At 36.9% G+C, this 144,179-nt stretch overlaps 1 long non-coding RNA gene across 2 annotated transcripts; it reads left to right on the top strand.

The window, feature by feature from the left end:
• Nucleotides 1-42,676: 42,676 nt before the first annotated feature.
• On the top strand, nucleotides 42,677-112,945 carry LOC126955703 (uncharacterized). Of its 2 annotated transcripts, XR_007726048.1 has the most exons (4): nucleotides 42,677-44,144; nucleotides 65,473-65,632; nucleotides 110,329-110,432; nucleotides 111,378-112,945. It is a non-coding gene; the product is annotated as an uncharacterized LOC126955703 (long non-coding RNA). The 2 variants fall into 2 exon arrangements; XR_007726049.1 differs by lacking the exons at nucleotides 42,677-44,144; nucleotides 65,473-65,632 and adding an exon at nucleotides 70,180-70,393.
• The last annotated feature ends 31,234 nt before the right edge of the window (nucleotides 112,946-144,179 follow it).

Raw genomic sequence — 144,179 nt, 5'->3', positions numbered from 1 at the left:
GGGGGGGGGGGGGGGGGGGGGGGGGGGGGGGGGGGGGGGGGGGGGGGGGGGGGGGGGGGGGGGGGGGGGGGGGGGGGGGGGGGGGGGGGGGGGGGGGGGGGGGGGGGGGGGGGGGGGGGGGGGGGGGGGGGGGGGGGGGGGGGGGGGGGGGGGGGGGGGGGGGGGGGGGGGGGGGGGGGGGGGGGGGGGGGGGGGGGGGGGGGGGGGGGGGGGGGGGGGGGGGGGGGGGGGGGGGGGGGGGGGGGGGGGGGGCGGGGGGGGGGGGGGGGGGGGGGGGGGGGGGGGGGGGGGGGGGGGGGGGGGGGGGGGGGGGGGGGGGGGGGGGGGGGGGGGGGGGGGGGGGGGATGTGAGAAATACTATAATACTTCACCCATATGTCATATCGTCTCATAGAAAAAAAGTAGTATTTTATGAGTACGAAAGATATTTATTTGTTTTTTTCCGCCACCATCTACGCACAATAGATTCAAGATTATAGAGCGTTATTTTAAAAAATATTGAACAACTAAACTAAGTACAAAAATGCAAATAACTAATTCATAATCCTTGTTTTCTTAAACTTAAGAATAAGTTTTATACATCTCTGTCACGGGGTAATTAACAACTCCCACCACCAAATGGCAAATGTGAATTGCAGTGTGGGTGGGAGAGGAGTGAGGGAAGGAAGAAGCGTGAGAATCAGTTTAGTTTAAGAGGAAATTGGGAAATACTAATGGGAAAGCTCATGAAGGAAATAAGAGATACAGGAATAGAGGGCAAGGCAGAGATTAGGATTAGTGAATGATTTTTGCATTGTGGTTCAGAAATTATAATAATATTTGCCTCTTTGGTGATAATCAATACACTTCATAGGTGTTTCCTATGTGTTAATGATTCTATTGAATATTTTACACATACCAGTTCATTTAATCCTTAGAACCACATGAGGCTGATGTTACCACAGTCCTTCTCTTTGAGATCATGTAAATAAGGCTTTGAGATGCTTACTTGCTAACAGAGCCAGGAAGTGAACCCAGGTGTATCTGACTGCAAAGCTTCCTTTTAATCACAAGGACATTTGAAGTCATTGGATAGGATTCAGGCTCCTTGGAATAGGGCAAAGAAAAATAAAAGAAGAAAAGGACAGTTAGAGAATGGTAACATCTGGGAGAAGAAAAAGAAGCTTTATTAATTTGGCTAACTTATGAGTGAACAAAATCCCACTTGAATTGATTTAAGCAAAAGAGGGGATTTTAATGGAAGGCTAAGCTATGAAAGAATGGGACAACCGTGATTAGAGAAAGGTCAGTATCTTTTATAGTATCAGGAACCAAACCCCAGCATCAAGCTTCTTTCCCTGTCTCTTAGCCATGTTTCTTTTCTCCGTATGTCAAGCTCATTCTTATCTCTTTCTAAAGAGTTTTTTCCATGTGGCAAGAACTCAGGTAACCAAAATTTCCAAAATTTTATAGCTTATGATTTCAGTCAACAGAGGCACATTGGAATGACTCTTTGGCTCTTGAGTCCAAAAATCAGGACGAGGTACTAATTGTCCCTGCCTAGGTCAAGACATACCAATAGTATTAGGATGCTTTTTGCTGCATAACAGAAAACACGAATAACCTCTTATTGTATATTTTTCTTACATAACAAGAACTCTAGAGGGAGGAGCTCTAGAGTTGGTCAGGGATAAATGATGTCAAGGGGCAGATTATCTAGGATTCTTTTAGCATTCTGTGTGGGTAGAAGCATTAATGCTGTTGTTGTCATAGCCATATCCTTATGGTAGCATATGAAGCAGAAAAGAGGCAGGAAAAATAACTCTCCTTGTGTGACATTCTCTTTTTATTTGGAGAGAAATAACTGCATTTCAGAGTTAATGGGATCTGAACCTAATACAATTTTAGGATCTTTTTAAGAAAAGCAGAAAAATATTAAAATTAAAAACGGGGCACAGGGCTTTGACTGGAGTCATTGTGAGTGTTGGCCTCTAAACTTCCTGGTAAATCAAGTCTCTGTTGAATTTCTTTTGTTTCAGTGGTTGGACTGAGTCCCATGAAGCCAGATAACTTCTGACTGCAAGGAGCTTGGAAAAGCAAGTATCTGGATCTTTTACCAGCTAAATTTGGAGATAGGTATCTACCAGACTGGGGAAGAAGAGGAGAAGAATGGCTGTTGAGTGCAGATCAATTTGTTTCCACTGAAGTCTATGGATGAAATATTTACGCATAGCCGAGGTATAGAACTGTGTTGTAAAATGTGGTTGATTTGGTGGTAACTATGTGGATGGGTGTGATAGGCTGAAGTGTTCCCCCGCAAGTTTATGTCTACCTGGGATCTCAGAATGTGACTTTAATTGGAAATAGGGTCTTGCTGATGCAATTAGTTAACAACTTTGAGATGAGTCATAATGGGTTTTCGGTGGGTGCTAAATCCAATGGCTGGCATCCTTATAAGAAGAGAGGACACACAGACATGCAGAAGAGAAGGCGATGCAAAGATGGAGGCAGAGCCTGGGGTTATGCTGACAGGAGCCAAGGAATGCCGGGGGACATTAGAAGCTGAAAGAAGCAGGGAAGGAGTTTCCTCTATAGGCTCAGAGGATGCATGGCCCTGCTGACACCTTGATTTCTGGCTTCCAGGCTCTAGAACTGAGAGAGAATTAATTTCTGCTGTAATAAATCACCCAGTTTGTGGTCATTTACTGTGGCAACCTTAGGAAACTAAAACGATAGGGTAAAGGGCAGTTATCAGAAGGAGCGGATGTGGTGCTGGTAGACAATCCCAAAGGTGTCCATTGTAGAATTTATGAAAGGAGCTTAGTAGCAGGTGGAGTCATAGTAGTAGGATGAGGGCCAGGTTAGTATATTGCCTTGATGTTACGACAAGGCATGAGAATGTCAGTGCCAGGAAGAGTGTACACTGAGAAGTTGAGAAGAGGGAAGGCATGATGAGACAGGAGGACAAGCACCTGGCCTTTCATCTAGACAAACTAATTCCTAAGCATTTCTACCTCCTTCCTGAGTCTGCCTGTGAATGCCCTTCATGTGAAATGCTTGTCACCTCACTCTGCTTGACTAATTCATTGCCGTTCCCTTTGTGAAACTGACATTGAAGGCACACTCCTTCAGTGTTCATGTTGTTGGTGTGGTGGATGTGTGTGTGTGTGTATAGAGTGATACTTTCACAATTTTTTAGATTTCTTTTTGTGATAGGATATATATATATATTTTTTCTCACTCTGTCACCCAGGCTGGAGTGTAATGGGGTGATCTCAACTCACTGCAACCTCCACCTCCCAAGTTCAAACAATTCTTCTGCCTCAGCCTTCTGAGTAACTGGGATTACAGGTGCATGCCACAACACCCAGCTGATTTTTTGTATTTTTAGTACAGATGGGGTTTCGCCATATTGGCCAGGCTGGTCTCGAACTCCTGACCTCAAGTGATCTGTCCACCTCGGCCTCCCAAAGTGCTGGGATTACCGATGTGAGCCACCATGCCTGGCTGTGGTAAGATACTCGTGAAGTTATTTAGGAGGTGTTTAATTAAAGACAATGGCATGCAATGTGTATCTTGTGGAGTCCGAGCATAAGAAAAATAGGAGACACTGATATTAAATTTTATGTATAAGTCTTCTGTATTTAAATACAGTTATTTAACAAAATCTGTTATTTGGAGACAAAGAAGTATTTCATATATTTTCATTTTAGACATAAAGGAAATCAACTCCTTTGAAGTACCAAAATTTATAACTTTATATTATTTTGACATAAATATACCTAAAACATATTGTATAGTTCCCTGGATTCTTATACAGAATGCATCTTCTCCCTGCTGACCCAGGGTCAACATTAGACACATCCATAATTGTTCTGTGTAATATTATAATGTTCTTGGGCCTCTTTCCTAAACACCCTGACAATCGTGCTGCTCTTTTCTCTTGCTGTGAGCTGACCAGCTGTGCCCCTGCCTGTTGCCAGCACACTCCCCTCTCCTAGATCCCTGTTTTCCTCTGGTGCAGTTTTTAATTCATTGTGGCCTGGGAATCCAGATAACATAGCTAATTAGAAATGATCTAAATGTAAGAGTGAATGCCCCTGAGGGAGCATCTGTGGCCTTCTCTGTGAGTTTCTATGGGGATCTCTCCTTTGCATTAGATGCTGTGTTAGTGTATGGATGGCAGACCTATTTTTCCTTTGCTTCTCAACACTCAATTAGATCCAACAAGCTAATGAAATTCATGACAGCATGCAGCAAAATTCTGTATAGGAAGTTTTTTCCCCTTCTTTCCATAGTTTCCCATGTTCTAAATTAGTTGTTCTAATGTTATCTATGTGTTTTTGTTTCATCTTAGGATATCAGCGGGATAATATTAACTGCCAAAATAATTCATTAGTTGTAAAGCTCCATCCTGGGGAGTTATCTTGGCCAAACTGTGGATAATGTGCCTCTTGGTTTAGACCGCCTAAAAGTCATTATGGTCAATGATTGACCCACAGCCACCATGTGAAAAACCTGGGGTTAACTAGAAAGTAAAAACTGCTGGAACAACCTGATTGTGCCAAGAGGTAGTATGTTAAATCTACGTAGAAGTAGCAGAAGTTACAGGAAAAAAAGCCGGTGATTACCAGGATGTCACGTTGTTTATGAATCAGGTTGCTGAGTCTTTGAATCTTGAGATGATATTTAAGTCAAAATTTCAAGAGTAGGAATTCTGAGGTCAGGATCAATAGTGTAGTTGGGTATTAGTCATTTGAATAAAAAGCCGGCTTTTGAGCTGACCCCTTTTCTCTTAGTTCCTTTTCCTAATTATCCTACTTTTCTCAAAAATGTCACTCACAAACTCTTTTGCTGTGAGAGTTAATAGTGAGGTGCATAAAATACACATAAAAGTTTCAAAAGTGAAGTATAAATAGCCATAGCCTTTCAAAATATTATTCGGGTTTAGGAAAACAAGTGCCTTTCACGTCATTCGAGCACCGGAGGATGATTCTAACTGCAGATGGGCCTTTAAATAAGTGTGAGTTTGCTGCTGCTTCTCAACTCCCAGTTGGATACTGAAAAAAAAAAAAAAAAAAAAAGGATCTTTCTCAATTTCCTGTTCTGTGCCTTATTAAAATCCTTCTGTTGCCCCCACCGCCACCCCTGCCTCTTTCTTCTTTTCCCATCTTTTTGTGTGGAGGATGTTATCCACAGTTCCCAGCAGTGATGATGCATTTGAGTCAGGAGAATGAGATTGTGACCCAGATACAGTGCATGAGAAATGAGTGATGGGAAGAGAGAGAATGACGGGTGGGGGAGGGGCGGGGGGGCGGAGGGGGGGTCGGGAGAGAGAGTGCAGTGGTGAAGGGTTATGAGTTGTACAGTTATTTCTAGCTTTGAATGGTTTCCAAATCTCATACATTCACAGACAACCTTGCCAAAGCCCACAGCTGTCATGCATTTTCAACAGATTCCACAGGGCCTAGATGAGGTTTGAAGGCATTCCTTTGCTCTTACACATTAGCTAAAAGGAATTACCGTAACATCTGATATTGTGGAAGTGGGACATTTGCCATCCTGACCTTGCCCAAAGCAGTCCGGAAATAGGGGTCTAAGGATGTATTATCTCATATGGCCCCTAAAGGTCACCAGGGGCCTGTCGGTGGCGTTCTGAGAAAATCCAAGCACCCAATATGCTCTGTATTTGGAGAGACTGGGCTGCTTTGTATGGACGCAGTGGGCAGACACATGTTCCCATTGCTCGTTGGATGTTTGTCATAGGAAAGGCATGTTCCACTGGAGAAATTCCCAGCTGTCAGTAATGTGCTGATATACCACAGCCAATCATCAGAGGATGAGCCAAATAAACAGGATGTTCACAATGTGTGTGATTGCATGAGTGTGTAACAAAACTTCTGCCCATTTCACAGCCTCATAATGGGATTGACATGCATTGCTTAATGCATCTGTCTGTTTAGGATAGAAACGCATAAATACCATGGAAACCATGTGTAAGAAAGCCCTTTCTTTGGCTCTAGGGACTGTTGATATGACGGGATGAAATCTGGTATAAATTGGGAAAGAACATCGCTTTAATATTATGAGTTTGCTTGCTGGGAAGTGCCTTGAAGTCATCCAAACACAGATGAGAAGGAATAATCAGATAATCGGTAGCTATTGTGAGTTAACAAAAGGGGCTGAGTTGATATGAATATTTTTACATACCAGTGGCGTCATATTCATTCTTTCTTCTTGTAAGACACTCATTAGTTGAATTATTTATATAAATGTACAGAAATGAGTCAAAGTTATGTCATTGCCCTTTTTGTTTGGATATGCTGCTACTGTTAACAATTAGTTTCTAAATATATTCCTGAGGCAGCAGTTTGGGAAGGGGGAGTAGTGGTTCCTTCAGCACTCATGTGTAGATAGGTTCTTGGAAAAATAACATCAGGTATCCTGTTAAATGTCAGATCTTTTACTTCTCTGAGTATTCAAATCCCTTTTGCTCAAGGTAGCACATCCATTCATGATAATAACAGTAATAAATAACATTTATTGAACATTTCCTATTTGCTGGTACTGAGCCAAGCCTTTAACACGCATTAACTCTTTTAATTCTCACAAAAACATGTAAGATTGATACTATTATTATTACTATCATAATGATAAGAAAACCAGGGTTCAGGAAAGATAGTAGGCTTTTAAGAAGGTAGAGTTAGTAACAGAGCAAGCTGGAACATCTATTTATGTAGAGTACTGAATCCATGCATTTAACCATTTCACTACATTACCCTTGTGTGTCCCTGCTCTATGTGAAATTTGATTCTATTACAGTCTCTGGTGTTAATTACTTTATTGCATTGAAATGTGATTTGTATTTCCTTGAACAGGACTAATGCACAAAGATGATTTTGGTATCCTAGGGTCCATCTGTATTTCACCACCCTAGTACAGTTGAAGATTGAGGAACATGCCATGAAGTCTTTGTCATGATTTTTCTCTGTTGTTAAGTTTTGGTCTTTTAATTGTGGTTATTATGTGCTGCTTTTCAAACATTGCCCAAGATACACTGATTTAGGAAAAAAATCCTATGTGTCAGGATGTTGCCTCCTAGTAATGTTAACACTTTCAATAGGTTTTATGTGATAAACACTGCAGGAAAGAAAAGGAGTTCTGAGTGTACAGAATCTGTGTGTTTATATTGGTTTATGAGATCATTAGAGACATGTACTACATCATCTGGTGGAAGGCAGTACCGCATAATGGTTAGGTCTTGGGCTCTGGAGTTTCACTACTTATGATATGTGTGACCCTGGGCAGTTTTGTTGATATCTCTGAGCCCATTTCTTTCATCTGTACAGTAGGTATAAGATAATTTTTTTTATAAGATTATTGTTAGGATGAAATGAGAGAATTCCTGTAAAATGCATGGCCCCTAATAAGTATTTTAAAGAATGCTCTGAAATGCCTTTCAGCACTCTTCATTGCCAATCCTTGTACTGTTTCTCTTTGAGTCCTTATCACAATAAGACATACTGTATTATACTTGTTAAATGTCGTCTCCCTAAACTAGAATGTAAACTCCACAAACTCAGGTATGTGCCCTTCTCTCCTGTGCCCTCATGGCCTAGAACAGCACCTGACACAAGCTAGGCCCTTATGAATATTTGCAGATAAATAAATGACAGCTATTTTATTATCATCATCATTATCACTATTACTATGGCTCTTATTACCATGTGTTTCAGACTCAGATACCATGCTTAAGAAAATCCTAAAAATACTGTTTAGATTTGAATAGTTACCAAGAGGCTTAAGAAATGTTTGATTTCTGATCATAGAGGTTTATAGGAATATCAGAGAACATTGAGTTTAACGTCTTCAATTTATAAAATAAAAGACTTAGGATACTCCAAGGCCAAGTGATGTTAATTGGTCTTACCTTAGTCAAGAATTACCAAGTGGCAAATAAGAGCTAGGATCCAGGCTGCACCCCCAGTCCAGTAAGTTCTCTTTCTACTGTGCTCTACTGACATCTAACTTGGGTATCAATATGGCTCTCCACTCTTCCGCAGACCAGGCCTCAACAAAGGTGGGAACCATGGCCCTACTTTATCATTGCATTTTATTCCAAACTTCTTGTCACCTTTTGTTGACTGGTCATGGCTGTATCTTCCAGGTTTTTCACAGGAATGGAATTTCTTTTTGATGATAAAATATGCTCTAGTGACAAGTCATACATGGAGATGGCTGAGAACTGCAAGATACTGCTTGGGGCCAGGTAGAGATGCCCCTCTCCAGATAACTCAGTGAAAATTGGATACCTTTTATCAGCTCTATTTGGAGTCTTTTACTGGATTTGGGATCTCCAAAGCATTTCATTCTGAGAGAAAATCAAAACAAATAAAAGCTATAAAGTTTATTACTCCTCTGGCTTAGAGCAGTCTAGGAAGAAAAATGTATGAATTCATTCAAAAAACTTATTAAGAGATAGTGAGAAATGGAAGTGTGTGAATGGACCTCTTTTACAAATATTTTCAAGTTGCATCATTTTCCCTCAAGGAGTTTACAGTCTAGCAAAAAATAGATTTTTCCAAATTAATCTCAGTGATACATAACATGGTAGTGAGAACATGGAGAGAGGAAATGAAAATAAAATGTTGAGGGAGCTTGGAGGAGGAAGAGATTACTTCCAGATGGTGAATTGAGATGTTCATGGAAGAGGCAGCATTATAACTAGATTGATGGATCAGTAGTATTCTTCAAATTGCATGCATCTTAGATCAAATATATTTTAAAGTTGATTTCTTAGGAAGTTCATTTACTTCCTGACATTTTATATTCTTATGTATGCCATACAATAAACACAAATGTATATAATGTAATGTAACCGACATAGCTTATTTCTCAAAAGGAGACATTTATTAGACATTATTATGTATTTTTTTATAGCCACAATTATAAATATTTACATGAGTTTATAAATAATAGCATGCCAAAAGAAAAAAATTGTATCTTGTACTTACACACATACAACATTTGGAGGCTCTACACATAGCTAAGATTATTTTTGGATGTTTGTGATTTGACTTACATAACTGTTTACGCTTAAGCCACAGAAGGTTTTCAAACTAAAGTCCATTATGATAATAGTGTGATGTATCAAAGGCATAGATGAGCTGAACTCATGTTCTTATACTGAAAGTCTTGGAAAACATTTACAATGTTTACAATGCCTTCACAGACATTTTTTTTTTCTCCTTATGGATGTATCTTTCTACTTAAAATAGCTGCATTTATTTTAGTATCTGATCTCTTTCCTGGAAATTATTTTTGAAAGTAAATATAATGTTAGTTAAATAAATATTTTAAGTTTTACTTCACATTTTCAATGTATTAAGTACTACATGGTAAGTAGAAAATTGAAAGTTTTTATTAATTTGATTAATGAAAACCATATTTTACATTCAGCAATCCCAAATTAAATAAAAACAATCATAGAGGAATAATAAAGAATGTGATTTACATCGGTTTAGTGCTGGGATGGCTCTTCATTTTCTAATCTTCTCTTACCGTTTTGACTTTGCCCTGTTCCTGGTCAGCTGGGAAGTTATCTGCTGTGGAGTTTCCTTTTTGTCTATTGCTCTTCTACCTTGGGGTGCTCTAGCTACCCATTTGCTTTGCTCGCTCCTAAAGCTGTGACTGCAGCTATATAGTCTTTCGTGTTTCACTTGAAACATGCTGACAGACGTGCTGACTGAACATTTTAACCAGCACATTTATTCTGGCTTCTTCTGAAGCTGATGAAGCTACCAAAACAATTCTGTGTTCCTCTGAAAAACAAAGGGCAAAACCCAAAACATGAATCAAATAGAGCCAATGTGGAAAATGTACAGCTTTAATAGAACGTAAGAACTATGGTGTTCAGTGGCTTTTGGAGGCCACATTCTTTCATGTGGGGAGAACATGAGAACAGCTTACTGTCTTGCTATAGTTTGCTTTTACATTAGTACTAGCTCTTAGACTGGATTAGTCATTACTATTTGTAATGAGTCAATAAAACTTAAAAAATATATTGGGACAGTTTTCCTAAGCTCAGGAAACTATGAATATAGCTAGGAGAATGATTTATTTCCAAGTATTTATTGAGCTGCTATTATGTGAAGAAGACTTATTTAAAGAGTAAATATTTTTGCAAGACATAGTCCCTGTCCAGGGGAACTGGTACACCATTGCTGAAACTGGTGTGGGGTCTTCCATGGTTGAAGGAAGTCAAAGCTCTAAGCCAAATTAAGGATTTTCTGGTTGCTGATAGAATATTAGAACTGAAGGGTCTTTCAGATATCATCTACTCCTCTAATTTTATTTTATGAATATGGTAACTGTAATTACTTCTCGAAGATCACCCAGAAATTTAGCAAGAAAGTCATGTATGTACATATTTTTCTTTCCTCTAAATCTGATTTTTTTCGTGATATGACATATATATTTATACTAATTTAAATGGGTTAAATGTAATTTAATTTTACTTTTATTAGTTTAGTGTATGTATGTATATGTGTATATATATAAAATAGTAGTTCTCTCTGGGGATTGGCATTGTACATATACATGTATATATATACACACACACATATTCTTTGCAATAAAAATGAGATCACACTTAACCTACTGTTTTGTACCTCACTTTTTCATGTAACTATTGCATGAATATTTTTAATGTGAATGAATATGTTTAGAATATTACTTTTATTGGGACTGCAAATAGTCTATTCATCTTATATTTTAGAACATTTTACTTTAGTGTAACTTTTAAACACATTATTTAAGGTCAACATTTCCCTTTGTAAATCATTCCGCAATGAAGAGCCACATAATTATATATTTATTCTCACTTCTTTCCTTTATATTTCCAGACCTAGAGTTTCTGGGTCAAAGGCAATACATACATGCAAGACTTTTGATCCACAGTGAGCCCACCAACAACACTTTCCACTCCCAATTTCAAAATCCATAGTTTATATTCAGTGCTGCAGGACTGTAAAATCTGGCAAGGGTTAACAGGTCTATAAAAAAATCCAAACAAAACTTCTCCAGCCAGAAATATAAAGTCACAATGGCTTAGTATCCACCCAGCAGGGCTGTCATTTCCTGAAAGGTATTAGACGGACAGGTGGCATCGATTAAGCTCACAGAAGAAAAGTGTTTGTGATGGAGTCTCCCCATTTCCAACCTTCAAAGGCAAGAGGATGATGATCTTAGATTTAGCAGTGGCTTCAGGAGGTGGCTTTTGTCACATCCTCATACATTTCTGACTCACATTTGCTAAAGTTGGGATGTCAAAGGCATATATGAATTTATAACAACTTAGAAGTCTTCAGATATTAATTAGAGAGCAAATATATTTACTGCCTAGGGATCATTGTGAGTCTCCTACTTCTTGTTTGAGTTTGCTTGCTGTGTGGGATTGCTTATCAATATAAGAGTAAATAAGAGTTATAGTTTAGTGGTTTACTGAAAGCTGCTAGATGTTTGCAATGAAAATACTAAATTCAGTGAGGTTTGCATCTATCTTTTAAAAGTAAGAATAAACATTCTAATATTTAAAAAATGTCAAAGAGAAAAATGCACATGTACTCTTTTTTTCAATTTCAACCTCTGACATTTTGCTGCCTTATGTATACGTGCTCTTTGTTTTTCTCGGATAAGAAATAGCTGTAGATGGTTTTTCAAGCATATTGTTTTTAGGTAATGCTTTGAGATAATGGTGCTTCATGATAATAGTTGTAGACAGTTTCAAGCATGATGTTTGAGCACAGAAATTAATCTCTATTTGTGTTTCTGAAGCAGTCTGGAAATTCAAGGAAAATTGTTTTGTATTTGATTGTTTTATACCATCTGTGATTTGAATTTTTCATGTAGTAAATTATTATATGCTATCTCTAAAGGTAAGATTATTTTCCAGTTAAGTGTTTCATTATCTAAGTAAATGCTAATCGAATTTTAGATTAAATTAATATTTAAAATAAATATATATGCAATTATTTTACCATCTTTATTTTATCTCTCAAGTATAAGCTAGTTCATATTTATAAAGGAAAACTGTCAATTTTAAATTTTCATTTTTGTTTACAAATTGATTTTTTTCCGATTATTGGATTCTAGGATAGCTCCAGGAAAGCTGATTAAAATTTTTATTACAGCTTGTTTTTGGATAATACAGATCTGTACTTGGTAAAGACACTCATATTAGTAAATATTATCATTTTAGATGAGCCTAGTCTACTTCAAAAATGAAGAAGAGGATATTGCTGTACTCAAATACAGGAAAGGTACATTTTCATGGAATGGAGAGATGTGAGAAAAATAAAAAAGCCCACATAGCATAGATAACTTCTGGCTCAGAGGAGACTCAGGCAGTAACTGTGTGACTATTCTGGGTGATCACTAGGTAGTATGAGGGTCTTAGCCACCTGTCTGGGTGGGGTATGCCCAAGTTAAGAGTTGTATTCCACTTGCCCTTCACTCTCCCTGTCAACCCAAATGTTTGCTCTAGAGAACAGCTTCCCTCTGTTTCATCGGATCCCTTTTCTTCTCAAATGACAGTATAAGGCCCACTTCTTTCAGGACAGTTTCTCTAATTAACATCCGATGACCTCCAAACCATCGACATATTAATAATTCCGGATCATTTCATTTACTCATCACTTTTGTAATCATTATAGCTCTCATTTTTGTAAATGGGATGTGTGTCTGCGTTGCTTCCCTTATTAAACTACAATCATGAATCTGGGATCATGGCTAATCTTGACTGTGTTCCCTGGAACGATAAACAAAATAGTTATAAATCTGAGCATTTCTAAATAAATACAGTCTCTAAGGGGAATTTTATACCAAGTTCTTAAACATTATGTGGAAAATATATTTATTCATAGGATTAAAAGGAGAGGAAGAAAAAGAGATGGGTCTGAGCATTGCCGATGTGGAGATACTGTTATATCCACTTACAGATGAGGAAATGAGGAGGTTTTTTTCTGAGTTTCAGGACGTTCAGAGACTTGGTCTAGGAAACATCATTAATAAATGGAAGCATTGGGACAAGAACTCAAAAAAATATGACAGGAAAAACTCTTTCTCTTTGCCAATTCTAACATCTTCCTATTTATTTTCTACTGGGCTTATCTTAACGAAGTGAAGTAATGCTTTAAAACCCCTTTTTACATTTTATACTTGCAAAGCTTTGGTGCTTAAGATTTATAGTTCAGTAATTGATTTTACTTTATGGACTGAGAATTCTAGGGTGGATCATTCCACAGTAGATTCCTTACTCACCTTATCTATAAATATAGGGCCATTGAATATTTAATCTGGAAAGGATTCTAGGGATCACTTCATTCTGTACAACCATTATAGAGATTCTCTGGTTCTTAACAAAAATATCCAGTTAAAACCTGTTGTGAAAATAAGAAGACAGTGATTTTTCATTGCAGTGTAGGGCTGAAAATATCATTTTATTAGTAGTGGTAGTATAGTATTATATTGGCTTTGTAGGCATGCCAGCTCACATAGTTATTTACTTGCTCATCATATCTTACTTGAGGGAATAGTGACTATTCTAGGTTATATTCTTTTTTGGTTACTATGTCATATTTGTTTTCAAATGAAATCTAATTCAGACTGCCAATTCTTGTCAAGTAATGCCTAAATTGTAATACTTTACAGTGTTAAACACAAATTTCTACCAGCATAGTATAGAACATAATTTTATTAATAAAATATGGATACAATGCAAACTGTAGAGAAAGAAATTGACAATTGCAGAAAGATGTCCCCAGAAAGCAGGTCAAATTAAATGTCACAATAATTCCCCTCCAAATACAAACATCTTTGACTTAAAAGAAAGATCTGCTTTATGATGTTATAAACATATCCTTCCCTGGAGCTGTATTGATAATTAATGCCACATACTCTTGGTTAGAATTATGTATGAGTTTGGTCATAAATGTTCTCATGCACTTTAAATGTCAATAAAATAAATAGCCTTTATTATTTCAAAATGATTACTTGCTCCCAGACACTGCTACTTTGCAGGAGAGGATGGCTGCCTTGGCACATAATGAAGTATTACAGAGACATGCCGTAAACATTTGGAAGACACACTCCTAGCTCTCAGGCAATGCAGCACGGGGAGCATATAAGGGCATAAGGAATATGCTTGAAGAAACCCAATCCCTGTCCTTGCTTCCACTTGTGCTCTCATAAATCAGCCTGTTAATATCTTAAGCTTAGAAATAATTTTTAAAAAGGACAATGTTCCTCTTTTGTGGCTTGCAGGGCCAAGTGCTTTGTTTCTGGTCACTCTTACTTTCTAGATACAGCCTTCGTTATTGTTTTTGATTGGAAACAGGGAGTGTCTCGGTCTGTTACCCAGGCTGGAGTGCAGTGGTGTGATCTCAGTGATCCTCCCACATGAGCCTTCTGAGTAGCTGGGATTACAGGCACATGCCACCATGCTCAGCTAATTTTTTTTCCATTTTTTTCTAGAAACAAGATTTTGCCATGTTGCCCAGGCTGGCCTTGAACTCCTGTCCTCAAGTGATCTTCCTGCCTTGGCCTCCCAAAGTGCTCAGATTATAGGTGTGAGCCACTGTGTCAAATTCTTTTGTTTTTAAGAAAATCCCCAAATGTTTAACTTCTGTAGGCAATTTTGTCCCAGATCAAGAGAGAAGGACTTATATATATATTCTTATTTCATGACATATTAAAAACATGTAAGACTGACATATAGGTAATGAATAAGAGGAATTAGTCCTTGCCATAGGAAGAATTATCAATTGAATAAAAAACTAAAAATAGGACTTCCAGTTTTAGCTTTAGCATATAAAGAGCTTGGAAGTTGTTATGCCTATCTTTACCAGAAAAAGCTAATCAAATTGTGAATCAAAGATTTTTCTCGAATCCATCAGAGAATAGACATAGCAAGGCAAATTTCTACCCTGAATTTCAGAAAGACAGGTGAATCTAGAGTCATAGCTGAGGTCTGCTTACCTGGAGCAGAAGCTGCTGGCATTATAATCTGGTAAGAGCAACTAAATGGTAATTTTGAGGAAACGCTGGAGGCTAAGTGTGAACTAGAGGAGAGTGAAAAACTTGTGGGGGTTGCAATTTAATGGGGTCCTCTTGCTTTTATGAGGTTTTACTCCAGGAACTTCACTGGATTCTCACAGTGAAGATCCAAGATTGTCTTGTGGCTCTGTCATGGGGAGCAAAAGAGTAATTCTTGCTAGATACTCCAAGACAGTTCTCCATAACAAAGACCTATGCTGGAGGAGAAAAAAGTTGACTAGAGTATATCCGAGCTGGGGGAAGGGCATTCTCAATCCAGTTACCTCTAGCCTTCAGGTCTCACCCAAGGGGGATGTATTATACCACTGAAGAAGCACTTGTGAAGGTCATAGCCCAGAGACACAGGACCACTAAACACACAGAGTTATGTATAAAATTATAGAACACCTGACTTTCCCCACATCTTATCATCATACCAACAGGGGTTCAGTATAACAACAGTGTATTACAATGGAAAGAGCTGTAAAATGCAGTCTCTGAAGAAGCATCTTAAGGAAGCCCAAAGTCAACAATGAAGATAAAAACAAGGACACTAGAGAAATTTGAGTCCTGTGGCACCTACAGTTGCAGTAAACATTAATACAGCATGTCTGGGTTTAAAAAAAATTATAAAGCATGCCAGAAGTCAAGAAAAAACACAGTCTGAAGGGAGAAAGTAAGAATCAGACTCAGACCTTGATATAACACAAATGTTGGAATTATCAGACAGGAAACTTAAGATGACGATGATCAACATGTTAAAGGTCCTAATGGAAAGAACAGGCAACACGCAAGAACAGATGGGTAATGTAATCTGAGATAAAGACAACAAAAATAAAAAATAAAAAAAGATAAAAGAAGTGCTAGAAATCAAAGACAGAAATGAAGACTCTATTTATCAGTAGAGTGGACATGCCAGAGGAAAGAACTAGTGAGACTGAAGATATAGGTCAACAAGAACTTTCCAAACTGAAAGAGAAAGGAAGGGAGGAAGGAAGGAAGGAGAAAGGAGAAAGAAAGAAGAAAGAAAGAAGAAAGAAAAAGGAAGAAGAAAGAAAGAAAAAAAAGAAAGAAAGAAAGAAAGAAGAAAGAAAAAAGAAAGAAAGAAAGGAAGGAGGGAGGAAGGAGGAAGGGAAGGAAGGAAGGAAAAGAAGAGAAAAATTCAGAATACCCAAGGACTGTGGGGCAACTGTAATAAGTATAAATTATGCATAATTGGAATACCAGAAGGAGAAAATGGAAAACAGCAAAATAAATATTTGATATAATAATGGCTGAGAACTTTCCAAAATTAATCACAGACATGCAGCACAGTTCCAGAAAGCCCAGAAAACACCAAGAAAGAGAAAAAACAAACAACAAACAAATGAACAAAACAACAACAAAAACAAACACCATGAAAGTATACCTAAGCATATTATATTCAAGCAACAGAAAAGCAAAGACAAAGAAATCTTGAAAGAAGCCAGAGGAAAAATAATACTTCTTATTTGTAGATAAAGAAGGGATAAGAATTACAGTGGTTTTCTCATCAGAAACCACGTAAGAAGAAAGTGGAGGAAAATATTTAAAGTTTTGAAGAAAAGCAACCCCCATCCAGAATTGTATATCCAGTGAAATTATTCTTCAGAAGTAAAAGAGAAATAAAGACTTTCCCAGACAAAAACCGAGGGACCTGATTACCAACAAGCCTACCCTGAAATAAATGTTAAAAGAAGTTCTTTAGGAAGAAGAAAAATGATACAGTTCAGAAACTAGTGAAATGAGATTGTTCCCTTGACCCCTTCACGGGACTTGTGAAGGGGGTGGCTCATTTACTCAGTTTGTAGCTCTCAACCCCTCATGGGAGGGGGAACATGCAGGTGACTGGGTGCAGGGGCCAGGATGAGCACTGGTGGGGAACTGGCAGGAGCAGAACTCCACGTGGCCCACAGCAGCGTCTAGGGGTTGCCTGTGACTCCTGGAGCCCCACAGGGTGTGTATTACAGTGTGCTCTTTTTGCTTTGCCATCCGCGGATGCTTAAGTGTTCAACAGCTCAGTGGAGGGTAAATGTGACAGCCTCTTGCACCCAGGTCCTGTCTGACGTCCAGGAAGAATGAGGTTACAAGTCACATGAACAAATTGGAGGGTAGTGAATGCAGAGGATTTTATTGCCAATGAAAGTGACTCTCAGTGGGAAGGGGGACTGGAAAGGGGGTGGAGTGGGAAGGTGGTCCTCCTCTGGAGTTTGGGTGTCCTGCTATCAAGCTGTCCCTCTGAAGCCAAGCTGCTTCTCTCTGATATCCAGCTGCTGATTCTCTTCTCTCCTTCTCTGCCACGCTGCTCTGCTGGTAGGGCCTGGGGTTTTTATGGGTACAGGATGGGGGCTGGGGCAGGCCAGGGTGGATTTGGAAAGGCAACCTTTATGTTGGAAAACAGGAATGCATGCTCTCGCTTTAAGCTGCACGTCAAGGCTTGAGGGTGTGGCCCTCGCTGAGGACCACTCTATTCTACCCAGTATTTCCCTGTCTCCTGTCTGTATCACTAGGGTTTACATAATAAAGGAAGTGTGTTGGAGAAGTAATGGATCAAAGTAAAATTAAATCTTTTACTTTTCTCATTTTTAATTATGTTAAAAGATAACTCTTGAGAGCAATAATTGTAACAAAGTATGGAGTTATAGTATATAGGTAAGTGAAGTGAGTAACAGCAATGCATATGGGATGGGAATAGGGAATAGTCTATTATTAAGGTAATTGTATTACCCATGAAGCAGTATAGAGTTATTTGAAGGTGAAATTAGATTACTTTAAAATGTTTACTTGAAAATCTAAGCCAACTACTAGAAATATTTGTAAAGAAATATAATTGATAACCTAAGAGAGGAAGATTAATAGAACCATATAATATAGTCAGCTGAACCAGAGAAGGCAGCAAAGGAGGAGAATGAAAAGAAACAAAGAACAAATTTAGTAATTAAATAATTAAAACATGGTAGATATTAATTCAACTATATCATTAGTCACTATTAATTAAATGAACATAGATTAATTAAAGGAACATAGATCATCAGAGTGAATTGAAAGTAAATACAGAATTGTATTAAGTTAAGGCTAGCTACTGTAACAACTAGTCTTCACAATTTCAATAGCTTAACACAATACAAGTTTATTTCTTGCTCATATTAAAGATGGTCAGGGATCCTAGGCAGTGGGCAGCTTCTGCTACATAGTGTCAGGGATCAAGGTCTTTCTATCTCATGGACTCACCATCCCTAGGACTTCATAAATTCTGCATCTAGGTGCTGCAAAAGTGAAAGAGAGGCCGGGCGCGGTGGCTCAAGCCTGTAATCCCAGCACTTTGGGAGGCCGAGACGGGTGGATCACGAGGTCAGGAGATCGAGACCATCCTGGCTAACACAGTGAAACCCCGTCTCTACTAAAAAATACAAAAAAAACTAGCCGGGCGAGGTGGTGGGCGCCTGTAGTCCCAGCTACTCGGGAGGCTGAGGCAGGAGAATGGCCTGAACCCGGGAGGCGGAGCTTGCAGTGAGCTGAGATCCGGCCACTGCACTCCAGCAAGGGGGACAGAGTGAGACTCCGTCTCAAAAAAAAAAAAAAAAAAAAAAAAAAGTGAAAGAGAGACCAAAGGGGAAGAAGTCACATATGTTTAATTCATAAATTTTTATACAAAATATCTTTGATAATCACAACTTAATTTTATGATACTTATACATTTTAAAGGCAAGGTGTAAAACATTAGGGCTGAGAGCAAAGAATGCTTATGAACATCAATTTAGGTTACCCTGGTCCATGAATTTTTGTAAATTATTGTCTCTAAACAAAGATGTAGTATTTTGACTAAGTTTGCCAAAATACTTTGAAATTTTAAGAAATGTAAGAAAATTTTAATCATGTTAAAAATTATTTGGAACATTTCTGGAAACCAATTTTGATAAATTTATTTTGGCAAAAAGTTATATTTTGAATATTACAATAAATGGTCCAATTTGGTGAACGTCTAAAGTTAAACTAGTTTAAACAAAAAATGCTGGCCTAAAATACTTGCCTCTCTCCTAAATTTATGACCCTTGTTTCCATTCATTTACAACAGATTTCCATTTGGATGATCTAGTAGATAATTAAATACATATGTCCAAAAATTTTTTTAAAAAGCACAATAAAAAACATAAGGATCTTCACTAAAAGAACATTCATGATTGAAAAGACAGAATAAAGGTAATTCAATTAATTCATGAGAAGCTAGTAAATAAGAAGAAAATAAAAAGCACAATGTAACACAAAATGGAAGAGAGGAATACAAATATATAAAACTATCTCAATAAATGCAAACTGATTTTTTTTTTTTTTTTTTTTTTTTTGAGACGGAGTCTCGCTCTGTCGCCCAGGCTGGAGTGCAGTGGCTGGATCTCAGCTCACTGCAAGCTCCGCTTCCCGGGTTTACGCCATTCTCCTGCCTCAGCCTCCCGAGTAGCTGGGACTACAGGCGCCCGCCACCTCGCCCGGCTAGTTTTTTGTATTTTTAGTAGAGACGGGGTTTCACCATGTTAGCCAGGATGGTGTCGATCTCCTGACCTTGTGATCCGCCCATCTCGGCCTCCCAAAGTTCTGGGATTACAGGCTTGAGCCACCGCGCCCGGCCTTCAAACTGATTAAACACAGATCAAAATACAGAGATTTTTATTGTTTTTAAAAAATGTATGTACTTTTTTGTAGGAAACAAAGCAAAACAATGACATAGAAAGGTTAAAAGTAAGTAAATGGAAAATGTATTAGAAAAATACTATGTTAATATAAGCCAAATTGATTTGAAACCAAAAAATTTTACTGAAGTTATTTTATGATGATAAATCTGCTATTTTCCAAGAAGATGCAGCAGTCTTGAATCTGTATGTAACTAAAAGCATATCCTCAAACACTTGAATCAAAATTGAAATAAGTTCAAGAAAAAATAAACAAATCTACATAGAAGATTGCAACACAACTCTGTGATGTATTGGTAGATCAAGGATTCAACTTTTGTTTCATATACAGACAAATGGAATAACACAATTAAAACTGGTCTAATGCATATATAATACTTTATCTAACAATTAGACAAGTTAGAGAGTGTTTTTCACACACTCTTGAAACTTTTAGAAAATTTGACCACATACCAGGCCACAAAACGCATCTTAACAAATATCAATGAACCGATATGATGTCTGATCACAGGAAATAAGATTACGTAACAATATTTTAAAATAGACCACCTAACTCATATGTTTTGAATTTTAAAGCAACACTCTCCAAAATATTCCATGGATTTAATAATGATGATGTTTATAAGAATGACATTGAGGATAATGGCAGCCAATTTCAATAGTTGTTTACTATGGGTCATGTACATTGATATGTGCATTACATATACCTCATAAAACCCTAAGGGTAAGTTCTACTTCTATTGTTATTATTTTGCTGATGAGGAAACTCAATCACAGATCTAATGAATGATGGAGCTAAGATTCAGAGTCCAGATAATTTGATCCCAGATACCGTGCTTTAAATCACTACATTGTGACAAAATCAAAATGAAAGAATGAAACAGCAATGAAATACTACATATCAAAACTTTTGAAAGGCAATTAAAATAGGTTTAAAACGTGAGTTTTATCTTAAATTCATTATAATAGTGCAGAAGATACACTGAAAATTAATGTTCTAAAGGTCAGCACCAAGACTTAAAAGGAGAAAAGCAAAGTAAACTCCAAGATAGTAGGCAGAGGGAAATCGTCAAGATAGAACAAAATTAATTAAGTCTAAAACAAGGAAACATAAATCTTGTAGATGTAAAATCTCTTTTTCATTTCACTTCATTTTATTTCAATTTCATTATTTATTTCTTTGTTTTTCTTTTTCAGACAGGACCTTCCTCTGTCACCCAGGCTGAAGTGCAGGGGCATCATCATAGCTCACTACAGCCTGGAACTCTGGGGCTCAGGCAATCTTCCTGTCTCAGCCTTCTGAGAAGTTGAGACTACAGGCATCCCAACATGCCTGGCTAATTTTTTTTCTTTTTTTTTGTAGAGACTGGGTCTTGCTATGCTTCCCAGGCTCCAACTCCTAGCCTCAAGTAATCTTCCCACCTTGGCCTCCCAAAGTGCTAGAATTACAGGCATGAGCCACTGTGCCCAGTTAAAACCTATTTTTGTTTTAATAAAGAAATTTATCTGACAAAACTGGTTAAAAAAACCCCAACATGACTGTATGTAGAACAGAGATATTAAAACTCAATGTCAAGTTCCACAAGGGACTTTTATACCAATACCAGGGTGAACTGACCAACTTTCTAAAAAAGTGTACACTACCAAAACCGATAGAAGAAGAAATTAAAAACAAACCATGAATTAATCTAAAACCATCATAATCACTTAGTTGGTAGTTTAGAGCCTACCCACAAAATGGACACAAAATTAGATATGTTTATTTACCAGTTTTACCAAACCTTCAAAAAATAGATAACATCTATTTTGGGTACTCTTTCAAAAATTGAGGAATAGAGAAAGTTGCTAATTCACCAAAATCAGAGAGAGAATACAAGAAAAAATTTATGGCCCGATTTCATTATAAGCATAGATGCAAGACTTCTAAGATATTAGCAAATTCAACATATTTTATGTTTCTATGAGATATATAACATTTAATTTTGAAAGTATGTAGATTAGTGTTTTATAATTGACATAGCAAAATTGTTTTCAGTAACAAAGTTGCATAATGATGAAAACATTGCCAAACATCTGTTTTCAAAATTCTGTCTTGATAGCAGGAATTATTTTCCAAAACAATCATTTTCTCACTTCTTATTAAAAATGCCTCTTTTACATTGGGACATATTAAGGATGGGTGTGTATTTAAATACTGCTAAGCAGGCATTTTTCATTACAGAAAAGGTCAGAAATTTGGAACAGCTGTTTGTGTGTGTGTGTGTGTGGAAGAAAAACATGTAACTCTTCTTCAAATTCCCCAACTCTTTTTTTTTTTTTTTTTTTTTTTTTTTGAGACGGAGTCTTGCTGTGTCGCCCAGGCTGGAGTGCAGTGGCCGGATCTCAGCTCACTGCAAGCTCCGCCTCCCGGGTTTTTACGCCATTCTCCTGCCTCAGCCTCCCGAGTAGCTGGGACTACAGGCGCCCACCACCTCGCCCGGCTAGTTTTTTGTATTTTTTAGTAGAGACGGGGTTTCACCGTGTTAGCCAGGATGGTCTCGAACTCCTGACGTCGTGATCCGCCCGTCTCGGCCTCCCAAAGTGCTGGGATTACAGGCTTGAGCCACCGCGCCCGGCCAAATTCCCCAACTCTTTTAAGGACTTTACCATTAGACAACCAGCAAATCACTTTATGGCACGTAGGATTTTCATGTCAATTCCCCATTTTAATACAATACCAGTCAATATTCTGGTCCAAGGATAATTCTTAAAATATATATTGAAGTGTTAGATTTACAGAGGCTTTTCTTTAACTTGAAGTGTTTCTAAACACAGAAATATAGTATATTAATTCTAACCAATTTGAATATCAATGATGGCATTCATTACGAAAGATATGCAGTGATCATCGTAGCGCCACATTTTAAATAGCAAGGCTGAAATACTACTTAAGGAAATTACCTTTTTCAATGTCTAGTTCTAACTCAGTTCTACTTGAAGCATGGTTTCAATAAACACTAATAGAAATTTCAGCTGCTACAATATCAAGCCCTTAAAAGACTTTTTGAAAGAAATATCCTTTTCTAACACTGGAGCTGGACTCTCTAAGAGCATGTTATATGTTAGGATATCAATTACTTTTATTTGCATTCATCAGAACTGGTATTGCAAACAATTTGTCTGGGTGGAATAAAAGAAGAGACTGAAGTCCTTCAGTAACCCCTCTCATTAATTCTTTGTGCAAACAAACTCTAGTTTGGTGTAAAGCAAGATAACCTAATGGATGTTTTGTAGAGGATGTACAGCCACTTTGTTTACCAGTTAAGTTTTATCAAATAAGATGGACCAAGAAAAGCCAAGAGAAGTTTGCAGCTCTATAAATCTCAAGCTATATTTTGAACATTCCTGAAACACCCACTCTGCAGACTTCAGCTTTGAGTAGATTTATAAGAGTCAAAAGTCACAGTTCTTGCAAACAGAGGAAACAGCACATAGAGTTTTTGTTTATTTTCTGTCTCTTAAAAAAATCAAATATGGCCATCGAGGATGTAAAACACCAATAATCAACTACTGGTAGCAGAAATAAGGCCTGAGGCTGTTTTTGTCTCCTTGGTTTCCACGTGTAGCAAAGGCAGGTGAAGAATCTTTCAGGTTTTTTGTATTTTGTTTTTAACCAACTTTTTAATACATTTGTTTTGAACAATAGAGGAATTCCATGAAACACTGCAAGGAGAAGACAGATCAGTTCACTTGCTAATGGACTTAAGAATACAGACCAAATGAAGGCAGTTTGCTGTAACAGAAAGATTTCTTCATCCTCAGGTTGGAAGGCATTGAGTTTTAGTTCTAAAATTTTTATTTATTAGGTCTTGGGACTTTGAACAAGTTATTCAAGCCTGCTTTTTATTTCTCATCTGTGAAATAATTGATATCTCTGCTACATGGTGTTATTGAGAGGATTATGAGAAATCATTGACAGGAAAACTTTTTTATTGTGGTTATTTTTGTTTCTTAAAGACTCATACAAATTTAAGATATCACAATATATTTTGTGACTGTGCATTCTTCTGTTCCTAGATTGACTGACCGAGGTCCTTGCTCTGGGATCGCTTACCTGCTTTGACTGGGGAGCAATGAAATCCTAGCACAGTGGCATCAAGATGAGCTACTATTGTTTTATTAGCAATATTTGTCAGAATTAATTTTCCTTTTTTTTTTTTTTTTGAGATGGAGTCTCGCTCTGTCTCCCAGGCTAGAGTGCAGTGGCGTGATCTCGGCTCACTGCAAGCTCTGCCTCCTGGGTTCACGCCATTCTCCTGCCTCAGCCTCCCGAGTAGCTGGGACTACAGGCGCCCGCCACCACGCCCGGCTAATTTTTTTTTGTATTTTTAGTAGAGACGGGGTTTCACCGTGTTAGCCAGGATGGTCTTGATCTCCTGACCTCGTGATCTGGCCACCTCAGCGTCCCAAAGTGCTGGGATTACAGGCGTGAGCCACCACGCCCAGCCTCCATTTTCTTTACATTTCATTTTAGAAGACCCTACCCAGTGCCAGCAGCGATTTTCCGTGGTCTTATTGGGTAGATATATTTATAATGACAGCTGCACTACTGCTAAACATTTAGCTTTTCAAATGAGTCAAAGGTAGAGAATAAAAGACTATCTCTGTTCCCTACCCATGATAAATATAAAGAGTTTAACCTCTCTGAACTTAGAAAAATTAATTTTGCTTTTTTTTTATTTTTTGAGATGGAGTCTCTCTCTGTCACGTGGGTTGGGTGCAGTGGCACCATCTCTGCTCACTGCAACCTCTGCTTCCTGGGTTCAAGTGATTCTCCTGCCTTGGCCTCTGGAGTAGCTGGGATTACAGGCATGGGTCACCATGCCCAGTTAATTTTTGTATTTTTGGTAGAGATGGGGTTTCCCCATGTTGATCAGGTTGGTCTCAAACTCTTGACCTCATGATCCACCTGCCTCAGCCTCCCAAAGTGCTGGGATTACAGGCGTGAGCCACCATGTCTGGCCTTAATTTTACTTTTAAGTTCTAAATTCGTTGGAAAATATCCTTTCTACTTTTTCCTAGCAAATCATTGATTCCCAAATGTTGCTTGTGAGTAATATTTATATATGACTAAATTTTTCATGCATTACAATAAGAGTAATTGATCTTAGGCCCTTGTAGTAAAATTCTATTAAATCAGAATATTAGCATATGCCAAGGCTTCTGTCTAGAGCTGATCCAAATTTTGGTTGTGGAAGACTTGTGGAAATGTCCTGCTTTAACTTTTGTCTCCCATTACCCCTTGCTTTTTTAAAACAATGATTATAAAACATTTCTGGTATTAGGAGCCTTAATTAGGGAACCCTAAGTACCTTTATTCTATTTCCTTTGAGTTCTACTTGATTGCCAACCAGCCGGGAAGATAGAGGTTTAGAAAGACTGGGCTGTGATGCAGACTGTCCTAGGTTGCAAAAATCCTGCTCACCTTGTTTAAAGATATGAACTACTTTAGGATTGAGGTCCTCAAGCAGATTTCTAAGCCTGTAGCCAAATGCTTAAAACACTGAGTCATGGAATGATTTTAATCTTTCTGAACTAGAAGTTTCCCAGGGTTAGACAAGCTCTTATGCTGAAAACATAGCACAAAGTCCATTGATGACTACTGATATGGTTTGAGTCTGTGTCCCCACCCAAATCTCATGTCAAATTGTAATCCCAGTGTTGGATGTAGGGCCTAGTGGGAGGTGATTGAATCATGGGGGCGGATTTTCCCTTTGGTGCTATTCTCATGATAGTGACTGAGTTATCGTGAAATCCGGTTGCTTAAAAGTGTGTAGCGCCTTCCCCTTCACCCCTTTTCCTCCTGTTGCTGCCATGTAAGACCTGTTGGCTTCCTCTTTGCCTTCCGCCATGATTGTAAGTTTCCTGAGGCCTTTCCAGCCATGCTTCCTGTACAGCCTATGGAACTATGAGTCAATTAAACCTTTATTCTTTATAAATTACTCAGTCTCAGGTATTTCTTTATAGCAGTGTGAGAATGGACTAATACACGTACTTTCTCTAAGATTACCTCCTATGCTGTTTTTTAGTTAGACAATTTCCCAATTACACCCTGATTATGGACCACCTAAGTTGATATTGGCTCTTGGCTATGATCTTCTCAATAACACTTTGAGATATATCAATGCTTCTTGAATTCTGTAGATTGAGTAGTAAAGATTAATGTGTTCATGTAACATTGGATTTAGCACTTAACTGAATTTAAATAATATAATGATATCAACTATCAACTTCTCCTCTTAGGGCATTAGTAAAATGAATGTTAATTTTGGGAAAAGTCCTGAGTTTCTTAAAATGAATAAACTTTACAAAAATGAAGGACCAACAAAAGATGAGGACTACTCTAAAAAGCTCCTAATTTGTTGGTGGGATACCTTGATCCCATAGGAGAAGTCTTCCTAAAATGAGAATTGGTTCTCAAAAAGCCAGACATAGTTCTGATTGGAGAGGATTCACTTCTGGCCTTGGAGGACATGCTATACAACTAAGGGAATTCTAGTCTCTGACCAAGAGACCAATTCTTCATGTGGTTTACAACAATTTTTGTTTTATCTGCTAAAGAATAGAAAGCTGAATAAGATATGATTCTTGCTCTAAATAGTTTTTAAATTTTGTGGAGGCTGCAAGACACTAATCTTACACTTGGAAATTTCTTTTGGATACCCAGATAGCCATGACAATGGTGTAATGTGTGGGGAAATTTTCCTCCATCATTCAAGTGATGCTTGTTTTGGGGGGGGGGGGGCAGTCAGCTATATATTCTTAGAATCTGCATGCAAAAAAGATATCCATTCAATTAATGAAGGAAAATATTTTTAAACTCTTGCCCAAGTCATTCTTCTAGGTCCAGGGTATACTTCACTTTTACTGAGAATTCCTCCTCATCCCTCAGGTTCTGTACTCTAGAAGCTTTCAAACGCCTTTGTTATAGCACTCATCGGTTATGATTTATGTATACATTTTTCCCATTAGACTCTGAACTCTTCAGGGAGAGAGACTATCTATTATTTGTCTTTTAAAATTTTGAACTCGTTTTGTTGTCAAATACAAACATAGAATTGAATATCTGTAATAAAAAAGTTTGAATTTCTCTCTAGTAATAATTTCTAAGAGGAAACTGTCATTTTTTTATTCCTTCTCCAGATGTAATTATTGACAGTTTATTAAGTAAAGTAGCATTTTCTTAGCAGTGACAGGTATGACTTTTGTCTTTTGAGACTGTTTATAATATTAATATTTTATAATGTGAGCACATGAATCCATAATTGTCCAAATGAAGAATTCAAGAATAAAGGACTTGATTTAGAAAGATTCAGAAGAGCTTCAGTCTCTGGAACTGAAGTCCACTTCAGATTTACATTTTGCATCATAATCTTGGCTTTTAGAATGCATTTAATGCATGAGAATAATTACCGGGTACCAATCACTGCTTTGCATAGATTGTTTTATGTACTTTGTGCAGTAGATAGCTTTAATATTAGTTCTATGAGTGAGGGAGCTTTGAAAGATTATGTAATGAGCTTTAGGTAATATAGGTGGTAAGTGGTCCTACCACTTTCCTTAAACAAGGAACTGTGGTCCCTTGCCTCCTTTTCTACCCCTGAGCTTCTCTCATCACTCCCTGCACCCTGTCCCCAATTTATTGACCTCAAATATTATTCTACCTAGTTGCAGACTGAAGTGAAGGTCTTAGCAGATTTTGGGACACATGGAGTGCAGCAGAGGTTATCATCGCACACTGTGTTTATAGCTTCACTCAGCCAGGGGTTTTTGGCAGTTTTCAGGACCGTAGAGACCTCCTTTCAACACGGGAGCCAGTGTAAATACACAACAAAGAGACCACACCTGAGGAGGGTTTTCTGTCTATTTTAGTGACCTTGTTCGTGGCTGTGGGCCACTGGTGATCCTTCTCACCAATCAAATATTAAACTTCTCTTTCTGAAACTTCCCTTAGGCCTGCCTGAAGATTTTTGGTCCCCATGTTTTATGAGGTGATAAAGATTTTGAGCTTTTCAAAGACAAAGCTGGTTTGTATTTTTTAGATGACATTGTCATCATGATTACATTTGCCATGTAAATTAATTTTTATTTTTTTAAAGAGTAAGTTACTACTGAAGTTCCTCTTCTACTTGATAGTTGTGAGAAGACAAGATAAGTGCTTAGGTTTTGACATTCACAATCTATGTAACAGGAGGATGATCAAAAGTTGGATTTCTGATACCCGATGAAAGCCATATGGTAGGGATGAGCTAAATCAGATTGAACAAAGATCTTTCCTTCCTGTTTCTACTGAGGCATGAATACTAATAAGTTAGTATGTTTTGGGTGCCAACCAAGTACCCATTTTAGAAGACCTTTAAAGAATATAAGAAATGAGTGACAAGATCCATGCACGTGAGGAACTTAATTATTAAGAAAGATTCTAACAAACTCTGGATCATTAACAGTTTGAAGGCATGGTTTTTTTTGTAAACTGAATATGAAAAGATGACAGGAAATAAATGGTTGAAATGTGTAATAAGAGTGGTGGTATTTGAAAAGAGGAAAGCTTGGAACATTTTTGGTTTGGTACACTCACAAATGTTGAGGGACCTAGCAGATTTGCAAAAATTGAATCTGGAAATTTGGTTCCTAGTGTATGAACAGTGTGGTCTGAGAGCCTGAGATAATTAGCAGAAATTAATCTTAAACTTGCTGGCATTAGTTTCCAAAGAGGCTGCTGACATGACTTGGTGCTATGCAAGACAAAGTTGACATGTAATGCAAGAGACATTAATTCTATCTGCCAAAACATTAAAAATATGCTTATTAAATAGAAATAAATATCACTACATATGTATATAAAATAACCACAATGAATATTTATAAGTATTGGATATAAATGAAAAAGAGAAAATTTCGTACGTGCTGGTTAGATATAGATGAAGCTGTTTTGCATGCTTCTCTATCTTCAGTATTTAATTTGGAGATTTATTTACCTTATCATGTAACTTGATTTTATATTTTATGTGTAAGAAGGTGAATCAACTTTTCTGTATTGAAACAATCTTTGTTAACATTTTCAACATGTACTTTCACTTTAGTTGATTTATAATTGAAGCTTCATTGCTTTATTGTCATGTTTTATTCCTAATAGAATGTGCTTCTATATTTAAGGATGATATGGTGCAGAAATGTTGTTAAGCATACAAATTGATGGCATAATTTGCCCTTGACCTTGGATCTTGGTAGTTGCTAGAACACTGAGGAGAGAGCTTTTTTTTTGGCCATGTGGGGGTCTTCCAAAGGCATCAATTTTAAAGCTAGACTGGAGCAATTACCATTACATTTATGTTAGAGGTTAACATTTGTATTATTTCCTCTTATTGCCTGGCTTTACAGAATGTTATGCCCCACTGCTTTTATTAAATCCAGGTAATAGAGGAAATAACAGTGTTATTAACCTCTAACACTGATGAAAAATTAGTCTTAAGTAAAACATGGTTTAAAATCAGAGCCATTGAGCCAGTACTTTAGCTGGTTCCCTGACCAAGCACAGAAAGGCTTTGTATACTCATTGTGCCTGTATTCATTATGATAAAAGTAAAACAAAGTATAACATGAAATAAATCTCTAGGAGAAAAAGGGATTTGATTTGAATATGTACTATGTTCTTACTAGTAAATGTTATACGTTTGCATGATGTTATATAAATAAATATTGATCAGAAGAGTACCACTTTTCTATGACTGAAAGAGGAATTCGTTTTGATAACTTGATTACTTTCACAGAAAAGCACTTAGAAATTTAGTATATAATAATTGACCTCATCAGAAGTCTGTAGTTAGGTGCTTCCAAACACAACTATTGTTAAGCTGAGGATTACTTTAGAAAAATTCCCTTTTCTATGCTTGTTTGCATTTAAAACAATAATTTTTCAAAGTGATTTTTGGGATTTAGGCAGAGTTTGCTTCCTTTGTTATACAATGGTTACACATGGTTTTGTTGGATGTTTATTCTAATTGAGACCCTAAAGTTGTGAGTGAATTTATACAATTTAGGCAAATTATGAAATATAGACTTAGTCAATAAAATTAGAGTGATAATTTATTATAGGAAAATAAGATTTTGGTATCATAGTTTATTGATTATGTAATTGAAATAACCCTTTTAGATGTATTTTGTATGCTTTGATTAATAAATATTTTATTTAAATTTAATATTAAAGCAACACATTTCTATTAAGCAATGCATATGTGTATCTAAGTAACTTCAAAGGTTTTTCAATTGTCTGATTTTTAAATAAATCTCTCTGCCTAACATTTATTAGTGAATTGCCAAATTATTTAAATGTATTTTTCTTTTGTGGAATAAAATATACTTCTTAATATAAGCATATTGGTTTCTAAATTACTCAGTATATTTACCATGATTTTGTAAATAATGTAGTAAAAGATTTCCTTTTAATCTATTATTTTAAATATAGAATTCATATAATTGATTAGAATAAACATCATTGAGAGAGAACATTGTATCTTATGTATTTATTCAAAGGATGGTGTTGGGTAACACTCGATTTAAGAGCTTTTGTGTGAATTAAATAAAACTGCACATATAGAAGTGTCTTGTAATTATGTAAACGTTAAGTATTATATTATTCTCATGACTTATAGTGGGGAAGATGTATAGAAACTTCATAGTATTCATGGCATTTCTATAGTATAAGTTGTTTAATAGAAAATAACAAAGAAAAGTATGCATTGTACTTCTTAATCTTTAGGTAAATATACATTCCAGTTGCATGAACAGTCCTATGTAAAGGCTCAACAATCCGTTTACTTTTTAAATTAACAACCACTTCAATGGTTAATTGAGTATTTCTAAGCCAATAAATTACCCTTTAACATTACTGACTGGAAGCTTAGTTAGTATCCAAAACAAGCCTGGCATTAATGAACTCATTCTCCAACAAAAGGAAAAGGAAGCATCAAATCTGAACTTTGGATGTGTTCGGTCCCCTTATTCTAAACACATTAGTACACTGTATTTTCCCACTTAGAGAAGCTTTTGTACACTGAGCATGTGGCTGTTTAAATGCCCCAGCGGGACATCCAGAGGCTGCAAAAAAGGGAAAAATTATTTGGAACAATTTGCTTTCGTTCAAGGGCAACCATTTTACAGCTGGTTTATTGCTATTCTTGTGCTGTTTAAGCTGTCTTTCATGTCAAAAGTCCTTTCCTGCTTACAGATCATCAGGAAGCATTCTGCTGCGTGCTGTTTGCCTAAGTTCCTCCAGGGCTCCGGGCCTTTGATCACGGATACCATTTGCAATCTGGTTAAAAATAGGAGGCTGCTGAGATAAGCTTGGGCGCTGGCAGTGAGGAAAAGGCCCTTTCCTTTTTCTTTTTTTTTTTCTTTTTTTTAAACTTTGTTATTTTGTTTTTTTAGCATGGGAACACATAATCGAAGCGAAGAAAATAGTGCTTAGAAATTATAGTATGCTTAGAGGTGTGAAAAGTTTCTGTGACAAAAGGTTATTGGTTGTTAAAAAGTTCAATTTTTTGAAACCAGTGTCATTATTGTAGTAAGTTAAAGTTTTGAACGTAATGAGTACATTCTTTTCTTTGAGTCTTTTCTTTGAGTTTGACACAAACAATATTTGCTCTCTTACATTTAAAATACACTACTGGTTGCACAGCTTTCAAGCTTGTACTCCTAAGGATGGCATTTAAACCAGAAGCATATATATTTTTTTTATATATTTTAGTGAGGAAAAATGTATTATTGTCATTAGCAAACCTAATATAAAAGAACAATAATATATTTTAAATTCCTATTAGGTAACAAGCATTGTAAGGATAAAATCAGAATAAAAGACTCATATTTTTATAATTTTGTATTGCTTATCATTTTCTAGTGCTTTCTTAAGTTTATCAACTTATTGAAAACAAAAGCGTGAAGATAGACATGATTTTTAAATTATAGTTTCTCTCAGAATTTTGATTAACATGATTGTATCATTCTTATGATGTAGGGGTATGGTGACTTTCATTACTGTTTGCTTAAGCAACAAATCAAATATATCACAAGCCAGGAAATTAGAGAATTAATTGGAAATGAAACGTAGCCTAGATGATAAAAGTGCAATAACTTTGGATACTAGAATATCAACATAAAATTCAACGTAGAATATTTACTGTGAAATAAAATGTGCTAGAAGGGATCTTGGGATTTTAATTAATTTTTCTGCCAGTGGGCAAGATCATTTATTTGTTAATTTACTCAAATAAAGATCTGTGCAAAGCTAAAACCTGTAAAATAAAGCAGAATAAAAGAGTGCCCTCCGAGGCTAGAAACATGTTTACTGTAATGCCACATGCATTCTTGGCAGTTTGGGGTACTGTGTATATTTTGGAGGGACAAAGAAGAATTAGTCAAAGGAAAGATTGTGGGAATACATTTGTAGAATGGAAGGTAGGTGAGGGATTAGAGATGAAGGAATCAGTTTATATGGATTTCAGCATGAAAGAGAGTTTAGAAAGAGATTTCCTGAAGCTGCAATTGGTGCAGTTATGCCGGACTGGAACAACTTGGGATGGGAAGTGCGGTGGGGAGGCAGAGTGGACTGAACTAAACTGGCTGGAAGTAAAGTATGGGATGAAGTTTACAGTGCTAGGCGGGGTCAGATTATGGAGGAACATGTGCTGTGTACACTGAGTTGTATTAATTGTTGTATATGTATTTTTAATCAATAGTGTACTGACTTGTGCTGCTGAGTTTACTGAATTCATATTTTTAAAAACTCTAATTTGCCTTTCAAAATAAGGCATCTAAGCTTATTAAGCATATAAAACAGGAAACTTGATAAGTTGTTCTTGTGTTTGTGTTTACATATTACCAAGTATATAATAGCTCACATTCCGGCAGAAACAATACTGTGGCTTAGTCATACCACGTTTTGTATTACAAATAGTTTTACGTAAAATGAATGCTCCAATCTATATCTCCAGAATGGAGACGGTCCTCTCTAAAAGGGGCTCCTTCATCCTGAAAACTAGCTCAGAGGTTTTTTTGAGCTTCGTGTCCTGTTTATCACTTCTTTGAGTACCTTAACCTGCAGTGTAGTTACCCTTGCCACACTGCAATATCCTAAAAAGGGCATCTTGTATCTCTGTCTCAAGGTAGTAATGGAGTTGAAATGTATATCAGGGAAAAGGTCAGGATTTCATTGAAAAGATGGAATATACATTTTGCACTAATGTCTGAAAAATCAACTTGCTCATTAGTTATTAAAGGACCACAGGCGCAAGCAGTGCAATTTTTGCAATTCTCTTTCCTGATATATTCTAGCATGGTCATTTGCCCCTGAGCCTCAGAAGGTTAACTGGATCTCATAATAAGTGAATGCACCCAATCACTCATGATTTTGGAAATTTTAAAATTGTTATTGTTTAGGAATTAACACTGGAATATCAAATTTGACTTTCTTTTTATTGAGTGGGATTGTTCTAAATTTGCTGGTTTTATGACTTTTGTAATGAAAATTATTAAAAATGAACACTAAAGACCAACTTAAATAAAAAATTACCTGTGTTGCTCAAATAAGTTTTTTATCTACATGTCTAGAAAATAGGTTTATGGAAATTTAAATCTGCTTTGAGCTCTTTGGGACAAGTGTAATAGCACTAAATCACGTATTCAACATGCACCACAGGTGGTCACTGTGTGGTAGTGTTGCTGGTCAATGAAGTGACTCTTACTAACAAGGAAGAAATAGGAAAAGCAGGGGGTCGAGAAGGCAAGGCTGGACACCATTGTGTGATTAAAGTAGAAAGTGTTTTTCTAATATAGTTCTGTGCCTTATTTGTCTCTCCTCTTTTTTTTTCTTTTCTTTTTTTTTTTTTTTTAAATCTTTTTGTCCTACCGTTTTGCTTTCTTTTTTCACCTGTTCTGTTTTGCTGAGATGTTAAGTTGTAGGCTGTATTCTGGGTTTAAGTTGGTTGTACAAGAATCAGAGATAATGATATTTTGAATTTGTTAAAAGGCTTTTATCTGAAAATTGTCAGGGTATTTTTGTAAAGCAAGCAGAAAACACGAGAGGGGCAATGAAAACATATTTAGCCTTAAGACCCATAGATTTTTCTGTTAGATCCATACAACTCAATAGAGAATGTCATGAAAATTCATCCATGAGTGAGAAAGCTGGCTGCATGATATCTACCATGTAACTCCACATCAAGAAAGGCATCACCATTTCATTCACTCTAGGCTTTCATTAAATTCACTACACTAGAGTGAGAGACCTGCCTGTACTCTTAAAAGAAAGGGAGGGGGCTGGGTGTGGTGTCTCATGCCTATAATCCCAGCACTCTGGGAGGCCGAAGTGGGCAGGTCACCTGTGGTCGGGAGTTCAGGACCAGCCTGACCAACATGGAGAAACCCGATCTCTACAAAAAATACAAAATTAGCCGGGCGTGGTGGCACATGCCTGTAATCCCAGCTACTTGGGAGGCTGAGGCAGGAGAATCGCTTGAACTCAGGAGGCAGAGGTGGCAGTGAGCCGACAGCATGCCATTGCACTCCAGCCTGGGCAACAAGAGCAAAACTTTGTCTCAAAAAAAAAAAAAAAAAAAGAAAGAAAGAAAGGGCAATGAGCTTACCTAGATGATGGGTTGATAGGTGCAGCAAACCACCATGGCACATGTATACCTGTGTAACATTCAGCATATGTACCCCAGAACTTAAAAAACAAGCAATGCTCAATGTATCTTTAATGTGTTTATGTGTTTACCTTGACTAATTTTATAGAATAACTATCTTATCTAAATACACTAGAACTATCAACTCCATATTTGTTATAGTGTAGTTAATGTGTAATATCTCATCCCAAAGTAAACATATTTAATATGTATTTTAAAACTCAATAAGCATCATATATATAATTTCACTTAGTAGAGTAGCTTATTATCTTCACTAATGACTTATCAATGAAGGAAAATTTATTTCAAAGAGGACCATTATATGGATATATCAGGAATTAGTGTTATCTTAGGTTGTATCTTCACAAGGAAGAGATATAAAGATATTTCTTATTATTGCAGCATATTTATATGCTAAAGCATGTTCTCTTAAGGGATCATATCTTTGGCAGAAGAAAAGACATAAAAGGATTCTAAAAGTGGCTACGATATTGAATTCCACAGTACCAGAAGATTAATCTGCCACAATTTCTTTTGCTTTAATCACTATATGTCTTAGGTTTTCTCTTCTTTTTGGGTACTTCCTTTCTTAATGGTAGTTGAATTCTCAGAGTTTAGCATACTGTACTTCTGGAGGAGTGGAGAGCTCTAGAGAAACTCAAATACTTCTTTTTACAAAATGTATATTTGTTTTATTCATGATTTGTCATGTTCTGGAATACAAAAAGTAATTATAATAATGGTTGAATTTAACAAAAAATTTTTAACTTCAACTTAAAACATGAACTCATTAATCTCATTCAATGGCAATATTCAATGCTTAAAGAAACAAAAACAAACATGTACACAATTGTGCAGTTTTCATAAGGGTTTATTTTATAACTGGTAGCTAGCACATTTAACAGTTAAATACATTTAAATAATGTATAGGTGACTACACAATTGCAGCACTGGTAACTAGATAGATAACCAATTCAACCAAAAACCAGCTAACAAGTAACAGTCTAAATATTTAAAAAACAACTCTTGTTTAAGTCATCTTTTGTTCTGAACACATTCTTAGGGGGGCAAAAGCCTGCTGGTCACACATTAAGGCCAAATCTTCTGATATCCATTCTCAGGGGCTACTTTTAGCTGGATTAAGCCTCTACCTCTAGGGCAAGCACACATTTGTGGCCTCCAGTATCAATGCTCTTCCTGTCTACCAGAGCAGACAATGTAAGATTTACACCAGGCCTCAGAATCTGAGGGTAGCCTGCCCCAGTCAATATAGAGTTGTTGACTTTTGAATTGAACATTGTAAAGGATGAATAGCCAGATAAAGCGATACATAGGGTGAGGTCTGGAAGAGTCCTGAGCCTGGGGGCGTCCATCCCTGTGGAGTTGGTGTGCACCACTCTCCCAGTATGTGGATGTGTTCTTTTTCACCTCATTGGAAGCCCTGAACTTCTCAAATACTTCTAATAAGAAGCATTACACAGTAGTTTTGGGGGAGACCATTGGAAGGTGATCTCCCATTTAGGAGATGAACTTTCATACTGGAAAGGCTTGGCCTTTCAGATATCTGATGGAGAGCTACATGCGTCATTTATGATGGTCCTGAGACCTAGACCATTGGGGTAGTCACACTACTGAGGATAGAACACTTCACACAGACTTCTAGATGTGAAACTTTGTATAACTTTGAGGAGAAGGCCCGGAATTTAAAATACCAAGATTTTATGAGTAATTGTAGGTAAAGATAGTTTTCTAAGGGAAAAGTCCATTGTGGCATTCATTCTCAAGGAGTCAGATCCCACTAAAAATAGAAACATATCAAACCTCAAAAATCTCAAATGAATCTCAGTCTTAAGGAAAGAGGATTGTGTAGGCAGATTTTCCCAGTATGGGGAGAAACAGTACATAGAAGCTTTTGAGTCCAGGGCAGTTTTTATTTTTATTTTAGAAATCCCTATGTGAGAGGTACTGAGAAAGAGAAATATTTTGGTCTTTGCAAATTTAGGAGACTTTACAATTAAAATTATAACAATCAGAGATAACTCATGAGGAAAACTGCTGCAAATATTCAATGTACAAAATTCCTAGACATTAGGCATTCACAGATATTGGGGAGTTCATATAGGAGAAAAACCTTAGAAGTGTGCTGAAACTTCATCTAGGACTAAATGACACATTTGCGGATGTTACCCCTTCCTCTGAGCAGACATAGCCTTGCACCAGGGCTTCTGGCTTGGTGAGCAGAGGATCACCTCATATTTTCCCCTTGTTCGGTGAATTGCTAGTGCAATCGTATCAGTCGCCCTCATTGTACTGAGTTTCCTGGCAGTGAGCAGGCCTGATGACATTCTACCTGGTTTTGTTTGTATTTTTTGAAAGCATACTGCATGTATCTTTTGGATTCATACTCAATATACTCAAGTGATAGATGGGGGTGATTATTTTCACTTTGGAAGTTTATTTGCTTTACAAAAGAGTATAGGATGATTTATTTAAAAATAATTTCTTCCATGATTTAATTTATGAAAGATTAAGCTTGCATCTAATAGGCAAAATTCACTCTTAAAATTTTTTGTTGTCAATCTAGCAAAAATTATAGAGATGGTAAGTCGTTGAAATGATTACAATATGGAATGTCTACTCTCTTTTTTTTTTTTCTTAGTTTAAGGAAGTTTCAGACATACTTACACACAAATATTTATGGTAGATTGTATTATTGTTCTAAATTGTTTGTTCACTCCTTACCCCTGAGAAGACAACGCATTCTTATGCTGTTGATTTGAGGCTTGGCCTTGTGATCTGCTTAAGCCAAGAGATACGCCACATCTGAGCAGTTCTTTTCCTTGTAGCCCCTACCATGTGAGCAGTGTGTACAATGCTGCTCCTTTAGCATGGATCCTGGGATGAGAAGACTCAGGGAGCAGGCTCTGCCAACACACAGCCTGCAGCAGAGCCGCAGCCAGCAGTAGTCCTCATTCAACAGGAGCAAGAAAAAACTGCTCGTCATCTTTAGCGCTGAGATTTGGGGGTTGTCTGTTATCACAGAAAGTACTGTCTCATAGAAGTTTGTAATATAACTACTACTACAACAACTATTGCTATAATGTTTACAGCAATCATTGCTGCTTTACATTGCAATGGTATTGTTGCTTGCAAGCTGCTATCAAATAGATGACCTTGTTGGAAACTCACAGCTACAAGGGCAGGTGAGGAAGCTGAAGTAATGAGTAAGAGAAGTTAATGAATTATCCCAAGGTCAAAGTGCTGGAAAGTAGGACAGGATTTGAACTCAGATTTTCTTATTTCAAGTTGTCCTTTTTCTGGATGTTAGTTTACTAGTCTCCAATACACTTTACAGAGTTCTCAAGGTATCTTAGGTATAGCATGCCATCTCAATTGTCCATCACTTCACCAATAGAGACCCTGTCTCTATAGGTACTTCATCATACAATTCCCTCACTGGCATTTCCAAGGCCTTCTAGTAGGTTCAGGAGAAAGAAGAAAATCCTTAACATGTTTGACACAATTCTGACTTGTCTAAGTTCTGCACATCTCCCAAGCCTCAAATGCCTCCTTAGTTGCTTCCTGGATTGCTCTCTGGCCTCCAGCTACACTAATGGTTTTGGAAGCCCATGGAGAGGTCTTGCCTTTTTCAGCCACAGGACTTTGTGAATATAATATTTTTCTACCAAAATGTCACCTCTGTACCCTAAATTCTTACCATGTACCATCCTCATTCTCCTCACCATGTATTCTTTCTCTGGATCTCTACTCAATAGACAATGGCCGAGAGACCTCCCCCGACTTTCTGATCAGGTCAATCCCCATACTTAAAGGGCATTTACCTCTGCCTCAGCGGTGGTTGATGTGGTTCTCTTCGGGTAATATCTCTTGTTCCTTTATTATTCTATTTATCATCGCTTGTTTATTCATTTTGCTCACCCTAGTACCTAGCATACTGCCTGCTACATAGGAAGTATTCAGCAAACTTTTCTTAAATCTCTGAATATTCAGATACAATGCTGAACGCTAACTATTCAGCTGCAGCACTGCAGCTGAGCTGTCAGAAATGGGGTAGAAGTGTCTTGAGTTTTGATAAGGAGAGGGATCTGCTTGTTACATGAACTGGAAATAGTGATGAGATGGAAATTTGGTGTGAAGAAGCCAAGAGGTCATTTGTGGTCATTGTAACATCACTAGGTAATGATCAGAGCGGCAATAGAGAGCATCCCTCAGTGGCTGTGTCTACACAAGACTCACTGCTTTGAAGAAGCACATGCCAAGAACTCACATCCCTTTAGTGGCTTAAGTCTTTGAACTTTCTTTCCAGTTTTCATAAAAGTTTTGTTTACAGGCTTCACCAATAGTAAAGCTAAGACGTTTGCATGTGTTTTACCATCCCTATCATTTCAGTAGGGCTGGATTTCTGGAAGATTATTTTTCTCTGCAGATTTTATTATTTTTTCCCCTTTGTTTTAATAAATAACATCTTTCAGGCCAAGTAGAAAAGAGGATGAAGTATATCTGGTAAATCTAAGGATGGCACAATGGCAACCACTATTACGGAGCACTAACTGCTTTCTGGTATTATTATTTAGTTATGAGGGCAACATAGGTTGTTCATGTCTGTATTTTCATATGTCTTTTCATTTTCTATCCTTTTATTTTTAGTAGAGATCTGTTAAGGATTTTCACTCTTTTTCACTGGGCTGCTTTTCAATTTTATTTCACAGGTAGCAATATTAGATTTCTACTAAAAAATAAAAACAAACTATAACTCTTTGCAAGTTTTCTGACAAATTTAGGCATGTGTGGGGTATTGGACTTAGGATTTTTAGAATAGTAGGTTAGTTTATGATGACAAAAAGAGAGAAGTGGTACGGGAATAGAAAAAAGTAGCAATTGTTTGCCTGCAAGGATCCAATTTGAGAAGATGAGGATGGCATGAATATAGTACATGCTGCATACCAGTGTTCAAGTTAATGATGGACAGTGGTTTCTTAAGATTATAATGGAGCTGAAAAATTCCTTTCACCTATTGATGGTGTAGCCATCATAACATCATAGTGTCGCACATAACCTTTTCTATGCTTAGATATGTTTAGACACACAAATGCTTACCATTATGTTACAATTGCCTACAGTGTTCAGTACAGCAACATGCCATACAGGTTTGTAGCCTAGGAACAATAGGCTATACCATATAGCCTAGGTGGGTAGTAGGCTGTACCATCAGATTTTTGTAATTACACTCTACGATGTTCACACAAGAACAAAATCACTGAATGACACATTTCTTAGTATATATTCCTGTGGCTAAGCAACACATGACAGTATTGATGTGGTCAGAGAGCAACGGACAATGAATAGGAACACACAAGTGATGGGCTAGCCTGGAAAATATCTCAGTGTGAGCTACAGGGAAAGATAAGATCTCATCGCAATGCTGGGGTGACTGCATCAGAATGTGCTCAAATCCCAACATACACGTACATTTCCTAACCTGGATCCTCTGTTTCAGTCTAGAGTACATTCAAGTCATCTCTGATGTAGGTCCTGCTGCATGGCCCAGAGCCCCATAATTTCTTTAATTGTCTAAAGGTTCCCAGTCTTTGGGGAGTTTATGGTCTGGTTAAGAAGACTTAACTTTTTAAGAAGACTTAACTTTTTCTATTAATAGTGACACACAAACTGATATAGTTTGGATATTTGTCCCTCCCAAATCCCATGTTGAATTGTAATCACCAGTGCTGGAAGTGGGTCTGGGTGGAAGGTGTTTGGGTCATGGGAGAAGATCCCTCATGGCTTGGCCCTATTTTTTGTGATAGTGCGTGAGTTGTCGGGAGATCTAGTTGTTAGAAGTGTGTGGCACCTCCCCTTTCACTCTTTGTCTCACTTGCTCCTGCTTTCTCCATGTGACATGCCAGCCCCCTACTGTGCCTTCTGCCATGACTGTAAGCATCCTTAGACCTCTCTGGAAGTCAAGCAGATGCCAGCACTATACTTCCTGTAAAGCCTGCAGAACCATGAGCCAGTTAAATCTCTTTTCTTTATAAATTACCCAGCCACAGGTATTTCTTTATAGCAATGCAAGAATGACCTAATACGCATACCTTCTTTCCTTCCATGATATCTACAAAAGGTTACATCTAGTTAGTTGAATATAGTTTAGAAACAATCCTACAGCTGCCAAAATAGGTGATGGCACAGTCTTAGTAATGTAAAATAATAAGATTTGCTAATGTTTGCTATCACTTGCCATTAGTTCAAATAAGTTCTTCTGTTTGGTCTCTGAATCAACACAGTAACAAAAGGTGATTCCATGACTCATTCTGTCACCAAGTGGCAATGTCCCTGATCTGTCTCCCTTTTGCTTGGCCATGCCTATTTTCGGATCTTCTGGTAGAAGTCTAATACGTATATTCCAAAACTTTTGATTTTTTATCTTCTATTTTCAATTTGCTCTATCACTTTTCCTCTTTGATATTTTCACAAGCCCTTTATCCCTTTATTCTGTTTTCCTTTTCTCTACCATTCTTCATATAATTTACCCATCTTTGCCATCAGTTTTCTAGTCATCCTCAGCCAGGATGTGAGCGTACTTCCTTACAACATATTCTTCATTGTAATATAAAATGTTACAGCAATTCAACCAAATTCATATATTTTTCTTTACTTAAAAATACTTATGACATTACACTTATTTTTTTTATATGGGTAGGTCTCTCCTCTGTGATGTCTCCTCATCTTGCTTAGGAACTTATCATAGAGATTTTTCCTATGGCTAAAGATCACAGAATCTAGGCCTTTGCATGTGGGAATAATAAGACACACCTTCTGTGTAACAGCTTCATTTCTGGATAGGGACCAAAGATGTACCAGGCTGGAACCCTTGTATAATTTTCTTATGAATATAGAAAAATGATAATTTCAATAGCATTTTCATCATTATAGGTTCTGGGTGTATCTGCTATGCCAGTGCTAAATGGTTTCATTTCTCTCTTTTTCCATGTAGCTTCCATTGAATTTTTCTGATGGCCTCTGAAAAATCAGAAAAAACAATTTTTCTCTATTTCTGGCAATGAAAGAGAAGAAAGATTCTTTAGGTATATTTCCTACTGTACCGTTTTCTCTTTGATACCAAAGGAATGGGACGATTACTTCATTAATTATAATATGGAATTATATAACCAAATAAAATGATTTTATATGATCCAGCAGTTTCATTTCTGGGCATACACCTAAATGAAATAAAAGCAGGAATTTAAAAAGATACTCTACATCAATATTCATAGCAACATTTTTCACAATAGCAAAAAGGTGGAAGTAACCCAAATGTCCATTGAAGGTTGAATGGGTATACCAAGTGTGGTTTGTACACACAATGGAATATTACTCAGCCTTGAAAAGGAAGAAAATTCTGACACACGCCACAACATGGATTAAACTCGACATTATGCATAGTGAAATAAGCCCATCATGAAAGGAGAAAAATACTCTGTGATTCCACTTATATGAGGTACCTAGAGTAATCAAATTCATAGCAACAGAAAGTAGATGGTGGTTGCCAGGATCTGGGGGAAGGGATGAATAAGAAATTATTGTTTAGTGGGTACAGAGTTTCTGTTGTGCAAGATGAATGTAGTTCAGTGCTGGTGATGATTGCACAACAATGTGAATGTACTTAATGCCACTGAATGGTACACTTAAAACTGGTTCAAAAAGTAAATGTTATGCATATTTTATCATGATTAAAACAATAATAATTTTAGATTGCACCTCTAAAATGTGAAACTAATTTTAAGTTGCCTACTTTGTGCCAGATGGTGGACTGGGTACTTTACATACATTATTTCTGATAAATATGATTCTAATTTTACAAGTGAGGAAACAGAAGTACATCAGTGCGGCCAGGCATGGTGGCTCATGTCTAATCCCAGCATTTTGGGAGGCCAAGGCGGGTGAATCACATGAGGTTAGGAGCTTGACACCAGCCTGGCCAACATGATGAAACCCCATCTCTACTAAAAATACAAAAATTAGCTGGATGTGGTGCCGCGCACCTGTAATCCTAGCTACTCGGGAGGCTGAGATAGGAGAATCACTTGAACCTGGGAGGTGGAGGTTGCAGTGAACTGAGATCATGCCACTGCGCTCCAGCCTGGGTGACAGAGCAAACCCCATCTCAAAAAAAAAAAAAAGAAAAGAAGTAAATAGAGGCTAGCTTTGATGAAGTTAAGCAATTCAGCAGCAGAAATGTGATCTGAATCCAGGTCTGTGTACTCTCTCCATTAACCACATCTCTGCTCTGCTACTGCTCACGGGGAACTCACATATGTGTGCAGGCATGCACATACGTCTCTGTATTTTTGTCTCTATGTTTTATTCCCTAGTTTACAATTAATTTTGTTAGTTACTATAAATACAAATGTTGAGGCTAACCACTTCATTAATATCGCAAAGTTAATCCACATAATCGCCTTATAGTATGTGGCATGTACCAATTCTCATTGCCAAACGAATCTGTGAGGAAGAACTGCCCAAATACAAACAGCTTTATTGGATGCCTCAGGAAGCAGGGAATTAGAGTGATTGCTTAGGCTTCAGGCTTTGCAATTACAACCTGACATTTTGGTAACAGCAATTTAAAATTTAAGTTCCAAAAAGGCTTAAGACCAAGTCTGTCATTTGACACTTTTTTCCCTCCACATTTTTGAGAAAAGAATGAATTACTTAGAAATGGATCTTGTGGAACTGCTAGGAAATTTTTCTACGTTTTTTTGGTCTCTGAAATGAGCTTACTTAATGTGTGTTCATTGTGTAAAAGAAGCAATCTGTCTGGTATAGACAGGAATTGGATCCCCATGGTAAACAAAATTGCCTCAGCCTTGCTGAAGCATGTACTTTCTAAGTAGTGGGCACAGAGACAGTGTAATTGGCTACCTCCTGGTTGTAAGTATAGGTATGTTAAATGTGGGCCTGAGGGAAACCTCCATTTTGGGTTGTAGTTTATTATTAGGTGAGGAAATTACTGGACACCTCCAGCTGCCATTAATCAGCCACAGAGTCAGACTGGAGCCAAGGGAGAAGCCTGTGGGTGGATTCTGCCCAGTGCTGTGGAAATACAAGAAGACAGAGACAAATGTTTTCCAGCCTAGCAGCTCTAAACTCTGCCCTTTCACAGTCCTTAACATGCATGTTCAAATTGATTTAGTCCATTTACCCCCTCAACCTAACCATCTATTTTCCTTGAAGACTGACAGTTTTATGTGTTGCTACCATGTTATTATGTGTTGCTGCTCTGCTGGTAGCTATAGTATTTCAGAAACATTTACTTCCAGACATAAAGGATGAATGGGGGGGGGGCGTGTAGAGAAATGGAGGTGAGGTTGAGTCATTTTAATTCCTTTTTTATAGGGTGCAAAACATGCCCATCGTGGCACTGACTTTCTCTCTCCCTCTCGTTTTTTCTTTATTCCATTTCTGTGTCAATGATTTCCATGAAAAATCCTTGAATAACATTTCCGACTTGAGAAACGCATCTGTCAGGTGATGTCAACGCCTGGCTTACTCCTCTTCCTGTTGGGTTGCAAACACGGCCTTCTCTCACGGTCCTGGAATGCTGACACGGTCGGGCAGCCAGAGCCTAACACAGGTAGGGTCAAGCTGAAAACGTGGGCAAGCCCTGCTGTCCTCAGCCTGACTTTGGAGGGAATGGGAAGAACCTAGACACAATGTACTGTCTTTGCTGCTATGTAAATTCAGAAAAGGGAAACGGTGGAGGTAAAAGCAAGACCACAAATAGCCTCTTGTCAGCTGCAGGGAGGTCAGTCAAGACATTCCAAGTATTTGTCCAATGAGAGATATTTGCTTCAGGGTAAGTGGGGATTCAAATCTGACCCCCACCCTCAACATTTTTGGAACTGGATGAAAGTGCCTTATCTGAACATGTAAGAATATTTCTGGCACTGAAGGCCAAAGACTAAAACTCTGAGTTAAAATAAATACTCAGAGAAGGAAAGGAAACAGTGAGGTGAAAGGTTTGATCAGATATGAACCTCTGAACTCACTGACTACCATATCCTTGTTTTATTCTATCCGGTTTTCGTGTACGAATCCATGCAAAGGCAAACAGAGAGACTCTCCTTTTACTTTTCCTGCTTTTGTGTGGACGAGTAGAAAATGAAAATTCTATTGATTTATGCTACACAAATAAAAATAAAACACAGAAAATAAAATAAAGCAATTTGAAGTGTGTAACCAAATATGAAAATTTTCTGTTATTTCCTGTGGGTCAGGTCTCAGATATGCATAGAATCTGATTCTATTGAGTAGTCATGATGATTACCTAGTAATAGAAAAAGGTTTTAAAGTAGTACCTTGAGAGCAAATTATTTTATAATGAAATAGAATCTGAGGAACATTGAGTGAGACAGACATGCTTATATGGATATACACACACATAAACCTATATATGTAATTTCTTTAAGGATAAAACCTTATTACTCTAGCATAAATTAAACTTATGGTTCAGGGTTGTAGTCACCCAGTGACTTTTGACATGGGTCCACTTTGGGCTGCTGGAGGTTTCTGGGAGGAGTCCCTGAGTGGGTATTGAGAGGGTGTTTGTGGTGATCTTTACATCATCAGCATTTAGATGACAGTCCTTGTTTTCCCTGCAGTTCTCAGGGTTTGCATGGTTGACTGTTCCTAATCAGAGGTCACCTCAGCGATGCACTGAGTTCCTCTGAAGCAGGGCACCCGTAGGCCCCTAGGGAAATGAAGCATGTGGCTCCTTCAGCCATTCAGTCTCCGTTTGATGACTATGGAATGACTGAGAAAGCCTCACAGACATTCACAGGCTTTTCTTCACCCTTGTGCTCAAATACTGTTGTTGGTTTGGTGCTGGGAGCTTTGATTCAGATTGCCTTGCAAGGTCGAGGGTGGCCAAATGAATTACCTGTATTGCCTTCTGCAACCACTGAATTTTCTTTGATGGGATTCCATGAAAATACCATTTGACAACACAAACCTCGTTCAGTTTGAAGAGTTGATGGATTGTAAAACTACTATAGGGAATCTTTTCCTCTTACAATGAACTTTAACAGTTACTTAAAATATCTTTTTAAAGGGCATGGGAGCATGTGTCCATAAAGTACTTAATCATTTAGAAAGTTACCTTTGTTGCTGGCACTGTAATACAGAAGCTTTCAACACTATTGGCAAGTGGGAGATTGTCTAACTGTTTGTTCTGAATCCAAAATTGGGATATATGTTGTAAAACATTATGACTGTCTTTATGGGAACCACAGAACAGTCTGTTTAAAATTGAGAATTTTTCAGAAAATTGGAGCTAGTGATTGCCATAGTAATAGCTTAAATAATATATTTTGGCATCCTTCCATCATATTTTACCTTTATAAAACTTTTCCCTAACAAAGTATGATAAAAGTTAACCAGTAAAAGCATTTCTATTTGAATTATCTAAGGAATTCTCTCAAGAGTCAGAGAAGAATCTAGATAGAGAAAGCACTTGTGATAAAATTGGTCGCCTTAACCTGCCACTTTTTTCATGCTGGCAGAAAGTTAGTAACCCAGTATGGCTTTCTGGTGCAGAAACGAAGCTTGAGAATGATTAGCAAGGTATGAACAACCTGTACTTAAAGACTTAGAAATTTGCTGCACTGTCTTCATCTTTTAAATAAGCATACCTCTTCAACTGTAAACGAAACCTCTCAGTGACAATTTCTATCTGAATAAAATTCACTGCTTGATAACTGTTTTTAAACATGCAAGTGTTGGTGTACAATAAATAATGACTGTTTTTTTTCCGGCTATGGCCTTGTTATGAAGTATTCCTTAAAAAGACCTGAATCCATAAAAAATGTGAGATGGTAATAAGTGACCATAGCTTATACAAAATAAGGATTTATGCTTCACAGGGAAGGTGAAAAGTAATAAAAGAGGCAGACTAAATCTTATTCCAAAGTGTAAATTGTCATAGTAAATAAAGCTTATTTCTTACATTCTTTCTGCCATATCATATTCATGGAAAGGGCCAGTCTTTTGCCTTTTCTCCTTTTCTATAATTCTGTAGGACACTATTAGATATAATATATATATATATAACTGCTACTTTTGACCAAAGGAAAATGGCCCTGGTCATCCTTTAAGTTCAGTGAATTCAGGGAGCTAATTGTAAGGTCAGGGTACTGTACTTTGACCGCGTAAGGAGGAAGCCCTTTTAGTTGTGCAGCCATATACTTCATCGTGGTAATACGATATTACAGCATATAAACCAAAGAAAGGGGATCAGGATAAAGAAGCCATGGAGAAAGGACACACAGTCACCTGGATACTTAATTCTTTTTAGTTAAATACTTGTGACTGAGTTATGTTTAGGCTACAAGAGGAGGCAAATGAGTTTGGAAGACTCAGTACGGACACCCATTACCAGTTTTGTCAAACAGTGTCTGACCTAGCATCAACATACTGGAAGAATACACGTTACTTTCCAGAATTCTAGAAAATACAATCCAGTTAGAATAAGTAGCAGTGATTTCTTTCAGCTGCTTTGTAATCTTAAATCATTCTACTCCACATACTTCAACACGGGGATTGGACAAATACGAGAGCTGGCCACCATCACTGCATCTCATTATTTTATTCAAACTATAGATAATTTGATTCCATATCCATTTTTATTTTTAATCAGAGCTTACCTGCCTTTCTACTCCCATTAATGGCAAAAGCCACGATTACTTTTGTGCAGTCTTCATAGATATTTGTTCTTAGGGTACTTTGGTAAAATTCAGGAGCCTGGAAAGTAAACAGAGCATTTTATTGTTTGACGAAAGAGAAACCGCAGGAGTGCTGTGACAATAGTGTGTCCAAGTTGCCTTGCACTACAGGTGTACATACTGTTCTAGGACATTTAAAAATACAGAGAAAATTCCACCTAGAAATTTGCATTTTGATTTGAACTTCTCCTTGTGGGTGATCATCCAATTTACTCAAGAACTTTAAAATACTACATGGTTTTTCTTAATTATGTGTGTGACTAGACTTCTTTTCTCCCTCCCAATTCTGATATTTTATTATTTTGTGATTAAAGACACTGGATCTAGCTGCTTGCTGTGTAAGGAGCACAATGCCTGAAGAATAAGTAACACTCTCCTTGCTCCTCTTCCTATTCTATTTTTTGATGACTGGTGAATGTCATAGAACTTAGCCCCGCATATGTTAAAGACAGTTTCAGAAATTTTGTGAAACTTTTAATAAATTATTACCTTGGTGCTCAACTTTGATTTAGTGATCATTATGTTAATTAATGCTTTCCAAACTGCTGAGGTTTGGTTAAGTCTAGATTATAGCAGCTTGAATTATGACATGCTTTATCTTATATTTTAGTTATCAAAACCATACTGCATTAGCCTTCAGGAAATCTGGCCAGTTTCATGATAAATTGACTCAGCCTTGTAATGCATAATTCAGTTGCACAGCTGTGTAGTCTGGCGTGTTCTCTGAGGGATGTAGTTTTACTTGTAGGTTTACATCAAGAAAATCTACTCCAATAAGTTTGATTTATACCCCAGAAACATATAAAACTGTGCATACTGATTTAACATAAACCCAAATTATATATTTTTAATAAACACTGAATATATTTTTTCTTAAAACTCACATGCCAAGTTTTAAAGAAAGGCAGAAAATTTTGTGAAAGTTTTTTTACTTCATTCTAATAATGGATCCCTCATTTAGAAAAATCTTGTTTTTTTTTTTTTTTTTTTTTTTCCGGTCATAGTTCCAATAAAAATGTTTTTTAGTAGTAATTTAAAATAGGTGTTGAATTTTTTATTATGAAGAGGTTATTGGGCATAGTGGCTAAGAGTATGAGTTTGAAATCATAGACTGGAAGTATTCCTTTTTTGTTTTCAAAATTGTTGAATGCCATTAACAATTAATTGCTGTTAACCAATATATGCGAATGTGTGCTTTCTTTCATCCCCATCTGTGATTGAGATAAGGACAACAGGGGAATGTAGAAATCCCCCTAGCACTGATTCAATCCCCAATGAAGTCATAGTCCTGGTTACACTTAGAAAAGGTAGGATTCCATGGACCTTATTAAAATGACACCTCTTAGCCGTGAACAGCCCCAGGCATTGTATAAACTGTTAAAGTCCTGCAGTGATATTGTTTCAATGTAGAGAATATCTCATTGACAGTCATTGACTTAAAATATCTCCATCAAACTTTAGCAATGCGTAGTTTTGAAGGTTTTAGGAGGGAGGCAAGAGAGTTTTTCTGAATGTTTGAAAAAATAATCGTTTTAGGAAGAATGTTTAGGAAATGAATTTTTACTTTGGTTTTGCTTACCTTTGAGGAAGTTCAGAAATTTCAACTTAAGCAGTGGAAGAAATTCAATTTCAGGGGAGCCTTTTTTTTTTTTTTTTTAATTTCTTCTTTTAAAGGACTTAAGCAGTGGAAGAAATTCAATTTCAAGTGAGTATTTTTTTTTTAACTTCTTCTTTTAAATGATTGGTGGCATAGACATACCCTTCTTAACCAGAGGTTCATTTCAAAGACTGTGTTGAACACAGTGGGCCTAGCTGATATGCCTGTAATCCCAGCACTTTGGGAGGCCAAGGTGGGTGGATCACTTGAGGTCAGGAGTTTGTGACCAGCCTGGCCAACATGGTAAAACCACGTCTCTACTAAAAATACAAAAAAAATTAGCCAGGCATGGTGGTGTGCACGTGTAATCCCAGCTATTTTGGAGGCTGAGGCATGAGAATCCCTTGAACCTGGGAGGTGGAGGTTGCAGTGAGCCGACATCGTGCCACTGCACTCCAGTCTGGGTGACAGAGCGAGACCTTGTCTCAAAAAAAAAAAAAAAAGAAGTCCTACATTTTACTTCCATTTGACTGTTATTTTCATGGCCATTGTCATTATTCCTAATTGTCAAAAATATTAAATAGAGATGAAGATGAAATTAATACTAAATTTTTATTCTTTATTAAAATGTTTGAATGATTATTTGATGGAGATAAATTTGTATAACTTACATGTCAAGTATTCTTTTTATGATTTTATGTACATGCTTACTATTACATAATCAATTTTGTGAATAGCAACAAGGTAAGAGTGTTGTATAAATACCAAGTATCGATTATATTAAATACTTATTTTTATGTATTTAACAATATTATAAACCGATAGCTGAAATCCAAATATTGTGCGCTTAGATAGCCTTTCAGGGTCACAATATCACTAGAATAGAATCTTTGACCTATACAGTATAACTAAATTTTGACAATACTTCAAAATTTTTAGGCAGTTTACTTTATGGATTCGTGGTTGTTATATGTATCTAGTATGATTTTAAAATATAGATCATTTACTAAAGCATATTTGATAATGTAAACTCTATTTCAAGCAATTTGGTTTCTACTTTCTGTTTCCCTCAACAGTCTAAGACAGAAGAAAACTGCAGAAGATTGCTACCCATTCAAGTAGAAAAACTCAAGCTGGAAAATTAACAGCACAGCTGGAAAGGCTAATGAACTTAGCATTTAAAAATGCTTGTAGAGCTGCCAGATCTACCCCTTGATCCCAGAGGTAGCTGTTTTTGACATAATCAACCAATCATGAAACTTCAGAACCTTTTAAATATCACAGTGGTGAAATAGATTTGTTTATACCACAACCTTGACAATTTTTCTCACAATTGTCTTTCACCACCCATCATTTGCTCATGACAAAGTGCCATTTCTTATATTCTCTTTAAAAAGACAAGTGGCAAATTGACCAGCAAGGTAGCTGGCCAGGGTTAGAACTCTGTTATTGAATTCCTATGGTGGGAGTGAAAACAAAAATACTGATGGATACCCATGTTATGCCTACAATTAACAGAGTAAACATCTTAATAGGCATAGAAGACACAAACAGATGTTCTAATTGCATGTCTGTGAGAAACTGATGTTTACTAGTTCCACTCTGGCTTGGCCTTTGAGACCTCAGGAAGTTTCTCTCCCAGTGGGGATTTCAGTGATTTATTGATTTCAGTACAATGAATATTTCAGAAACTCACAGGATTTTTAAGAGGTTAAATACATCCTTACAAAGGTTAGCATTATTCACGCTTGAAGGGAATGCTTACTCTACTTTAACCAGGGTAGCTATGGCCACATTTGCCACATTCTTGCCTAAGTGGGAGAGAAGATGGATGGGGTAATGGAAGGGACTTTCTAATAGAAAATGTAGAAATAAAACATTGGCACAGAATTTTTTCTTTTCTTTTTTTTTCTTTTCACCTTGAGCTGAACAAAAAATGAGGGAGGTATAAGTAACAGCAAACTCCTAAGCATTCCTGGTTGAAACACTGAGTAGTCTTGATCCAAACAATAAAGATATTTTTTGGCTCATATCTGAAATTCAGAACCAAATAAAAATAATAATGCTTGGAAACTGGGAAGTTTTTAAAATGCTTAAGAAATGCTTAATTTATCACTCATATTCTGTACTGGTTTTCCAAGTCCATTCTCTTGTAATTATTTGTCTGTTTTTATTTTTCATTTTTTATTTTTATTTTTATTTTTTTACCAGAAAGCACCTAAAAAGTAATGGGTACTTTTTACTCTTATACTTTTTTTCTTCTTAGTCACACTCATGGATATTAATAAACTGATATGTTCTCATTGCTGTTAATAATGATACTCAATCCTTATCCAAAATGTACTTCATACCAGGTACTGTGTAAGTGCTTTAAACAAATCATCTCAGTGAAATAATATCATTACATAAGATAACCAGGTATGAAATCATTTACAGACTATTTTGTAGTAAACAGAGAGAGTATTTTATCTTAGCTACTCTTTCAAATTGGGCTCGATTATTGGTTATTTGCAATAAGATTTGGCTAACTTTTTTCTTCTTAAGATTAAAAATAAATAGTAGATAAGAATTTTGTTGTGGGCCAGGCCTCCTGCTGGTGTGTTTTATGACTCTAGGCCAGCACTGCCGAATATAGTAGCTACTGGCTAAGTGCAGCCGTTGAATGCCTGAAGCATAGTTGGTCTGAATTAAAGATTTAAATGTTTTCTCTTAGACAATATTTAAAACAGCATTTAATATTTTTGTATTGATTAGATGTGGAAATGGTAATATTTGGATATATTGGATTCAATTAAATAGATTATTAATATTGATTTTAGCTGCTTTTATTGGGGGGAAAGTAATCCCTATTCAGTGCATGGTACAGGGACAGCTGGCTAACCATATGTAGAAGAATGAAACTGGACCCCTACATTTCACTGTACAGAAAAGTTAACTGAAGATAGTTTAAAGATTTAGATGTAAGACCTCAAACTATACGAATCCTAGAAGAAAATCTAGAAAATACCATTCTGCACATTGGCCTTACGAAAGAATTTATGACTAAGTCCTCAAAAGCATTTGCAACAACAATAAAAAAAATGACAAGTGGGACCTAATTAAACTAAAGAGCTTCTGCTCAGCAAAAGAAATGATCAACAGAGTAAACAGACAACCTACAGAATGGGAGAAAATATTTGCAAATTATGCATCTGACAAAGGTCCCTATAAGGAATGTTCACAACAGAACAAGCAAAAAACAAATAACTCCATTTAAAAATGAGCAAAAGACATGAATGGACACTTCTCTAAAGAAGAATATAAAAAAAATGCTCAATCTCAATAATCATCAGAGAAATACTAATCAAAACCACAATGAGATACCATGTCACACCAGTCAGAATGGTGATTATTAAAAAGTCAAAAAACAACAGATGCTTGTGAGCCTGCAGAGAAGGGGAATGCTTACACACTGTTGATGGGAATGTAAATTAGTTCAGTCACTGTGGAAAGCAGTTTGTAGATTTCTGAAAGAACATAAACCAGAATGATCATTCAACCCAGCAATCCCATTATGGAGTTTATATGCAAAAGAAAATAAATTGTTCAACCAAAAGGGCACATGCACTCATATGTTCGTTGCAGCCCTATCATCAAAAGCAAAGACATGGGATTGAAACCACCTTTGCAAAAAACATAACAGAAAATTATTGCAATGAGAGAGATCTTACCTAACCAACCCCATCTTGCTTCTAAGCTCCAAGTTGTCCTTGGCGTAGGCCAAACTAACTTTGGGAGGAACTTAGTTTATAGTTTAGCTTTGAAACAAAGATGAAAACAGCCTTTTCTCAAAACAAACCCCTTTCCTGCCTGGGGACTAGGCTGCCTTTGCAGGACTAAAAAATTAGCCACAAGATTAGAAATTATGGTTTAGGAGTCATGCAGCTGGAGGCTGCAAAATTCTAAATCTCCTCAAATTGCCCCTGGGGATAACATCACTATTGTAAAACCTAAGATCCCTGCTTAAGATATTTTGCAGACCTTCCCTGTGCTGGATGGATCAGCTGGCACCACGCAAATGAATAAACTGGCACATCTGATCCTGTGGCCTTCATCCAGGAACTGACTCAGTACAAGACAGCTTCGACACCCTATGATTTCATCTCTGACCCAACCATCAGCATTCCTGACTCACAAGCCCCCTTCCCATCAAATTATCCTTAAAAACTCCTAACTCCAAATTCTCCAGGAAACTAATTTAAGTAATAATAATGTCCATCAATGGTGGATTGGATAAAGAAAAGAAATGTGACACACACACACATACGTGTGTATATACATATATATACATGTATGCTATGGAATGCTATACAACCATAAAAAAGAATGAAATCACGCCCTTTGAAGCAACATGCATGCCTTTGGAAGCCTTATTCTAAGTGAATTAATGCAGAAACAGAAAACCAAACACTGCACATTGTCATTTATAAGTGGAACTTAAACAATGGGTACTCATGGACATAAAAATGGCAATAGTAGACCCTGGGGACTACTGGAAGGGGTAGGGAGGGAGAGGGACAAGAGTTGAAAAGCTGTAGGGTACTATGCTCAGTACTTGGCTGATGGGATCAACTGTACCCAAACCTCACATCATGAAATATAGCTGGGTAACAAACCTGAATATTTACCCTCTGAATCTAAAAAGTTGAAATTATTACTTTTTTTACCTGCTTCTTTTTACTTTTTAAAATGTGACTACTCGAAAGTTTAAATTTTCATAACTAGAATTATTTGTTGAGCAGCATACAATTTCTCAAATCTTGGAACTAGATTGGACACTGACAGCTTGATTTCCTATTCCACACTGATTATTGCATTTTACTTGCTTTTATTTCAGCAACCATAGAAAATCCAGCTCCACAGAGGTGTGGCATCATAAAAAATATAGCATAACTTGGAACACAGTTTGGGAACCACAGATATATACTATTAAAAACTCGACAATTTTTAGTTTTGTTACATATGCCATCTCTCGGTGGAATGATGAATTCTACGCTGTTATCAGAATACATATCTTATTCACCTTTATACTCATTCATCTATTCATTCATTCATTCACTTAGCTATTCATATTCAGTATCTAAAATGTGCAAAACATTGAGTGCTGTGTGCTGCTGATACAGTAGTGAGAAACGCTGACAAAAATCCCTATCTTGTGGAGTTTGCATTCTAGTAAATAGAAACAAAAAGAGAGAGAAACCTGAAGTGAACAGGAAAACAAGGTAATTGCAAGTCATGATAGGTGCTATGGAAGTGAGACGCCATGGAGCACTGCAGGGGTGGGGTGGGGTGGCCCCTTGGATGGGGCGGCCAGAGAGGCCTCTGAAGTGACATTTGAATGGACACCAACAAAGGGAATAGTCAACCTGGAAAAGCATCTGAAAAGAGCATTCTGAAAGATTAGCAACAGCAAAGACCTTAAGAATGGAAATAACTTGGTTCCATAACTTGGGGTGTTAGCACAACAGAAAGAAGACTGCTGTAGTTGAGGAAGGGGAAGCCTGATGTGACAAGCTGTAGAGCTTGGCAGGTGCCTCTGTGCGAGACATTGTATGCTACAATCAACAGTTTCAGTTATTATTTTCCAAAAGCAAGGCTTAAGCTACCTAGTACAATGCTTTTCCTGTAACAGGCATCAAGTAAATGTTTGTGGAATTAATGTAGATAGCCAAATAATGGGTGCCAAAAATGAATACAGGATCCAGCTTTTTAAAATAAGTCTTAAGGTTTTTTTCTGATCAATTTAATTTTTTATTCTTTCAGAAATAGACTTGTTTTATTACAGGAAAAATAAATGACTAATTATTAACGTCTTCATTTGCAATTAACCACTTTTTTTTATATATATGAGTTTGTCAGGAGTAGGAAGCTGTGATGGTTAATATTGAATGTCAACTTGATTGGATTGAGGGATGCAAAGTATGTTCTTGGGTGTGTCTGTGAGGGTGTTGCCAAAGGAGATTAACATTTGAGTCAGTGGGCTGGAAGAGGGAGACCCACCCTCAATCTATATGGGCACCATCTAATCAGCTGCCAGTGTGGCTAGGATGAAAGCAGGCAGAGGAACGTGGAAGGACTGGATTGGCTTAGTCTTCCGGCCTACATCTTTCTCCCATGGTGGATGCTTCTGGCCCTCAAACATCACACTCCAAGTTCTTCAGCTTTTGGACTCAGACCTTTGACCAAGGCTGAAGGCTGCACTGTTGGCTTCCCTTTTGAGGTTTTGGGACTTGGACTGGTTTACTTGTTCCTCAGCTTGCAAATGGCCTACTGTGGGACTTCACCTTGTGATTGTATGAGTCAACAGTCCTTAATAACCCCCCTTTATATATAGGTCTATCCTATTAGTTCTGTCCCTCTAGAGAACCCTGACTAATACAGAGGTTCTGTATAGGGACCAACCAAGACTGAAATCTTTGGGGAATTACCTTAATTCAATGGTAGCTTCCAGGTGTGCTACCAGGCAGGTAATCCAGAGCTCATGAAACAGAAAGACTGACAGACCAAATAAAGCTGCTTGGATAGTGAATTTATTAAATAAATCATAAACATACAGCAATAGCAAGGGCAAACAGACTGAGTAGACTGACATACTTGGAAGATGGAGCAAGTGACACGGAAGGCAAGTCCTAAGTTATGCCATGTGTACATACTCAGGATTTTCCTGCTGACAACGCGGCTACAAGAATCAGGTGAAAGTGTGGTAGTCAGAATAATGGTCCTTGAAATGGCTTTACACCTCAGTATCTGGGAATATTGGTGATTCCCTGAGTCAGTGTCTATGCAAATATCACTTTAAAGAGATCTTCTCCGGCCACCCTATCTCAGCTATCTTACATGGCTAAAGGGATTTTGCAGATGTGATTATGTCAAAGACCTTAGCAGGGGGATTTTCCTAGATTATCCAGATGGACCTAATCTGATCACACAAGTTCTTAAAAATTGGACAATATTTCCTGGGCTCCAGTCAGAGAAGTGTGAGGATGGATGGAGAGTCAAAAGAATGTGATGCTGCTGCTGTTGAAGATGAAGGAAGATGTCCACCAGCTAAGGAATGTGGGTGGCCTCTAGATGCTGGAAAAAGCAAGGAAGTGGATTGTCCCCATCAAGCCTCCAGAAAGAAATGCAGCTTAGCTGACATCTTGATCTTTGTCCAGTGAAATTCATGCCAGACTTCTAACCTATAGAAGATAAGTCTGTGTTTTAAGCCACTGTGTTTGTGGCAATTTGTTATGGCAGCAATAGGAAAGTAATTCAGAAAGTGAAGCTGCGGGGCTGGACAGGTGAGAGGGGCCTTAAGCCAACACTTGCTCTATGAGAGATGCAAGGGCAAGACGCTGGCCATGGCCTGGCCACAGTTGTAGTTCTCTGAGCAGCTATAGCCTTTGCCTGAATTTTGCAAGCAGAGCACATCTGGAGAATGAGTTGGTGGCTGCATCCAAGACACCTGAGCTGTCGATCTGAGGCGGCATAAACTGTGTCTTGTAAATATTAAATATTTGTTTGGTCTTTCCATCATTTTTTACCTAAATTAAAACTCTCATTTGTTTCATTAAAAAAAAAACTATACTAAAAATACCATAAATTCCATCTATTCAACCTGTTTTTTTTTTTTTTTCCTCACTCTGTCACACAGGTTGGAGTGCAGTGGCATGATCTCAGCTCACTGCAACCTCCATGTCCTGGGTTCAAGCACTTCTCCTGCTTCAGCCTCCCGAATAGCTGGGACTACAGGCGCCCACCACCACGCCCGACTAATTTTTGTATTTTTAGTGGAGACGGGGTTTCACCACGTTGGCCAGGTTGGTCTCGAACTCCTGACCTCAGGTGATCTTCCCACCTCGGCCTCCCAAAGTGCTGGGATTACAGGCATGAGCCACTGCGCCTGGCCTTAACCTATTTTTAACATGCTTTACTGACTTACTCTTTGACATTATTGTTAGGGTCTGAATGTTTTATGTTCCCCTATCCCCAAAATTCATCTGTTGAAATCCTGATCCCCAAGATGATGGTGTTATGAGGTGGGGCCTTTGGGAGGTGATTAAATCATAGGCGAAGAATCCTTAAGAATGGAATTAGTGTTCTCGTATAAGAGGCCCAAGAGAGACCTTTTGCCCCTTCCACCATGTAAGAAACCAGTAAGAAGGCACTCTTTATGAACCAGAAAGTGGGCCCTCACCAGACACTGAATCCAACACGTTGATCTTGGACTTCCTAACTCCAAGATCTGTGAGACCTAATACTTTCTACTGTTTATAAGCCACTCAGTTTTTGGTATTTTGTTAGAGCACCCCAAATGGGTTAAGACATTTATGATATTTGTACATTTCTTTTTACCCCTTTACACACTGTTAGTGGGAATATGGATTGTTGTAGCCACTATAGAAAACAGTATGAAGGTGCCTTAACATTAAAAACAGAACTGTCATATGATCCGGCAATCCCACTTCTGAGTCTATATTGAAAGGAAATACAATCAATGTGTCAAAAAGATATCTACACCTGCATATTCACGGCAGCATTATTCACAATAGCCAAGATATAGAAGCAATTAAATGTCCATCCAGAGATGAATGGATACAGAAAAGGTCACACAAACACACAAAGGAATATTAATTCGACCTTAAAAAAGAAGAAAATCCTGCCATTTGTGACAACATGGATGAACCTGGAGGACATTATACTAAGTGAGGGAAGTCATGCACAGAAAAACAAATACTAAACTACTTATGTGATGAATCTAAAACGGTCAAACTAAAAGAAGCAGAGAGTGGAATAACAGTTTCCAGGGGCTGGGATGAGGCAGAAACAGGAGGTACAAAGTTATAGTAGAGATCTACAGTAATAATAATGTATTGTATACTTGAAAATATGCTAAGAAGATTGATCCTATATTAAGCATTCTTATCATACACACACAAAATTTTAATAAATAGGAAGGCAAGAATAAATTTTTGGAGGTGATGGATAGGTTTATGGCAGATTGTAGTAATGGCTTTATGGGTCTATACTTATCTCCAAACTCACTGTGTACATTAAATATGAACAGCTTTGTGTATGGTAATCATATCTCAATAAAGTCGTTAAAATAAAGAATCCCACAAAAGGCAATCCTCCAAGGGTGTAAATAAGTTGAGTGTGTTCAGTGTGCCCCTTCTGTTGAGTATGTTTAGGGATTCTTGCTTCCTTGATGAACCTCACTTTTGTCATACACCTCCCATGGAACTGAGGAGGATATTTTGAGAATTTTCCAGTACTTCGGGCTGTCTGACAGACTCTCAGTAGATATGCAAGCTTTTCCAGGTGCTGTGAACTGTACATTCTGTTTATAGTCTGAAATCGAAGTACATTATTTCAGTACCTTGGTGAACACAATTATCTGTGTGCAAGGACAAATTACAGCTGTAAACATTTGTTACACATGTAACATACAGAGAGGTTAAACCAACTTGCACACTTGAATAATCACATATTATAATTGTAAGAGACATAAAAGTAATTTAAACACTATATTTGGCTTTTGTTCAAGTTTTAAATATTAAAAAAAAAAACCACTAGACCATTATATTTTCAGTGTAATATCAGATCAAGGAGGCTGATAACGGCGTGACTGTGTCCCCACCCAAATTTCATATCAAATTGTAATTCCCACAGTTCCCACCTGGGAGAAACCCAGTGGGACGTGATGAATTATGGGGGTAGGTCTTTCCTGCACTGTTCTCATGATAGTGAATGAATCTCACAAGATCAGATGGTTTTAAAAAATGAGAGTTTCCCTGCACAAGCTCTCTCTTTGCCAGCTGCCATCCACATAAGATGTGACGTGCTCTTCCTTGCCTTCCACCATGATTGTGAGGCCTCCCCAGCCATGTGAAACTGTATGTCCATTAAATCTAATTTTCTTCCCAGTCTCCTATATGTCTTTATCAGCACTATGAAAATGGACTAATACAGAGGCTGTTGTCTACTTAACTCGTTCAGACAAATGTGGTTTTTGATAAAATTTTGAACTAAAAATTAGAGATTGGTCTACTTTGATTATTTTTCAAAGGCTCCACTAATACATGATTGGGTGGTTGGAGATGGTCTGAGAGATGGATTTTTCCTAACATAGAAAATCAGTTAATATTCTCTTGAATCATATCTATATATGTGAAGCCAGGTTTCTCATTTAAAGGACCTTTGGTTAGTGTGAGGTGCGGCCCATTTCTGAAAGGTTAGGAGTCAGCTTTTGTTAGCTGAACTTAGTTCATTGATTCCATACTTTCATTTAGAAGTTCCTTTTCTTTTCAATTTGTATTTTAGGAATAAGAAGACCAGCCTGGAAACAGAGAGAGACCCTGTATCTAAGAAAAAAAAAAAAAAAAAAAAAAAAACTATTAGCCAGGCATGGTGATGCATGCCTGCAGTCTCAGCTACTCTGGAGGCTGAGGAGGGAGGATTGCTTAAGCCCAGGAATTCAAGGCTGCAGTAAACCGTGATCTCACCACTGCATTTAAGCCTGGGCAACAGAGTAAGACCTTGCCTTTTAAAAAAGGGATGTGAAAACATTATTAATATTTACTTACCTTAGCAAGGTTTTCTATCCTAATGCAGAAATCAATATTATGTTAACCTCTCTTCAATTACAAAAGAACTATTAAATAAGCCAAAATTTTCTGAAAGTCAATCTCCATTTAGTAGTTTTCTTAAAGAATTGATTAATGGCCAATATAATAAAATATTTTTCTTTGGGCTGGAAAAATTCTGTTAAACCATTCAATTTCATGCCAATAAAGCAGTGTTTAGACAAATGTTATAATTGAACTGGATAAGTATTAATTCGATTCAGATTTGCTAGGACCAGCCAAGCAACCAGTATTTGCTAGTCTGTTGCAATAAAACCTTAGCATTAAGTTTTCTGTTCATGTTGTCACCAGGTTATATCCTCGGAGATCTGTCCTTGGACAATTAAATAAAAGCCATTTAGCAATTAGTCCATGAAGGTGTTAAAATTGTCTTATAGTTCACTAGTTATACTTTGATGTTGCCAACTTCTATTAAATAGATCAAGGTTGAGGCAGTAGGGAAGGAAGAATGTTTTAATGGAGACTTTATTGCAACTGAGAATTACAAAAGATGAAGAAAAGTTTAAGCTTATTTAATAATGGTAATAACATAAAGTCTGATATTTAAATGTCTTTTAAGCACTTTTCATTAAGAGATGATGTGGGAAATAGGAAGGAATACGTTGACCCATGGAAAATTAACGATGCAGCATGCACGCAGACACATCCCCACTTCTGATAAACAACACTCATCATCAAATACAGTGCACATATGTAGAGACATCATTATTAAGTTAGAGATTAGACACAGCTTTTTTTTGGAGTATGAGAACCTTAATAATAGGCCTCACATTTATAATTCTGAAATCTAGAATTTACAGATAGCTCTTTCATTTAAAAAATAGAAAGCTTAACCTTATTTAGGGTATCTGTAGCTCAAGCTGATTTCTGTAGAATTCAACATACGGGGCTGCAGATATGGCTCTTACCTTGGGAATAGTGAGGACGATTGCCAGCAGTCCCCATGGCTTTTCCCTCTCACCTTACTTTGAGAGGATTGGGGGAGGTAGGAATCAGGGGAGGCTCTGGAGCCCTAGCTGGAGAGTGGAAAGACAGAGAAATCAAGTCATAGAACTTCTAAACCCTACTGTCTCTTGCACTTGTCCTATGCTTCTTGTCCAAGTTGTATGGACTGATTCAATAGCACCTGAAATCAACTTGCATATGAGAATGAGCAGATTTGGGAGGAGCATAAACTGGGCTTAGCAATAGTTAGTAGTGCTTACTATTGGGAAGTCATTAAGAATAGTGCCTTAGCTGTTCAGAGAATTGGCAGCTTACCTTGTTCCTGAAATTGTCTTTGAATTCCTATTTTCAGAAAGAGGAGAAAACAAATAGTGAATGTATGCCTGCACTGTGACAGGACTACTTTTTTTTTTTTTTTTAAGAAATATCAGATACATAACCTTTCAGTGGAGGACAAACCTTGTTCAAAAAGAAACAAACTCAGAAAGGAAGAGGGAAGGGTCATATGTATAGAATATGGAAGTGGATTTAATCACATTTATATAAAAAATTGTCCAAATGGCTAGTCAGATAAATACGTCTCATATTTGACCATTCTGGTGTCATGAAAAGATGCTCTTTTACCACCTTGATAATCACACGTATGACACATAAAAAAAAAAAAAAAACAAAGTCAACCAAAAATAAATTCCTAGTTTTCAAGTCTGATGGTGAACAGAAACAGCCAGTCTTTGTTAAGGTTTCTGATTTAATTACATACTTCTATACATCATAGAAAATATTTTGGTTATCATTGTTCTTTAAGGAATTAAAAAGCATTAACAGATGTCTAAAAAGTTGCTACTTTAAAGAACTGTATAAGAACATTTGGGAAAAAGGTTTAGAAACCCAGGCAACTTTACAAATAGGTAACTAATAATAATTATCCTAGAATCATGGAAATAAAAGAAACTATAAGGTCCATCCTTTTGTTTTAGTCCCACCTTTGTCTTCCCAGAACATTTTGTATTCTGTCCTATCAGGTAGTGTTCTTTCCACGGTACTACATTGTGATTAAAAAATGTAGCAAAATATGTACAAAAGCATTTTATATAGATAAATAGGAAGCAATTCACTCTTTAAAGAAAACTTGTAAAACTAGTTGCTAATGCCAAAAGGAGTAGAAAAGCTGCGGTTTGTGTTAACTCTGTTTGCAAGTTGAGACAGGGCTGGAGTGAGCGTGGAGCATGTTCTTCAACTGCAATCGCGTGTCTTAGGTAACAGGATAATTCTCTTTCCTTAGTGACTGCCTCCATAACATTCACAAGAGCAGCCAGTACATACTGGGGTGAAGGTGGGGGTGAAACAGGGGGATCCTTAAGGTGACTTCCTTCCAACCCATCTCAGTTGAGCATATTTGTTGTAAAAATCAGAGAAACTCTTCAAAGTTTTGCAATATAATTCTTTGCCATTTCTGAACATAGTGGAGGTGGTTTAGGAAATCTTAATGTCTCCGAAGCTTTCAAATAGAGAAAACAGAGCTCATATATGTCCTCCACAGTGTGGAAACAGGCAGTTTGTTGAACAGTCTTTTATGAGACTTGTCTTATTCTGTAATATGACATTAGTCATTCTTAACCAATTGTCTTGATGTCTCCATTAGGTTCTGAATGACTGGACCCTTCTAGGCACTGTTGTGTATCCAAAGTCTTAATCAGTAGAGTAAGTAGTTTCTAAATTAGCAGGCCTTAGAAAACATTAATGTACCAAGCCTTACCTCAGTTTAGGTTTATAAGATATTTTACATTATAAAGCTTATTAGCATTACTAATACTTATCTATTTATAACAAAATACTCAATATTATATAAACTTATCTATTATAGATAATAAACTTATCTATTATAACAAAATACTCAATATTACTCAGTCTCACTGTGCAGATCATATCCATAAGGATGGACATCTGATACCCAATTCATTATTGTAAACATTTGATAAACATTTTATTTGACCCCATATTAAGCCCAGGGATGTAAAGAAAACTAAAGCAATAAAGAAGGCAGACGTCTATAGGAAAACAAAAGAACCAAAGTAAAATAAAGCCCAATTGACTTTAAATATAGGGGTAAGGGGGTTCCAGTCATATCATTAGACCTTGAAGTCAATATTGTATTTTTAACACAATACTTTCTGAGGCTATCAGGAAAACTGTCATGTTTAAATGAACATTCTGTTTAAGAAGGCGTGGAACACAGGTATATCCTTATGGAAACATTCATCAAGCTGTATACATAAGATCTGTGTACTTTTGGCATGTAAATTATAACAATTAAAAGAAAGAACATATGAAAGTATAGATTATACCCAGCGTCTATACTAAAGAAAGAGAGGCTCCTTTGGCCAGTCTCTTAGCTATTTCACCCACTTATTTGGAATATTTGTTCTGTACAGCTCAGGATTTTTGTGTTCTAATGTGTAGTATGCATTAGTATAATATTAAATTCTTTATCTCATCATTACTTTTGGTGAAAAGTTTTACTTCTTATACAGGATTTTTAAGTACCTGCTCATTTGTCTAATGCTTAAAATATACACACAATATAATTTTCATATTACATTAGTATCACATTCTTCAGTCTCATGTGAGAGACTAAATGCTAGAATTATGAAAAGAACTTCATTTTGTTTCATGATTTGGGGATTTTCTAGAACACTGGGTTAGGCCAGATACACTTTCCACAGTGACCATAGATCTAGAAAAAATATTCTTGTGCCTTGAAGCCCTGGCAGCACCCCAGAACCCCAGACTATGGGGTTACAGGTCTTTATTCTGAACATTATGAAACTTCCTCCTAAACAATAGATAAATTGATTTTGTGGTCAGAAAGCCCGTGCTTAGATATAAGACAGGCTACAAATGTGAATTTATGCAGTTTGGAGAAGGCATAGAGATAATGTCAACTTTAATTCCTGTTTTTCTCCAAACACAGAGAATAGGCCAAAGGTCATGTGTGGAAATTAAAAAAAAAAAAAGGAAAACAGATGTTAGGAAGCCCCCTATAGGAATGGAAACACAAGCAGCACTGAACATTATTTAAAAGCAAAACAAAACAAACATCTACTTAAAAAAAAATCTAGAAAGTGATTATCTTATGAAGGTTCTATTTTCATAATGATTTGTTTAATATAGTTTGACTTTTTACTATTTTTCTGAAGTTTAATTTTATATAATCTTTATGTATATAAAAGTTTAATTTTATATAATCTCTTCCTTATATCTAGAGACAGAATTTGGGAGCAAAACAAGATTTTAGAATCTTCCCATTATAAATTCCTAAAAAGATGATGTCTGGAGAATAGCCTCTTCTCAAGAACCAAAATACAGTCACTTTATTCCTCAAATAATCTAACTTAAAAAATGTTTGTCTTTCAATTAACAGTGGTGTTATCTTTCAAAATGCTTATTATTCTTAAATTTTCATTCCATTAAGACACATTAATAAGTTTCCTTGATATTAGTAAGAGCCATGCAGATTTATTGTGGTGAAAATAGACAGGTATAATTTCATGTTAGATTATAAATTACACCCTAATGACTCTCAAATGGATTGTCAATTCTTTTTGTACTTAAAGAAGATCTATGTGTTTGACATGCTTTGACGTTTTATGTATGATCTTCAGCCAAATAAAAGAAGATATTGCAAGATCAATGAGAATACAGAAATATATGGATGATGATCTGAAACTTTATAAACACACACAGAATGGACATCTAGACTCTATCTTGAAACTTTTCTCTGTGTTGTGTTTTAAAAATCCAGATAAGATTCATAAAAATGAAAGAAATGTAATATGATTAAGAAGCAATTTCTAAAATTTTAAATTAAACTCAAATTAAGAGGAATTATTAAAAATACACATTCCTATTGCTGTTGTAATCTTGTGTAGGAATGCAGAATAAGCTTACTCAATGTTTTCTTAAATTAAATAGTTATTAACCTTTCAGATATCACCATGTGTTGGAATTCAAGAGTTATGAATGGCCCTCACTATACCAGTGCTTTCTGACTGAACTTCTCTCTGTGCTAAATGCAAGAGACCCAATAGTTAGGCAGGTATAACTTCACCCCTATTCAGCCTGAAGAAGTTACAGAAGACTGATCATTGTCCCTTTGCAACCCCTAGGATTAAGGGTTCTCTTATAAAAGGGAGGGGGGAAATGTCAGAGGAATTAGAACCAGAGCAACTCCATTTTGAATAGGGGCTGAGTAAAATAAGGCTGAGACCTGCTGGGTTGCATTTCCAGGAGGCTAAGGCATCCTAAGTCACAGGATGAAATAGAGGGTCAGCACAAGATACAGGTCATAAAGACCTTGCTGATAAAACAAGTTGCAGTAAAGAGGCCAGCTAAAACCTACCCAAACCAAGATGGCAATGAGAGTGTCCTCTGGTCGCCCTTACTGCTACACTCCCACCGGCACCATGACAGTTTGCGAATGCCATGGCAACGTCAGGAAGTTACCTATATGGTCCAAAAATGGGAGGCACAAATAATCCACCGCTGTTTAGCATATAATCAAGAAATAAGCATAGAAAAGGGCAACCAGCAGACCTTGGGGCTGCTCTGCCTATGGAGTAGCCATTCTTTTATTCCTTTACTTTCCTAATAAACTTGCTTTGGCTTTAAAAAATAAAAATGAAAAATACATATTTCTCAACGTATCTTTCTATTCAAAACTTCCCACTGATGGCTTTCTTGTGTGTCTGTGTATTTGTTTGGTTTAGTATTAACCAATTGACTTAAATGATGACAAAGGAGAGTTGGCATGCATTTGCAGTAGGTGTATAATTAAGAGGATGTAATTAAGGATTATTGCTGGATGTATTTACATTAGGGATGTAATTAGGAAGAAAGAAGAGTCAGTGCAATAGCCAAGGCATGGATGCCAAAATGTGCTTGGAAACTCAGAAACTGAAATGTATTTCTTTGTAGGAGGAACTTCCGTGGTCATCCCAGTCATGTGATGTAAGGGCAATGACAGCAATGGTATAAGGAAGAGTCCGGAAGCCACCATGCCCAGAACCATCAGCCTCAAGCAAATCATCTTCCCTTGTCCTCTTGCTCTCATCTTACCCTTCAGACAAAATCCATGGTATACTATTTTTATGTGCGTTCTTATTTTCTCATGAGTAGAAGCATTAACGTGATGAGTTTAACTACAGTTCATTTTATTTATGAGTCTCTGGTTAAATGTTAATAGCCTGAAGTCAAGTATCAAACAAGAATTTAGGGCTAAAGATCTTGCAAGTTGTACTTACTGCCTATCCAACAATGTTAGGATCCCGCCAATCCTGTTTCTTTGTATGTTTTAATGTTATCAAGAGTGAACACTTACTATGCTTTTTAAATGTCAATAACTGTTCTAAGCATCCTGGATATGCTAACTCATTTAATCCTCATGATGTGCACATGAGACAGCTACTATTATTATCATCTCTATTTTAAGGTCGAGGAAACTAAGTCAATAGAGAGGTTAAGTAATTCACCCAAAGTCACACAGCTGGTGAGAGGCAAAGCTAGCTATGACTACAGAATATGTGCTGTTAACCACCATACCACCATCTGTGCCTTTTTACAGTTGCTAGATAAATCTAGATTTATCTAGAGGAGTAAAAATTATTGGATTGGACGTATGCTGTATTGTTCATATTGCATAGACAGTGATGGGGAGTTTTCTCCAATTGTGTAAGTCTGTTTTATGTTTTGAATATACAGCTTGCACCGCTACAATACCAATTGACATGCTCTCTAATATCACCATGCAGATTCATTCTCATCCTGTCTATAGTGTGAATAACTCATAGCCTCAAGATTAGCGCAATAAAAAAGATTCTTAATAAAACAACATGAGATTCTATTCAAAGACTCGAAGGAAACTGATCTCATGTCCATTAAACTGCTAGTTGGATCTGTTTGAAAAACTTCCAAAGGGTTAGTATATGTGTTTCAGTGCCGTGTAATGAAAATTCAGGACTGGTGGGGGATTTAGTAAAAGTGAAAAGAAAGGAGAAGTTAAAATCTGAAGCAAAGCAGACTTTTCAGAAATAATTTATCGTTCCTCAGTTATACAGAGCCTTCATATGTAGAGAAAGGTTAACCTTAGATAGAGCTTGCCCTGCATATCAGTAATCTTTATTATTGAGACACAACAACTTTATTTCATAATCATTTTCTTCCGGCCAACCAGCTGTGATTACTCAAGGAAGATTAACTAAAACCTGATGGATTTCAGCCCCTATTCAGCAATGCTAGCCAAATACTATAATTACACAGGATGCAGGCTGAGATAATGTCGACCTTGTACTTAGAGATAGTCCTAGATAAGTGGAACGGTCAGATTTGCAGGTCAGGTTTTTCAATCACTGGGGCTGTATCTGTAAAGGGAAAGAGACAGGAAAAGAAGAAGAAAAGCAAGCAAAAATCCTCTCATCATTTTAGCCATCCTGAAATAAGGCATTTAATAAAGACAAAGACTTCAACAGACAGGAGTGGGTTCACCAGTGCAGATCTTAGAAGCTGTGTGGAAGATGTATAGTTCCTAAAGTAAAATGTCATCTCTGCCCCTCCTGAGTCCATGTGTTATGTGGATGGGATGTGTGTGAGCCTTTCCATTTGGCAGTTTGCACTTCACGCTGCTGATGTTATGAAATTTACATTAAGTTGGAAAAACAGTCTTTGTCATACTTTGTCCTTTTGGAGGAAATGGATTTCCTTAACAAGAGCACCACTTTATTTCCCCTATGAATTCAGATACAGAAAACGTTCCTGAATGGCATTCTACCAAATAGAAAGGCTGCTAAGGAAGGGCTTATTATTCTAAAAATTTTAATGACCCAGAAGCAAAATATTTTTGGTCCTTATATTGTAGACATAAATGCTTAAATTCAGATTTCAAGTGCCAAGACCTCTGAGATATTACTGTTGGAACTTAACCAAAGATGAGGGATGCAGGAGGTATTTGTTAGTGGTTAATGAATAATTCCTTAAATCATTTGGTTATTAACTAGTTCAAAATGCCTCACCTCTAGAGCTTTGTAATTTTATTAAACTACGCAAAAGTTTCCCTGCTTTAATAAACTTTATGTGAAATGTGAAAATATTTTACATATATCAAACGTGCTTTCCTTTTAATGATTTCTGAGATGCTGCATATTCAGACATTTGTGCCTTTGCCCGTGAGCCTTCTTTTTTAAGGGATAGCTTCGTTCCCACTCATTTTCTCCTAGTGAACTCCTATTCATTTTTCAAAGCCTACATCAGGACAGTATGTTTTTGTTATTTTTATTATAATGTTTCTTTTTCTTTATTCTAGTAATTAATTGCCCCTTCCCCTTTGGGTTCATGGTATAATAGTCCTTCCTCCATTATACTGTGTATTAATAATAATAATAATTATTATTACTGTAATAATATTGCTATTATTATTATTATTAGTTAATTGGCCATTTCTCCAGCTAGAGATCTTTAAGGACACTGATGGTGGCTTATTTTTCTTCGATCACTAGCATAAAAGAACTAGGAACATGATAGGCATTTAATAAATATTTTTTTGAAGGCATGAGTACATAAGTAAATAGTGAAGTTATTCTAAAGAAACAGGTTAGTTTTCAGTACAGCTGCTAAATTTTGAATCTTTCAAAATATCAGAGAAGATTGTGTTTTTAATATGTAAGGCCAATTGTAGAGTAGGAAGCTACTGAAAATAACACTGGTCTTAAGAGTATGTTAGAACACTTCCTTATTCTTCATGCATCCATAGAGAAAAGGAAAAGTCTTCTTAACTCTCCAGAAGAATTAATAAGAGGAGCATTTCTAATTTCTTTCCACCCACTCACTCACTCTCCTTCCACTGACCATTGAAAATGGGGGAAGAGAAAAAAGTATGATTGGCTAAAGTTTTTCTGGATCCTCCCCAAATTTCTTTGGCTCTGCTCTTTACCTTCTGGCAGTCTCAACAGAGGAAACCAGCATCTTTAGATGAATGGGTGCTGTGGATTGATTGTGTCCTCTCAAATTACTGTGTTGTGAACTTAATTGCCAATGCAATAGGGTAGGGCCTGATGGGAGGTTTATAGGTGGAAGGGACTAATGCTGCTATAAAAAGGTCTTGAGGGAGTGAGTTCTATCTCTTCAGCTTTTCTGCCATGTGAAGACATAGAGTTTGTCTCTCTCTTGCTCTTCCATCTTCTGCTGTGTTAGGATGCAGCAAGGAAACCCTGATCAGATACTGGAATCTAGATCTTGGACTTTGCAGCCTCTAGAACTGTGAAAATACAGTTCTAGGGGCCTGGTGTGGTGGCTCACAACTGTAACACCAGCACTTTGGGAGGCTGAGGTGGGCGGATGATGAGGTCAGGAGTTTGAGACCATCCTGGCCAACATGGTGAAACCCCTGTCTCTATTAAAAATACAAAAAAATAACTGGGTGTCATGGTGGGCGCCTATAATCCCAGCTACTCGGGAGGCTGAAGCAGGAGAATTGCTTGAACCCAGGAAGCAGAGGTTGCAGTGAGCCAAGAAGAGGCTGTTGCACTCCAGCCTGGGTGACAGAGAGAGACTCTGTTTAAAAAAAAAAAAAAAAAAAAAAAAAAAAAAAAAAAAAAAAAAAAAAAAAAGAAAAGAAAAGACAGTTTTGTTCTTTATAAATTACCCAGTGCATAGTATTCTGCTTTAGTAGCACAAAAGGAACTAAGGCAATCAGTATTTTCAATGTAGGGTATATTATTAGGCCTGCAGAAGAGTGTGGCTTTATCAGTAACCCAAAGCTGTTCATTTTTATTGATAACAAACGTAATATTTGACCTTAATTTATCTGACTCCTATATTCATCTTTACTAAGTGTCCAGTCTCAGGTAGGGGAAAGGAGGTATTAATTATTGTACTCTGCTACCACCAAATAAATCCAAAATAATGTCTCTAGTTGTCCATTCCCAGAATATTGTGGAATTATAAAATTTTAGTTTGAATACAAATTTATTTAGTATTTAGTTTATTTAGTATTTAGTTTGAATACAAACTAATTTGTTTAATAAACTAATTTAGTTTATTTAGTATTTAGTTTGAATACAAACTATTTAGTATTTAGTTTGAATACAAACTAAAACTCTTACTATGAATACACTGTAATTAATTCAAATTTAATATTTTAAATTACAGAATTGAGGCAGAGATACCAAATAATCTTATTTACTAAAAATATTATTTCAGAATCCCTTAATTGTCTGCCTTTTCAGAGAATGACATCAGGCACGCAGGGCTTGTAGAGGTCTAAACTGTCATCCAATACAAGAGTTGAATAGAGACCACATTCGAGTTGAAGACATTAAGCCATCTTCTTTCAGCCTGAATCTAGTGATCAGAAGCTCACTAACTCTTGATGCTTCCTGCTTGCTAGTTAGATAACTCCAAAGATTAGAGAGTACGTTATTTTAGTGAGTAATTTTTTTCTTTGTAAATTCTTCTAATTTTACTCTCTGGTGGAACATAAGCAATCTATTTTATATTTTTTCCACTATAAATCTTTATATTGTAATGTTATTTCTTTGAAATCAGGGATCATATATCTTTCATATGCATATCCTCCTTCTCTGCTTAATATTAATATAAAAAACATCTTTCGAGCACTAGGCACTGTGCCTGGTGTTTGTCATAAAAATGAATAAGATATGATTCCTTTCCTCAGGAAGGATATACAAAAAAAAGGCTATACAAAGTATATATAAAGAAATGCAGACAAGCCGTGGTATAAATTGCTGTAATGAAAGCATGTACAAAATGCTAAAGGAAGCTGAGAAAGAGAGCATCTAATATGCCTTAGGAAAAGAGGTTGACCTAGCCGTGAAGAAATTTTTGGGTGAGTCTTAAAAGATAAATTTTCCTGGCAGAAAAAGAGGGGAAGAATTTTGGAGTCAGTGAGATCAGCATGTCCAAAGGCACAGAGGAAAGACAGTTTGCAGCATACATAGTAAACATCAGTGTTCAAGGTTGCTGAAGTGAGTGAGTGTGTGGAGGGTGGCAGAAGAGCCCAGAAATGAAGGCGCTCAGAGCATGAATGGCTTCCTATAACCTACTAAGGATGTGGATATTGACTTAAGGAAAGAAAAGCCACATTAAGATGTAGAATAGGAAAGTGGCTATGTTACATATATTAGAAACATCACATAAGCAGTAGTACAATGGAAATGTGATGAAATTAAAAGCAGGAAGATCATTTAGAAAGTTCTTGTTTGCTTGTTTGTTTCTCTTTGGATTTTTGCAGTCGTACAGATGACTGCTGAATAAGGGACAGTGGGAATGCAGATTACAAATAAAAGATGGACATGAAGGGTTTTTAGCATGTAGAGTATATAGGATTTGTGGTTAGATAAAGGTGGGATGAGGGACAGAAGAGATTTAGGAAATAAAAGAAGTTTGTCCAGGTTTGGTTTCTTCGGAGGTGTTCAGGTAAAAGAAAGTTCAGAATAATACAAGCAGTAAAGGCATGAATCTTGGAAGAGAGTTCCAAGACTGATAATATTATAGAATTGGGAAGCTCTAACATATGAGTAGTACTTGAACCATAGAAATGTGCAATGCAAGAAAATGCCATGATCAAGACCCTGGGGAACATTGGCACTTCAGAGCCTATTACAAGAGAAGGCCAGCAAAGTAGACTTAGAAGAATTGCTCAGAGAGGTAAGAGGAAAACCAAGAGAAATTAGGGTTATGGAGGCCAAGAATGAAGAGATTTTTCTGGAAGTAGAGAGAAGTCATCATTGTGAGAGAACATCATTTCATGCCTGTGAAATTCTTTGTGGAAAGATATAGGTAAAATTTAAAGAAAAAAAAGACACCATCTAAAATGTTTAAAATACCAGTCTCATAGATTGATGCAACTTTAAAAGCAATTAATGAAAAGAATAAAAAGATAAAAAGGTCATGTTAAACAAGGACTGATACATTAATGGTGGATTTCTTGATGAAGTCATTATCGATCACCCTTACACAAGAGTGATTTGCGTGAGTTGAAATGGTGAAATAAAAAGCAGAGATGCTGTATTACAGACAGTGGCTGAGCTAGAAGATATTATATCAATGAATCTATAAAGACTATAAAAAGAATTGAGCTTCTTAGGGTCCTTTACTTGTCTATTTTATTTATTATTTTGCTTTTTCTCCTTTTGAAAAAAATTACGCCAAGCAGACTAATACCATACTACATATTAAGATAGGAATATTTGAATTAAACACCCACAGTAGATTTATGGATATGTTTTCAAAATCTCTTTTCACTGATTCTGGGGAACCAAGTAAAATTTGCCAGTCTCAGTCATAATAGAGTCAATGTGACCAACCTTGTTCACTGCCTATGGGAGGATGTATGAACACCATTATCATTTCCAATCTTTCCCCATGGTTTGCCTGAGCAGCCATCACTCATACCTTAAAGGCTTCCAAGATTTGCTACATATTTATATACCTTTCTTGAATATAAAATCCATAATATAAAGTGTGTTATTGAACTGAAAGTTCCCAAATGCCTGTGAAATTTCTTGTGGAAAGTATAGGTAAAACTTAAAGAAGGAAATAAAAAAGACACTCTCTAAAAAGTTTAAAATACCAGTCTAACAGATTGATGCAACTTTAAAAAAATTAATGAAAAGAATAAAAAGATTAAGTGAAAAATGTCTATTCTGTATAGACATTTATAGAATACTTTATAGAATTATTAGGAAGTCCCTATTAATGGCTTAATAATAGTAACAGAAATTTCTGGAAATTAATTGTGTTGGGAGAAAATAGATTTTTTTTTTCAAATCCCTAAGTAATGCCCAATTTAATGCTCAATTTTTTATTTTGGGCTTTGTCAGTTGGAAAAGAAAGAAGTTAAATTTCCTGGAAATTATGTTTGATAATAACACAGTAATTTAATTATCTTGTCATTGTGCAGACTGATATTCAAGAAAATGATGTGTCATGTTAGATGTTTTGCTGACTTACTCTACAACTCAATTACAGCAGTATTTAAGGGCAAAGAGAAAATGGCTAGAAGTTACATTAATTTCATTGCAACTTTGACTTGTAGTTATTTTCCGTCTGATTTGGTAGGAGTTGGCTGAAGCTATTTCATGGAAATGATCCTTATTTTTCTTTTTTAACCCTATGACCTCTTCTTGAAAATAAATCCCTTCATTGACAGGCTCATTCAGAGTTGGTCTCAAATATTTTCCCCATCTCCCAGGTCTTCAATTGGAAACCTGCCTGAATGGCCCTAGGGAATAACAAGCTTCTAACTGCATTACATGATCACTTTTTTTGAAATATATTTTGGTATCCATAGTTTTGATCTTCTATTAAGCAGTTGATTTTGCCATTAAGTTACGTGTCTGTTATGAGTAGATGCTATTTCACTTGGTAGAAAATCCCCAAAGCAGGGCTTCAACAGGACAGACATTCATTTCTCTGTTATAGAAATGAAATCTGAGGGTACTTATTTCAGGTGCGGATGGCACTGTGTGGTGTCAGAGACCGAGGCTCCTTTGGTCTGGCTGCTCCCCCACCCTCAGCACATAATTTCTATCCCACGTTTCAAGAAAGCTCTTCTTGCTGTTGCCCCTTTGTCAGCATTCCAGCCAGCAAAGGGTAGGAAGGGTGGAGAAAAGGCAGGCCTCTCTCACTAAGGATGTTTCTAGAAAATGGCACACGATGTTTACATTTACATTCTATCAGCTAAAACTTAAGCACAGGCCCACACTGGCAGAAATGGAGTCCGGGAAGTGTAGTCTTGACTCCAGGTGGCCACCTACCCAGCTAAACCTGAGAGTTCTATAACTAAGGAAAGAGGGGAGACTGGATCCTGGAGAAAAAAAAGTTATCTCTGCCACAGTTTTCTTCTCCCTGCTCAGCCTGTCACGTCATCCCTGCCATTAAATCTCAGTTTGTGGTCTTCCTATTCAACTAGAGCTTTTTTGGATATTAGCCACTCTTTTTCTTTGGCTTTTGGAAAAATGATTTCTTTGCTCTTCTCTTTATATACTGTACTTGTATTTGTGTTCATCATGTTTTTTCTCATCTATTAAATAGTATTCCTTAAGGAAAAAAGTCTTATGTATTCCAAGCCTAGTTGCACAGTTACGCACCCTGAGGAAATTCGGTAATACCATGAGTAAAAGTCAGAGGTACATTATTTAGAGATATAAATAAATATTAGTACTGTTCTTGCCAGAACAAGTTTTCTTTAGAAATATCATAAAATTGGGCTGAGTGTGGTGGCTCACGCCTGTAATCCCAGCACTTTGGGAGGCCGAGGCAGGTGGATCACCTGAGGTCAGGAGTTCGAGACAAGCCTGATCAATATGGTGAAGCCCCGTCTCTACTAAAAACACAAAAAATTAGCCAGGTGTAATGGTGGGCACCTGTAATCCCAGCTAGTTGGTAGGCTGAGGCAGGAGGATTGCTTAACCTGGGAGGTGGAGTTTGCAGTGAGCCGAGATCATGCCTGAGTGACAGAAGGAGACTCCATCTCAACAACAACAACAACAACAACAAAAAAAAAAAAAAAAAAAGGAAAAGAAATATCGTAACATCTATTATGTCTTCCTAGGAAGCTGCTCTGCTCCATTCTAAGTCTTTTGTTTGATGTACTTCTGAGCTCTGCTCTCTGTCAGAGGCACTGTGGTTTTCCATGCATGAGGGACGTCTGAATAGGTGTGTCTTGTAGCCTGGAAGGTGAGATCCAAGAGACAATGTCCTCAGATATAAACTGGGAGAATCCCTGAAAATATCCATTTTCCACAGCAACAATGAAACCAACACTCTATGACTGAACAGTTCTTTATTCTCTCAAAGTACTAGGAAGAGATGTGAGAAAGAGAATAAATACAAATGAATTGGTACATACTTACTGATTGAGATTTTCTAAATCAAGCTATGACTGTTTTATGGACAGGTTAAAAGCCAATGTGGGGTAAACCAGCTTAATAATAATAATAAAACAGCCACTAGAGTTTCAAGATAAAATACATGACAGCCAGTTAAATTTGGAGTTAAACAGTGAATTTTTTTTTATTATATATATGCCCTATGCAATATTTGGGATATATTTACACTCAAAAAGTTTCTATTTTTCTAAAATTCCAATGTAACTATGTTTCATGTATTTTTATTTGCTAAATGTGATTAATGTTTTACTCTATCCATGGCACTTTGTAAGACTCTTTTCTCAAAAGGTGGAGAGTATTTCTCTACTCTGCTGAATTGGGGATGGCCTTAGACTTTCTTTGGCCAATAAAACGTGGCCCAAGAAACACTGCAAATTGGGCAAATTGGGGTACCCAGGGTTAGGTTGCACTAGTAGACCCCCCAGATGAATGAAGTTTCTCAGGTGACCCTGGATAAGCCTGCAGATGGACCACTCAGCCAAACCACAGAATCCTGTGAAAGTGCATAGCTATCGTTTTAACCTATTGTATTTGGGGTAGCTTGCTAGGCAGCAATAGATATTTGATATAATTCTGATTAGAATGAGTATTTTTGAGCCATTTGAAATGAGGAATTTATAATATTTATTATAATACTTAGGACAGTGACCTACTGTTTTTAGAAGAATGGCTAGATACTGAATGACTCTTCCAACGCATAATGTATAAATAAGCCTAGATAAAATATTTAAAAATACCATTTTATGAAAGAAACATGTCTGTATTAGCACAAAAAGAAAAATACGAGAAAACAAGAATAAAGTGAAAAAACTAAAAACAACCAGGAGGCACTAGAGCACTGAGGCTAGAACAGATAAGATGGAGCAAGGGCTGAAAATAGCCAAGACACTCATAAAAAATGACACATTTTATTTTTTTCTTCTCATGCCTGCTCTCACCATTTATGAAGTACAGGTGAAAATTCACAAACCATGTATCTAAATACTTAAAAATTGTACCTGAAGCAAGCCCACAGCTTGGTCATGAATCCCACCAAGGGCCCCACAGCACATTCCCCAGGGATGGCCTTAGAAACTCAGAGGCTAAAGGACCAAATCCTTGCCCAAGCCAACCCTTCAATCTGGTCTATCAAGTTGGTCTTCTGGGGTCAGGCAGGGCAGAAGCTGAGCCCAGGATTCCTGAATCCTGGCAGTGAATGGACCAGGTCAAAACCAGGCTGGAAACTGAGTAGGGCAAGCTCCCAGCTTCATCCTTCCCAGGCTGTTATATAAATGCCCCATGAATCCAGACATCATTCTGAGGCTGAGGAGGGAGGGATAGGCAATCTTAGACAGCAATGGAATTGAACATGGATCACTGAACTGACTGAATATAAATCCTAAATTAACTGAGCACAGACTCAGCATATATCTGGTATCAAACTGGAAGTGACTGAGTTGCTTTGAGGTGACAAGAGTAATTATTTTCTGCTTTATGGTGTTAATAAAACAAGTTAAGGCTGGGCGCGGTGGCTCACACCTGTAATCCCAGCACTTCTGAGGCCGAGGCGGGCGGATCACAAGGTCAAGAGATTGAGACCATCCTGGCCAACATGGTGAAACGTCATCTCTACTAAAAAATAAAAAAATTAGCTGGGTATGGTGGCACGCGTCTGTAGTCCCAGCTACTTGGGTCGAGGCAGGAGAATCGCTTGAACCTGGGATGCGAAGGTTGCAGTAAGCCGAGATCATGCCACTGCACTCCAGCCTGGTGACAGCGTGAGACTCCATCTCAAAAAAAAAAAAAAAAAAAAAAAAAAAAAAAAAAAGTTAAATAAATCAGTTAATATAGTGAGTTAGTTAAATGAATGAATGGAAGGAATTATCACAGTGCCTTATCCATAGCAAATACTCAGAGATATTATTATTGCCATTGGTGAAAATCTGGACTCTAAAAAAAACTGAGCTCAATATATGAAATGAAAGACTGCCATTTAGATCTATTTCAGTCATATTATATAAAGTAAACTCACTACAGTTATGAAAAAGGTATATAATGATAATGACTGAGGAATGATACCTCATGCTTGAAATCAAAATAACCAATATTTCTACTATTAAACCCAATATTGGTGGTTTAATTTCAAGGTAACATCATCCATCATATGTAATTCATTCTGTTAGTTTCAATTGTATTATTTTTGCAATTTTTGAATTCATACATTTGCTATGATTTTGTAGTTTTCAAGCTGTATTCTCTGATTTAGTTTTTTTCTATATTTAAGAAGTATCATTAAATAGTTAACACTAGTGGTCCTTAAAACATGTTCTCCAACAAGGATGATTCCTTGCAATTCAAGCATTCAACAAATACATAGTTTATTAAGCAGTGTATTATGTAGTGAATACACAGAGGTGAATTAAATAGACATAGGCCTTTTTTCTTATGAGGCACAGAATTTATGAACAAGATGACAATAGACAAAAATGTTGAACCTAGAAAGAAGTAAGAGAAAAGTAATAAAATCAATAGGATAGTACAGTACACTTTTATGAGAGGTTTTAAAGTTCCAAAAATAAATTAATGAATGATAAGCAAAAGTCAGAATTTTTCTTTCACATTTGTCTTTAGCTCACCTGAATTTTTACTTTTTATGATGAGAAGAAGAGATGCAGTGTCATTTTTTTCATCCCATAGGAATACATTGTTATCTCAGGACCATTTTTAATGAGTTCTTGGTCAAATAAAAAGTTTTGTAAGTATCTGGATCTGGATTGTGGGTTTATTTCCATCATTTCAGCAATACCATATTGATTTAAATGCTGTTTATCATATGGTTTATAATAAGACTCAATATCTGGTAAGTCCAATAGCTCACTGGATTCTGGACAAGAGGAACCCTTACCTTAGTCCATGCTTTAGCTGACCCACAGAAGTATTTTGTTTGGATTTGTTTGCATCTTGGTGTTTATATTTTTTTAGCAATCAATTGAGCAAAAGAGAATTATGAGAAGGATTCATGACAACTAAAGACCCTAAGGCTAGAGGATAAAGGGGCTGAAAGCCACGTACATACATGAGAAAAGGAGAAAAATCAGTTTTGTCCTTGATATGGTTTGGATTTGTGTCCCTGCCAAAATCTTATGTTTAATTGGAGGAGGGCCTTGGTGGGAGGTGATTGGATCATGGGAGTGGACTTCTCCATTGTGGTTCTCATGATAGTGAGTGAGTTCTCATGTGATCTAGTTGTTTGAAAGTGTGTGATACTTCCCTCTTTGTTCTCTCTCTTTCCTGCTCTGCCTTGGTAAAACATGCTTGCTTCCCCTTCACCTTCCATCATGATTGTAAGTTTCCTGAGGCCTCTCAGTCATGCATTCTGTTAAAACTATGCAACTGTGAGTCAACTAAATCTCTTTTCTTCATAAATTACCCAGTATTAGATAGTTCTTTATGGTAGTGTGAGAAAAGACTAATATTGAAAATTGGTACCGGAAGTGGGGCACTGCTATAAAGATACCTGAAAATGTGGAAGTGACTTTGAAACTGGGTAACAAGGAGAGATTGGAACAGTTTAGAGAGCTCAGGAGAAAGGAAGATGTGGGAAAGTTTGGAACTTCCTAGAAACTTGTTGCATGGTTTTGACCAAAATGCTGATAGTGATAAGGACAATGAAGTCCCAGCTGAGGTGGTCTCAGATGGAGATGAGGAAGTTATTGGGAACTGGTGTAAAGGTCACTCTTGCTATGCTTTAGCAAAGAGACTGGTGGCATTTTGCCCCTGCCATAGGCTTCTGTGAAACTTTGAACTTGAAAGAGATGACCTAGGGTATCTGGCAGAAGAAATTTCTAAGCCCCAAAGTATGCAAGATGTGACCTGGCTGTTTTTAAAAGTGTATATTTATACATGTAAATAAAGAAATGGTCTAAAATTGGAACTCATATTTAAAAGAAAAGCAGAGTATGAAAGTTTGGAAAATTTGCAGCCTGGCTATATGGTAGAAAAGAAGAACCCATTTTCTGGTGAGAAATTCAAGTTGGCTGTAGAAATTTGCATAAGTAAAAAAGAGCTGAATGTTAATAGCCAAGGCAATGGAGAAAATGTCTCCAGGGCATTTCAGAGACTTTCATGGAAGCCCCTCCCATCACAGGCCTGGAGGCCCAGGAAGAAACAATGGTTTCCTGGGCCAGGCCCAGGGCCCAGCTGCTCTGTGCAGCCTTAGGACATGATGCTCTGCATTCTGGCTGCTCCAGCTCCAGTCATAGCTAAAAGGGGCCAAGGTACAGCTCTGGTCATGGCTTCAGAGTGTGGAAGCCCCAAGCCTTGGTGGATTTCACTTGGTATTGGGCTTGTAGATATGCAGAAGGCAAGAGTTGAGATTTGGGAACGTACACCGAGATATCAGAGGATCTGTGGAAATGCCTGGATGTTCAGGCAGATGTCTGCTGCAGGGGTGCAGACCTCACAGAGAACTTCTGCTAGGGCAGTGCAGAGTGGAGATGTGGGGTTGAAGTTCCCACACAGAGTCCCCATTGGGGCACTGCCTAGTGGAGCTTTGAGAAGAGGGCCACCATCCTCCAGATCCCAGAATGGTAGATCCAACAACAGCTTGCACTCTGTGTCTGGAAAAGCTGCAGACACTCAATGCCAACCCGTGAAAGCAGCTGGGGGTGCTATACTCTACAAAGCCAAAGGGGTGGAGCTGCCCAAGGCCTTGGGAGCCCTCTTCTTGCATCAGCATGCCCAAGATGTGAGACATGAAGTCAAAGGAGATTATTTTGGAGCTTTAAGATTTAATGACTGTACTGCTGAATTTCAGACTTGCATGGGGCATGTACCCCTTTGTTTGGGCTAATTTCTGCATTTTGGAATGACAGCATTTACCCAATGCCTGTACCCCCATTGTATGTTGGAAGTAACTAACTTGTTTTTGATTATACAGGCTCATAAACAGAAGGGACTTACTTTGTCTTAGATGAGACTTTGGACTGTGTGCTTTTGAGTTAATGCTGAAATGAGTTAAGACTGGGTGACTGTTAAGAAGGGATAATTGTATTTTGCAATGTGTGAAGGACCTGAGATTTGGGAGGGACCAGGGATAGAATAATATGGTTTGGATTTATGTTTCCACCCAAATCTCACATCGAATTGGAGGAGCCTGGTGGGAGGTGATTGGATTATGGGGGCGGGTTTCCTCCACACTGTTCTCTTGATAGTGAGAGAGTTCTCATGAGATCTGATGGTTTAAAAGTGTATGGTACTTCCCCTTTTACTCTCTCATATGGAAAGATGTGCTTTGCTTATCCTCTGCATGTTGCTGTGATTGTCAGTTTTCTGAGGCTTCTCCAGCCATGAGGAACTTGAGTCAATTAAACTTTTTTCTTCATAAACTATTTAGTCTCAGATAGTTCTTTGTAGCAGCATGAGACAAATACAATCCTAAAACCCACAACAAAGTTTTACTTTGTATTTAAAGTTGAATGCTCTAAATGAGTCAAAATAGTGTCCAAGAAGACTGGGTGCCCCAACTAAATGTACTTGTTCCTTCCCATTTGCTTGGGAAGTAATTTTGGGAAGCATTGGAACTTCCTGTAAGGATTCAAGTTAGACTTCAGAAAGAAATCTGTTCACCTTGTGGGACACAGTAAAAGACTCTGATCATTTCTCTGAGATTTGACCTCTAGAATTTTGTTCTAAAATGTATCTACCACTTTTTATAATCAGATATGGTAAGACACACAGACACAGAAGCGAAGAAGTTTATATTCCCAGTTTGCTAGAAACAGGAGGCAGGGCATGCCACACAGGCCCATGTGGGGAAACCCCAGGGTCGTTTAAGTGGCAAAGAGAGTGAGGGGAAAGCATGGGCAAGAGTCTTTATTGTGGTTTTCTTGGGAAGGAATTGGCAGGCTAGGAGAGCAGCTGAGCAGCTTTGGGATTGGCTGGTTTGAATAATCTCAGCAAACTTCAGGGTGTAAGGACTGCCCCTGCTTTCCTAGAAACTGGCCCTGAAGGGATATTAGGGCAGGGAAATAGAGAGCTTGTCAGAGGAGGTAGTAGGGCATATGAACCATGGGTTGGTTGGTTCACATATGAAAGGCATGGCCTCAGGACAGTAATTAGCTTTGTTTAGGAATTAGCTAGCCCTGGACAGGGAAGTCTCTCCAGGATCAGTAAGATCCAAACTTCAGAGCATTATAAAATACAGACAATTAAAAAAAACAGAACCACTATAATACAAATCTGTACATCACTTTTTTCTCTCGACAAAACCTGACTCTTAGATTAAAATCATATGTTTCATAGTTCTTGCACCTAAAGTGAGCATCAACAGACGATCTTGAAAGTTTGAAACCAAACAAACAATTGTTCTTTTCTTGGATGAGTCTGGCCCTCCCCATGAAGCATGCCTCCACCTCAGCTGGGGGAGAACTATGAGAATGATTGTGAATGACAAATACAATGGATAGTTTTTCAAAATACTATTCCATAATCAAGTAGTTTTAAACCATTGATTAAAGTAACAGCTAATGACGAGTTATTCATTGCATGTTTATGCCTTTATTTTTTGCTACTAAAGTTCAAGTTAATATGCATGAAGATTGAATCCATGCAAGTAATTCACCAGCATAATGACTATCATATTAAATGCATGTTTAATATGGTATAGATAATTTTGTCTTTGGCATACTTATAATTCCATCTACCTCTAGGAAACTGATCATTGAGAAATATTACTATAAATTTGGTGATACAACAGAAGATATTAACGGTCATGATCAGATTCACTTTTAAGAACTATAATCCTACAGAAGTCTGAAAAGTACACTTAATGGGCCAATCTGGCATGACATCCATTTTCGTAGATAAAGTTTTATTGGAGTACAGTCATGCCAATTTAATTTATGTATTATGTATCTCAGTTTTCATACTACATCAGTAGAATTGAGTAGTTGAAATAGAGACCTCTTACCTGAAGAGCTTAAAATACTCTCTAGACCATTATGAAAGAAGTTGGCTGACTCCTGCGCTAGAAGATAGACTGAAATGAAGGTGAAAATATTTGAAAATAAAATACAATGAAAATGAATAAAAAAGTTATTGTTGTGGTAAGACAAATGATAAATTGAGCTAAGGAAGTAGCAACAGGAAGAGAGAGAGATCAGATGATATAGAATTTGGTGACTGACTGGATAGATCATGATGGCAAGGAAAAGACCAAGATGAGTCTGATGACAGGGTGGAAGTTGGTGCCATTAACTGAGGTAAGAACCACATGATAAACAGTAAATGAGTGTGGGTGGTATATATGCATGACTGTATTGTAAAATAAGCATTGGGCGGTGGCTATGTATAAGAGTAGAATGAAACTCATGAAGATTTGGAATAACCATCCTATGTCCAAGTGAGACCTTTGAAAACATGTTTATCTCATTTGGACATAGAATCATGCATTTAAAGCCCAAGTGATTGACCAAGACTCTACTTGAATAGGATATCAATTAGCTCATAATATAAGGCTATTGAATTTGGCTTTTCTTTATCGTTGTATTTAAGTATTTTTTCCTCTTTTTCAAAAACATTTTTAAAATATCAAGGATAAAGAGTAATTCCAGCATTTCTAATAAAAGTAGAGGCAATTTTTTTTTTTTTTTCCTATTCAGTGATGTAAACTTCCAAAAAAAAAAAAGAATCTGGAAGAAAAAGAGCAAATTAAATACAGGGAGTAAGTAGAAGAGAGGAAATAAATATGAAGGCAGAACTCGAACAGTAACAAAGAACAAATAGAGAAATCAAATAAACTAAAAGTTTGTTCTTGAAAATTTACAAAAGCGTAACTAGACTGGTGAAAAAAAGAGAACATAATTTGCAATAATTTGAGCATATTAAAATATTAAAGGAGAAAATTTCTGTTTGGGGTGATGAAAACACTTTAGAAATAGGTGTTGGTGATGTTGTACAACATTGTAAATGTAGTTTATGCCACTGAGTTGTATACATAAAAAGATTAAAAAGTAAATTTTATGTTATTTGTATTTCACCACAATAAAAAGGATTTTTAAAAAGGAGAAAATATAATTGAATTACTTTTAGTTAAGTTTAAGTAATGGGCATTAGAGCCATAACTTGGATTTCTGAATGTAATAAAATTTTAAATGAAAAATAATAATTAGATCTTGTTATTGCATTTCCATTTGGCATGTGCTCCTTTTTCAGTGCTAGTGTAGCATTATAGAGTTCCATGGAGACACTCATCATACAAGTGTTAAAGAATAGAAGAAAACATATAAATGCTACATCTGCCTTTCTTTGTCAGACTCCTTCCCCAGTGGTCTGGCTGTTCAGAACTGCCCCAAGCTGACTTGTTAAGCAGGTCCCTCTCATTTCATAATAGGGACATTGCTATAAAATGACTAATGATTCATGTCTTCTTCTCTTCAGACTTAGAGTACAGTTTTGCACATTTTGATTATTTGATATATTTACCCATCCACCTATGAATATGAAGAAAATGTTTTTATATTCCTTTACTACCAATGGAATCAATTAAGGTCACTAAATCCATTTCTTTATCTGTGATTAAAAGAGGTAGGCATTTAGAAGGAGCTAGGAAGGGAATTCTCTCACACCAGTGTCCCTCCTAGGAAATCATCAAAATGACGAATATCTGGCCCTGAAAGCTGACATCGTAATCACCTGTTATGGTTACTTTTTCTGTCTGACAAACTATCCCTAATTTAGCAATGTAAGAAAACAATCATTTTATCATGCTCATGGATTCTGTGGCTCAGAAATTTGGAAGGCGCAGCATTGAAGGCTTGCCTCTCCTCTATAACGTCTGAGTTCTCAGGCCAGGAAGATTCAAAGGGTAGGGTTACCTTGAGGACTAGAGACTAGAATCATCTGAAGGCTCATTCATTCAAATATCTGGTTCCTGGGCAAGGAGAACTAAAAAACCAAGACTGCCAAAAGCAATGCCTACGTTTGGTCTTGCCATGTGGCTTGGCCTGATAGCCTGGCAACCTCTGAGTACATGGTGGCTCAGGACTCCTAGTACCAGTGCTCCAACTGACAAGTTAGAAGCTTCACTGCTCTTTCTGACCTAGTCTTGGAATTCATGCAGCTTTGCTTGGTTGCAAATGAGTCATAAGTCCACCCGTATTAAAGGAGGGGATTCACAGAACACCACTTTTTGATGAAGGTAGAGAGCATGTCATAAATGAGAACGTGAGATAAGACATATTTTTGCTACTACCATTTTGGAAAATTTAGCCTGCCATACTATATGATTTCTAGTTATCTTCCTATTCAGTTATTCACTTTCCATAATTCAGTATGACTAAAACTACTTGAAATAGAATTTGAGCATTCAACCTTCTTCTACTTTCATCTTCATTTCACCCTGGCCTCTGTTGCTTTAGTATTCTATGGTTGTAAGGCTAAGCACTAAGCAGAAGATCAACTTTTATAATGTATAACATTTTGTTTTTTGTGGGTGTGTTTATTTTTCATGGCTTTCCAGTTCTGAAGAAGGAAATGTACTGTTATGACTATAAAGATGTCCTGCTGAATGTCCTCCTGCTTGGGAAAGTAAAACTCAATGTAGAAAAAGTATCGCTAATCAAATCTACAAGTAAGATTTACTTTGATGAGGAATTTGATGCTCAAGAAATATTTTCTGCCTTTTATTGTAAATTTATAATCCTGAATTAGATTTCAATGAAAAGAGGAGCCATATTAAGCCACTCTTTAAAAATAAATCATGTATTGTTATGATTTTATTTCAAGATGTGAATTTCAGTTGTAAATTAATTCATTCTGCCAATGTTTGTTGTGTACCACTTCCCTTTCAGACACTATGCTAAATAGGGGTCTGCAATGGTGAACGGAACCCAACGTTCTCTAATGCAGCTTCTAGTCTAGCTGACAGGAGGGTTGGGGATGGGTAATGAGAATCATCACATGAGTAAACACGTAAGTTAATATACTATTCCAGATTGTGGTCAGTAAAGTGAAAGGATAGGATAGAGTCCAACCGGAGAGAAGAAAAAGGAAAGCTCATTTGGATTAGGTAAGTCAGGGAAAAAATATTTGAGAAACTGATGCTTAGCTAATACTTGATGGTGATAAATCACAACAAGTTAGACGAATTTAGTGTGAAAATTTGTTTAGGTAGAGGGAAGAACTTTCTCAGAGGCCCAAAGTCAGGTAATACACTGTATTATTTTATTTTATTTCAGGAGCTATAAACCGAGAAAAGATTGATGAATATTAAGTAGAAGAGTGAGAGGGTCATCTTTGCATTTAAAAAAGATCACTTGCTGTTGCTGTATGGAAAATGAATTGGAGCAGGGTAAGATTGGAGCTGGTTCTTGCTAATGTTTGTGAAGATGGAAAATAACTAGGGAAATAATTTGCTAAGAAGAAGAAATAAAGGACCTTCCAAAATTTAATAATTATTACATAGAATTGGTAATGTACTCCTCATTACTATACTCACCCCATAATTATTACTATGCTCAACCCATAATCTCACCTGAGTGGTACAAAGGGTACTAAGGGTCTATACTCATACAATATCACAACTAGAAATTTTCCCATGCAGCCACTTGCATGCCTCTTGAGCTCTTCTCTTTTGCCTCTGCAAGTAACTTTTTCTAGAGAAAGCCCTCCTCTCTTTAATTATCTGTTGAAATCTTAACCATCTTTCAAGTCCCAATTTAAGTGTTCCCTCCTCCAAAAAGGTTGACTTTTGCTAACCAAATATTTTCTCTTTCTTTACTTTAGCTCTATTGCACTTAATTTTAAAAGTTTCTTATGCCATTTTTCTGTTGAGTGCAGGCCTAAATTTACTTGTGTAATGCACCATTCCAGATTCCATTCACCATTGTAGACCCAGGGCTTGGCTGTGTCTGAAGGAGAGGTGGTGCACAACAAACACTGGTGAAATGAATTAATTTCCAACTGAAATTCCAGTCCTGAAACATAATCATCAAAGTGCATGGATGGCTTATTTTAACTCCTTTTTTTCATAAGCCATTCGTCTACAATCAACTCTCCAGTGTGTATCTTCAATGGTGTCTTGATAAGTATTTATTAAACTACATTTAACTTTCAATTTACATGATATTTTAAATTTATTTTGAAAGCGGTTATCTAGGATTTACTCATTTATTTGGATAATATGCACTCTTACTGCCATTCTGAAAGAAAATTTGCATAGATAAAACTGTGTTAAAATAGCACAAACCCGTGAAACAAAAGCATTTAAATATTATTTTCCATCCTTAGATATAATCTAGTAAAGTATCAGTTAAATTGGTGTCCTTTTGTGAATTTATGATTTTATCACTCTTAATGCCTTTAAACCTGTTTTTATTAAAGTAAGCAGTTCAACCGAGTCATTAGGAGGGATTATATGCAAATGTAGTTATGTAGTGTTGTGTAATGTTACTTGATGTTTAGGATGAAATCAATACTCTTAATTTAAGAAATTAAAAAAGAATGAACAGTCAATTGTACAATAGAAACAATATAAAATATGTTGTATTTAAAGTAAAATAAATTTTTTAATTCAGGAAGTTGTGATCAAATACTTGCTACAAGCATTTCATATTAGTTCATAAGGAGTTACAGCTAAGTGACACATCAATAGAAAAACCTTTTTGATTTGTTCAGTCTAATCTAAGCGCTACAACACTTCCCACAAAAAACTGCCCTGAAGTTCACTTTTATAAGATTATCAATGAAACTTACAGTATATTTCCAGTTCTCACATTTTCCTTAAAATTTGTTAGACTTAAAAAAGAAAACAGAGAGTGCTCTTATTTATTCAATAATAAGTAAGCAAACAAATAACAGGCTAATTTAGATCTCTTTAGAATTTCTTTTGTGTAAGTAGTATTTGTAACAAATAGTTGTCCATTTCACAATTTCGAGTTATAGCAGCTTTTACTATTCAACTTTGTGATTTTATAATGGCTAAAACATAGCAGTACTCAGTAAGATATAAAAAGAACCAGCTATTTAGTGGAATGAGGGTTGAAAAAAGCAATGTGTCCCTTCCTCCCTACCTTCCTTTCTTCCCTCCTTGTTCCTTTCCTTTCTTTTCCTTTCCTTTCCTTTCCTTTACTTTCCTTTTTTCTTTTTTCTTTTCTTTTCTATTCTATTCTTTTCTCTATTTCTTTCTTTCTTTCTTTCTTTCTTTCTTTCTTTCTTTCTTTCTTTCTTTCTTTCTTTCTTTCTTTCTTTCTCTCTCTCTCTCTTTCTTTCTTTCTCTCTCTCTTTCTTTCTCTCTTTCTCTCTTTCTTTCTCTCTCTCTCTTTCTTTTCCTTCCTTCCTTCTTTCTCTTTCTTTCTTACATTTCTCTTTCTCTCTCTCTCTCATTCACTCACTCTCTTGCTCTTCCTTTTTGTATCCTACTGAGTCTAGCTGATTCAATAAATTAGTTATACTTAAACTGAAAAAAAAAAAAAAAAAGAAAAAAAAAAAAAAAAAGCAATGCACTAAGTCACATGATTCAAATCTCTTCTTGGTTCCCTCACTTGCAGTTATGTAATCGTGAACCATTTTTTTCCCTTAATAACATGACTTAGGAAGACTTGTTTTCTTCTTTTGTCCGTAATTATATTGATGGATCAATTAACCATATTGTTTTGTTTTGTCCTCCCTTTCCCCAGATTGCTTCTAAGTATTAAAAAAAAAAAAAAAAAAAAATCACAGAATCAGCATTCCACTTGGTAGCTAGCAATGGCTTAAAACATGTCAGTGAACTTATTTTTGCTTTAAAATATGGTTATCACTAAGCTTTATTTTTATCTAGGCTGATTGCAGATTAGCATATTTGGAGAAAGGATTAAATATTTTACCTGCTTGCATTGGAAGTAAGTAAAGAGAACTCCTGGATAATATCAGGTGATAGATAATTAGTTTGGTACCTTACAGAGTGAGGTCCAGCCATGAGTATTTTATTACTTAGTAACACAAGTGAGCATTCAGCTTTTGGGTCAACTCAGATACCTAAAAAGCAGCTATTCTGGCACATTTACAACTTGGTGAATAAATTTATGCAATTTTAGGTCCCTCTGCTGATTTACCTGGAAAGGCCATTATGTAAGATAATGAATTCGACAGATGAAAATCAGTGAATGCATTTGCACAATGTCACTTTATATTATAAGGAAAGATCTGGCATTTCCTTACCGAGGCATGTCCATCTTCATGTGATCTACATATTAAAGATATGGCCCTTACTTTGGAATTGCAAACTTCCCTTGATTAATTTTTCTTTGAATATTGCATATATTTAACTTGGGTATTTTAAAACTGAGTCAAGTGCATTTATTAGCCAGATATCATCAAATATTCAGGCTAACATGGTAGTTAATGATGCAAATACAGAAAATATTCATTTTTTCCATTATCTGCATTTCAAAAACTAGATGAATCTCTAATACAAACATTTCTTAATTGGGGTAAGGGCTGCAACTGGGGTTGGAGTGAAGAAGAAAAGTGGCAAATAGAGTATCTTTTCTTCTTTTAATGTCTACATTTTCAAGAATGATGACCCAGATTATTCTTTTAAACATTCTAATATTCATCAGTAAAAGGAAGCTAACTAAGCAGTTTGTGAGAGGGAGAAAATTGGAAAAAAAAAACATAGAAAAGACTAACTAAGAAATAAACTGAAATGAGTCAACTAATAAAACATTCAGAAGAAAATAACACAACAGATACATCAACAGAAATTGAAAATCATCAAATCCAAGAAGATAATTAAGAGTAGGAACATAGAAGAGATTTGAAACAGACACTTGAAGACCCCCCTTGTAAAAGTCTAGAAAGAATAGAGTGAAAGGAAAAGAAAGAATGAGACAAAAAGTTGAAATTTTAAGAAGATGGGGTTCAAATTACTTTATTAAAGAGTGGTTTATTTGCAACATGGGTTGATGTGACCGATCATCCTGTGATAGTCTTAGCCACCTTGTTGGTATATTAAAAAATCAGATTTATAAACACTTGGATATCTTTTATATTAACATCATCTCTGACTGGCATTCCTGATTTTACTATTTTCAAATCATTATAAAGTAAACAGTAAGAGTGAGCAGTCAAGGAGACAAACTGGGATTTAAATTTTGGCTTTGACACTTAGCATCTCAAGATACTTATCTTCCTGTGAGTCAGTTTTCTCACCTGAAAAGTAGGTATAGTAATATCACCTGTCTCTTAGATTTATTGTGTACTTTATTTTTATTTTTTGAGACAGAGTTTTACTCTTGTCGCCCAGGTTGGAGTACAATGGCAAGATCTCGGCTCACTGCAACCTTCGCCTCCTGGGTTCAAGTGATTCTCCTGCCTCAGCCTCCCCAGTAGCTGGGATTAATGCCTGGCTAATTTTTTTTTGTACTTTTAGTAGAGATGAGGTTTCACCATATTGGCCATGCTGGTCTCGAACTCCTGTCCTCAGGTGATCCGCCCACCTCGGCCTCCCAAAGTGTTGGGGTTACAGGTGTGAGCCACTGCACCTGGCCCCTATCGTATACTTTAAATACATTAACACATGTGAAGGTCTTGAAAACCAGTGCTTCTGATATAGTAAGTGTTATCTAAGTCTTAGGATTATTATGTTTGGATGAAGTCTTACAATATGGTATACATTATTGTTTTCTTCTCCAGAATCAAATAAATTATTTTTTTCTTTGTAAGACATCTCAAGGAATTTATAAGTTGCAAGGTATTTTCTTGATTTTCCATCATGTTTATGTTTTGAACTGAGGGGCAGATGGTTTCAAAAATTGTTTAAATGATAGAGATGATGGGGCAATCATTTTGAGGAGTTTTATTGGATATGACTAGAACAAAGGAGATGGTCTGGGGTTGTCAGCATACAATCTTCATCTGTTAAACTCTTCGAGCTCTATTTTCTTTACTTTAAATCTCCTTACCCAAGAGTGGTCAGGGAAGAAGCTGGGATTGAGTTTGATTAGAAATTGAAATACATCTGCTGAAAATGTGAAATTTGTGTTAGTTGATCACATTTCTTCTATCATCTAACGTTCCTTGAGGAGTGATACTGGATGATTAGAATTGCTGGTTTATAGAAACAGCTGGTATGGGTTTAGCAGTTTAAAACTGCACTGAGAGCAGAAACTAACCTCACATATGTTTTAGCTTAATCACATATGAGTTAGCTTAATCTCCTGATAGGAGTTCAATTGATTTGGAAAGAGTTAATCAGAAGTCAGGATGCATTCTTGTGTGCAGCAGTGATTGTCCATCGCACCAAGTGACAAAGAGAAATGCATTACTGAGAAAGTTTGCTATATGCAGTTTTTGTTTCTGGAATTCTACATGTGACTGGCAATAAAAAGGTTTTGCCTTTTTCCCACAACAATACTAAAAATGGCGTGACTGTTTACCATCTTTGCTACTACTGCTTTCACCCAACCAAGACTAGAACATAATAGCCTTGGTTGGTTAAGTGGATACTGTGACAGACTTACGTTAAGTGCATTTAAAATATAATTTCACATAATCCTTACAAAAACTCTGAGGTAGTCGCTAACAAGCTAGGTTTATAAAATTATTGATCAAAGCTATTAAATTATTAATCCAAGATTATCCCAAAAGTAAGAAATAGAGTTGGAATTTGAACCCAGCCTTGTATGATGACCAAACCATATGCCCTTTCTATTGTACTTGCCTCTTGTTTCGTTCCCATAATTTTCTATTCCAAAGGTCTTTATAATTTCTAATATTGGAATCATTTATAGGCCTGAGTCAGGATATTTCTAAAAAGCAACACATATAACCTCAGAATAAACTGAATATAATTAGTTTTGTGTGTTTGTTTGTTTGTTTTGAGACCGAGTCTTACTTTGTTGCCCAGGCTGGAGTGCAGTGGCGTGATCTCAGTTCACTGAAACCTCCACCTCCTGGGTTCAAGTGATTCTTGTGCCTCAGCCTCCTGAGTAGCTGGGACTACGGGCACCTGCCACCACACACGGCTGGTTTTTGTATTTTTAGTAGAGACTGGGTTTTACCAAGTTGGCCAGGCTGGTCTTGAACTTCTGACCTCAGGTGATCCACCCACCTCGGCCTTCCAAAGTGCTGGGATTACAGGTGTAAGCCACTGTGCCTGGCCCTGAATATACTTAGTTTTTAATTTGGTTATATACTAATTGAACGTATTTAGCCTTATGAAAACTCACTACATTATCCTTAAGGTTCCAAATAAGAAATAATTCTTACTTGTATACACACGGAGGAAAACTTCTGGATTGGCATCAGCCTAACGATTTCATATTTAGGAATCATCACATGACACCACAGTGACTTGATTGCTTCTTACTCTAGGTTAAATCCATGTTTTTTATTAGATGAGTTACTGAAAAAAGATATGTGTAAACTGACTATGCCTATGTTAGACTACACTCTCTCATTTGTTTCTATCATAAGTGAGAAATGTGCTTCTGTGGGAAATAATTTGACTCTAACTCATAATACACATTATTCTTAAAAAGCCTAGAATCCTTGTGATTTTGATATACATGATGAATTTTTTTAAAAATAAAAATCTGGCTAAATTTTTAAAAGGTGAGGCAATTTAAACTATAGGTAACACTCATGCGGTGCTTACACTGTTCCAGGTATTGTTCTAAAAATATATACATTGAATTCCCATAGCAATTCTAAAAGGAGGCACTATAATGATTCCCATTTTATAAATGAGGAAACAGAGGTGCAGAGAAGTAAAGTAACTTGTGCCAGGTCATGTAGCTAGCCAGTGACGGAGCCGCAGTTTGAACCTAAGCTGTCTAGCTTTAAGACTCCATGCGTTTTTTGTTTGTTTCTTTTTGTTTGTTTTCTTTGAGACAGAGTCTCGCTCTGTCGCCCAGGCTGGAGTGCAGTGGCCGATCTCGGTTCCCTGCAAGCTCCGCCTCCCGGGTTCACGCCATTCTCCTGCCTCAGCCTCCTGAGTAGCTGGGACTGCAGGCGCCCGCCACCACGCCAGGCTAATTTTTTCTATTTTTAGTAGAGGCAGGGTTTCACCGTGTTAGCCAGGATGGTCTCGATCTCCTGACGGCATGATCCACCCACTTTGGCCTTCCAAAGTGCTGGGATTACAGGCGTGAGCCACTGCGCCTGGCCCATGCTTTTAATTAATATGCCACACCTTGTGTTTTGTGTGCTTGTTTGTTTGCTTTTCTCTATGCTGTGCCCTGCTCTGCCATGTGAGAAAAGGTTAGTAATACTTCTTTAAACTTTTTTTCTGAACATACTCTGTTTAGCATCAGCATCTTGATACTATCTTTTCCTATAATGCTACTTCAATTTTAAAAATACTGCTTTGCGTTACTTTTTATTTTAAATATTACATAGGGCCATTTATCCTTCTTTTTCTATTCGTTACCTACTCCTCATCAATTATTGATTGATCATAAATATTGAATGGGAAAGCTATCCCTCATGTGGAGATGACACAGGGGAATGTGGAAAAAGACTTGGAATATTCTACTCTCATTGGCCAAACTTCCTGTACTGTGAGTTAGATATCTCACAGCATCTTCCCCTGATGTTATGAAGTGTTAGATTTTAGAACTGTCTTTGTTTTGATTTGATAATAGTCAATGGTCATTTTCTGGCTTTCTGTTTAGGAAGGTCAGGTCAGCTTATTTTGCTCTCTGCCTAGAGAAAGAGGATGCTGTGTAGACATCGAGGTATTCCAGTTCATGTTGCAGTTACTTATCATTATAAATTAATTAAAAACTTACCCGGTTATGATATGAATTTCCAAGTAGATGTGACTAATAACAAAAATAATAATAGTGACCAACTCATGGGTTCCTGTGAGAACAGAAAGAGGTAATCTGTATGAGGCACGAAAGCAGTATGCACTATAGTGAGCTCTCAATAAATGGTGACTGTCATTATTATCACTACTGTTGTTTTGGGAAGTGGTGCTGACCCGGTGACTGATTATGTTGTTGCCTATGACAGCTTTTCAAAAATTTTAACAATGGAATAGATATCTTGGAATTCTGGATTAAATATATATACATACATATGTGTATATTTAAAAACAGCACTTAATTTTCATAATAGCATATAAGCTTATCCTCCACATAGGTTAATGAAGACTTGTTAAGAACTGAGCATTGCCCTTACAGACCATTTAATGACAGTGAGGGAAGTCATAACAAACTCATAAGAACAATAAACACAGCATGAAAGCATATATAATTAAATTATCTATGGTGTGGTCTAAGTATTGTGTGGTGTTCAGAACAGAAAAAGCTCAACTAAGTTGAAGTATTCAGAAAGAATCTAGTCATGGAAGTGCTGGGACATGAGATTTCAAAGGAAACCTTTAAAGAAAGAAAAGGGTCTGTCTAGTAGAGAAGGAAAAACATAAGCATACGTCTCTACACAGAAATAAGCACAGTATACTTGTGGAATAACTAGTAAAGTATCATTGCTCTGTATGCCTTTCTTATTGCTTATCACAGGCACTGAGCAAAACTTTTTCCCATGAATGAGAGCAAAATAATTTTCAAACAAATCCCAAATCATTGTTTCTGTCAAAGTCAATGTTACTTTCTAAGTAAATGCTGAAACTAATGGCTTTATAATGATATTTCTACAGACTTTACTTATTTAAATAATCTCATGGCTATTAAATTACTACATTGGATCTGGCAGATGAAAGTATCTGTGTTTTGCTTTATAAACTTGTTCATATCAAAAACTGCCTCTTCAAAAAAGGATAATGACCTTAGGGTATAGTGATCATGTCATCCCATTCTAAATAGATCTGTGTTTCTCACTTTTAAATGGAAAGAGCAGGGTGGTAAACCTAACTGCAGAATAAGTCATATTTCATTTTGAAATATGCAGGCTGGCATTCATTTGAAGACAGGAAAGAAAACACAGACAAACATTTACAAATGAGAGGAAAGATTACAAAGGGTGGAGTAGGTTGGTAAAGATAGATAGACCCCTTTCTTTCTCTCTCTCCTCCTCTTCTTCCTCCTCGCCACCTCCTCTCCTTCCCTCTTATCTTTCTTCTTTGTGTCTAATATGAGTTAGTATTACTCACCCACATACCAACTTTATTGTCAGAGGTTAATCCCCACAAAACATTCCCTAGGTAGATATGAGAATTCCTCAGGTTGTTCCTTAATCTGTGCTCAAAAACAAACTCCCAAACTGCTCTGCTTCTATGTCTTACCTTGCTGTTTTTTTAGGGAGAAGACTATTCTCACTTGTGAATCTGGCATTTTTCTCAGAAAGCTGTCTTCCATCATTAGTCACCAGAGTGATCACCACCATGATCTTGGAGAAAGAAACATTGCTATCCCTTGGGATAGTCCCGTTTTCTGTAATTTCCCACACATTGAGACTGGTTGTAATTTTTAACAGGGTTTATGGAAGGTTAAGGAATAATGGAAAGAAGCTACATCAAAAGTGTAACTCACAGCTACTGGCCAGGCTCAGATCCATGTCTTGCTAACCATACTGTCTCCCTGTAACACTGTCTCCCATACAGGAGTGCTACCACACTGTCTCCTGTATGGTAGGTGAGAAGGGCTGCTCACCTCCCATATCTGAGACTATTTCAACTGTCTATAGGCCAAATATTCTAAGTTCTTTTTCAGCTTCAGATTTGCTGCCTAGATCTTCGTTTTCTGCCATAAGATTGATACCTTTCTGGGATTTTTGACAACAGGAATTTCATTCTCTTATGTTGGTAGGCCTTCCTTTGGGGTGAGAGTATGTATCTGGGATAGCTGTAGGAACCTCATCCCACTCGAGGAAACATACTCTGCCTCTCTTCTTCTTAGAAGGCAACCTTGCAGTAGTCCAAGCCTAGGATGTTTTTGAGTTAGCTGGTCTACTAAAAACCACAGGTGGCAAATAATTGTGTCCAGGTTAGCCCACACCAAGCTGAGTCCAGTCCCTCTTCCATCAACCCTTTCCAAAGATTAAAACAACCTTGGTGTCTAGACTCAGGTTACTTGATATATATATTCATATATCTTATTTATTTTTTAATATTTCTTTTATTATTATTTTTAATAGAAACAGGGTTTTATCGTGTTGCCCAGTCTGGTCTCAAACTCCTGAGATCTGCCTGCCTCAGCCTCCCAAAGTGCTGGGATTATGAGCATGAGCCACCGTATGAGGCCTATATTTGTATATTTTAAATAATTAATCTAGCTTTAATTGAAAATTAAGGATTATATATATTTATTGTGTATAACATGTTTTGAAATATGTATGCATTTTGAAATGATTACTAGAGCTAATTAACATATGCATTACCTCACATAATTGTCATTTTTTGTGATAAGAACACAAAATCAAATCTTTCAGTGATTCTTCAGAATACAATACATTGTTACTAACTTCAGTTATCATGTTGTACAACGTATCTCTTAAACTTATTCCTCCTATCTAACAAACTTTGTATTCTTTGACTAACATCTGCCCATCTCCCCACTCCCCCAACCTCCGGTAACCACCATTCTACTCTCTTCCTACAAAATACACTTTTTAATTTTAATTTAATTTTATTCTATTTTGAGACAGGATCTCACTCTGTCACTGAGACTGAAGCAAGTGGTGCGATCTAAGCTCACTGCAGCCTTGACCTCCTGTACTCAGGTGATCCCCTTCAACCTCCGAGTAGCTGAGATTACAGGTGCATGCCACCACATTTGGCTTTAAATTTGTTTTTTCATACAGTTGGGATTTTGCCATGTTGTCCAGGCTGGTCTCAATCTCCTAGGCTCAAGTCATCCTCCTGTCTTGGCCTCCCAAAGTGCTGGGTTTACAGGCGTGAGCCACTGCACTTGGCCTGGTTTGATTCCACATTTTCTTACTATGATAGAATGCTACATGCTGGGAAATTTATAAACAATAGAAGTTTATTTGGCTCGTGATTCTGCAGGCTAGAAAGTTCAGGATCAAGGGGCTGAATCTGGTGAAGGACTTCTTGCTGCATCATCCATGGCAGAGAGACACAGAGATTGAGAGAGAGAGAGCCAGAGATTAAACTTACAGCCCCAAGCCCTTTTATAATTGCTTTTAATCCATTCATGAGAACATAGCCTTCATTATCTAAACACTTCTTATTAGGCCCCACTGCCAAACATTGTTGTACTGGGGGATGAAGCTTCCAGCACATGCTTTTTGGACGACATACTCAAACTGTAGCATACAGATAAGTGAGATCATGTGGTATTTGTCTTTCTGTGTCTGGCTTATTTCATTTGGCATAATGTCTTCCAGGTTCACCCATGTTGTTGAAATGACAGGATTTTTTTCTTCTTCTTCTTCTTTTTAAGGCTAAATTGTATTCCACTGTGTATATATACTATATCTCCCTTATCTAATTATCTGTTGATGGACACTTCGGTTGATTCCATATCTTGGCTATTGGGATAATGCTGCAGTAAATATGGGAGTGCAGATATGTCTTTGAAATACTAATTTCATTTCCTTTGGAGATATATATATGTGTGTGTGTGTGTATATATGTACACTCATACATATATATGTATATAAGATTGCTGGATCAAGTAATTTTTTAAATTATACTTTAAGTTCTAGGGTACATGTGCACAATGTGCAGGTTTGTTACATATGTATACATGTATCATGTTGGTGTGCTGCACCCATTAACTCATCATTTACATTAGGTATATCTCCTAATGCTATCCCTCCCCCCTCCCCCCTCCTCACAATAGGCGCCGGTGTGTGATGTTCCCCTTCCTGTGTCCAAGTGATCTCATTGTTCAATTCCCACCTATGAGTGAGAACATGTGGTGTTTGGTTTTCTGTTCTTGCAATAGTTTGCTGAGAATGATGGTTTCCAACTGCATCCATGTCCCTACAAAGGACACGAACTGATCCTTTTTTATAGCTGCATAGTATTCCATGGTGTGTATGTGCCACATTTTCTTTTTTTTTTATTATACTTTAAGTTCTAGGGTACATGTGTACAATGTGCAGGTTTGTTACATATGTATACATGTGCCATGTTGGTGTGCTGCACCCATTAACTCATCATTTACATTAGGTATATCTCCTAATGCTATCCCTCCCCCCACCCCCTCCCCACAATAGGACCTGGTGTGTGATGCTCCCCTTCCTGTGTCCAAGTGATCTCATTGTTCAATTCCCACCTATAAGTGAGAACATGCGGTATTTGGTTTTCTTTTCCTTCGATAGGAATGATGGTTTCCAGCTGCATCTATGTCCCTACAAAGGACATGAACTCATCCTTTTTTATGGCTGCATAGTATTCCATGGTGTATATGTGCCACATTTTCTTAATCCAGTCTGTCACTGATAGACATTTGGGTTGATTCCAAGTCTCTGCTATTGTGAATAGTGCCCCAATAAACATACCTGTGCATGTGTCTTTATAGCAGCATGACTTATAATCCTTTGGGTATATCCCCAGTAATGGGATGGCTGCAAATGGTATTTCTAGTTCTAGATCCTTGAGGAATCGCCATACTGTTTTCCACAATGGCTCAACTAGTTTACAGCCCCATCAACAGTGTAAAAGTGTTCCTATTTCTCCACATCCTCTCCAGCACCTGTTGTTTCCTGACTTTTTAATGATTGCCATTCTAACTGGTGTGAGATGGTATCTCATTGTGGTTTTGATTTGCATTTCTCTGATGGCTAGTGATGATGAGCATTTTTTCATGTGTCTGTTGGCTGTATGAATGTCTTCTTTTGAGAACTGTCTGTTCATATCCTTTGCCCACTTTTTGATGGGGTTGTTTTTTTCTTGTAAATTTGTTTGAGTTCTTTGTAGGTTCTGGATATTAGCCCTTTGTCAGATGAGTAGATTGCAAAAATTTTCTCCCATTCTGTAGTTGCCAGTTCACTCTGATGGTAGTTTATTTTGCTGTGCAGAAGCTCTTTAGTTTAATTAGATCCCATTTGTCAATTTTGGCTTTTGTTGCCATTGCTTTTGGTGATCAAGTAATTTTTTGAGGAACCTCCATACTGTTTTATGTAATGACTATCTTAGTTCGTATTTCTATCAACAGTGTGAGAGTGTTTCCTTTTCTTCACATCCTCACCAACTCTTGTTATCTTTCCTCTTTTTGATAATAGCCATTCTAACAAGTGTAAGGTAGTATCTCATTATGGTTTTAATTTGTATTTCTCTGATAAGTCATAAAGGTTTACTGAATTCAGTTTTTAATTCTAACAGTGTTTTTGGTGGAGTCTTCAGGGTTTTCTTATATATATAGGTTTTCTAGGTATAAAATCATGCCATCTGCAAATAGGAACAATTTAACTTGTTTCTCATCAGTTTGGATGTCTTTTATTTCTTTCTGATGCCTAATCTCTCTGGCTAGGACTTAGATTATTATATTGAATAAAACTGGCATTGTCTTGTTCCTGATCTCAGAGGAAAAGTTTTCAACTTTTAACCGTTGAGTATGATATTAACTGTGGGTTTGTTACATACGGCCTTTATTGTGTTGAGGTACATTCCTTCTAAATTTATTTAGAATGTTTATCATCATATATTTATATATTTTTTATATTATCTTATGCCAAACAGAACTCAAGACAGTTTTAAAAATATGGGCAGTATAAAGTAAAATTAGGAATCAGGCCTGAAAAACAATTACAGAAATAAGAAATAAATTAGAGAATAGGAAAAGTAATTACAGATATACATGCTGGAGCTTCCTCAGGTTGAGCCACAAATTTGGTCATAAACTTTCTGTCAGGAAAAGAAAATGGAGGCATGACTGTCAATTACTGAAGTCTTAAAGGCATTATTTATTTGAACATTTCTAAAGAAAATCCTGAGTAATAGAGGAGTAGCCCAGGGAACATAGGAAAGCTTGTTAACATCCCTGAAAGAAATTTACCAGTTCACATATTCTCCGTCATCAACACTTTAGTCCAAGACTTGATCATCTCATACCTGGACTATATAAAACTGCCTTCTAATTAGTCTCCCCTCTTCTACTCTTATAGTTTATACAGCAGCTTTTTAATAGTATCTTTTTCAAAACTTCTTTTAGATCACCTCAGTTCTCCTCTTAATGGGAAATCTTTCTATGGCTTTCTATTGTGAGAAGAGTAGAATCTAACTCTACTTTGCCTCAAATACCCTGCCTGATCTAGCCCTGGACTATCCCTCCAGCACCATCTCCTACCTTGTTCCCCTCATTCACTCTGCAACAACCACACTGAGCGTTATTTGGTAGCTTGCTTCTACTGCAAGCTACCAAACTTGCTTCTGCTGCACTAAGCTCCTGTCTTCACACAGCTTATCCCAAAGCCAAGGATACCTATTTTAGGTTTTTATTATGATAGAACCCACTTTTAGGCACCCAAGCCTTCCAATTATTTTCTGCTGCATAATCAACCACTCCAAACCTAATAGCTTAAAAAACAAACAGTTATTTAGCTTAAGAATGTGCAGTATGGGCAGATTTTAGCAGGGAAGGCTTGTCACTGTTTCACGCAGTATGAGCAGAAAAAACCCTTTGACAATTTTACTTTGAAAACGCTCAGCAAACAAGGAAAGGAGCTAAAAGAGTTTCCCACACTTGAATAAAGGGCATCTGTGAAAAAAAAAAAAAAGCTAACATCATGCTTACTATTGAAATAGTAAAATTCTTTTCCCATGGATTAGAAAGAGATCAGGATGACTCTTCTCACCACTTCTATTCACTATTGTATTAAGTACTCTAGAAAGTGTAATAAGGCAAGAAAAGAGAGAAAAGGCATAAGAACAGGGAAAGAACAAGACAAATTGCCATTATTCACAGATAGTATGATTTCTTACATAGAAAATTCTATGGAATTTACAAAAAAGTATTGGAATTAATAAGCAAATATAGCAAATTCACAGGATACAAGTTTGATATGTGAAAATCAATGGCATTATTACATATTTGTAACAAATGATTACAAGATAAAATTTAAAAACTATCATTTTCTGCAGCATCAAAAATTATACAATACTCAAGAAAATTTTAATGTAAGATGTTGTGGCAGACACATCCTGGGTTGACCCCAATGCTCCATGCCCCTATATAGTCTCCTTCCCTTGAGTATGCAAAGAGGTTGTGACTGGCTTCTAACCCATGTAAGATGGCAAAGATGATGGGATACCACGCCTTTGATTAGGTAACTCTGTATGGCAAGTGGACTCTAGAAAGACTCTTCTGTTAGTCTTAGAGAGGCACATGGCCATGTTGTGAACTGTTTATGAAGAGTCATACAAAAAGGACAGTAGGCATCCTCTAAGACATATCTAGAATACTAAAGACAAGTTTGAAAAAGGGAAAAAAACAAGTTGGAGTATTTACCATATTCTACTTGATTTCAAGACCCACTACATAAAGTAATAAACAGAGTGTGATATTGGCAGCAGCAGAGACAAGCAGGTAATCAAAACAGAGTAGAGACTAGAAATATATCTCTACATAGATGGTCAGTTGAAATTTGGAAAAAGATGCCAGGAAAATTTAATTTAAAAAGGAGTCATTTTATTTATTTATTTATTATTTAAGATTCAGTGTGTATATTTGAAGGTTTGTTATATGGGTATATTGTGTGATATTAGAGTTTAGGCTTCTATTGATCCTACTACCCAGATAGCGAACACAATACCCAATATGTCACTTTTCAACCCTTGCCTTCCCCTCTCCCTTTGCTGTTTTGGAGTCCCCAGTGTGTGTTGTTCCTATCTTTATGTCCATGAGTACCCAATGTTTAGCTAGTGTTTTGTTAAGGACTTTTGTGTCTATGTTCATCAGGAATTTTGGCCTATAGCTTTCTTTTTTGTTGTGCCTTTGCTAGATTTCAGTATCAGAACTATGCTGGTTTTGTAGAATAAGTTAGGGAGAAATTCCTCCTCCTCAATTTTTGAAATAGTTTCAATAGGATAGGTACCAGCCCTTGTTGGTATGTTTGGTAGAATTCAGCTATAAATCCATCTGGTCCAGGGCTTTTCTTGGTTGGTAGGATTTTTATTACTGATACAATTTTGAAATTTGATATTGGTCTGTTCAAGTTTTCACTTTCTTCCTGGATCTATGTTTGGAGGTTATATGTTTCCAGGAATTTATCCATTTCCTCTAGATTTTCTAGTTTGTGCATATACAGATGTTCAGTGACTACTGTCTCTGAGGTTCTTTGGTATTTCTGTAGGATGAATTGTAATATTATCTTTTTCATTTCTGATTGTGATTATTTGGATCATCTCTCCTTTGTTAATCTAGCCAGTGGTATATGGAACTTGTTTATCTTTTCAAATAACAAACTTTTCATTTTGTTGATCGTGTGTATTATTTTCTTGTCTCAATTTCATTTAGCTCTGTTCTGACTTTACTATTTTTTGTCTTCTACTAGCTTTAGGTTCAGTTTGTTCATGTTTTTCTAGTTCCTTTAGGTGTGAGATTAGGGTGTTTGAGATCTATCTCTTTGATTTAGTGCTATAAACTTTCTTCTTAACAAAGGCTTAACTTTCTTAAGCCTTTGCCACATCCCAGAAGTTTTGCCATGTTGTGTCCCTATTTTCATTTGTTTCAAAGAATTTTTTGATTTCTGCCTTAATTTTGTTGTTCACCCAAAAATCATTCAGGAACAAGTTATTTAGTTTCCATGTATTTGTGTGGTTCTGAGAATTCCTCTTGCTATTGATTTCTATTTTTATTTGACAGTGGTCCAAAAAGATGCTTGGTATGATTTAAATTTTTTGAAATATATTGAGATTTGCTTTATGAGCAAGCATGTCAACAATCCTAGAGTATGTTCCATGTGCAGAAGAATGTATATTCTGTGGTTTTGGGGTGCAGTATTCTGCAGATGTCTATCAGATCCAGTTGGTCAAGTGTTCAATTTAACTCCAGAATTTCTTTGTTAGTTTACTGGCTTAGTGATCTGTCTTATGCTGCCAGGGGGGTGTAGAGGCTCCTTCTATGAGTGTGTGGCTGAGTCTTTTCTTAGGTCTAGAATTAATTATTTTATAGATCTGGGTGCTCCAATGTTGGATGCATATATATTTAGAATAGTTAAACCTTAATCTTCTTTTTGAATTGAACCCTTCTATCATTATTTAATGCCCTTCTTTGTCATTTTTGAAAACTGTTATTGGTTTCAAGTTTGTTTTGTCTGATGCAAGAATAGTAACCCCTGCTTTTTATGTTTTCTATTTGCATGATAAATCTTTCTCCATTCCTTTACTTTAAGCCTATGGGTGTCAAGGTGTCACAACATGTGAGATGGGTCTCTTACAGACAGCAGAAGGATGGGTCTTTTTTTTTTTTTTTTTTAATTCAATTTGTCACTCAGAGAAGTTAAAATGTGTTTTCTACATATGGGAAAGACAGAGCTAAGCCTGATTCTGGCCTAAGCAAGCCCGAATGGCCTCCACAGTACATGTCTGTGTCAGCATCAGCTTGCCTGCTGGGAAATCATAAAGCAAAGGATTCATTGGGTAGATGCTGACCAGTGGGAGAGGGAGCTCTTGGATCCCTGATGGAGGCAGAAATGATTAGAGGAGAATATCTTGAATAGAATGGCATCTGTCTGGGTCAATGAAATTGTGGAGGAGATTCTCCCTCAGATTCATTCACAAGAGAAAGAGTTAGTTTGCGTATCAGTCAGACTTAGAGGATGAGATGAAAGCTTCTTAGTGTATCCTCCATCTCCTCCTTATGAGTTGTAAGGGTAGGAAAAGATGTGCCAGACAGAGAAAGAGAAGATGCTCAGTGTTGCCACCTCCTCTACCCACTTCAGACTTTTAGGCTTTCGGCAAGCAGCAGGACTAAATGGTAAAGCATGGAGATTGGCATTAAATCAAGTTCCGTATTCAACTTCTGAACTCCAGTGGAATTTCAACTTCTGAATTGATACTGTGTGACTATTTTTTATCTAAAAAATGAAAAAAAAATCATAAAGCCACTGGAATTTTCATATAGAAACAAGAATAAAACCCCACTGAATAAATTTTGAAGAAATATGATAGATTTTTTTTTAAGTTGTAGTTTTTTAAAAGACAAGGTCTTACTTTATTGCCTAGGCTGGAGTGTAGTGGTAAAATCTTGATTCACTGCACCCTTGAATTCCTAGCCTCAAGCCTCCTGAATAGCTGGGACTACAGGTGTGTACCACCATGCCTACCTAATTTTTAAATTTTTTGTGGAGATGGGGTCTTGCTACATTGTCCAGACTGGTCTCAAAGTCCTGGCCTCAAGCAATCCTCTCACCTCAGCTTCTCAGAGCACTGGGATTACAGGTGTGAGCCATTGTACCCAGCCAAAAAGTTGCATCTTAATTACAAGTATATACCTGTAGCAATTGTTTATTGGTATATCAAAGACAATTGTTTAAAAAAATTTAATAATTTCTTTCTAATTCTATCAATTGGATGAGTTTTGAGTCATCTCACTTTTATTGCATTTAGCTGGGGGATGGCCTGGGGCTCAGCTGAGATAGCTGAGATGGTTGAGCTTCTCTCTGTGATTTTTCATCCTTAAGAACGCTAGAAAGGGCATTCTCACATGGTGGTGGCAGCCTCTAAGACTGCAAGGCCTAATATGCAATATGCAATTGCTTATCAAGTCTCTATTTATATTACATTTCATGATTTCCCATTGGCCAGAACAATTTATCTATATCAGTGATAAATTTATCTATATCAGTGATAAACTGTTTCCCTCTTGTAGGAAACATACAAGAGGGAAATATACAAGAATGTGGATACTGGGGGCATGTTACTTTGGGGACCATTTCTTTGGCAATCTACAAAAATCTACCTTCTGGTCCCAGTGATTTTTAACCTTTTCCATAGGTAAAATACACTTGCCTCCTTTTAAGCCCAAAAGTCTTACAAGATTTGAAGTTCATAATCATGTGAATTGCATCAGGTCCAGAGCTGGAGAAAATTTCTTAGGTGTAGCTACGTTTGATTCAGAGATGTGTGAATAAAAAAGACATGTAATCTCCCCTGCCTCCACTCCCATTACACGGTGTTAGGTGAGAGAGGAGCAGGAGAACCATAAAAGATATTTCTGTTTAAATTAGGGAGGAATGAGAGGAACCTAGCAGTCACAGGTTCATAGCAACTCTGAAATCTAGCTGAGCATATGTTGTCAGGATTTCCTGCTCTGAACACAAAGAATGTTTCTTACTAGAACTCAGTTTGCCCCCTGAGAACAATTTGCTGACTACAGCTCAATTTCCTCCAGAGTTCTTGACTGCCATCTGAGAAGACCTTTGTTTTTCACAGGAAAGACCCTTGCTTACCACTGAATAGTTTTCTAAGCCTGGTTACTGCCTATAGAAAAGTTGGGGACCCAGACATCTCTTTCCGTTTTGAACTTTCTCAGTGCCTTTTAGTCTAAACTGGCAATACGTTGATTAATCCCATTCTCTTAGAAACATGGAGGATTTTCTGTAAATCTTATTGGTATTGGCTCCATGTCCCACAGCCACATTCTTTTTTCTTTTTTTCAAGAATGTTCTACAGTAAGCAGCATAATGACCTCTCATATTTGTGTATTTTATAATCTCACACTTGTAGCTATGTTATGATACATGACAAGGGGAATCAAGGTAGTTGATGGAATTTAACTTGCTATCCAGTTGACCTTAAATAGTGAGATTATCCTAGTGGGCCCAATGTAATCACGAGGATTCTTAGTTGTAGAAGTGAGAGGCAGGAGAGTAAGTGGCAGAGTGACATTATGTGAGAAAGACTCAACAGACTTCATTTAGATAGCTTTGAAAAAAGAAGGTGGCCATGAGCCAAGGAATGTGGGCAGCCTGTAGAAGCTGGAAAAGGCAAGAAAATGGATCCTTCAGAAAGAATCACAGTTCTACTAACACCTTGATTTTAGCCCAGTAGAGGTCAGTTTTGGACTTCTGACCTCTAGAACTATAAGATAATATATTATGTTGTTTTAAGTCACTGTTTGTGGTACTTTGTTACAGTAGCAATACCAACTATTACATTCATCTGCATTTGGACAACACCTTTAAGCTACCTAGGAACATTTTGTTCCAATGCAAACTACTATGGCTCAGTCTCTTACATTTAGATACCGGAAGATGTACTCAAATAATTTCATATCAGCATTGATGATGATAGCAAAGTACTGAGAAGAACCTACATGCTCATTATTAGTGGCATGGATAAATAAATTTTAGAGTATTCATACAAGGAATATGTATTCTCAGTTAACATTGGGTAAATATCTATCACGTTATTGTTAGGAAAAAAAGCTTTCCTGGAAAATATAATCTCTGAATCCTCTTATGTAAAATTCAAAAATAGTATACTTTAAAAAATGCTGACACATGTGTTTTAAAGATGTGAAGAAAAGTAAGAGATTTGCTCAGAATTCATTATAGCATTGGCCCCTGAGGGAAATGTGACCAGGGAGGAGGTACTGGTAATGTTCTACTCCTAAACTAGGTGGTGAATTTCTAAGTGACCATTTTATTATTCCTTAAACTATGCTTTTATATTATATCAGCTTCTTGTACATAAAATTTACAATAAAAATTCAAGAATTAAAAAAAGTAAAAAATAGAAAAAAATATGCCAAATGGTTTCCAAAGAAAATTGATGTAGCAATGTTGCTATTGAACAAATAAAAGGCATTATTAGGAAATCAACAGGGGTCCATTAAGCAAAATAAAAATAACAATTCACATAGAAGATATAATATTCCACAGCCTACTTTCTTATTTATTTATTCTTAAATTTCTTCAGTGAATGGGAGATATTGATGAAATGTAAGATTTATAGTCATTTTAGAAAACCAAATACTAATTTTTTGTCGTCCTTACGTTACTTTGGTGGTAGCAATCATGTGTGTTGAGAGAGACACATAAGAGATGGTGGAGAAATATGTTTAGTAGAATATTATCATGCTAATTAATACAATTTCATAATTTTAAGTAGTTCATTCTGTGAAGGCTTTTTGAAATGGGTAAATTCACAATGATTACAGCTGAATACAATATATATTTTCCTACTAGTTACAAAATAAGAATTAACAACGAAAACACAATGTCCTCTCATAACTTCCCTAAATTTTAAAAAAAGCCAAAGAAAAATATTCTTTTGAAGACTTAGTAAAGCATAACGGAAAAAGAATGCAGGAAATGATGTTAAGAATTTTTGATACTTGATTTTAGAATAACAATTTTAATACTAATAAACACCAATTTCATACTGAAGACATGTCTTAGGGCTTAGTGTGGACCTCACTTATCTCAGAAAACAGGAATTGGATAGTAGATATCAAATAAATGAGGCAACCAGATATTGGAGATCTTGATGGTTAAGATTAAAGTTAATATGTCATGTTTTAATTTTTTCCTAAATGGAAGCCAGATGATGGACTAAATTATCCTCCCCACCCAACTCCTACCACCTTTCTGCTTGTTTTCTTTGTGCTGCTCCATGGGTCTATGGCATAAGCAACTGTAAGTTACACTAGGATGTAGGAGAACATTCAGGAGCGTGTGGTTCTCCATCACTGAACAACCTCTGGGGAGTTTTTTGAATGCTGACTCACTCATTATTGCAGCCCCAACATGCAACAGGACACATATTAGACGCTTAGTAAAGACTTGTTGAGTGAATGGTTGACAGAGTGCATATTAATAGTAAATAATAATAAAAGGAAATGACTTTCAAAAAGAAGTTGCATTACTATTTTTAAACATCACACATTTAAATATTCATTATTGCTAGTGCTGTGAGAGCTTTATTGCAGTCCTGCTACTGGCTTTAGGTATTATCTCATGCAAAACACCTAATTCAGGCAAGGACCAGCCTCGGCAGGTTTTTATAACTATTTTTCCTTGCAGTTCTAATATCTTACACCTCTTTTGACTCACTTGGACTCCTTTTGGGTAGTTTAATATGTATGACTCTGCTTGTTTATTCTATCCTTAGGTAGGAACTAATTTAATAATATTGCCACTTCCCATTTACAAAAACTTACAAGTTAAATGGACTTGACCAGATAAAGCAGGCTAAAAAGGAACAAGATTGGACTTCACAGTGAACACAAATCTGACTAGCATCTAATGTTGTTCTGTGATTTTCCTAGATTTTTGTTCTTTCTTTAGAAAAAAAACCATTTTCACAATTTTCTAATTAATAAAGTAATACATATTCAATTCAGAAAACAGAAAAGAACAAATAAAAATATACTTAGAATTCCACCATACACAAATAACTACTTTTAAGGATTTTGCTATAGCTTTTCTTGGCCTCTGTCTATCTTTTCATAGATTTACACAATTTATTTTTTTTTACATAGGGCTTCCTTCTTTTATTTATTTAGCAATGTGTCAGCAATGTTTTCATGTCATGAAATATTTTAAACTTGTGAGTAATGCTGATTTTTAAATAATGTATTTAATAATATTTAATAATAGTAAATTATAATGATTACAAAATTCATTTCAGTCAATCCCCTACAATTGAACATTTAAGATGCTTTAAATTATTATTATTATTATTATTACTTTTGGAAACAAATTTTCTCCACATATGAAATTTTTATAAAAATCTTGATAATGATGGTTAGGTATACATATTAGGAGTATGCACAAGTGGCCTTTTAGCCCTTGTATTTTGTAATAATCTGTTCTTTATTTTTGGAAGGCCAGATTTACAAATGCTTATCTCAAAATCGTTTCTGACTTATCTGAACTCGGGCATGATGAATGATCATGTGACCTTACAAGTTATAACTATATCTTCAGGTCCTTTTTTCTTTTTCTCTTGGACAATTACGTATGAGAAATTGGGCTAGGCACTGCACAAAAGGGAAATAATTACAATTATAACTCTTGCCCTGAGCACCATTTACTCTCAACCATTGGTTGGTCATCACCAGTCAGTTCGATGAACTTGAGAATAATTTTGTTTTCTGTCCAAGGAAAAGACCACTTGGAATTTTTATTAAAATTATATTCAATGTGTTATTTAATAACAGAAAGTATTTACATTTGTAAAATCCTGAGCCTTCCTATCTGTTCCTGAATCTATTTATAAGCATGATTTTATATTATCTATAAACATCATTTTTGAGTATATTCAGGTCATGTAAGTCTTTAGTAAAATGTTACCTTTTCCTTCTTTAGGCCCTTTAAATAAATTGTTAATAATCCTCAATTATACTATCAGTTACTCAGTGCTTTCCTGATGCAAGACAGTGTGCGGAACATTTTGCATGAATAATTTTTTTTTTTTTTTAAGACAGAGTCTCACTCTTTTGCCCAGACTGGAGTGCTGTCGTGTGATCCTGGCTCACTGCAACCTCCGCCTCCTGGGTTCAAGTGATTCTCCTGCCTCAGCCTCCTGAATAGCTGGGATTGCAGGTGCCTGCCACCATACCCGGCTAATTTTTTTGTATTTTTAGTAGAGATGGGGTTTCACCATGTTGGCCAGGCTGGGCTCGAACTCTTGACCTCAGGCGATCCACCTGCCTGGGCCTCCCAAAGCATGAATAATTTTATCTAACCCTCACAACAACTACATGAAGAGGGAAAAATTATTATCTCTGATGCACAGATGGGGAAATTGAGGCTTGGATAAGTTATGTCTTGCCCAGAGCAATATACCTAGCAAGTTGCAGAAGAATTTGAGACCAAGCTGTTTGAAAAAAAATTTTTAAGTAAACTTTTTATTGAAGCATAACATATGTAAGGAAATGAGCAAAATAATAAGTGCACAGCTCAATTGATTTCTATAAAATAAACATACTCATGTAATGAACACACAGAATATTACTGGTATCCCTAGGTACTTCTCCTAGGCCCTCCAACTGTCATTAATCCCCTTGGGGATAACCAGTAGTCTAATGTTTGCCACTGTAAACTAGCTATGCCTTATGTGGAACTTCACTTTTCTATGTCTAGATCATTTTGTTCAACATTGTATTTTTGATTCATTGTTGGGTTTAGCTATAGTTTTTTCATTGTTGTGTAGAATTCTATTTTACATATAAAACACTATTTATGTATTCTATAGTAGGTGGCATTTGAGTTGTTTTCAGTTTGGGATTATTTAAATAATGTTACTATAAACATACTTTTTCATATTTGTTGGCATGTAAATTTCTATCAGGTATGTACTTAGGAGTGGAATAGCTGGGAAGACATATGCTTAGTTTTAGTATAGATTCCCAGATTTCCAAAGTGACTTCATCCTTTCCCACTTTTCACTGCAGTTTCTGAGAGTTCTTGTTGCTCTGGAACATTTTGCTCTTGTGTTTTTTAACTGATAAGTGTTAATAAAATGGAAAAATGTATTTTTTTCCTGTATGTTCATTTTATATATTTTGCTAAGTATCTTATTTTTCTAAAAAAATGCTCTAAAACTATGATAATATCTCCACCTTTATTTCTAATTTTGTATATTTATACATTATTTATTACACTAAGAATTTGTCTGTTATTGGTTTAATTTCTAGCAAAATATCTATGAAAATTATTTATTAATTCTATTGTTTCAAAAATTAATATTTTCTTCTTTCATACTTATTCGTTTTTAGCTTTCCTCAAGCTTATTTTTCAATCTTCATTAGCAGAGTGCTTACCTAATTGATTATTGTTTAAGAGTAAATTGTCTCTGCTGATGGAGTGAGCAACATAAATCCAGGAGAAATCTGCTGGAGAGATATTGAGTATAAAATATTTTTTCATTCAGAGAAAGAGAGAGACAGAGACACACAGGGAAAGAAATAAGGAGTTAATTATCCATTTCCTTCCCCAGGACTTTGCCATGTCTGCATGTGTGGATGAAGAGTGTGATTTTAATCTTACAACCAGGAAGGGAGTTAGTCATAGGGAAAATTACAGAGCAGATGATTAAAGATATGGTGGTCTTTTCTGATATCACAAAGTCACAGCCTTTCATCCAACTTCCTCTTATTAAAGACCAAAAACATTAAAAATAAAAAAAGGAAAAAGGAAATAAATATTTTCCCCAATTTTTAAACTTTTGAATTCTGTTTTCTATTATTGGCCAAGGCATTTTAACTGATTCGCTACCCATATCTTTCTTCATTTGTGTTTTGCTTGATGTAACAGGGACAGAGAGCTATGAAAATACCCTCCTACTGTTGTTTCTGTTTTTTTTTGGAAAAACTAGTTTTTAATTATGTGATCCTGTATTTTATTATGATTCAGCTTGAAGATTCATGAGTTATAATTTTGTGTCATAAACTTATTTTGTTCTTTCCCATCATATTCTTTTAAAAATACACAATCTACAATTTTTTACCCAGCTTCTTATTTTAAAGTATTATTTTGTTAGCATGTGAGAATTAATTTACTTTTCTTTCAAATAGTGTTAAAATGTACTTTCTGATATAATGTTGTTAAACAATTACTTATACTCAATGCTGTGTTTACGTATTTTCTGAGACTCACTTCTACTGTTCTTAGGCCATAATTTCCCCTTTTATATGTACAGATAAACCTTAATAGAATACTTTCTTGGTTTACTTTTTCCAGGATAAATAAATAGATGATATTCTTTCAGCTACTTTTACACATGAAGCAAAACTTTGGTGAACATAGAGCATCTGGCTTAAAATTTGTTCCCTGATGCATTTGTAGCCGTTTTCCCCATATTCTGGCATTTGGTGTGGTGCAGAAGTCCTGCCTCAGTGTAAGTGTTCTCCTGTGCTAGGTTACGTTTTTTACCACCTCTAGGCTGGTTGTCTTTCACTTCTCAACAGGGTATATCTGGTTTGGTTTTTACTCTTCGGATGTAACCTCTTTAAATGTTTAGATTCAATTCAATTTTTTTTCTACTAATACTTTATTTCAGTATTTTTTCTGTTCTATTTTTCAGAATTATTGATCAAATTTGGATCTCTGTGTGCTGTCCTCCAATTTAATACCTTCTCTGTTGCTGTTTTGTTTTCTTTCTTCTGGAACGTGGCAGAGTGCTTCAAGGTGGGTCGCAGATGTCTGACTCAATCTTCTACATTAATGGGTTTTCTCTGTATTGTTATAATTAATTTTAAATTGATTTTATAAAATTTATAATTATAGGATTTTTTTTCATGTTCAATTCCATTTAAATTTTTTCCTATTTGCCCATTCTTCTTTTTTCTTATCACTTTGAATATACTGATCTCACACTGAAAAGACACATTGATAGAAATTAATTTTTGAACTGAGTCCAAAGATTTAAACATCTGGTTATACCCTGATGAAAAAAGAAAGAAGACAATCTCTTTATCATGTCTGTCTTTTGTTTTGAAGTTATTACTTAAATTTTGTTAAAATAAATTGTGGTTTATTGCATTATTTTCCTCATTTCTTCACCTCTTCTTGCATCTGTTCCTTTGCTATGGCCTCGCCATCACAGATGGCATGTACTCATTTCATCTGGGCTTGGCTATGTGACTTGCTTTGGCTGATGACACATGAGCAAAAGTCACAGTTTGCATTCTAAGCGCAAGCCTTGAAGATCTCACATGTTCTTGCTTGTTTTATTTTCTTTCTGGCAGATCATGGAAATAATATAACTGTGGGTAGTCTGCTGGTCAGCAGAGCCACCCTAGGTAATTAATAGATATGCAGTGACAAAAAGAGCTTCCCAGTTGAGCCTAGCCTATGTCAATCAGATTCTAGTAGGTTCACAGATGCATGAGCAGTAAGAAAAGTTTACACTTATTGGAGTGATTTGTTACATAGCAATAAGTAACCAACACAATACATCTTAAAATATTTTCTCTGGTAAATCATTTTCAAAAGTAATTCTTTCTGTGCTTCTTGCTTAATAAAACTTTTTGTAAATCTTACTTTTAAAACGTTATTCTTCTTTGTCTTGAATTCCTCATTGAAAAAAGATTCATAGTTTTTTTTTTTCCTAATTCATCTGTCTTTAAATAGCGATGAGACTTCCTCTTTGAAGATCACAGGTGAGAAGATTAGATGCTTTCTCGGAAGCCCAGCAACCTGATGGGATTGTGGAGTGAGCCAGACCCAAATCAGAACTTCATCCCTGCATGGTTTATTTTGCTTGTTTGGCAAACTTGCCCCGCAGGTAAGCAGATCCAGTGTGACAATATCTTCCTGTGCCAGCTGTTCATGTTTTCAAAGAAGAGATTCTTCGGGGTTTTGTTTTGTGCCTTGAACCCTTCAAAAGCAAATGTCCCAATTCTAACTGGCTTATTACTTGTCCTGCTTCCTGCACTTCTAAAGAAGTTATCTGCTGCTTTGGGGAAAATTGTCAGCATGGTTCAAGGCATTTTATTTGCTTGATATCCTTGAAAGAGACTAGCCAACTGCTCACAAATCTCACTTCATCTCCCTCTTAGACATTCAGCTAACCTATATTTTTGTTTCCTCTGCCTGTGGCCATGTGATTGATTTCTCAGGAATACAATGTGAATAGAAGTGATATTGTTATTTCCAGGTCTGGCTCATAAAAACTTTCTATGAACAATTCCCAACTTTCCAACAGAGGCTAAAGAAAATGGAGAAAGTCCAATAACTAAGGATTGCATCTGACCCACTGTAGTACGCAATAAACTTTAACAATTATTGAAAAAGCAGAGATTTTGTAAGATTCTTCAGTTAAACAAAGTAACTATACTTGTGGTGAAGATCAAATTCAGAGAGATCTAGACTATGGCAAAGAGTATTACTCACCTTTACTATTAAATCAGACTGTATGTTAGGTCTTTCAACATGACCATCTTTGAATTTAACCTTAATCTCTCCATTTTCTGCTAACTGCTACCACAAGGCAGTGTCCAGTTATTTTTGTGTAGTGCTCCTACCACTTACACTCACACACCCTGTTTAGTTCAGATTCTGATGTCTCTGGATCAATTAATGTGAAAGGAAGGTGGCAGAAGTGGGATGGGGCAAAGGAAGTACAACTGTGATGCACCAAAATGGCAGGGTGCTCTGGAGTGAGTACTGATATACAGAGCCGGGGTCCCATTTTGGGCCCAAATGGCTGAGTTTTTGTCCTCTGCAGGGCTGAAAATCAGTTCTTGATATTCCTGCCTTGCTCAGTCACCACAATGGGCACTCATACATGGGTGTGATCTTAGCCAGATCTCTACAGTTGAAGATGGCCATTTGGGAACCAACTGGGGGCGCTATCTGCTGACTGACCATACTCTTGGTGACTAGGCAGTGACTTCTACCAAATTCTAGTTAATCTTACATTTCCTCTCACACACTAGTTTTTTCTTCCATTTTTTTTCTAATATACTGTTTTTCTCCTCCATGAAAATGTTTGGTATGACTCCTAACAGTTCTCTATTTTTTTTTTATTAAAAGAAATTGGCAGCGCTCAATGTCTGTGCAGAGAAGAAGAGGCAGCTTGAGACAAATAACTTTTGATCACCAAATAATTACGTAAAGGGCTGTTGGTTTCTTTTAGTTATCAAATTTTATTGGTATACCTAATGTATTTGACACTTGAAGTAAATCATTTTCAAATATCTTCCCTCTATTCTAGAAAATTATTTTAGTAAATTTCATAAAATGAAATGAGTAATAGTAATGGATAGATTTTTAAATTATGCTTTTTATGTATAATCATATAGCTTAGAAATACAAAAAAATTTAAAACAAACCAATTAAAACAAAAATAAATAAAACAAGAATGAAAAAAGAAAAAATAGAAGGAAAAATAAAGTAATTAAATGGTATAAAAAGAACAAAGTACAATTAATTCAATAATTTTAATAGCTACATAGCAATGAAACTTTGAACTTTTGGTTACAGTCTAATATAAGTTATCTATATAATTGGCAATTAATAAATGAATTATAAGAGAAGCAAAATATCTATAAAGGCTAAAATTTAGGCAACTAGGTCATAGCCCTGATGCACCATTTTATTATTATGATTTGTTTATTATTTTAAAAACAAGGTAGTTTCTTAAAAAGTTAACCATAAATTTATTATCTGACACAGCAATTTCACTCTGAGGTATTTATGCAAGAATAAATGAAAACACATGTCCATTCAAAGACTTGTGCACCAATCTTCATAGCAGCGTTTTTAATAATAGCCAAAAAGTGAAAGCAGTTTAATGCCCATCAGTTGGTAGAGGAATTAACAAATGTGGTATATCTATATGTGGAATATTATTTGGCAATAAGAAGGAATGATGTACTGATACATGCCATGACATGGATAAACCTCAAAAACATCATGCTAACTGAAAGAAGTGAGATGCAAAATATTACATAGTGTATAATTCCCCTTATTTGAAAAGTTTAAAAAAGGCAAATCTGTAGAGTTGGAATGCAGATCAATGATTGCCCCTGGTTGCGGGTAGGAATGAAGACTGATTGAAGAAGGGCACAGGAGATCTTTTAGGGCTGGTAGAAATGCTCTAAAACTAGGTTGTGGTGATGGTTTCACAACTCTAAATTTGTGAAAACTCATTGTATTCTTAAAATGAATGATTCTTTTGCTGTGCAAATTGTACCTCAATAAAGTTGTTAAAAAAGCAAACACATAGCAATTAAAATGGATAAAGTGGAAAGACATTAAAAGTCAAAATTTTATTCATTTGTACTAACAAATCATTAGTTTTGGTGTTTTAATTTTTAAGCACAAAAATACTAAGTGTTCCCATAGAATGACATAATTGAAGTAATTCAAAGTGTTTTTTTCATTTTCACTTCACTAATTATTATTTATTTTGAATCTGCTATTGAGACAAGGAACTATGCAGCCAAGGAATTGGAGACACAAACAGGCAACTAAAAGTGACATGGAAGGTTCTGGGCTGTTTGAACTTACACTCAGATGAGTACGCAATGCTGAAGCTTCCCATGTTGGCAGACTTTATAACTGACATTTTCATGAATTAGCTTTATGGTAGAACATAATAATTATTAAATGACAAGTAATTAAAATATTCTCATTTAAACTCCACGTGTATATTATTAAAACACAACTGTTTCCACAGCAAGTGTACAACTTACAGTATATCATATTAATAGAACAGAAGTGAAAGAAAACATTTCAGTAGATGTAAAAAGTATCATTTAAATTAACATTTATTAGTAAATATTAGCTTATTGACAACCCGATTTAAATGTAATATAATAGGAGTGGATGGACATGGTTTTAACATACTAAAAACAGTTTTGCCTCAAAGGAAAGCTAACATTCTGCTTAACGTTCATTCACTGAAAAGCATATTTTAACTTGTGTGATGATACTTGGCAATACAATTAGAAAAAAGCAAAAGGAAAAAGAGTATAAGATGTAAGATATATATGCATGAAGTCCAGATTCTAAGATTAGATTGTTAACCCAGAAAATCTAAAAGAATGAATTTAAAAACTTAGGGGAGAGGAGGTCAAGGTAGCTGACTAGAAGTGGCTAGTGTGCACTGCTCTCATGGAGAGCAGCGAGTGGTGCGTAAACACTAGCTCCTCAACTGGATGGTCCAGGTGGACACACTGGGATTCTTAAAGGAAGTAAGGCAATCCATGGAGAACAAAGAAGAGTGAGTCAGGACAGCCGCCCAGTTGGGATTGGCATGGCGTCAGGGGAAGACTCCCCACTGTGGGGAAACTCTGATTGAATGAGACCCCCTCCCTGCCCCGAACACAACTTCCTCCACAGACCTTTGTAACCATAGTGTCAGGAGATTCCCCCATGATGTCACCCACTGGGACCTCCACATTGACAGAGAGATACTTGGAATCTGGGCAGAGCTGCTGCTCAGGCACATGTGGAATCTCAGGGGCCTTGGATCCCCAGGTACCCGGCACCAGCACCTGCAGCTCTGGCAATGGGGGAGGTCAAAGTCCCTTGCATATGTCCAGGATAGGGGCTGAATCCACAAGACTGACGAATGAATTGACTGCCGGCCTCACCTCCACTGCACCTCACTAGACAAGGGCCTGGGACTCTAGCATGGCCAGGTCAGCCCTGCCTGAGCTCACTGACTGGTAGCAGCCTGGCACTTTCCTGGGGTGAAGCTCCCAGAGGGAGTAGGCAGACCTGTCAGTTATGCTGCTTTGCAGCTCCTGCCCCTACTGCCCTCAGGCTCCGGAGGAAGTGAAGTGATAAAGGACTAATTCAGGCCCCCAGCACAGAGCAGCTGCCTTACAGAAAAGTGGCCAAACTGTTTTCCACATGGGTTCCTGCTCTTCAGTGAGCAGGCCCTCAGCACAACCTCCCTATCCCATCCTGAACACTTGAGTTGGTGGCAGCTCTGTGTTTCTTTGGGGAGGAAATCCCGGAGACAAACCACAGCCCCTCTGACATTGCAGCTGCAGTGGTACCACCCTTACCGCTCATGGGCTGGGGAAAGAACAAAGGGCCTGGACCTGTCACCGCTACCTCCAGCACACCACAGCCACAGACCCTCTTCTCTGTGAACCCCCACACACTACTCTTCACCAGATAGGGCCCCCAGATCATAACTGCAGAGCAGCCACTTCACTCCCGACTGAGCATTCCTGCTGGTAGTGGCTCTGTGTTTCCCTGGAGTAGAGATTCCAGAGACAACTGACAGCCTCTTTGCCATTACCACTGCAGCAGTTCTACCCTTGCTGACCTAAACTGGGGAAAGAATAAAGAGCCTGAGATCTTTACCTGTGCCTCCAGCATGCCACAGTCACCATACACGGAGGAGTTCAGTCTCTCTTCCCTGTGAGTCTCTGACTCCCTACTCTTCATCAGGCAGGGCCCCCAGCTTGGGTCAGGAGTGCAGCCACTCCCCAGCCCCAAGCTGAACATTCCCATTGACAGCAGCTCTGTGTTTCTGGGGTGGATCTCACGGACGCAAGTGAAGGCCTCTCTGCCACTGCCACTGTGCTGGTACTGCCCTTGCTGCCCTTGGGCTGGGGAAGGAGCAAAGACTCTGATTGCTTTACTCACACCTCCATCCCACCACAGGCATCCTAAGGAGAAGAGACCAATCTGTCTTCCCTGTGAGCCCCCACCTCCCCTGCTTGTCACCAGGCAGGGTCCTATAGCTTGGGCCACAGTGTAGTCACTCCACCCAAGGCTGATTGATCTGATTGGTAGTGGCTCTGCATTTCTCTGGGGTGGAGCACCAGGAGATAAGTGAAAGACCCTCTGCCATTGACACTGCCAAGTTTCCTTCTCCTTTTCCTGCAAGCTAGGAAGGGAACATAAAACCTGAGCTTACCTTACGACTGTGGTATGCAGCCCAGGAACACCAAGCCAAAATCTGCCTCCAGCACTCGAGTGGGAGAGGAGGCCACACTCTCAGAGAACTGAGAGGAAGCATGGCTACAAACATGAGGAAATACAGAGGAGCCAAGTGGCTGAGCAGCAGCTTCCCTATTGGATGGTGCACCTAAACACCATTTACTGGATCACAGCCAAAAAATCAGGGCCAAAAAATCAGCTCCAAAGTTACTTTGCTAATATTATTCCCTCACCCCATGAAACCAAAGACAAGACTTCAGCTACAAATAAAGTCCCAGCACAAAACCTTGTCCCTCTAAAAACATCCAGAAACAAAGTCAACAAAGACCATACTAAAATTACTCCACAGTTAAAGGAACATTAGCCTACACAGATGAGAATGAATGAGGGCAAGAACTCTGGAAACAGAAAGCTAGGGTGTCTTCTTTCCTGCAAATGACCACACTAGTTTCCTAGCAGTGGTTCTTAACCCAGCTAAAGTGGCTAGAATGACAGAATTCAGAATATGGATAGGAATGGAGATCATTAAGACTTAGGAGAAAGTTGAAACCCAATCCAGAGAATCTAAGGACTGCAATAAAATGATACAGGAACTGAAAGACGAAATAGCCATTTTAGGAAAGAATCAAACTGATGTGATAGAGCTGGAAACACACTATAAGAATTTCATAATACAATTTGCAAATATTAACAGCAGAACACACCAAGCTGAGAAACAATTCTCAGAGCTCAAAGCCTGCTTCTCTGAACTAAATCAGTCAGACAAAGATAAAGAAAAAATAAAAAAGAGTGAACAACATCTCTGAGAAATATGAGACTATGTAGAAAAGCAAATCTAAGACTCACTGGTGTCCCTGAAAGAGGGAGAGAAAGCAAACAACTTGAAAAACATATTTGAGGATATCAATGAAAATTTCCCCAACCTCGCTAGAGAGGCCAACATTCAAATACAGGAAGTTCAGAGAACCCCTGTGAGATCCTATACAGGATGACCATCCCCAAGACACACACTCATCAGATTCTCCAAGGTCAAAATGAAAGAAAAAATGTTAAAGGCAGCTAGAGAGAAGGGGCAGGTCACCTACAAAGGGAAGCCGATCAGACTAACAATGGACCTTTTAGCATAAACCATACAAGCCAAAAGAGATTAGAGCCGGTATTTAGCATGCTTAAACAAAAGAAACTCCAACTGATAATTTAATATGCAGTCAAACTAAACTTTGTAAGAGAAAGAGATGTAAAATTCTTTTCAGACAAGCAAATACTAAGGAATTAATTACCACCAGACCTATTTTACAAGAGGTCCTTCATGGAGTGCTAAACATGGAAATGAAAGACCATTATTGGCCTTCACAAGAACACAATTAGGTACCTATACTGTTGGCATTATAAAGCAACTGCACAATCAAGTCTGCATAATAATCAGGTAACATCATGATGACAGAATCAAATCTGCACTATCAATATTAACCTTGAATGTAAATGGGCTAAATGCTGCAAATAAATGGCACAGAGTAGCAAGTTGGATAAAGAAACATGACCCAATGCTATGCAGTCTTCAAGAGACCCACCTCACATGCAGCCACACCCATAGGTTCAAAGTAAAGAAATGAAGAAAAATCTAACAAGCAAACAGAAAACAAAACAAAACAAAAAGCAGGAGTTGCTATTTTAATTTTAGACAAAACAGACTTTAAACGAACAACAATCAAAAAAGACAAAGAAGGGCATTACATTGTGGTAAATGTTTCAATTTAACAAGATTTAACTGTCCTAAATATATATGCACCAAACACAGGAGCACATAGATTTATGAAACAAGTTCTTAGAGACCCACAAAGAGACTTAAGTGTGGAGGGTAAGAGGAGGCTGAGGATCAAAACATTACCTATTGCATACTATGGGTATCACCTGGTTTACAAAATAATATGTGCACCAAACCTACACAACATGCAATTTATTTATAGAGCCAACCTGCACATGTACTCCTGAAATTTAAAAAACAAAAAGAAAAAAATCAGATGCTGGGAAAATTCAGAGTCACAGCTCTTTTTAAAACTTTTAATAAGGAAAATGTTTTTCCATATATAAACAATAGCTTATTAGAAAACATAAATGAAAAGAATCACCAACAAAGTAAACACAACTGACATTTTTTTGGGGAAAAATTGCAATACTTCTGGCAGAAGCTTTCCTTGATTTTAAAAAAGGTCAAACAATATCATGGCAGTCCAAATCAGATCATTTAAATGAGGAAAAAATTAGGGATATATATTCAACAAAATAGTCATAGACCATGGAAACAAAAAGTCCCTAAAAATGTTAATAATGTTGATTTTTATTGTTTTCACCTTTATTTTCCAGTTTATGCACCCAAGATTTTCCTTTGCACCTCAGAATGCTTTCTTTAAAATGTCCTTGCTTTCTTAATTTTTTGAGTTGCTACTTTCTCATTTTCCTTGCTGATTATAAAACAACTGAAGGATAAGAAACACATGTTTTTCTATATCTGTTTTTAATTAAATGTTTGGTAAAACTGAGATGATTGTAATTACTCTTTTGTTATCTTCAAGAATCTACTCAAGTTTCCTCAGTTTCTCAGATAATTCTTGGGCAACAAACAAACAAGAAAGATGACGTCTTATTATCTGGTGTCTGGCTAGCTGATTTAATAACCTAGAAGACAGCGTTTGAAGAACACAAACTCTAAAGTCCTTCACTTTCCAAAAAAAACTTTCCCAAATTGTTTACCATTGCCTTACCTTCTTCAGTCATCTCTGATGTTGTCACCCTTAGGGTAAGACGTACGTGTTCATAAGGAACAATAACTTCCTTCAGGAAATCCAGTACGCCCTACAATTTTACCTAAAACTTTGTTGTTGTTGTTTTCTGTCCATTTTGCCCTCTAGGGAAATGGATCTCATGCTGTTTATCAGTTTCTGAAGGTTGTTATTAATCTCCCCTCATCCCAAAATGGAAGGACTTTGCCTAAATCTTAGAATCAGAACCTTGGCTCCAGTAATAAAGACTTTCAATATCTTCATCTGCCATTGAGGCTTACCTAACGAAATAGAGCCTCCAAAGTGGGAATTTGAAATGCTTTGGAATCTTTTTTTTTTTCTTTTGACATAGTGATTGGTGGGATGCTACAGGTAGTTAGTGGTTAGGATCCAGAAATGCCAGACATCTTGCAGTGAGAGGGATAGCCTATACAAGGAAGAATTCTCACATGTTCTGACTAACATTGGATGCTATTACCGGTGAAAACTTTGGAATCATGTGAATCTCAACCTGTGTTTTACATATATATACATGAAGTGAGCTTTGTATGCTTTATTTTTTCACTATTTGAAAAATGTAACTGTTTGTTTTCTATTGTTGTATAACAAATCATAGGCACTTAGCAGCTTGAAAAAACACGCATTTATTATCTCACATTTTCTATGGGTTATAGGCCACTAGTTTGGACACACTTAGCTGAGTCCTCTGCTCAAAGTCTCACATAGCTGCTATTAAGATATTGACCAGAGATATGGTCTCATCTAAGGATTAGGTTCTCTTCTGAGTTCACATGGTTGGTGGCAGAATTCATATCCTTGCAGCTGTAGAACTCATAGCAACTTGCTTCTTCAAGGCCAGCAATAGAGATAACTGCTGCTTCCAGACTCTCTGATCTCTAGACTCTCATCTAAAGGGCTGGCCTGATGAGGTCAGGCCAAGTCAAGATCATATCTTTCTTAATGAACTCAAAATCAACTTTGAGAAACCCTAATGACATGTATTAAATACTTTCATTTTTGCCACCTGGTGGGCAATAATCACTGGATTAATATCTCATCAACTTTGTCGTAGTCTATTGGTTAGAAGCAAGTCTCAGGTTCCACCTACACTCAAGAGGAGGGGATTGTAAAGAGGTATAACTAATTGGGAGTCACACTTGAGTGTGTCTGCAGTAACAACCATTGCATAAATCAAGGAAAGATTGAATTTTGCTTTGCATGAACTCTACTTAAAGTTGTTCACCATTTTGAAGAATGAGTTTACCAGTAGCACTTCTTATAGCAGTCTACACTTACAGATGCTCTAGTCACCATGAATCCACATAAAAATGCAAACATCTGACTACTTCACTTTGTCTTTTAGAGTACAGAGCTTTACATAGAGAAACATTTAGTTTTATATAAATGACCCTCTCTTATTTTCTTTATATTATAACTAATACATTGCATTCCCTTTTTGAAATAACATGCATAGGTAGTTTATGTTACCTACAGGTTTAATTTCCAAACAGTGAATGCAGAATTATAAAATATCTGTTGGTCTAATTGGGCTGAAACCATTGTGATAGGTAGGTAAAGTGGGCTAAAGACATGAATAGACAATTCTCAAAATAAAATAAACAAATGGCCAACCAACATACGAAAAAATGCTCAACATAATTAATGATCAGGGAAATGCAAAGCAAAACCACAATACGATACCACCTTACTGCTGTAAGAATGGTCGTAATAAAAAAATCAAAAAAACAATAGATGTTGGCATGGATGTGGTGACCAGGGAACACTTCTACACTGCTGGTGGGAATGTAAACTAGTATAGCCACTATAGAAAACAGTGTGGAGATTCTTTAAAGAACTTAAAGTAGAACTACCATTCTATCCAGCAATCCCACTACTGGTTATCTACACAGAGGAAAAGAAGTCATTATGCAAAAAAGATACTTGCACACGCATGTTTATAGCAGCACAATTCACAATTGCAAAATCGTGGAACCAACCCAAATGCCCATCAATCAATGAGTGGATAAAGAAACTGGAATGTATATATGATGGACTACTACTCAGCCATAAAAAGGAATGAATTAACAGCATTTGCAGTGACTTGGGTGAGATCAGAGATTATTATTCTAAGTGAAGTGACTCAGGAATAGAAAACCAAACATTGTGTGTTCTCACTGATATGTGGGAGCTAAGCTATGAGGACACAAAGGCATGAGAATGATACAATGGGTTTTGGAGACTCTGGGGGAAGGTTGGGAGGAGGAAGAGGAATAAAGACTACAAATATGGTGCAGTGTATACTACTCAGGTGATGGGTGCATCAAAATCTCACAAATCACCACTAAAGGACTTACAAATACCACCTGTACCCCAATAACTTATGGAAATATAAAAATAAAAATTCAAAAAATTCTGCCTTTCTTTTTTACATGAAGAAACTTAGAGTCTTTTAGCCATAATCCCAACCCATTAGCACAGACTAATTTATCAGATTAATTTGAAAGCATCGGAAGCCTGAACCTGAGTGAATTAAGTAAAATAGCTAAATTGTGAAACTGGCTAGAGAAGAAGCTATACACAACTAGGTCAGCAAAGCAATAGAACTTATGAGTTGTCTGTCAGCTGTGGGCTTCTCACTCAAACAAGGAACCTGGGAAGTGGACACCCAATGTGGCAGTTGCCAGCAGATATGGAAGACTTATAAAAGACACAGTCATGGACTTCACTCTTGGCTTAGGGTGACCCTAATTATAAAAAGACTAATTCTACAACATGAAATGTGTTATTTATTGACTTTCTTAAGATAACCAACTTATTCTGAAACTAAACCAATAATTGGTATACCGATGCTAATTGGGATTATTAAAAGGCTATTTTCCCCCAAATTAAAAAAAAAAAAAAAACTTTTTAGTATGTCCCTCTCCCTCTTTCATTCCCTCTCTGTTTTTGTTTCTTTCTTTCTCCCTTTCTATCCCCTCTTCTGTCTTTGGAAAGGTCAACAGAATGTTGCTAACAAGTTGACACTCAGGTCACATTAGGTACAATACACTGGTTGCATAACAAGGCTGTCAATGGTTTGCCCATTGGGCAGACAGAGTAACTAGGGACATCTTTCTGAAAGCAGCAATTGCTCATTACGGCAATGTTTTAGTGCTTATTGCCATCTGCCCAAAGTTCCAGGGCACCTGCGTGAGAGGCCTCTTTTCGCTCCCTTGAGAGATCCTTGTTCCTACCCAGTGGTATTATCTGCCTTACTCTTTGAAGATGCTGGATATTTGTAGGGACAAACATTGGGAATTCGTATGTGGAGAACAGGGTTCAGTACTTGAAGAAATAATTTTGTACACTGCAGGACCAAGGCAATAGTTTGGAAAGGCTTCACAATAAGAGAAAGTACTGTGGAATTTTCAGTCACAAATTCTCATATTTAACTTGAATAAACCTCAGCAAGGGCGATAACATCATTATAAGATTTAACAATAGACATTCAAATCTCATTTCTTGAGATTTGGGTAGCTCATCACTTAATAATGAATATTGTGGTGAACAGAGTGGCTGAATATGGCCATGACACATGGCCTATTGGGTAGAGGATTTTGATCTGAAATAGCCTTGTTAATTGCATTCTGTATCAGTTTAAAAGGTTAGAAAATTTCTGTAAAGCCAAACATTCTAGTCACTTTCCAAATGTAAGCTTAACTTCTGAATACGAATTTATAGATTCTTTAAACCTAGGAAAGAGAATGCAAAGCAATTACATTTGACATAGTCATTTTTGCTTCTATGCAATTTTCACACTTGAAAAATGCATTGCAGCTGTGCATGGATGTCATTCTAACCCCCAGCTTTTTCTAACAGCCACTGGGTGTTTTTCTTTTTCTCTGCCCCTTATCTTCCTACTGACGATAATTTGGAAGGTAAAGAAGAGACACGTATGTTGCAGGAGCAACATATGATAATGACGATTTTTCTTTTTGTCTTGAAAAAATGATAACGGTGATTTTTGGCCTTGTTTACGATTGTCTGCCTGTGGTACTGAATACCATTAGGGGATGGCCTCTAACAATATAATTCTGACCATGTCACTTCTTTTTTCAAAGGCGCCCAATGGCATTACACCTCAGCCAGAGAAGAAGCTCTTAAGGGATCAGGTGCCTCATTTCACCCATGGGCTGCTCCAGCATTTCCAGCCTCCTCACTCCTGACACACACAGGCACGTGCTCTCTGTGGAGTCTTTGCACTTCTGCTTTCCCTCCTGAAATGCTCTTCCTCTCAGTGTCTTCATCCTACCTCCCTCAGCTCTTTCATCTCGTTTAAAAAATGTCATTTTCTCAGTGAGACCTTCCTTGTCTTACTCAGTTTGGGCTTCTCTAACAAAAATACTGTAGACTGAGTAGCTTAAGCAGCAGAAATTTATTTCTCACAGTTCTAGAGGCTGGGAAGTCGGAGATCAGGGTACCAGCCTGGTTGGATTCTCAGTTTAGAGATAGCCATCTTCTCATTGTATCTCACCTGGTGGACAGCAGAGAGGGAGGAAGCAAGCTCTCTCACGTCTCTTCTTATGAGGACACTAATCCCATTCATGATGGCTCCATCCTCATGACCAAAGGCCTTGCCTCCAAATAACATCACATTGGGGATTTGGCTTCAACATTTGATTTTGGGGGTGGGGGACAAAAAATTCAGTCCATAGCATTCCTAAGTGATCCTGTTTAAATTTTCTACCTAATCTCTTCTGTGCTTAAATTTGTCTCCTTACTGTTGTTTATCTATTGCCAATGTAACCTATCTATGTATTTATCTATTAATCACCTATGTATGTATGTATGTACTATGAATGTGTGTGTATGTATGTAGGTATGTATGTATCTACCTGTCTAGTTTATCTAAGTCGCTTCAGAAATAGGAAGCTCTTTGAGGAGCAGTGCTTTTTTCTTTTTAGTTGCTCATTTATGTATAACCGAACTTATACATAAACATGGTTATGGCGCTAGAAAGTAAGAAGGCAAAAAGATTCTTTGCATATACATTTATTGACGTACATGCTAATTGAATAAAAATATTTTATATCTACTGCCTTGGCAACCTGTATGTTTTAAGGTCTACAGAAGAAATTACAAAAATATACAGCACAACAAAACCATGGCTTTGACGTCTTACTTCTTCTTCACAGGTAGTACGCAAAGGGAAAGCCATGGCAATTGTCAGTCTTGTAAATGGGAATTGTGGCATTTGAGATCTAGGTTTACTTTATTTAAACGCGCTTTCTACAATAAAAAGTATGTTTCCAGACACTTATAATTGTATTTTCTGAAAGGAAAAGAGAGTAATAATAATTCCCGTGGTCTTAACTCTGTTCTATTATTAGATTAACACTTTTCTTTAAATATCCTAAGAAATAATTGGATTCAATTTTGGACCAGAATGAATGTGGGAAGAACTACAAATTTAGGTGGAAAATTAACCATTCCAAATTATAAAAGTCAATATTTATACACTAATCTGAAAACAATTGCAGCAACAATGTGTTTAAACAGAGCTATCCTTGTCACATTGTCATTCTGGGTAAAAAGGGGTCTCTTCTTTATTGAAACCCAAACCACAAGAATTCCCACTTCCAAATTCCTTCTTTTCTGTGTGTGGCTAATACCGATTGAAGAAGTCTGAGGAATACTGAAAATGCGTTTCCTGAATCAGCTTCTTTTTTTATTTTAAAGAAATATTTTTTGATATAGATACATTGCCAAAAGATCTTAATAAAGAATTTTAAAAACTGGTTATCCACAGAAAATTCAAATTTTTGCCTCTAGTTTCAAACAGAAGATGCAAGTGAATGACACCTAAATAAAGTATTATTAAATTCAAGGGTGTGTTCTTTGGACATATTTTGAAAAATTGTTCTTTACATAAGTTTTTATATAGGACTTATAAATGTGAAAATGTTCACATCACAATGCACACAGGTTTGCATTTGCTTTCTTTTCTACTTAACTTGGAATTTTCTGTGCTTGACTATGTAATATAATAGCATTAAAAGACACCATTCTTTCTTCCTTCATGTTTGGGATGCAATTAATGAATATCTAACTCATGGCCGTTCTCAAGAGATCTTAGTTTCATTAAGAAAAAGTTGAATCTCATAACTGTATTAATATCTTGTGAATGTGCCTTATCATATTTGTCTGGGTTTTTGCTGTTCATTTCCTTGTGATAAAATTCCTGGGCAGAGCAAGTCTTCGGAAGTAAGCCCACAGGGCTGCCTGACAAGTTTATTTTGGGAAGGAAATAATCAATTTAGAGCTATTACTGCAGGAGTCCTTATCGAGCTCATTTCCTCATCTAATGCTTCACAAGCTAATATTACATGTTTAGCAGCAACTTCAAAGAAACAGTACTGTGCTTTGTAGGTTTTATTAATGCGAAATTTCTCTGAGGGCACCAAGTGTTTACCATTAACATGACTACAATCCACAGACTTGCAAACATAGGTCATAAAAGCCTTAGCAAAGACTTGTGCTGCCATAGCCCAAGACACTATTAATGTGATTCTGTGTTAACTGCTGAATTACAAGGGCTGGGGCAGAGGCTGGGGGCTGGAGGGAGGGCAGACTGAGCTAGGAAGCAGTATTATGCCAACAGTCTTGATTTGTCTGCACTATCTCTTCTCCATTATTGTCCAATGTATTGAAAATAGTGATTTAGCCTAACAGCAATATAGTCAAAACAATGTACAGAGAGTGTCAGTCCATACTCAAGTAACAATAGGAGGATTGTTTTTTTCTGTATGGCACATTTAAATCCAGACCCTTATCCATACAGAGAAGCATTTAATGTTCTAAATTAGAATAGCAGAATAGCAAACGTTTAGGTATGGCACGTAAGAGATTTGAAGTAAGGAAAGATCAGGGTTAGGTTCAAGGCAAGAGCCTTGATAATCCTGAAAGTTCTTAATTAGAAATATGAATGATTATATCTTCCAGATCAAGATATCTTGGTGTTCATTTCAGGACTTTGCAGTGTGATTGTTTTCTGACCTTAAATACAAGAAAATTATTTTCATTTGCTATATATTAGATTAGACTCATGGGACAGGCTGTTCTCTTTGTCCACTAATAGCAAGCCTCTGTTGGACAGAACTAAGGAGATAATTTTAATTAAGTGTTATCTATACATGTCTCATATAATTTCCCACTTGAACACTATTTCTATTCCATTTTAAGCCACTACCATTCTGTTCAATAAAAACCACCTTAGGAGGGCTTCTTTTTCATATACAGATTAAACCAGTTTAAGAAAAGTCAGGGAGGAGGAGTGCCCAGGCACAGGGTCTGCTAGGCTTTACGGACACCCTTGCTGCAAATGAGCTGCAGCTGCACACTAGGAATGGCTCTAATGTCCAGAGTGAGAAAACCAAAACATCCCCTGGAATTTGGCGAGACCTTCAGGAAAAACTGGATAAAAATACGGAAATTATAGGAAAATCATTAGCAGTTGTTTGGTTATTTTTCTGTGTCAGTAGACATTTGTTTAACATATTAGATATTTGAGCAGCACTGTAAGGGCTTTTGTTTAGTTTCTTTCACATTAAAAATAGCCAGTTGAGCAGCCAGCTTTACAGAGTAGGGTTATAAATTAGGAAAAGAAGAAAGGAGAAAATGATATGAAGCTTCTAAGTTGAAATAAACCTTCCTATCCAATTTAAAGTTTATAAAGGGGAGAGATATATCTTAGAGTTAGCTATCAAACTACCTCTATGATGACTAATATTGGTTTAGAACTCAATTCTTGTTGAAAGGGGAATATTTTTAGATGGGGATCTTTTTTCCAATTAAAACAAAAATTGAAAAACCCTAAATAAAATTTTGAAAAGAAATTAAAGATAGGACTTTTTTTTGCTTTCTTTAAGCAAATTATTATTTTATATTTTCATACAATTCTTTGAAAGAGGCGGAATAGTTCAGAATAGTTATTTTGAAATGCAGTTGCCATAAAACTCAACTGTTTCATAAACCAAGTCAAGTTATTTTACCATGAAAGTCAAATGATGGCAATTTTTGAAGAGAAAATATATAAAATGGACCTACCTTTTTCAATTTTTCTTTTTTTTAAAAATAACTTGGGGGGGCGGAGCAAGATGGCCGAATAGGAGCAGCTCCAGTCTCCAACTCCCAGCGCGAGCGACACAGAAGACCGGTGATTTCTGCATTTTCAACTGAGGTACTGGGTTCATCTCACTGGGGAGTGCCAGACGATCGGAGCTGGTCAGCTGCTGCAGCCCGACCAGCGAGAGCTGAAGCAGGGCGAGGCATTGCCTCACCTGGGAAGCGCAAGGGGGAAGGGAGTCCCTTTTCCTAGCCAGGGGAACTGAGACACACAACACCTGGAAAATCGGTAACTCCCACCCCAATACTGCGCTTTAGGAAACAGGCACACCAGGAGATCATATCCCACACCTGGCCGGGAGGGTCCCACACCCACGGAGCCTCCCTCATTGCTAGCGCAGCAGTCTGTGATCTACCGGCAAGGCAGCAGCGAGGCTGGGGGAGGGGCGCCCGCCATTGCTGAGGCTTAAGTAGGTAAACAAAGCTGCTGGGAAGCTCGAACTGGGTGGAGCTCACAGCAGCTCAAGGAAACCTGCCTGTCTCTGTAGACTCCACCTCTGGGGACAGGGCACAGTAAACTAAGACACACAGACACCTCTGCACAGACGCAAACGACTCTGTCTGACAGCTTTGAAGAGAGCAGTGGATCTCCCAACACGGAGGTTGAGATCTGAGAAGGGACAGACTCCCTGCTCAAGCGGGTCCCTGACCCCTGAGTAGCCTAACTGGGAGACATCCCCCACTAGGGGCAGTCTGACACCCCACACCTCACAGGGAGGAGTACACCCCTGAGAGGAAGCTTCCAAAGCAAGAATCAGACAGGTACACTCGCTGTTCAGAAATATTCTATCTTCTGCAGCCTCTGCTGCTGATACCCAGGCAAACAGGGTCTGGAGTGGACCTCAAGCAATCTCCAACAGACCTACAGCTGAGGGTCCTGACTGTTAGAAGGAAGGAAACTATCAAACAGGAAGGACACCTACACCAAAACCCCATCAGTACATCACCATCATCAAAGACCAGAGGCAGATAAAACCACAAAGATGGGGAAAAAGCAGGGCAGAAAAGCTGGAAATTCAAAAAATAAGAGCGCATCTCCCCCGGCAAAGGAGCGCAGCTCATCGCCAGCAACGGATCAAAGCTGGACGGAGAATGACTTTGACGAGATGAGAGAAGAAGGCTTCAGTCCATCAAATTTCTCAGAGCTAAAGGAGGAATTACGTACCCAGCGCAAAGAAACTAAAAATCTTGAAAAAAAAGTGGAAGAATTGATGGCTAGAGTAATTAATGCAGAGAAGGTCCTAAACGAAATGAAAGAGATGAAAACCATGACACGAGAAATACGTGACAAATGCACAAGCTTCAGTAACCGACTCGATCAACTGGAAGAAAGAGTATCAGCGATTGAGGATCAAATGAATGAAATGAAGCGAGAAGAGAAACCAAAAGAAAAAAGAGAGAAAAAGAAACGAACAAAGCCTGCAAGAAGTATGGGATTATGTAAAAAGACCAAATCTATGTCTGATTGGGGTGCCTGAAAGTGAGGGGGAAAATGGAACCAAGTTGGAAAACACTCTTCAGGATATCATCCAGGAGAACTTCCCCAACCTAGTAGGGCAGGCCAACATTCAAATCCAGGAAATACAGAGAACACCACAAAGATACTCCTCGAGAAGAGCAACTCCAAGACACATAATTGCCAGATTCACCAAAGTTGAAATGAAGGAAAAAATCTTAAGGGCAGCCAGAGAGAAAGGTCGGGTTACCCACAAAGGGAAGCCCATCAGACTAACAGCAGATCTCTCAGCAGAAACTCTACAAGCCAGAAGAGAGTGGGGGCCAATATTCAACATTCTTAAAGAAAAGAATTTTAAACCCAGAATTTCATATCCAACCAAACTAAGTTTCATAAGTGAAGGAGAAATAAAATCCTTTACAGATAAGCAAATGCTTAGAGATTTTGTCACCACTAGGCCTGCCTTACAAGAGATCCTGAAGGAAGCACTAAACATGGAAAGGAACAACCGGTACCAGCCATTGCAAAAACATGCCAAAATGTAAAGACCATCGAGGCTAGGAAGAAACTGCATCAACTAACGAGCAAAATAACCAGTTAATATCATAATGGCAGGATCAAGTTCACACATAACAATATTAACCTTAAATGTAAATGGACTAAATGCTCCAATTAAAAGACACAGACTGGCAAACTGGATAAAGAGTCAAGACCCATCAGTCTGCTGTATTCAGGAGACCCATCTCACACGCAGAGACATACATAGGCTCAAAATAAAGGGATGGAGGAAGATTTACCAAGCAAATGGAGAACAAAAAAAAGCAGGGGTTGCAATACTAGTCTCTGATAAAACAGACTTTAAACCATCAAAGATCAAAAGAGACAAAGAAGGCCATTACATCATGGTAAAGGGATCAATTCAACAGGAAGAGCTAACTATCCTAAATATATATGCACCCAATACAGGAGCACCCAGATTCATCAAGCAAGTCCTTAGAGACTTACAAAGAGACTTAGACTCCCATACAATAATAATGGGAGACTTCAACACTCCACTGTCAACATTAGACAGATCAACGAGACAGAAAGTTAACAAGGATATCCAGGAATTGAACTCATCTCTGCAGCAAGCAGACCTAATAGACATCTATAGAACTCTCCACCCCAAATCAACAGAATATACATTCTTCTCAGCACCACATCATACTTACTCCAAAATTGACCACGTAATTGGAAGTAAAGCACTCCTCAGCAAATGTACAAGAACAGAAATTATAACAAACTGTCTCTCAGACCACAGTGCAATCAAACTAGAACTCAGGACTAAGAAACTCACTCAAAACTGCTCAACTACATGGAAACTGAACAACCTGCTCCTGAATGACTACTGGGTACATAACGAAATGAAGGCAGAAATAAAGATGTTCTTTGAAACCAATGAGAACAAAGATACAACATACCAGAATCTCTGGGACACATTTAAAGCAGTGTGTAGAGGGAAATTTATAGCACTAAATGCCCACAAGAGAAAGCAGGAAAGATGTAAAATTGACACTCTAACATCGCAATTAAAAGAACTAGAGAAGCAAGAGCAAACACATTCGAAAGCTAGCAGAAGGCAAGAAATAACTAAGATCAGAGCAGAACTGAAGGAGATAGAGACACAAAAAACCCTCCAAAAAATCAATGAATCCAGGAGTTGGTTTTTTGAAAAGATCAACAAAATTGACAGACCACTAGCCAGACTAATAAAGAAGAAAAGAGAGAAGAATCAAATCGACGCAATTAAAAATGATCAAGGGGATATCACCACCGACCCCACAGAAATACAAACTACCATCAGAGAATACTATAAACACCTCTACGCAAATAAACTGGAAAATCTAGAAGAAATGGATAATTTCCTGGACACTTACACTCTTCCAAGACTAAACCAGGAAGAAGTTGAATCCCTGAATAAACCAATAGCAGGCTCTGAAATTGAGGCAACAATTAATAGCCTACCAACCAAAAAAAGTCCAGGACCAGATGGATTCACAGCTGAATTCTACCAGAGGTACAAAGAGGAGTTGGTACCATTCCTTCTGAAACTATTCCAATCAATAGAAAAAGAGGGAATCCTCCCTAACTCATTTTATGAGGCCAACATCATCCTGATACCAAAGCCTGGCAGAGACACAACAAAAAAAGAGAATTTTAGACCAATATCCTTGATGAACATCGATGCAAAAATCCTCAATAAAATACTGGCAAACCGGATTCAGCAACACATCAAAAAGCTTATCCACCATGATCAAGTGGGCTTCATCCCTGGGATGCAAGGCTGGTTCAACATTCGCAAATCAATAAACATAATCCAGCATATAAACAGAACCAAAGACAAGAACCACATGATTATCTCAATTGATGCAGAAAAGGCTTTTGACAAAATTCAACAGCCCTTCATGCTAAAAACGCTCAATAAATTCGGTATTGATGGAACGTACCTCAAAATAATAAGAGGTATTTATGACAAACCCACAGCCAATATCATACTGAATGGGCAAAAACTGGAAAAATTCCCTTTGAAAACTGGCACAAGACAGGGATGCCCTCTCTCACCACTCCTATTCAACATAGTGTTGGAAGTTCTGGCTAGGGCAATCAGGCAAGAGAAAGAAATCAAGGGTATTCAGTTAGGAAAAGAAGAAGTCAAACTGTCCCTGTTTGCAGATGACATGATTGTATATTTAGAAAACCCCATTGTCTCAGCCCAAAATCTCCTTAAGCTGATAAGCAACTTCAGCAAAGTCTCAGGATACAAAATTAATGTGCAAAAATCACAAGCATTCTTATACACCAGTAACAGACAAACAGAGAGCCAAATCAGGAATGAACTTCCATTCACAATTGCTTCAAAGAGAATAAAATACCTAGGAATCCAACTTACAAGGGATGTAAAGGACCTCTTCAAGGAGAACTACAAACCACTGCTCAGTGAAATCAAAGAGGACACAAACAAATGGAAGAACATACCATGCTCATGGATAGGAAGAATCAATATTGTGAAAATGGCCATACTGCCCAAGGTAATTTATAGATTCAATGCCATCCCCATCAAGCTACCAATGAGTTTCTTCACAGAATTGGAAAAAACTGCTTTAAAGTTCATATGGAACCAAAAAAGAGCCCGCATCTCCAAGACAATCCTAAGTCAAAAGAACAAAGCTGGAGGCATCACGCTACCTGACTTCAAACTATACTACAAGGCTACAGTAACCAAAACAGCATGGTACTGGTACCAAAACAGAGATATAGACCAATGGAACAGAACAGAGTCCTCAGAAATAATACCACACATCTACAGCCATCTGATCTTTGACAAACCTGAGAGAAACAAGAAATGGGGAAAGGATTCCCTATTTAATAAATGGTGCTGGGAAAATTGGCTAGCCATAAGTAGAAAGCTGAAACTGGATCCTTTCCTTACTCCTTATACGAAAATTAATTCAAGATGGATTAGAGACTTAAATGTTAGACCTAATACCATAAAAATCCTAGAGGAAAACCTAGGTAGTACCATTCAGGACATAGGCATGGGCAAAGATTTCATGTCTAAAACACCAAAAGCAACGGCAGCAAAAGCCAAAATTGACAAATGGGATCTCATTAAACTAAAGAGCTTCTGCACAGCAAAAGACACTACCATCAGAGTGAACAGGCAACCTACAGAATGGGAGAAAATTTTTGCAATCTACTCATCTGACAAAGGGCTAATATCCAGAACCTACAAAGAACTCAAACAAATTTACAAGAAAAAAACAAACAACCCCATCAAAAAGTGGGCAAAGGACATGAACAGACATTTCTCAAAAGAAGACATTCATACAGCCAACAGACACATGAAAAAATGCTCATCATCACTGGCCATCAGAGAAATGCAAATCAAAACCACAATGAGATACCATCTCACACCAGTTAGAATGGCAATCATTAAAAAGTCAGGAAACAACAGGTGCTGGAGAGGATGTGGAGAAATAGGAACACTTTTACACTGTTGGTGGGATTGTAAACTAGTTCAACCATTATGGAAAACAGTATGGCGATTCCTCAAGGATCTAGAACTAGATGTACCATATGACCCAGCCATCGCATTACTGGGTATATACCCAAAGGATTATAAATTATGCTGCTATAAAGACACATGCACACGTATGTTTATTGCAGCACTATTCACAATAGCAAAGACTTGGAATCAACCCAAATGTCCATCAGTGACAGATTGGATTAAGAAAATGTGGCACATATACACCATGGAATACTATGTAGCCATAAAAAAGGATGAGTTTGAGTCCTTTGTAGGGACTTGGATGCAGCTGGAATCCATCATTCTTAGCAAACTATCACAAGAACAGAAAACCAAACACCGCATGTTCTCACTCATAGGTGGGAACTGAACAATGAGATCACTCGGACTCAGGAAGGGGAACATCACACACCGGGGCCTATCATGGGGAGGGGGGAGGGGGGAGGGATTGCATTGGGAGTTATACCTGATGTAAATGACGAGTTGATGGGTGCAGCACAGCAACATGCCACAAGTATACATATGTAACAAACCTGCACGTTATGCACATGTACCCTACAACTTAAAGTATAATAATAATAAATAAATTAAAAAAAAAAAAAAATAACTTAAAACATTTTCCTACACCCAAATATAATGCAATATTTGATTTGGCACAGACATACATTTAGTTTATTTGAGTTTAATAATTATTTGGTTTAATAATTCCACATTTCATGGTGTTCTATAAAATGGCTCACAGCGTCCAGGTGCTCTTCTACCTGAACAAAACCGGGGAATAAGTACCTGTGTCTGTCTTTCAGGCTATTTCTTGAACTCTACTTTATTTGAACTTCATGGGGCTTATAAAAAAAAATAATAGCTTTAAATAACAAGCCCCGATCTCCCCTAAGAACAAGCAGAGAACAATTTGAAAGGAATCACTGCACACAACATTTAGGTTTCATCCTGTGTCCTCGACTGTTTCAAAGTTTTTGGCTTCCTTTTGGGTCTCCTTTAAAATCAATATCACTCATGAGTGCTTCCTTGCCTATATTTATAAAAATATGTATATATTTAAGATGCAGTTACTTTTCAGAGCATCGTTTCCTCTGATTTTCTTGCTTCCTTCTCCCCTTTAAAAAAATTTTTATTTCTAAGTTAGCAGAATGACTGTAACTTTTATCATATCTTATCTTAGAATGACAGATTTATCCCTACTTAGTGCCTGCCTGGATGTTGGGTATGGGAGCAATGATACACAATTTCCACCAAAAATTGAAATAACAAGATGCGTAATTTTAAAAGTGAATTTAGAAATTTCTAGAATTTTTAGAAATTTTCTAAATTTGTAAAATCTACTGCAGGATATATTGGGATACTATAGAAATTGTCATTTTTGTAGGTAAAAATAGTCAAATACAGCCAGTGTCAGGAGGTTCATTAATTATGTCACACCTGCATTTCTTAGACATGTTATATTGATTTCCATTGTTTTTACTTCAATATACTACAAGACTGTAAACATTTATTTTGAAACAAATAGAATCTTCCTCATCCCAGCTTCGTGAGAACACCACTCTAAAAATAATTAACGATGTCTAATTCCCTGAAGTACCATTTCACAATTGCATATGTTTTTTTTAAAACTTCAATTACTTTCAGTTGTTGCCCCAAATGAGTGGAAATTCATAACATCACTTGCTGACTTTAGCTGGAATTAAAGTACCAATAATACTCTTTAAAAATCTATATATTTTGCAATGAGATAGCTGGGTTATATGATGATGTCACTTTCAGCAACTTAATGCGCAATATCCAGTTTTCTCTCCCATGGTTTTGATGATTCATCTGTCTTTTCCTGCTTCTGGATGAAGACCATATTTTACCAGTAGTCCTGTTACATCCTCCCTTGTTCAGTAGAGGATTGATCCCACCAATATTCTTTTTTCCTGTTAATACCTGTACCAAGCTGTTGAGGAAATAGTTTCAAAGCAATCCTTGAAAATGAGATTCTTGTCTCTACATTAAATGAGGAAACATTTCTTTCAAATGGGAGAGAGATTGTTATAAAGCCAAAATTACTTGTAGTCTCATCTAAATATTTAATTTTACTTTGTTACTAACGTTACTTACTGTAGTAAAAATTTTTCATGGGCATACCCCACTGAAAATGGAACCTATGGTTCAATATATCATATATCTTGTTTCTGTGTTATTACACTATGTTAATAGTCCATATATTTTCCAGACTTAAATGAGATGAAAATGTATAATATTTCCTGTATTGATACTCAATACATGAAGTTGCCAAATTATTATGAATAACCTCATTTTTGATAATAGTCAAAATTAGTTTGTGAATGCATACTGAATCCTTCCATCCATCTGTTTTTCCATCCATCCATCCATCCATCCATCCATCCATCCATCCATCCATCCATCCATCTGTCCTGTTCATCTATCATTCATACTTTATTCTGGATACTCTCTATGTAGAGATGGTTTGAGGATTTGTGGAGAACACATTAACTTTTTTATAGTGTTGAAGAAAAGGCAGAGAGGTTGGCCTTAAACTTGGAAATGAAGGTTGAGGCATAATTCTACATTGGTTTCTTGAAGGATGTGATCATTCAAAGTCAGGAAAGAAAAAATAGAATAAAACACATCTTTTGTTGGAAGAAAGTCATTAAAAACAAGAATAATTGCAATTTTACATTTATAAACAGACGTGAAATGCATTACAAAGATACTCAGTAATTGTTTTCCTGAGGAAATAGCTGGTGTGCAACACACAGAAGCCTTCCAACATTTGTCTCTGCTTTTCTGATTCGAGATAAACTTTAGTTACAGTTGAGAGATAAAAGCGTGATCTTGAGCCTAAGGTCTATAGAATGAAAAAATAAATAAGAAAATTAGAAGCTCTTCTAGATAAAAAAGGAGAAGGAGAAGACAGATGGAAAAAGCAACACACATTTAAAATGACAATAAATATGAGATTGATTCGAGAAGGAAAAATGCGGTATTTGAAGTTAAACAGGATTGGGTTAGAATCTCTAGCTCTCTTTTCCTTCGTAAATTCAGGTAAATTATTTCAATGTATCCCAATATACATTTTCTCAATTATCAAATGAACTCAAACATTTTCGTGAAAATTAAATGAGATAATATATGAAAAGCTATTATAATTTTGTCTGCACTATAAGAGGTACTCAATATTTGATAGATACCTTGCCTACATTACTTTTGGCATGAATCTCAGGACTTCTGGTAAGCTTTTGTCCACATCATTGGACACACAGTAGACTTTTAAGAACACTTAATAGAGTTCCTGAATTAATTAGGTTTGGATTGTTAAGTTCACACTTCTAAAGATAAATTCAGATACACTAATGACTTTCTTTCTCAACTTCTTTCCCCAATCAGTTTTCCTAATTCAGTGTTTGAATGTTTATGTCATGTGACATGAGGGAGTGGGTGGGAATACCAGCTATTTTCTCTTCTTGACAATTATCTATATTCCATGTATGATTCAGAGTGGAAAAGAGAGGCAGGAGGTGAAATTCAAGAGAATCCTTGTCTGAAACCTTGAACAGGCTGGCTAAGGAAGTGGTGAAATTTTAATGTCTTTCCTTTAACTCTTGGCCCTTGAGCTTAGTCAGAGGAGGAACAAGAAAAGCTTTAGAATCCTTGGTATTTCGGTACCTCCTCAGTTTCCGTTTACTTCAAGTTTCAGTTCATTTCTGGCTGGAAACTGTGATACTTTCCCTTATCACACCAAGGGACATTTCTCTGTCTTTTCCTAATTTACATACTATTGACTACTGCAATACATACATATTACTTTAGTAATAATTTGAAGTATTATGTTTCATATGTATGCAAATTATTTTCCTAAATAAGCAGAAAGATATCTTCCCAGCCTGTATCTACATGGTGACTAGCACAGTATTGACAGCAGCAGGAGACAGACAAATTCCTAGGCAGACAAGGGTGAGTCCCCTGTGAAACCCAACCTTCAAGCCAAAGACAACCAGAAGCCTGAAAACTGGGCTGCCAGTTCCATATAGAGTTCATGACGACAGTGAGAACTTACTCAATGCCTTTTAGTAAATTGAATGGTGCTTTTTCCAGGCCCACCCATGGACCAATCAGCATGAACTCCCCCATTCTGAGCCCATAAAAACACTGGACTCAGATATACATGAGACTACCTGCCTTTGGGCCCTGTCTCACACAAAGAACTGCCCACTTTGGGTCCCCACTCATGTCGAGAGTTGCTCTATTGCCCAATAAAGTCATTCTCCACCTTGCTCACTCTCTGGTATTGACATAACCTTGTTCTTCTTTGACATGGGACAAGAACCTGAGACCTGCCAAATGGCAGGTGTGAAAGGAGCTGTAACACTGTAGCCCTCCCACCCTCTGCCGGCACTGGGCTGCTGCCTCACATGATGGGACCCAGCGGAGGGCAGGACCAGGTCAGTCCAGGAGCCGCTGGCCAGAGTGGATGGTAGGAACAATTGAGCTGTGCCATGCCCCGCATTTTCCAAAGTGTGCAGGAGTGAACAAGCTGAAACATGCCCCCGCCCCTGCCCCCATATACTGCTTTGTAGGTGGTGGAAACAAATGTGAGCTGTAACACAAATGAGCTGTAACACGCTGTCCCTGCCCTGTTTGCTGCACTGAAGGCAGCACAAAAGAGAAGGAGCTGTATAAGTCCTTGGGGGCTCAGGTCTTGGGACTCCCTGGGCAGGAGCCATAATACTCCTTGGGGTTCCATGGTTGCTGGCATCTCTGGGTTGGGTGCCACCACATTCTCCTTGTCCAGATGTCAGTACCCAAGGCAGAAGACAGTTCCATCATGCCCAAATCAGCACAGAGCCATGGCAGGTGTGGACTCCAAGGTGGTAGTGCCAGCAGAGTGCTTCCTTCTGGCCCGAGTGGTTGGAGTGAGCCCAGTGGTGAGCCCAGAGCCCAGCAAGGCTCAGGCAGGGCACTGCTGGCTGTGGAGATTTGTGGCTGCCGAAGTGGCATGGAAAGAATCCTGTGTCAGTATTCTGTATATTATAGTGTGAAAATATAAATACTACATGCATAGTCTATTCATTCTAACTTGATGATATAAATATATGTACATATTTCTCATTTTCAGATTTATTTGTTTTTTCCTTTTTTCACTCAATTTGTCAGCATATGCATTTTATTAGCTTAGTTTTAAGAATTAACAGTTTGAATTTTTATGTATTTCTGCTTTCTAATTTGTCAATATTTCCTTTAATTTTATTATTTCCTTTCTTCTCTGAAAATTGCTCATTGTTGCTTATAAAGTTTCTAAAGTTGGGCCAGGCACGCAGGCTTACACCTGTAATACCAGCACTTTGGGAGGCCGAGGCAGGCGGATCACGAGGTCAGGAGATTGAGACCATCGTGCCTAACATGGTGAAACCCTGTCTCTACTAAAAATACAAAAAATTAGCCAGGCGTGGTGGTGGATGCCTGTAGTCGCAGCTCCTCGGGAGGCTGAGGCAGGAGAATGATGTGAACCCCTGGAGGCAGAGGTTGCAATGAGCCGAGATCATGCCACTGCACTCCAGCCTGGGTGACAGAGCGAGACTCCATCTCAAAAAAAAAAAAAAAAAAAAAAAAAATTCTAAAGTTAATGCAATTTACTTATGGTCATTCTTTCTCATTTAATCATGAAACATTTTAAAACTGTGACTTTGTATTTAAGATTAGCTAAGCCCTGCCTACTTAAATTTTATTAAAGTGTTTTTACTTTCCTTATGTTTTAGTTTGATTTTATCTTTTAAACCATTGTGTCAAGAGGAGGAAGCCTGGACATATTTCATTTTAGGTCATTTATTTGAGGGTTCTTTTCTGTCCTATACATTTATTTGCTCTCTGTTGCATAACATTTTTATTATTCAGCAGATTCTTGACATACTCATATTTAATATTTATGGTATTAACATTTATGAGTTACCCTGAAGTTACGTACGTGTAATCTTTTTCTATTTTTCTGAGGTTCACACTGGAAGTTAATGTGTTATAAAACTAGAGAACAAGAAAGGGGTAATCAGCAAGTCAATAGTTCTAGTTGTCCATTGAATATTCCTACTTCAATATAGTTGGTGGCTGTCTCAGGGATGGCAGATCCACCACAATTCTCCTTAAGTGTTAAGAGTTATGAAATATCCTCAGTTATGCGATATTATATTTGGTGAAGTAAATTATATTAGACAGGTTTTTTCCAAGTTTAGAGAATGAAAATATTTTTGGAATTGTGTTTGTATGTGTAACAAATCTTATCAATTTATTACAAAAACTAGTTTATATTCAACTTATTTACTTGCTACACAGTGCTTTAGGTCTTTAAACCTGTCTCAACCATGGTCTTAATGTCAATTTTTTCTTATTTTCAAACTCTTTTTGTTTCATGGATAAAGACCTATACAATCCAAAAGTGCACACATATAATGCTTTGTTACTCAATACATTGTTTCTCCATTCACAGTTTCCTTGAGGATTATACCCTTCAACAATGTGAAATAACTGTCTTTTATTCTTGATTATTAAATTTGGCCTTGAATTTTTACCTTGTCTAATTTACTACTCCTTAGTTTCCTTACCTTTTACCTCATAAATATAATACTATACTTTTATTGGTAACTATTTGTGTATATTTTTGAGGTCTGAGTATTTTAAGTAATTAATAGTTGGATTTTGTTTTAAACACTAACCTGAGTGTTATGTGTTTTTAAAACATATTTTAAGTGAGAAATTTGAATAAATGGCTTAAACTCTGAAAGATACAAAGTGACATATAGTAAAGAACCTTTCTCATATAACTTTCTCCTGGATCTGTTTCTTCCCTTCCAGAAGAAACTACTGTTATCAATTTCCTGTGTATCCTTTCAGCAGTAATTTATGGCTATATAATTGAGTGAATAAATGCACACATTTTGTGTGTGTGCACAGTACGTGCATGCACACATACACACACCCAAAGAGTTCCTGCATCTTGCCTTTTTTTCTTAACAATTAACCATGTAGATTGTTCCATATGAGCACATAATGTGTTTCGTCTTTTTAAGTGGCTGCATAGGATTCCATTTTGTATGTGGACTCAATTTATTTCATTATTCTCTTTATGTATGGTTAGGATGTTTTCAATCTTCTGATATTAAAATTTTTCAGTGAATAATCTTATGCACACCCCATTCATTTTTTACATTTTTACTATATATATAAAATCTTAGAACTGGAGATGCAAGATCAGGGGCATTTGTAATTTCCTTTTTAGAGAATGTATTTTAATTTTTTCAGTTATTGAGTAGATAATGCACCACATATTATAAAATCAAAGAAGACAATAGAGTAGGGGCAGACTAATGCCCCTTTCCCCCATCTCAGCCAAAGCTGTCAATACTCTAATTCCTAGAACTTGAGAGTATGTCACATTACATGGAAAAAGGACCTTGCACATACTTGGCAGATGCTATTAAGGTTAAGGTCCTGGAATGGAGAGATTATCCCGGATTATTTAGTGGACTGATCTAATCACATAAATCCTGAAATTGGAGAACACTTCCTGGCTGCAGTTACAGAGAGATGTGAGAATAGATGCAAAGTCAGAGAATCATGATCTTCTTGTTTTAAAGATGAAGGAAAGGGGCCACAAGTCAAGGTATATGAGTGGTCTTTACAAGCTGAAAAAGGCAAGGAGACGGATTTTCCCTTAAAGCTGTCAGGAAGATACGCAGCTCTCCTGACACCTTGATCTTAGCTCAAGGAGACACTTGTCAGACTTCTGACCTCCAGAAATTTAAGGTAATAAGCCTGTGTTGCTTTGAACCCCAAAGTATGTGGTAATTTGTTACAGGAGCATACACAATGAATAAAGGGGGAAATAGGGAAGAGTAAATCTCCATATACCCCTTCCCAAAGTAAACTGATGTCTCTCAGCAGATGTAGCCTTTCCCCACTTTTTTATGCCTGCTTTCAGATATATTCCATGCCTTTACAAGCACTTACATATCATATGTCAGGGATTCTAGGGAGCTTATTTTTTCCTTTTTTCACAACTGTGAAATTTGGATGCACCTTACAATCACGAGTTCTTAGACTTGAGTTCTCCTTAAGAAGATTTGCATTTGCTTTTGTCAGTCACTAGAAATGCTACCAACCTGAGATTATTCTTAAATTATCTGCTTGAGCACTCTCTAAGTTAAATCAGAGAGGTTAAAAATCTGTTGTTTTTTGAGCCTCATTGATAAGGTGAATTCGCTTCACAAACCCATGTGAGTAATGGTTTGTGCTTCAAATTCTTGGGGGAGATTCTTTTTCTCTCCAAGTAGTGTCAATGTCAAGTTTGAGACCAGCCAGTTTTCCTGCTATCTCTCTGCATGATAGGTTTGGTTTCCATTTGCCCTTTTTTTGAGAATGTAGCCATTTGGTGACTCAGCTGTATGTATGGATACTTAATTAGATTCTCAAGTTTATCCTTGGGATAAATTGCAAATAAAAATTGCGAATTAAAATGAAAAGCTCTTACCTTTGATGACATACGCTATATAAGGGAATTTCCTTCTATGGAAAGATTTGTGTATTCTCTGTTGTAGTCTATGGAGATCAAAAGGTTTTGTCAAGTTGTCAGAAAGATATCAAACATCGCTGCAATCATTCATGTTAGGAACATTCTTTTTTATTCTTCTACTTTGTAGTCTCAGTCATAAGACATCACCAATATTAATTGCATCAATAACAATGATGTCTCCATCTCCTCTCACTGTTCCTGAATGTTGGCACATAGGAAAAGGAAAGAGGCCTTGCCATGCAATCTGGACTTGTCGCTCCCTTTACAGTCAAGGAAATTCCCTTCCTTTCTCTCTCTTCTTGTGTATTCTGCTTAGTGGCCAAGCTCCTCTTTTTGTTAGAGCAGCTCACAGCTACTTCTCGAGAGAGAAAGAAAGGTGAGAGATAACTTTTCAAAGATAATTTATATGTAAAATGTGTTTATTCTAATCTTCTATTTGACTGTCATTTTTGTGTCAGGAATCTAGGTTGGAAATAAGTTTCCTTCTGTGTTTTGAAGGCATTTTCAAATCATTTTGTTAATTTCTTGTGGTGATGTTAGTGAATGAAAGCAATTCTGATTCCCAGCAATTTGCATGTAACCAGCTTTTCCCTTTGTTGGTTAGTTTGTTTTTTCCATTTTTATCTGGAATCTATTAAAATCTCCTCTTTGCATGTTTTTGAAATTTTACATGAATGTACTTTGCTGTAGATCTACTTTTGACATTGTGTTGGGAGCTAAGTATACCCTTCCATTATAGAAAATCATGTCCTTCAATCTTGTGATACTCTCTTGAATTATTTTATTAATAATTTTCTCCCTCTGATCACCTCATTTTCTATATTTCTTTTTCCTCTTTGAAGTTCCTATTATTCTGATGGTGAACCTCCTAGAATGTACTTCCAAGTTTCTTACCTTTCTGTCTTAATCTCTGTGTTCTTTTGTTCTATATTCTAGGATAATTTCCATAACTTTATGTTTTATATGCTTTTAAATTTACTTTAACATTTTAAAACATGTTTTATTTTATTGTACTTATTTTGTTTCCTTTAAATATCTTATTTTTAAATATTTAAATTGTTTTCTTTTTTCTTTTACATTTTAAGAGCTACTTTTTGTTCTCGACATATTTCTTTCCTTGGAGGATGCCCATCTGGCTTCAGGGCTGCAATTTATTTTCTTATCTTCTGTTGATATCTTTTTTTTTTTAGTAACTACCTTTAAAAAATGTCTCTGCGTAGTTTCTATTTCTTCCAAATTTCTTTTATTCTTTTTGGTTTGTTTAGTCTCTATCTTATATGGAAGAAGCTTTTCTCAGATGACAATACTGGGATCTCTGCTAATGACTAAGGCTGGGGGAGTAAAAATTGATTGGAAGCATTGACATGTGGTTGAGATTGAGGACTTTGACTTCATTTCAGGGTGATCAGGAAGGGCTAATGACGGCATACATGTCATGTAATTCCCTATTTTCATTAGGTACTCAGTTGTTTAACTATGCCTGGAATCCTTTTGTCCAGACAATATCCCTTTTACCTTCTCCAGACATTAAACCTTAGTATTTCTTCAAGGATGCAGAAAAAAGTAGCTACCTAAAGTCATAAAGCAGGAGAAGGCATCTAGGGCCTTAAGGATCTAATGACTCCTTAAACATCTTCTCTTCATCTTTCACTTTATTGTAGCACAACATCCTTCACTCCAATTCCAAATTTCCCAATGCAACTGCATCCTGAGCATTTTAAAGATTGTCCTGTTTAAACTGGATTGCCTCCCCACTGTGCTCACTACAGTCTTAGATCCCTTTACTAAAGAGCTGAAGCTTAAGGGTTTTAAACAATTTTCCAGTGGATACCGCCCCAAGACAATTCAGGGAATGTCTCATATAGTTCTAAGGGGAAAGTCATGGGGCTTGGTTTGTGGGCCATGTAGAGAGAAATTTTGAAAAATTATCATTTATCTTTCTCCTTTTCACCTTTAGTCTGCTGTTCAACCTGTATAGTGAGATCACTTTAAGTAAAATCCTGTTTTACTCAAAACACTATGAATTTCTTCCAGTGTAACTCCAGTTCCCAAATTCTTACTTGAACTTTAATATATCATTTGTGGAAGAAAGACCACACTAATTTATCCAAATTTCCCTTTGAATAAACTTTAAAGTAGCCAGAGCAAACGTAATTATACTTTTACCGTTAATCAATAATAGAGATTTGCTAAAAGGAATACCTGAAAATCAATACACCCAGCTTGTTTGTGTGTTGGTTGGTTTTGGTCATCATGACCATATGTCCACCACTTTCAAGTTTTAGAATTGATAATTGACTTCTCTTATGGGAGAGAGAAGAAAAAAGAAGAGGAAGAGCAATTAGATTACATGATTTAGGAAGAGAGGGTAGAATAAAAAAATGCCAGAGAACAGAATTGAAAAGTAGGAGTTTTTGGATTTTTGTTGATACTGTTTGTTTATTTTAACCTCAAGGCCGTTCGATTTGGGTGAGGAAGTTTA

This window comes from Macaca thibetana, chromosome 5 (assembly GCF_024542745.1).
Source record: "Macaca thibetana thibetana isolate TM-01 chromosome 5, ASM2454274v1, whole genome shotgun sequence".
NCBI lineage: Eukaryota > Metazoa > Chordata > Mammalia > Primates > Cercopithecidae > Macaca > Macaca thibetana.
Note: the sequence above shows the minus strand (reverse complement) of the source record. Positions and strands in the feature narration are given on the sequence as shown.